A 143,426-nucleotide genomic window follows, 5' to 3' on the forward strand; every position below is an offset into this window, starting at 1 on the left:
TTACAGTGAAAAACACACTAAATAAGCTAAAGTTTAGACTAGTAGAGTGTGCCAAACGCAAAATCTTTTAACGACAATTAATCGTTTGTGACATAACCATCAAAATTGACAAATATGTATTTATAAAAACAGGCCAACTGTCTGAACAACTAGCAACCTATATCTCTACAAACTCTCTTTTAAAACTGGTCAAACTCTCGCACAAAGCTACAACTAGCAAAACAACAAAATAATTCAGCAACGCAAGTTCATCTAAAAAATCCTTCGAGTCTGCCTGCTTTGTTTTAATGCGATTTAGCGCGCGGCAAAGAAAAATAAACACGTTTTCGTCGCGCCGCGGATCCGATGTTATTCTAGCGGGCGACCTTCCCTCAAAACAGCGAGTCTTTTCCAAAAACAAACGACTGCTTGGTTTAAAAAAAACGAACCTTTTGCGCGCCTACGAGCCTATTTGAGCCAAAACGAAGCGTATAGTTTTGCATTCTCGGAATGCAGAATAGAAGAAGCAGGCCGGCCGAGCGTGTAAAAACACCTTTCCTCGCGCCAAGAGAGGGGCTCGTCTTCAAAGAGGCGCGACGGGCCTTTAACTTAGAACAGTAGAATGTCGAGCGGTGACGCCCCATTGCGTCGCGTCGCTTTTTTTTTTGAGCGAGGAAAATGCGGTTGCGCCAGACTTGGACGACTTAAAAACTGTGCTTGACAAAATCGGCGATTTCTGGCTTAAACTTCCGCAACTGAAATACTGCTATTTTAAGTAAAATGGCTTTTGTGCTCCTATTTTCATTCCTGTCCTAATTTCAAACTTAGCGAAAAAGACAATCTTTTTTCAATGGAGTTTTTACTTTCTGGGAGCTTTAAGCCAAAATTGCCGAAACGCAGAAAATCGTTTTCAAAGCCAGGATTTCCGCATTCACGTAATTCTATAAACAACCTGCAATGTAATCTGAAATTGGAAGGCAGTCTTCAAATCAAAAAAATAATTTTACCTTTTTAGTTTAATTCTTTATTTTCGCGAATCCTCCAATTCAAATTCCAATCTAGTTCGAACAAAAACTAGCCTAAATCTTTTACTCTTATCTGTAAAAAACGGTCTAAAAACTCCTAATTGATATAGTCTGCACGCTTTCGCCTCAAAAATAACCGGCAACAAAGAGCAAAAAAAACGTAGTCGGCGACGCGACGGGCCGGGCCTTAGTTCCGCACTGCTGAAGAAGAGACGCTTTTAGGTTGAGAACAAGACTTCAGGCGAGAAAGCTGCGGCTTCGGCGAAAGGCGTAAACGCGAGGGCGCAAATGACTGTACTTTTCGCGCCAGGGCGACAAATTGCCAGGCTCGCTTATTGCTTTGGCCGAACGGTAAACGCTGTAAGATAAAAGGAAAGAGCAGTCGCTTGACGTCTCATTTTCACCTGAACATGAGCTTTCTATATTGGGGATACATCGGTTGTAAACAACTGTTACGTCTACTCTATATGAATTGTATTTCCATTTCTTTAGATATGCAAACCTCAAAACTAAAGCTAGACAGCAAAGGGGCAGAATGATTTTTAACAACAAACTTGAAATTCATCTTACGTACGCTATACACGAATCTGTAATGTAGCTTGATAATAATGGATCTTAAAGCCAAAACGGTCGAGTAAATCGACATCATCTTGATAAAGACATTTCGATACGTACTAGTATCATATTCAGTTAATGTGGCTGAAATATATCCCAACATCACTTGTAAAAGTTGGAACGCAATTCCGATCAATTTCTCACTGGGATTTAGGTTTCTTAAGGTTTGTGTTCAAAGTGTTCGGGCCAATGCAGCTTTTATTGTCGTTAGAAAGGCAGCCACACATACCACTCCTGTATCAAATACAATGGTGAAACCGTTGGGCTAATTGAGTAATACCGCAAATATAACGCTATAAAAGCCATACAAAAACCTTTAGGCGACACGTCTGGACTTTACCTCAAGCCTCAACAGTAAAGTTCAATTTTTGTACATTAAGCCACAGTCTCAAGTTTCATATATGTCTTGGACAAGGCATCTCAATTCTCAAATTTGTTTTATGATGTATCTGACATCTGTCGCTTTTCATGCACCCATACACATACGCACTCATTTCGAAGTTATGCGTTTATCTCAGACAAATCAATACCTGTAGATTCAAACAAATACCTATAGTTTCAAATGGTCTTTGGCTGCTTAAACAAATTAACACAATTTATAGTATAACATCATCATATTAGGCAGTGTAGTGAATACATTTTAAAAAGTAGTTTGCAAATCGCAAAAAGACCTTCAAAGCTGAAATTTTGGAAGTAGTATACATAACTTTCATACAACTTGTAACAGAAGAAACCTTATTTAACTTTCTTCTACACCAGCTATATTTTGCGCTAAACGCTTGTCCTAAACAGCAACTCTCACAAAAAAAGACTGGCACACAAAAAAAAACTGTACCTGCGAGCACGAGTTAGCCCATTGACGGTCTAACCTTCCCAGAAGAGCTGCGCACTCGTCCAAACCTATACTGACGTAAAGGACAAAAAACATTTAGCTGCGACACTGGATACCGTCCAATGGCCTCCATTCTATTGTCCGCTGTTTCTACTCCAAACCACGTGAGGTCCTTACCTGAGCAGGATATCCACAGCTATAAACCGCAATCAAAACAAGTTTCAAGCGCTCCAAGGGAACTTCTCTTTTTATAGTCCGGGGCCCGAGAGAGTCTATTTTATACGGATAAAGCGGAATTATTCGTATAAAGCCGAAAGTATTTTTAACACATAACAAAGCACAACCTGTAGGAATATACGGTTTCATTAGGTTTGGAACAGTTGTCGCACCTTGAAACAGTTGTTGCACCCCTTGGGCGTGCGAGCACCCCTGATTAAGAAACCTGGCCTAGAATAACTGGTCTGACGTTTTTTAAAAAAAAACATATTTGTGGGTTAGTTTTATTCTTTTATCTGTACACATTTGTCTATTATTGTTATAAAATAACCTTAACAAATAATAAAACCATCACTCTGCCAACAGCACACGCCGCCAATGTCAACTTGTTGTACCACAAAAGCAGCAAACGATCTGAGCTGCTTGCCCTTTTTCGTCCAAGTCGGAGTTTAACCTTAATCGCGAAACCCGATTGCTTTGCAAATAATATGTGACTAAGTTGGTTGCCGTCCGAAGTTCGGATGTAATGATTAATATCCAAGTCCCGCTGGTGTGCTGGTTGCGGGCTTAAAAGGCCGCGGCAAACAAGTAAGGAAAGGCGCTTTGAAGGGATTCAAAAATTTTTAAGCAACTACGACGGTATTTGGTTGTGCTGCGTAAATAGTTTAAACCTCAGTAACTTTTTATTTTCCAGCGCTTTAGTAAAGTTCATAACGTGAGGGTAAATCTTCTTTCAGATAAATCAGAAATTGACACGTTAATTGTAAGAGCTGAATGGGAACAACACCTTTTGAAATTGTAAGTGCTAAATGGGAACAGCACGGGGGGAAATTACGACTGACAATACCCTAATAAAGCCCCAAAAGATACATGGAGCCCAGCAGATGTAAAATAAGCGTCTTTCTAAGTTGTCTATTCCTTAAAGAGAACATTCCACACAAGATCGTAAGGCCGACCGTCAATTGCAGCATATCGAACAAAAGTCACTGGCTCACAAAATAGCTTGAATCTCAACTATCTGACTAGGTCTGATTTGTCAGTAAGTGAACAAAACCCCTATTCACTATTTTCAATGCACAATAACTTAAAACGTGCATCTGACTTTATCGGTCTAGCCAGAAAGCGAGTAAAAACACAGTACCGGTAATAACCCTCAACTCCGAAGACATTTCAACCTGAACGCAAAAATCCAAACGCAACCATAGCGGAAAATCAGCGGGCACTGTTGACACGTCTCCAACTTAGCGAAGGCCAATAAAAGCCTTTAACTACAGTAGCATATAGCGCCAACAAAAGACCCGGTATTGCTCGAAAGCCATAGCTCGCTAATAACTAAAGTTGCCTCGCTAATTCGGTAACCGAGCCACAGGGACTTGACACGGCGGCCCTTCAGCATTTCGCATTAGAAACGCGCAGTTGAAAGAGATAAACGCGGCAGCGACGAAAATCGATATATTAAAAGCGACCACCCTCCTATCACGCCAGACAAGGGCGTGAAAAGCCTGGTACGAGCGGCAGAATTAAACCCGCCATAAACGATGCACCTGCGGCGAAGGCAAGCTGGCAAAATTACGCCTCGTCTTTGATTCTAATGTCTTTGATTTCTAATGTCCTTTTTTGACCTATTTTGTATGTTTTAGCAAAGCAAAGACGAGTATCATATTTATCCCCGATATATAAAATGGTGCTATTTCATGACGTAACAATTAAGTAACTAAGAGATAGAAAGTACTAACAAGCGAAGCATAACGTTACCGGCACTAGAATACCTACAGCTGGCACAACCGTCAACTGATGTGGATATTTTGCTTGATAGCTCTGTACCCCTTAAAACGAGGAAATTTACCCCCTGGGGTAAATTGACCCCAGGTTAAGAAAGGCTGCTCTAATGGGTTGATATAACGGCGGTCGCTACTATGGCATGTCGCGGAAGTAATATGAAACACTATCGCCTGGTGTGTTTCGAAACTACGGCGTTTCGACATATTAAGCGACTGAAATCTCCGTTGTAAGAATGTGGTAGCTGTTTAGGCAGCACAATTTACATTTTTTTGAGCTTTGTTCTAATTTTATGTTAACCATTAATTACATTTCATAAATTTCATTCGCTATACAATACCATAATAATAAGTAACGGTTTGAAACTAAAAGAGCATAACGCATTCCACTTAAAAAAAACTGCTGTTCCAACATTTAAACACGTTTTTTTTTTTACTTTTTAAATTTCAAAGGTACCACTTTGTAATACTGTATGTGGCCTTTTAAATTGCCAGTGTAATTTGAATACCAACTTCTAATACAGGAAATATATGAAATTGGTAGCCTATAGCGTAAGGTGGAAAACTTACATATAATACTCATTTTCTGCCTAAATAAATCCATTACTTATTATTAAAATCGTACATAATTTCGAAAAAGTAGCGTAACACCTGTTTTTAAGGCACAACGAGCTAAAACAAGCGAATCTCCTACGACGTTCCAAAACTAAACTGCAGCTCTCTCTATTTCGTGTGACCAGGTACCGTCAAAAACAATTAGAGGTAAAGGCCCGGTCGGTGACCGATTTCTGGGCGCAAACAGTGGTCCACTTAAACACAGGAAACCTGTTTAAACAGCATACACAATTATACACACACACGGGCGCGGTTAGAACTAACGAGCTACACCTGAACTACAGTTGGGGGAAACTTGAGTAGCGAAACTCCAGTAATATTCGCGACTGCGCTCTAACGTTCTTTTTGAGCCTTGATTTTGCTAGATTCATTCTAAACTGAAATTTAGTCGGTTTTCTGTGTAGGCTGATATCTGCCCGCACACATTATTTGTACACCCGAGTGAAAACCATAGAGTAGCAATATCCAAGCCCATAGAGAAGAGACACCGTTAAAAACGTATAACAGATTCCAAACGATCCAAATGTTACCTTCTTCTATATGGACTTGGATGTTCCTGCTATGTCTTCCATAAACCTCCAACGCTACCGGATGAAAATGGATTCGCTTACTTAGTTGTTATTTACTGGGTAATAGCGTGTGAAATCTCTAAAAATCAAAGCTCCCAAATTTAGGTTAAAATACTGAAAAACTAAAACCTAAAAAGACTAGCTCGAAACTCCGCAGTCTAGGTACTTATTTGCTTTTGTAAAAAGGCACGATGTACGCTTGATGCTATCTCGTAATCTAAACTCCAGCGAACCAGAAGATAGCGTTTAACTTAGTCATCAAGTTCTCAAGGCCAGTCGACTGCCAGCTCTAAAACAATACAAGCACCGTGGGACAACGACTAAAGTTAAAACTGCATGTCGGTCCGAAAACATTCTCTCTGGCATAAGGCTAACACAATTACCAGTGCCCTGATGGCCTGTTGTAACTGTAAACGGCCCAAACCGAGCTATGCAGACAGTGGGTCACGTTTGGATAGGAGAAGGGCGTTCAGGTTAGCCTCTGTTTGTGCCAACTTCGACTATCTTTACCTTGGAACATCGGTTTCGCTTAACCACAGCGATAACGGAGCTTTACGGTTTTGTGCTCCATCTAATCTGCCTTTCAAAGTCTGTTCCACAGCGCCGAGCTACATCTGGAGCGGACCGCAGACCGACAGCCCGGCTGAAATGTGCTGCCAGCTGGTTGCGACACAATTTCTTAAGAGACCGCCATTCTAGAACACAAGTTCAACAACGATATGGCCATTGTTTATCAAGAAAGCGTGCACTGTTAATCTGATTGTACGGCGTGGGTACACATTATGCTGCAGTGTGTTTCAAACAAAAGAAATCAAAACGTTTGACACACCAGGCTTCATACAAAAGGTCTGCCAACGCCGCTGTTTAATTAGTCGGTTTAAAGCCGAAGCTATAGTATTGATGGCATATTCTCAAGGGTGCTGCAATTACGCACGTACAGTCAGCATTGTCACAGCCTGCGGTATAGTACATGTAAGGCTAGAATCGTAACAATACTTTAGGCTGCTTCAAAATGGTGTTCCAAACATCGTTTTGCTTTCGCGATAGCCCTACATATTGCCAGAGATAACGACTAGAAACAGAGACAGCAGTTGTACTCCCACAAATAACCAGACTGCGACCATGGTTGCCTACAACAGGGCACGGCGTCAGTATATCGGAGAAAGAGCCAATATTGACTTTCGGGCATTGCGTACCAAACCGCCGAAAAGCAAACAAACTGTTGGATGCCGAATGCGCCCAACCCTTTCAAACAAAACCGAACTATGCCGGTTTTTGAAGGCTCGACAACGCTTTAAAATCGCATTTCAAACACAGCAAGCTTTAAAAGAACTTGCCTGTTACGTAATACAGGATTTGTTTTAGAGGTAAGTATTCGAATTGCTAACAAACACAGTACACTAGACCTGGGTAACTCAAACTGAGGGTTACCAGGGTACATAAAACAATTTCACACAAAGCCCTACATTTCTATCTAATGTACCTTTTTCGACTTGCGATATGTAGATGTTAACACTGATAAAACACGGTCCTAAACTGAGCTGCAATTTACTTCAACAAATGTGTAAAGAACACAATAGGTACCTTCTGTTTAACCAACCATTTGACCCTCAAGGTGGTAAGAAGGTAATAATTAGGGTCGCACATTAAGCACTGACCTAGACAAAAACTTGCCTCGTAAAGAAAACTTTCAAATTACCGTAGTCGTTTTACCTGCCCCAGCCGAGCAAAAAACCTTCAGGAAGTTACGAGCGGTACTCAAACGTCAGGCATTGATTTTCTCTCTAGGTTTTCATTTCCCAAAACCGCCCGCGAGACAATTTAGCTGTCTCTTGCCCGCACAGCACAGGGTTAGTCTAATTTAAAGCAGAGAAGATCTCAGACCGACGACTACTGAACTCATCAGTCAACGCCAAGGCTGGGCCCTCCGGAATGTTGATGGTTGCTAGGTGGCCGTTATTGAAACAACAACATACCTAGCTTTTAAACTTACAACGAAAGCATGACTTGGCGGTGTGTTGCCGAAAGCAAGTACGTTCGTAGTGTCCAGCCTCAATCTCGTAATACGAAAACTGTAGGAAAACATATTAGTGAAAAATATTTATTTAACGCATTAGTGAAAAACTTTTTGTCGTTCCAACAAATTTAATAAAGCAATTCACAATTAAGAATACCCAATATTATAAACTGGATCACCAATACTGTAATCACGCTTTGTGTGCTGTATTTTATCGACATATTAAGTAATTACGTTTTGGTGTAAAGTACTGCGATTTTACCCATAAATTTATTCATCTGAATCAATGATACTCAAACTGTGTGCCGCGCAGCGGTTTGTAGTTTTGGAAAATACTACAAAATGCATATTGATAAGTATTCTAGAACTAGACTATAATTCACACTAGCAAAAGAAAAAAATAAGATTATAAAATTCACAATTATCTTGCAGGTGTATAATATTGTGGTATAATAATATAGTTTGGTAAGGAGGTCTGACGCAAATTGTGCTTCAAGTTTTCTAAGTGTGCTGCAAGCTAAAGAAGTTTGAGAAGCACTGAGTACAAAGTAGGCTACTCTTCTTACCAATACACATCTAAATGTAAGAAGATAGTTTGATCAAATGGAAAATGTTAGCTAAATTCGATATTACTTAGCATGAATGTAATTTCCTGTTTTTAAACTATAGTTGGCGTACAAAACATAGGCCTACAACACATTCTCTTGGGAGCTTTAAACAGTTAAACTTAATATTTGTTGTTAACTTTACCGAAAATCCATTCTTCTGCCAGAAATTAACACTAAAAGTTAGTGCTTAAACTGGTGGATTCTACTTCACATTTAATACATTTGGCAAAAAAACGAGAAAATTCCAACATGTTTAAGCAAAAACGGAAGAAATTGCTTGCATCTGCAGCGACCTCTTGCGGTAATATATTACTAGTTATTAAATGTTTTTTTACTTTCCAATATCGATGTTGACAGTCCAGTGCGAGAAAAACAATCTCATATCTCATTTCAAAGTTACTGTGCAACACCTTTGATTGATATATTTTTTGTAGAATTACATTTGCCAGAAGAGCTCTACAAACTTGATATTTTTTGTAGGTTAACGTGTTACACACCTAAACAAATAATGTGCTATGCAAAAATCGTTTTAGTCAAAGCTGACATCTAATGACTAGATTTTACGAAAAGTGATAGGATATTTTTCTCTGCAAATCGGACACTTACATAAAAACAACTTTAGTGATGCATGCTGTCCTTTGCGTATGTTAAAAAAACACTGATTACGAATTAACGTAAGAAGCAACAAAAAGTTAAAGAGCCTTGATTGGTTGTTTCTTGTTATTGCGAAAGTTGCTTTCAACATTACGCAAAATACATACGCCTGAAACCTGCATCTGTGGTAAATTGTCACATTTCGTGCTAGATGACTAGGTTGTTATTACGCCTGGGGGCAAACGGCAATTTAAATTTCTCCTGGAACGTAAATGGCCGGTGCAGAAATGTATGTAGTTTCCTGCAGATCGAACGAAATACAACGCGTTTTTAGTATTTTCAAGCTCGATTTGAAAACTCGTCTATTGAATGGTCTGCGAAAGAGGAGGCTGTGCTAACTTTTGATGTGATATAAATGAATTATTTTTACTTTCTTTCGCTACCAATAGTAATGTCTTGTAAGTTTCCCATCCAAACTTAAACTTCCACATAAAAAACTGCTGAAAATTTGATAAAGATACGTTAGCAAATTAACAAACATCTTCAACCGTTGACAGATTTAATAAAAAAAGTCAATCAAAAACTTACAATGTTAAACAATTATTACAAATGTTGTAATAGCCTCTGTATGCTAAAGTGCTTTTCAGCGAAACTTTCAACTAATCAATTTTATTTTCTTCCATACATTGCTTCCGCCTCTCGAAATCAATACGTTTCTCGACTAAAAAAAACACTTACCATTGAGTCGCAGGTTTCCGTTCAGGCAAGGCCGTTTTGGCGGGCCCCGAGGCTATCGCACCGTAACTGGAAAAGTAGCGACAATAAAGCGATTACGCGGCGCTGCGATACATTCCCGTCGGCTGTAACGCTTGGAAAACACAGTCCAACTTGCGTTGGCCAAGCTCGTGCCATGTAATGCACTGTTTTGACTGCATAAGTTACCTTTGTTTTAGGTTTGACGTAAGCTCCGGATATTTTTGGCCATACATTCTCTTATATGATTTGAAGGATGATAATGACTCCATTTGAAGGGTTAGATCACAGTCGTTGTACGAGTATATGTTTGTCTGTTTCATTCATGCTTCAAAAGTTTCCTAATTTTATTAACTGAATTTGCTTTGAACGATAGAATTGGTATAAATTAAAAACCTTCTAAGAAAATGTATATAGTAAACATTTTTTTATGCAGTTTGATCGCCAACTGAAGAAGTTCAGTTTGTCATAAGTTGTTCGCGCTACACATTTAATGTGTCTGGCCGTTCAATATGTATCGCATCATTTTCTTTAAATGTTTATTCCACGTTTGAATATACAAAAACCGCACACCCTGTCTAGTTTGATATTATTTTCATTCTTTCATATCTGAAGAATATTATTATTTCATTATTTAGTTTTTTTTTTAATTCACATCTGTGCAATAATATTAGCAAATAAATAATTTACTACACCAGCTTATTGGATTTTGTATAAATATATTTTAAATATATAATGATATATTTTGTTATGTAAACTTTATTAGATTATTGTTGAAAAACATTATTGTCGTAGTTATATGTCACAACAAATTTACCCTATCTACCCCAACACGTAAACACAAATACAAGCAATGTCATAGTTTTCTGTTTCTGGTTATTTTTATTGATGATCACATGAATAAACAACGGATCCACGAAGATACTTTGTTTTCACTTCTCGGTGCATCTGAAATTAAATAAGCAAGTATTGAGTGAGACTAATACACTTAATAATTTTGTTATAAAATGATAAAGTTGATATTTATAAACGTAAGGTTGTAATAGGAAAAGTTTTATTTTCTACCCACCTTTGTTTATCACTACTCCTCTTGTTCGAAACAATTTTTTTATCTGAGAAACAAGTTAATTGTGTTAAAGTAGAATATGTTTCTTTACCTCTAAGGCAAGCATGTTTGGTTTACCCAGGAGTCTGGGATTTATATTTAAAGAGATATAAAAATAGCAGTCCACAAGTCGGGCGACCCAAAGTATTTTGCAGCATGTTTTAAACTTAAACGTTTAATGTAATTTAAATTAGCAAAAGTTATAGGGCTAAAAGGAAAAACAACGAGGACAGATATGTCAACAACGCTATTGAAGAATAGATATTACCTGCTTTGGAGTTGTTACCCAATTTCTTTTTACAGGAAGCAATGCATCTGTTGCTGCACCCTCGGCCACTACCAAAACCACCGGACGTTTCTATACAGGATATATAGCATTTGTCAACGCATTCATTTAAGGTCTCGGCTTTTACGCTATGATCAACTAGAAGTAGGAGGCCAAGTAAAAGGGTGGTCATAACAAACTTGTTCATCTGAAAAACATGCAAGATTTTACATAGTTGATTAAAGCGGTTCAACCACTAACACATGTCAATTACTGACACTTACCTTGTTGTTTCAACTTGTCAGTTGTGGCGCCAACTGAGGCATTTCAGCACAATTTAAAGGTTTTAAACAATGAGCTGACCTTTGGTTCGTAGAAGTATGTGGAGAATGGTAGTAACTGATTGACACCCAAGCAGAAAATTAAGTAGAAATACTGCGGATTTGTTTATAGCGGCATTTGAAATCGTTTGTACATTGTACTATTTATTTTTTTTTAAATCTGAATAATATATTCAGCAGATAATTTACTAAAACACATTGATGATTTGTTTTTATTTGTTTTTATTCAAAGGCAAGTTTGAACTGTTAAATTATTTTATACTATTTTCTTTCTTTGAACTCTGAACATTTCTGTCAGCAGATATTTTACTAGAAACTTTGCGGATTTGCTTTCATTGAAAGAGGCAACTTTGGATAGTTGCATTATTTTATGTTGTTCTCTTTCTTTGAAATTTGAACATTACCATCAGCAGATAATTTACTGGAAACATTGGGGAATTGTTTTTCATATAGGCTAAAGTCAACTTTGACTAGTTGGATTATTTTGTATTATTTTCTTTCTTTAAAATCTGGATATTAATATCATCAGCAGATTATGTTGAGGACAATTGCGGATTTGCTTTTACTCAAAGTCAACTTTTAATAATTGCATTATTTTATACTGGGCTACGTTTTTTCTTTGAAATCTATACATTAGTATCAGTAGACAATTTACTAGAAACATTGAGGATTTGTTTTTATTTAAAATCAACTTTGAACAGTTCAACTTTTAAACAGTTGATTTCTGATTAAAATTGGGGATTGTTTTTTTGACGTTGTTTGTAACTTGCAAAGAAAGCCCCGGCTATTTTTAACTACAAAATGTTCGAGTTGTGATGTGCTAGATCACAGTCGTTGTAAAAGGTTGTGTTTTTTTGTGTCTTTCATATTTTAAAAGTTTATTTTTTCCAATTATATGAAATGTATTTGCTTTAAACGATAGAACTACTGTGGTTTATTAGCTAGTTTTATCGCGTTACAACGGTTGAATTGCAGCAACATCAATATACATCACACATTTTTTCTTCACTACGAGAAACGTCTACGCAAAAAGCCTATTGGACGCCAAGTAGTTTCCTTAAAGTAAAACGCCTGGCTGTTCATTGATCATTTTTCGTCTTGACATTAAAGATGGCATGCGGAAATGGCATTTCGTGTTTTCAGTGCTTCTCAGGTTAACATCTCTTTATTTGTGAAAGATATCTTGATTTCACACCATGTATATATAAATAAGCTACACCAGCGCTATTTAAAATTTTTAGTTTTGTTCACCCCTAGCATCCATCTCCAGATTTCATTCACCCTTGTCTTTTGATATGATAAAATTATCTCGTTTATATATAACAGCACACCCGGAATATCCGCCCTGCTTGCAAGCTATCATACATTTTTGACGGTTCATCCTTATTCACCTCTTTTGGTGGGTTCACCACTGCAAACATTTAATTCACCCTGGGGTAAACTATTCACCTGATTAAGAAACAAAGGGCTACACTATACAGCCCAGAGGTCCACTCTTATATTTTTAATAGTACGGCAAACCTAAAACATAAATAGCTGTTCAGCTTTCTTTCAAAACGTTTCTTTATTTAGATAAAACATCTCGTTGCTAAATCTCTTTTATTGGTGAATCGACGCGACAACAATAAAATAACAGTATGTTGTTCAAAGAAAAAAGGCGGGTAGGGTATAATAGGCGACATTAACGCATTTTGAGTAAACTTCTGCTGTTCAGGTTTGGAAAGACAGCTTTGGGTGACGAAACGAAACTAAGTTTATTTATAGGTGAAACGAAAAAATCGGCCAAAGGGCGCGGGCGAAAAAACAAACGCCAACTAAAATCCTGGGTACAGCGACAAAAATTAGAGTCGAACGCTAGAAAAAAGGCACAGGAATTGCTCTTGGAATCAAAAGGAAAAATCACGCGAAAATAAAGACGAGGAAGTCTGTAAGGCGTCGCAATTGTCGGCAAACTGCTCTGTTGGAAATTTTCTTTTGGCGGTTTTAGTGCAAACTTTTTCTTTGCGCGTGACGTTACAAATCGGTGAACGTTACGTCATTAAAGGCATGGGGTAAAAAACGAAGCGCCGCTTAAAGCTCCCACGAAACCTTACTTATGAAGATTGGGGATGGCTGATACTTCCAGTCTTATTTTGATACAGGGTTGTTTAGGCATAAAGTTGGACTGTCCAATCCGATAACGGTCTTTAACATTTAAAACGAAAATAAATTAATTACATTTTAATAAAGATTAGTTGTTACTTCGAAAATGAACCTATTATTCCTGACCAACACATCCCCAGGAGTCTAAAAGTCGCGTATGGACACTTACTGTACAATGGAAGAAATAAATGACCTAAATGTTATCGCGTTAGTTGCAATACCAGTGTATCGAGTACGAAAACCTTAATAGCTTAGGGATTAGATTCAAAATTATTGAACATTCCTATCCTAATAGGCCGTATTTTCCATCTCAACAGGAAATATTTCCTATCTTAATAGTTCATCGTACAGATGCTGCTTTTTAGCTTTGAATTTTTGCGACACGTTGCTAAAAAAATAAACTCACAACAACAACACGCCCAATCGTCACAGTCTAGGCGACCTTTTACCTACAAATGTGCTACTGTACACAAGTCCTAAGAAAAGGCAATCAAAACATCGACAACAAGCACCTCCTACTAGCGTTCGAAGGCGCAATATTTTCGAGCCGCGAGATGGCAGTGTCGAGCTGGGCGAACGCAAGAAGAGGCGGCGACTGCAGAGGTGGAAACAATAAGTGGAGTGAGTAGAGTAAGAGAGGTTGCGCACGTTTATTGCATTAGTCCGGTTCGTACACACAGCTGCTAGAAAGGCCCCTATTTTAAAAGTTGTTGAACCAATGGCGTTATTACTATTATCAGTGGTTCTTAAAAGTTATTGAGTATCATTACCCTGGGGAAAACTTGATAGACTTCAAATAATTAACTACTTATTTGCGTTTATTGTCCATATTTTTTTCAATTTACCAATTGTATGCTGCAACTGCTTGCTGCTAAACAGCAAGTAAGAAAAATCCAAAGTTAAAATTAACGCCAGAAAAATAATGAATTAGCTTTAGGGGTTATTATCAACAGTTCAAAAACCACGCGTTTTCGTATCTTCAGCCAAAATAATTAAAAATTGGGCCAAAAAGCTATAAAAAAATTATAATCGTTATCTTGAGAGCGCGTATCACTCCACCTATTTCGAATTTTCGCATTTGTAAACAGAAAATGAAAAATTCGATACGATTTTGAGCTGAAGAGCGGTCATTCCTAGCAACAAGAACATACAGAACGGAGGCGGAAAATCAAGATGATTAGCAGCGAGCGGAGAAGTGGTTACAAAACTTACAGCTGATTCACAGTTCGTCGAAAGTTGTCATTTCGGATGAAAAACGAAAATTTCACCGACTTTTTGAGTCGCGTTTTCTATCGCTGTTTTAACGATCGGATCATCGTCGAAGCGCATCACGAATGACGTCACATAAATGGATCGCGTGACGTCACAAAAATAGATCGCGTGACGTCACAGAGTTTGAAAGGGCGACCGGAGGGCTTCGGCAGCGGTTAGGCGTGAAACCGCTCGGTCGCCGAAATTTAGGTGAAAAATATTCCACGTTTTATCCAGTGAGGCTTTAAAACGTGACTTTTCACAGCAGTAAAAACTCTCTTTTAGAGAAAAAGTCCAAAAGTCGATAACTTCTGACGTTTTTGAACTTCGTTTCCTGCTTGTTACTGCTGTTGTAGTTTCCCGCCAGACATCACCTCGTTCAACAGCGCCACCTTGCCATTAATCTGTCCAGCGTCTCCCGGGGAATTCCCGTCGCCGAGAGCCGCCTCCGCGCTGCGTTTCAGACCTTTTTCTGCAAAAGAAAGAAGATTTAATGAATATACTGTTTCTTCCAGCCTATGCCAGGGATTGTATCAATTATAAAATTGTTAATTTGATAATCTGTCGTTGCCCTGATGAAGATTTCCAGTAAAGGTTGTGGAAATGTCGGTACATTTATTAATAAAAAATGTTTGCCAGAAGGAAATTTTTTAATTAAAAGTAGATTTATTAAAATTGCAATTTAGGCTGATGCACAATGTCAAAAGGCTGAAGATATATAACGGTCTGCTGAAGATATATAACGGTGTAAAGTAGATTGACAAAAAACATCGGGTTTGACTGTAATCAATTTAGATCTAAAAATAACCTTTTTATTATATGGAGAAAAGATCAGTAACTTACAGTGATCCAACAGTCAAAGTTTCGAAAACAAACAATGAAGTAATGTTATACCAGCTTAAACCTACGTACACATAATTTGCCAGTGGAAACCTGTTATATGATTGTTATAGCTTGTAGTAATTAGTATATTAAGAATCTATACAAGTATTAGCTGCTATTGGAATTAGTTATGTTTTTTGAAGAGGGACCATATTTTGCCGAATTCTAAAGAAACGAAAAAATTTATTTAACATTTAGTTATGTTTCTAGATGAACTACAAGTCCAGAATATGAATTGTTGAAGGGGCTGAAACATTTATAATTTAGAGAGATGCCTAATTATAATTTATTCGAAACAAACATATTTTACTTGAATCATTCACATTTTTGTCATGAAAACAGCAATAAACAACAATTCAAAATTAAATTGTACGCTGATTCTAGTAGAGGTTACTAACCACAATTTAATTTTTTTTCCTTACAGAAGTAGGTATTATACTTTTGAATGACTCTTTATTCCTTTTCAACAATAACTCTTTATTCATTTTTAGAGTTATTTTAAACGTTTAAAATGATACCTACTTCTGTATGGACTTTGATATTCTTAATACGTATTACTCCAACCTCCAACCATTAGGCTTCATACTTTACCTTGCTTGGGCTTGATAACGCTTCCAATAGAGATAGGGGCAGATGCAATGAAGGTTGGTGAAGGGTGAGCCACCGACATCTCTGAACTAGTGGTCGAGGACGGCGACACAACTGCACGATGCAAAAACAAACATGTATGGGTGTGTCATACATGACTACATACACACCCACGGGAAGGACACGTGGTTGGCAAATTAGATGCGGTTCAGTTTACACAGTGTCTAGACTCTAGATGGTTTTCAACATGCGATGTAAAAAACGTTTAAAAGACTAATTATGCAAATACAATTGTGATGATATCAATTTCGATGTTGTGATGCTCTAGTCTAAACAATCATTTTAAGACAAAATTGTATATATATTGGAAAGTATATACATTACTTGGTAGTGTTAAATCTAAAACATACGATCTTATTTGCGATAAGTTCATAGCTCTTGCAATAAGCACTGAATATTTTAGAAACAAAGCAATGCCCGAAGCCTTTGACTCATTTCGTTTTTAATGACTCACATAAATATTTATCGTTCAAGTTAACGCACAAAAGCCGAGTTTACGAAAAATGATTGGGAGAAAACCATTAACATTGCAGTTACCATTAAAAACAAGTGCAAAAACAAATCTGTTGGCTACAGAACAAGGAGATGTTTTGTTGATAAACTGAAAATGTGAAATAATTGCATTTTTATTTAAATTTGAACATTTGCAAATTTTTGAGCAGCTAACCACGAATTTCAAATTAATCACAAGCTATTGACAAATGCGCGTGATCATGACCCGAGATGACAAAATAAGTCCATAGACAAAACTATAGCAGCTACAACCCACCGTCCATCCCGATATGCCCGGCCGCCATTCCGGCGAAGTCTCCCATTACGGCAATGGTGGTCTCGCCAGTTGCTTGAGCCACTCTGTGTTCGACCAGGTAGAACATGTACTCGTCGTAGAGGAGCCGGATAAGGTGGAAGCTACCGAAACTCTGGGCCGAGCGAAGCGTCAAGTCTCGGATAACCATTGAGCTGCGCGGCAGGTGAATAAGGGGTTAATACATGTCTGTAAACGCGGACTTATAAGCAGTCCTGTTTAGTTTAGGCGTTATAAAGGACTCCTTATATATTAGCTGCGCGGCAGGTGAATAAGGGTTAATAGATGACGGAAAATGCGAACTTATAGGCAGGATTGTGGACTTTAGGTGTTATGAAGGACTCCGTGAAATGGCCTAAGGGTTTATGGTTGGCGGTAAAGTGCTTACTTATATACAGGGCCGCGGAGTTGCTGGAGTCGGACTCGGGACTCGAGTAAGACCACGTAAGACTACCCGAGTTCCGAGCCCGAATTTGAGAATCTACTTTCACAAGCAAAGCTATTAAGACTGCTATATGTTCAGGACAAGTAACGAAAACTATAAATCAACCAAAAGTCGCTCATTCGTATAATACACGGCAAATAATTTCCACAGCTTTTCAAGACAAAAATACAGATTTAGGACAAATAATAAACCTTCAAGTTATTTTATACAATGACTTCAAAACATATCTCAGACAAATAACCTAACAATAGGTTACTCAAATGGCTTATTTATTTAGAAAAAAAATAATTTCCATCAGCCTCGTTAGAGACAAAACAGATTTAGGACAAATAACCCTCGTATAAATCAGGCAAAAGTCACTAATTCGTATATTACCAGACAAATAATTTTCACGTCAAGACAAAAACTACAGATTCAGGACAAATAACCTAACTATGTTTCAAGCAAAAGTCACTAATTCGTATATTACCGAATAGCGGACAAATAATTTTCTCGGCCCCTTAAAAACCAAAAAAAAATACAGATTCAAGACAAATAAGCTAATTTTAATAAAGCAAAAGCCACTCATTCGTATATATTCAGAGAAAAACAATCCCCATCGGCCCTTCAAGACAAAAAATACAGATTTAGGACAAACAATCCAGCCACAAAAACCACAACCCACCTGTAGAAACACCACTTCAACAAGAACTGACGCGCAGCCTTGGCGAAGTTGCTGGCGCCCTCGTGCGGTTGAAGCACCTTGGTGACGACGCTCTCCAACCAGTCGGCCCACTGCTCCAGCGTTCGCTGCTCGGACAGCGCGACCTTGAAGTCGCCCTCAAGGTCACGAACCAGCGCGTCGTCGCACTGGCAAACCCACGATGCTTGCTCCTGTGAAACGATAAGGACAGATTGAGAGTTTTTGTGGAGTGTCATTTGTAAAGAATGAGAGATTCGTCTTGTTCAAGCAGAGCCCATGAGACTTGTTCGGGTGAAAAGTAAGAGAGTGGTTAAAATAGAGAGTTTTGTTTGTTGAAATGTCATTTGTAAAAAACTGGGATCCAAAAAAGTTAAGTAGGACTCATGAGGCTTTGTTCTGGTGAAAAGTTAAGGAGACGGGTTAAAAAAAAGTTTTGTTTGTTGTAAAAACTGGAATAAAACACAAGAAAGATATATATATTTATTTCGCCAACAAAGGAATGATTCAGTCGAATTAAGATATACTAACGATGTCTTTGTTGTCGAAATATATAATATATCTTTTAAGATCTGTTAATTGTGTCTGACCTGAATTGCCAGCTCTGTTAGTATTTTGAACATACAGAAGAAGTTATCACCTTGAGCGTTTCGAATATCTAAGAGTTGAAAAATAGATTTTCGAAACGTTTAAAATGATATCCACTTCTGTATAACCTTTGGTATTCTTACTACGTCTTACTACAAGCTCCAACCATTATGCTCCACAACAATAAACAAAGTCAAGTTTCTTTTACCTGTACGTTTGAGAAGTCGACCCGGTTTAGATCTGCCAACATCTGGTTGATTTGCGACACGTTGTTCAGCACGGCTCTTGCGGCCTGCGCCAGGTGGTTGAGTGACGTGTATCTACGAAGGGTTTGCGAGAAAGCCGACACCGCAGCCACCTGTCAATCAAAAGTAGTTGTTATATTACCGAGTCGATTTTTTTTTTCTTTACCAGTGCTCTTCAACTTCTTTTTGTTATACACTTTTAACCAGTGTTGTAAACAAGTCATTTTGAAATGACTCAAGTCAAAGTTAAGTTTTTTGAGTAAATAACAAGTCAAGTCCAGTGATTTGTCGGAAATACTTTAGCCAAGTTAAGTCATTTTGCCCAAGAAATAGGGGCTTAAGTCAAGATGCAGTGCCTTCTTAAAGTATACAATTAAAATCATGGGACAGGATGATTACAAATAGTTTTCTGTCAAGGTTGCAACATGCACAAATCTTGGCCCAATCTGTATATCCTGGTATCTTTTGTCAGTTTTATACCATAGCTTTGATCAGGTATATACTTCTTTAGTTTACTTCCTAAATTATTTGTCCACCAGTCATTTTGTTTCCAGGTGATTTCTTTCATCAACTGGTTTTGTTCGATTAACATACACGAAATCAAAATTGAAATAGGTAAATTTTAAAGAAAAATAAATAACAAAGCATAATCTTGAGACAGCTTTACCTTGATCCGCGACAAATCGGTTGGGATTTCCCCCTTTTCGAGAGCGGCGGTGAGGTTTGCTTCGAGGCCTTTGGCGAAATTTCGAATCGCTTGGGTCAAAGCGCCTTTAATGTAAAACAATTGTTATTATATCAAGCAAAATTGCTGGCCAGAGCCTGGATGGATGTCACATAACGAAGAAGGCGTGAAAGAAATGCCATAACAAAAAAAAATCATTTATAGGATGTGCTTCTATTTTCCTTTTTGCAAACCTAAACTGGAAACATCACTCAAACCGTTGACGATGCCCAATGCAAACCTAATAGCACTTATATTGTACTACCTACTTTCTCTTTTATGCAAAATTTGAAGTGAAAAAAAAAGATTTATACCGTGTCTCTACTTTTCATTTTGGCAACTCCACTTGTCTTCCTAACTTCCGATTTTTTATCCATACTCACTTGGAATTGGTCGCAGAACGTCTGGAATGAGCACTTCGACGAGGCTCTGAAAGATCATGTGATCACTGTCCTTGACCCAGCGCTGCACAGGAGGCCACGAGCACAGGACGAGTAGTTTGTGACGAGGAAGACGCATCTCGAACCCGTCCTTGCTGCATATGAAAAAAAAAGATTCAATTGGAACAAGAAGATTTAATTTTGCTGGAGTATGGCGATTTAAATTTGCTGGAGGAATATTAATAAGATTTTAAGTTTTCTGAAGGAAGAATAAAAAAATTAAATTTGCAAGAGAAAAAACAAGATTTAACGTTTCTTAGAGGAAAAGAAAAATATTTAAATTTGCTGCAGGAAGAAATAACAAGGTTTAAATTACCTGGAAGAAGAATAAGATTTAAAGTTTATGGAGGAAGAAATAATAAGATATAAGTTTGTTGGAGGATAAAAAAGAATCAAATTTTCTAGAGGAAAAAGAGGATTTAAATTTGCCTGAGAAGAAAAAGATTTAAAATTGCTGGAGGAAGAAAAATATAGTCTAACTTTACTGATGAACAAAGAAGATTTTACCAAACAAGATGATATACTCTAAGAGGGTACTGACTACTGAGTCTTGCTGTTTTTTTGCAATTTTTAATTTACAAAAACGTTTCTTGTATCATCTTCAGTTAAACATGATGTCGATCTACTCGACCTATTTGGCTTTCAAAGGCATTATCAAGCTACATTACATATCTGGACATAGTGCACTGAAGTATGGGTGTCTATTGCTTTGTCTCTTACAAAAAGTTCGATGAAAATAATTGGGTCGCCGAAAAAGGTAGAGAATTACTAAGTAATTTTAACTAACCAACTAAGTTGGCCATAAGTCTAACTCTATGCTTGGTAGGCAACTTACGTAATGTTGGGCTCGTCTGAGTCGAAGTCAGCTCGCCAGAACGATAACCAGAGCGTCTCGACCATGTTGAACTGGAGGTTGACAATCACGTCCAGGACGTTGGAACAGTGCTCCCTGTAGAGATCCTCCAGCACCATCAGGTCATCCTGGAGGAAAGAGAGGACTGTTTAGCTGGAGGAACGACTCAACAAATTTTTGAAAATTTTAAACTGGGATTCTGAGTAATTAACGCAATTCGAAATTCACGAACAAAATGGTGGCGAAAGATCGGTTGGAGCGGAGAGACTAAGATAATAAAGGGTTGGTTGAGAAGTTTTCGCGGTGTTTCTCTGTACACTATCAAGCCTTTCGTTTGCCACGGCCCAGCGTTGTAAACAAGTTGTTTTGAAATGACTTAAGTCCCAGTCAAGTCATTTCCTGGACAAAGAAGCGGGGCTGTTTAGCTGTCCGAGTGACTCGACAAGAATGACTTCACATTTCTTAAAAATTTCTCTGTTGCTTTACACATTTTCAAAATACACAGTGCACTCATTGTTGTTTTGCAAACACTTGACGTTCCTTCTTTCCAGAACTATGTTGTATAAAACACCCTCACACTTTTCGCAAAAAAACACTTACACTCTATAAAAAACGCCCATATTTCACTGCCCACCATCATTTCAATATTTCTAATCAAGAAGCAACTTAAAACATCACTTATATTTACTTTCATAGCAAAAATAAAAATTCGAGTAAAAACCTATTTAATTTAACAACAGTAAAACAAAAACCCTGTTGCTTACTGCTAAAAATATGTTACAGAATTCATTATTTAAAGTTAATTAGGTAGAAAACAAAATTCCGGCTCAAAACCTTACATTACGATTTGTCCAGGTCACAGACCGAAAGCGGAAAAAAGGTTTGGCAATCAAACAACTTGTTTAGTAAAATTGTAAAAAACTACACTTGCACTAACACTCATATTTCGAACCGTTTCCACATAAGCCTACTCCCAACAAAACAGGAATAAAACAAAGGCGCTATCTTACCGCTGTAATATCGCGAGGCATCGGTGGGTCGTCTGCCGTGTACTGAATGGGGTCGAGGTCGGGTAGGGCCTGGGTGGCGTCCCCAAGGTACCTTTGGTGTTCCTGGGCTTGCTGCTGGGCCTGGTCGCCCGGGGCGCCGGCCGTAGGACCCCCCTGGGCCGCGGCCTGGCCTCCCATCTCACTTTTGTTGGACTCGTGTGATGCCTGGATCTGTTTCCTATGAAGAAACGGTAGAAATGTTGAGTTTTGACTTTTTGCTTTTGAAGGCGATATGTTTTAATGCGGTGACAGTTCATACTCAATTTTTGGAACACTTTTAATGGATCAATACAGAAGTGGTTAGCCTTGTGTGAATGTTTCCAAGAGAACAGCTGGAGGTTACAGTTAGACGTAGTAAGAATATCAAGCCTACAGAGAAGTAGGTATCACTGGATCCGTTTCCTAGAACGTCGCAAGGATCTTTCCTTTTTCAAACTTCTATATCTTTTTAGACTCATTACAATGTTTTAAACACACTTTAAGCATATCATGATAGTATTAAGCGGTAGAAATGTTGAGTTTTGACGTTTTGCTTTTGAGGGCGAGATGTTTTAGCGCGGTGATAGTTGATCCTCATTTTTTAAAACACTTTTTTTCGATAGTAAGAATATCAAGTCGATACAGAAGTAGGTAGCCTTTTGTGAATGTTTTGAGTAAATCTTAAGATAATGGCTGGATGTTGTAGTTAGACGTATAATGAATATCAAGCGCATACAGAAGTTGGATCACTGGATCTGTTTCGTTAAACGTCGAAAGGAAAAAATCAAAGGTTGTTTGGAAGATTTCGCTTTTAGTTTGTTTTTGAGCGAGAGATGTTTCAAGTAGGTGTTTGTTCTTCCTTTTTAAACCCCTTACAATGTTTTGGGGACACTTGAAGTGTATTGTGCGAATTTTAAACCAGATATTTTTCAACGTTTACAAACACCTAGATTTTTCAAACGTTTTTTGACTTAGTGGTAGGTAGTATTAAAAGCAGTTTGTTACTTTTTAGACCTTTTAATAATATAAATGATTTTTAGGCAGTTAGGCTATATCCTTGCAGCTGTGTTGCTCATTTTTAGAGTTATCCAATTTAAAAATTTCCAATTTTAGAAGTTGTATTAGAAACTGACGATACCAAAAACGTGCGAAATTATCTTTCCAGAGTTACATAAATCTGATTGACCTCTATAAACGTTAAACACTTATATACCGGTTACGTTGCCCGAAAATTCAAAAGGATGAACAGTATTTTAAAAATACGTCATTTTTACCATTCAAGGTAAATTTATTAAAGCCCATACAGAAATAGGTAGCATTTTGAACGTTTCGAATATCTCTTTATTCATCAATAAAAATTTGTTCGCATCGTTCAAAAAGATACCTACTTCTGTATGAGCTTTGATATTCTTACTACGTCTTACTACAACCTCCTGCCATTATGCTCCAAAGGTAAATTTGAATACTGAAAAAGATGAAAAACACAGAGGAATCATACCTTCTTCCGTATGTGCTCGACTGTTGCCGCATCGCAATCACGTTAATTTCATCCTGCAGTCGATTCAGTGGGGAGTTCCCCTTGATGCGGATGCCGTAGTAGTGATACTTGGAGTTTCCCCTGTTCCATATAAAAGAAAATATTTAAAACAACGGAAATTGAGGGTGGTCTTGGACGTTGAAGTAGCATAAACCGCAAATTAAGGGACAGTTTAGTTTAGAAGCATTTTACTGAAATTGAAGTGTATAACGGCGTCATTTTGGTAAAAAAAACTTGACTATAAAAAGCAAACAACATTTATTTTAACCATATATAAATATTGTAAAAACTACTTTTTTATGAAAAATAAACGAAGTGAAATTTGCAAAAACCGTCGTGAATTTGCAAAAATCGTCAGACAATTGCGCTATTAAAAATATAGGAAAAGTGCATTTTGAGTAGAAAAATACGATCTGACAAGAGCAATACATCCCATAAAAATAAAATGTGCAAACTCGCTACTCGACTAAGTAGTCTACCCAGAAATAATAATCCATAGCAAAACATAGATAGTTGATGCTCATCCCGAGTTTGCCTAGTTCGGTAAATTTAAAAAAAATAACAAGTATAAAATATATACTGTTTGAAACCAGTGCAATTTTCAGTTAAAAGTATATAAGTAAATTTTTCGGTTTTATCAAAAAGGCAGGATTGCGTATAACACAGAATCGCAAAACGTAATACAAAGCGACTTTTCTTAAAATCATCTCAAAAACACCCATAAAATACCTGGTTCCGAGTCTTCTTGTGCGCAGACCAAGAAACACGGAGCGCACGAGCTTGCCAAACGAAGCGGCGTTTACGGGATCCAGTTGTTGTTCAGTGCAGTGCAGAATGTAGTGGTTGTACATAAGCGCACGTGGCAGCGAGACGCCGTCTGAGTTTCCAAAGTGCTCCACAAGCCACTGAACCTAAGGAGATTAAAAACGTCTGTTAAGTTCGAGTCTTTTATGATGGTTGTAAACAGGGCTGCGGACTCGGGACTCGAGCAAGACCAGGTAAAACTACCCCCGACGTACGCATGTACCAAATTTTGAAACTGTTAAGGCGGCAAATTTGTAAAAAAAAATTGTAAAAGTATAATAGCTATAATAGTGAAATATTTTTTAACCACGTATTGCGGGTGGATTAATCATGATACCCATATGGGTGGATTGCAGAATTTTCGCCTTAATTTAGTTGCGTAAATCGGTAAAATACAAGCTGTAGAGCCGGAGCCGGGCTCGGGTCTCGACGAAATCCTACACTTGGCGGGTGTCGGACTCGGGAGTCGGACTCGCGTTATTTTTACCCGACTCCACAACCCTGGTGGTAAATAGGGATATAAGTACGTCCAAAACTTGATGTTTTATTTCAATGCCGATATCGATAATATGGACAAAAATATCGCGAATCAATCCCATACCAAATGACGTATCACCGTGCTCAAACAAGCAAAATAGATGAAATTGTAAGATATAAAGGTATTTTTTTCGTTTAGTAACTTGAAGATGTAAACCTACCATTTTTGATTAAATTTACGTTTCAAGATAAAATTGATGTGTTGGCTGAAATTCCTGTGATAATTTGGTATTGGATCGGCACCGATGCCACCCGAGTATTGTACAAGTACCGATATAATAACTTGGTATCGAGTATCGGTTACTATTCGATATTATCGGACATCGTTAGTTGTAAACGCATATGGAAATGTCATTCGTCTTGAAAAATAGCTATGACTTATTTGCCACACGAGTTTTGTTTTTCTGAAAAAGTTTTTCTAAAAGTTTCTACTAAATGCACATGTCATGGTACAAATAAATTAACAAAATGTTGACGAGGCTGTTCGTTGTTACTGTTTCAAGTTCCCGCCTATACGTACAATATACCGCAACAAAGACTAACTGATAGTTATCTGTTGTTTACTAGAGTGGGCTATATTTTTAGAGTCCGATATTCAAGAGTTAAACACTGGATATCCGTCATGGCACAAATAAATTAGAAACGTACACGAGGCTGATTGTGCTTACTGTTTTAGGTACCCACCTATACGTACATTAGACCGCAATGGCAACTTACAAAGACTAGTATAGGACGTCGAAACGTCGGAATAAAAAATTACATTTGCCAGAAGAGCTCTACAAACTTGTTACAAAAGACTAGGTGATGTGTAGTTACATAGGTAGGTTATATTATATTGCTAGACAGACCGTGGTATATATTTAAGAGAACATTTTGGTGCTTGATCTTACTATTTTAGGTTCCCGCCTATACGTAGTTACGGAAGTGGGCTATATATTGCTAGACAGACCGTTGTAGATATTTAGGAGAACCTTTTCGTAGCCCTAAATACGCACATTACTGCGGCCAACTTGCTAAGGTTATAACTGCTAATTCCCTGCTGCACCCCAAAACTGACCATTCTCAGCAGAGACCGTTCTAAATATATAAGAGAACGTTTCAGTACCCGCAAAACACTTGATATACGTGGCATGACACAAATAAACGAACAAAACATTGACGGGGCTGCATTTGCTTACTGTCTTAGTTACGTAAAATAGACCGCATCCGAAACTAAGTGACAATTCTCTGTTGCAGTTACAGAAGTGGTCTAAATTTTTCGAATCCGATATTTAAAAGAACGTTTCGGTACCCCAAAGACTAAGTGATAATACTCTGCAGAAACCGTTCTAGATATTTAAGAGAACGTCTCGGTACGCAAATGTTATGTTACAAATAAACGAACAAAACGTTGACGAGGGGTGAATGTGCTTACTGTTTTAGGTTCCCGCCGGAAGTGACTTACAGTGGCGGGGGAGGCGCGGGTAGAATGGGACAGGGGGAGGGCCACGATGCCCCCGCCGTCGTTGCTGGAGTTCTGGATCAAGTAGGTGCTTCCCCCTGGCGAGGTGATGATCTGTCCGACGCCCCCTCCGGCCCCGCCCCCTGACACACCCCCACCATGGTGGCCGCCGCCGCTGGAGGCGCTCATGCCGAGGCTGGTCTAGAAAACATAGAAATTTCTTTTAAAGAATGAAATGCTTTTGTTCGTATGTATTGGTTACTAAAATGGTTTTCCACAGAAAAAAAAAATTTAAAGAAACAAAAATGTTTAACATAGATTTACACACACAAAAAATGTGTTTTCTTTTATAAAGGTTGGTATAGAAAAAAGTAAAAAAAAAAATTTTGATAAAAGTTGGCGCTAAAGATTAATTGTTTTTTACCAAAAAAATACCATAACAGCTATTGCGACTGAGTGCGAATTTTCAGCATTGCTATTTTGAGGCACAAAGTGAACTCTCGTCAATAGATACCTAAGCTATATGGGTGAAATTGTAACGCTCAGGGACTTTTTCTAGGTGATTGCACGCAAAAGTTCTTTACCGTATAAAAGTTGATTTACCGCTAGTTGTTAAACTCCTAAACATTAGTCTTTCAAGACTGGACCGCTGCACTGGATAAAAAATCACAGCTGAAATTCCTATATAAATTTCGGTATCAGATCGGCACCGACACCAGCGACGTATCGGACGAGTACCGATACTTCCACTTGGTATCGGATATCGGCTTTCATCCTAATTTATCAACCATCCGTAACCTATACGATTATAATACTTTAATCTGTAATGTAGCCGTTCGCAAATTAGGTGTTTATCGAATCAATTATAGCAGGCGTCAGTTAACTGACCAGCTGGTGTTGTGATGGTCCTGTGTTTTGCGAGGAGGAATCAAAGTAGATGCCGCCTCCATTCCCTCCCTGCTGTTGCTGCTGTTGTTGCTCCTGGCCGCCAGCGAACAACTGGTTGTTGGTGTCTGAGTACTGGAATGTGTTGGCTCTGCACAAAACGACGGAATGCTTAGTTGAGTTAGTACTGCTGGTGAATTAGACGGTTTAGTTGTTTAAATTGGAGTTGGAAATATTAAGGTTGAATAAGACCAGGAAATTGGAATTCTTGATAGATACTGGGATGACAAACTAGTATACTTGGAAAACGTTGTCATGTAATCAATGAACAAATAAAGTTGCGTTTGCTATTCAGTTAAGTATCGGATTGGGAAAATAGTTTTGGAAGCCTGGTAAATTGGAACACTTCTTTTCAAAGTTTTGGTAATCAGAATGCTTATTTTAGTACTGGTATATATGTATATTGTATATATATATACTTGTGATTTAAAATGTCTAGTTGTGTGAGTGCAATACAAAGTTAAGGTGTAAAAGTTCAAAAAAAAAATAAATAAAAAGCTTATTTAAATAAGTATTGGGGCCGGAAAGGTTGTACAAAACGACGGAACTCTTAACCCAGTGGTTCTCGAACTTTTTTGAAATTAATATTTGCACGGCAAACCGCTTTGTACGGGTTTAATAATTCACAGTCCGCTTTTTAAAAAAAGATACAGAACTTGAAAGAATACTGTACCAAGCGAACTGTGTAAACTGATAAAAATCACAATAGCAACCAATATTAATTAAGTTTAATAATGTGGGTAATGCATTGATTTGCTTTACTTTGCTGAATTAATCCTTTTGTTTCAACAAACGGTTCTGTGAGACTACTTACCCAAGTGTTTCTTAACTCATAGGTCACGACCCTGGATTTGGCTGCTGTTTGAATTAATTGGGTCACCGACTGCAGTAGTATTATGTGGTTAGATTTTTTGAGATTGATTCTCTCTTCTCAGAAAGTGTTCACCAACATTCGAGAAAGCAAGTAGCTCATAGTAATTAAATTTGGCCGAGTATTGCAGTCTGCTAAGTTGGATAAGTTAAAAAATTGGTATGCTAAGCTCATAGGAAGGTAATAAGAAAATATAGGTAACTTCTAGGGCAGACCTGGGCAAACAACGGCCCGCGGGATGGGTCCGGCCAGCGAAGAAATTTAATCCAACCTACGTCTTACTTTTCATAAACTATTTTTTAGTAAAATAACCCTCTACGTTTTGTGTTGCCTTCAATTTAAAATATTTTATTGAATAAATTACACTTGTAAGTCGATCCACATCTTCATACTCTTTTTAAGAAAACTAATCACTATTTCTTTCAAAATCTCCCGTCAGAACATAATCTGTTTCTCATGCAGCGCTTGGTAAGTACAAAGAAAAATTAACTGGAAATCTGGTCTACTAAATGCTTGAGCCGAGGCGATATAACCCAAGTATACACTCCTGTGTAAAGTAGACTCTTAAACAAACAACGTGAAACAGGGCTAAATGCAGACGAAGCAACGAGAGAAGCGACGAAGTGTGGAGGGTGCCGGTTTCGATTCTCTACTCTTCGCGGCCGCGCTACAATCACAATCGGAAAAACACAAAAGTCCTCGACTCACGTGGAACCATTCGGGTATCCGTGGTCGGCGCTGGAGTCGACAAACTGCAGCTGGTTGGACTGGTAGATGGGCTGCAAGACAAAAAAACGGCGGTTGGTATAAGTGATAAGTTTAAGTTTTGTTTGACCAATTTGATACTTAATTGACGGGGTTTCTTCCACCGTTGGGTATGTCATGCCATTTTTTCCCAAGGCAACACTGGGTTTTGGGGGGCAGTAAATACTAAAATAACATTGACATATGCGCAGTTTAACCCTGGCCCTACCACCAGCTCCTCAAACGGAGATTAAATGGGTCTAAACATTACTGACATTTTAGCTATTACTGGCCTACTTTTTGGCCAATGGAAAGAAAACTGCCACTTCACATTCACCCCTTACTTTACTTTTTACTTTACTTCAGTTAGTAAAAAAGTAATTAAAAAACTTTCAAATTGGCATATGAAACGACTGTTTTTTTTAATATTTTTTATTTTTCTTGAGCATTTTCGTATTTTTCGGTGCAAGGGTGCGTACATACAGGGGTATTATTAAAAATATACAGATGTTTTTTTAAAAGCTTACTCACAGAAAAAGCATTCATATTTGTAATCTCTGTTCATCTGTAATCACTTGCTTTATGGCAGATTTAAGATTTTTTAAATGGAGAATAGCACTTAAAATAGGAATGCACAATAATTTAAAAATACACATGCTGTTTTTTCATATGGGTGAAAAAAAGTTTAACAACGAGGGCATAGTCGTTAAAAAGTATCTGTATACAGATTATTTACAAAAAAAGTTTTGTTTTAATCAAAAGGCGTACATCTCTGGAACATTCAGTTAAAACCTCAGGAATTTTAGAGTAGTTCTGGTGTTAGGTCGTTGTAAAGAAGTGCTACATACATGTTTTTTGTGTTATACCGTTTTGGGGATCTAGCAAAGCAGGTAAGGTACAGGTTCTCGCTTAACGTATCGTGACTGCAAATAAACATAGCAAAAATGGCAAACCCAGTCAAGTTTAAACATTATGGGTAGAACCGATTTTACTTGCAACTGGCCATTTAGGCGCATTAGGTTTCGTGTCGGCCGCATGTAAATAAAGAAAACACCAACTCAAGGTGCCGCTTACAGCACAATTGCCATAGAAAGCTTTATGGGTATTGAAAAACGGGGTTGTTCATATTTGCATAAGAATTGTGTTGTCGTTACTAATCGAGGTCAAACAAAGGCTATAGGACAAAAAAGTCCGAAATATTTCGCTCAATTTAACCAATTTTTCGCCGGGTATGACAACGTTTAACCCCTTGAGGCATTTATTTATTATTATTTAATAAGTTACGGAAAATGGGCAAAAAACTCCTTGAATGCCAATATTTTAACAATATTTGCACAGATTTAAACCAATGTAGAAATTGTTTCCAAAATGTTAACTTTTCCAGCAAGAAGGTGTGAGAATTTGAACATTAGCACACCTTCAGTTAGAAAAACGAATAATGAAAAATTATCATCTTGTTATTTAAGAACGGGCATCTTTGACTTAGTTTCATACGCAACAAACAGACAAATCACAACTTATGTGAAAAAAAATCATTTTTATGTCACTTTTAAAATTCAGAACAGTAGTGGTGCCGATTTTGTTAGACAAAGTGTCAAAAGACCAGTAAGTGCAAAACGTCTTTAATAATCACACAAGATGTCGCTGCTAAAAATAAAATGAAAATCCATATATCGTGGTGTGGAATCCTTGCTATCATTTTAAGTTCTGTGCTTACCTGTTGAGAAGATGCCACGTGGATTTGTGGTCTCTGTTGTGGATTGGTGACCTACGAGCAAAAGGAAATAGTTATTTGATGTAAGCTACTGTGTTTTGTTGGCCTTGGGGCTCTAATAAATCAACTTTTAGGTTTTTTGCTACTTTTCGGATTTCTATCTTAAAGTTGTATTCAGAGTCGGCGCTAAACCAGGTTAATCACAATATTGTCTTGTTTAATGTAAGACGATTTACATTTAAAAATATTTCAGAGGCGTTTATTATTTTTTATAACAAACAGGCGTTTCTAGCTTACTTTTATACAGAACCTTTGAAAACAATACAGTCGTATTTCTAGTCTAACTGCATCGCGTTTAAACTGAATCGCATAAAAACTACTGGGTGCAACAAAAAATCAAACAAAAACGTGCACAAAAAAAAACAAAAACATATTAAACAAGTCGCAAAACAACTATTTCACAACAAAACCGACAGCTAAAACAAAACGAACAAAAAACTACAAAAACAAACCAAAAAATCGTGCAAAAACAAAAGCAAATCGATAAAGAATGTCGACCCGAATGACCTTGACGGGAGGAAAGACTGGCGACTCGCACAATTCCTGCTTGACCTCTGACCCCTCGAACGCTGACCCCTCGTCCTCGCTTGACCTTTTCACTACGCACCTGATTATTACTGACCTTGTCCTCGGCGTCTTTGCGTAAACAACATCGTTCTGTTTTTGATTTATTGAGTCGTATTAATATTTCTCGTATCTCATTAGTAACAGGGTTGCAATTAAAATTTACTTTCTAAAGTTTGAAAAACCTCAGACTTGAATTGTCTTTTTCTTTTCTGTTACATTTTTAGTGTTAACCATCTGACTAAGAAAACTGAAAATTCCGGACTCCCTTTTGCTTTCTGCTACGACTCTGGACTATTGTCAACCGTAAAGTAAGCGTTTTAGTTATGGAAAAATCAGAAAGATAACATAAACTTGCTGGTTATTTGCTAATCAAGTGTACTATAATTTCTAATACAGTGTAGCCTACTGCTTTTTTCTGCAATATTCATTAGTTTGGCGTTGTTTTGCAACAGACTCGGATTATTTCCAACATCTAAAAGCCATGTGTTCAACCATAAACAAATAACTTAATTTGATATACCGCCGAACATTGAAGGTCGCCTGAAAAACCAACTGATTAGTCTGACACAAAAACTGTCAAAATAACTGGTGTATTTTCCTCTGGCAGTGCGAAAAAAAATCTTTATTTTCTTTGCGTTACGGCTTTGTGCTAGTATTCGGCAACTCTCAGTCCAAATAATGCTGTCGTCCTATCGGATCTTTGTAACTTTTGACAATCAGATCGTCTACAAATACACTTAGACATTAATTTTCACATGTAAAATAAAAAAAATCGTCAGTTGTAGATTGTATACACCAGGGATGTCCAACATTTTATTATAGTGGGCCGCATTGACACTTGAAATAATTAAATGGGCCGCAGAACCTATTAAGTTTCAAGATTAAGTATTGGCCTTTAGAGTTATAACGGGTATTGGCCTTTAGAGTTATTACTACTTGGGAGTGGAAATGACTAGGGGGCCGCACAAAAATTTCCCGCGGGCCGCAGGTTAGACATCCCTGCTGGTATACACTCTCGGGCACATGCTTTGCGTGACACAACTAAACCGCTAAACATGAACAAGCAAGCAAGTAATCGGTCAAAACGCTACAATCTGTTGAGCCACAACCACACCAGGCCGAAATCATAAAACAAAGACCATACAACGAGAACCACAGCTAAAGCTAAATGCAGCCAAGTTATGATGGCAATGGCTGGTTTAGTTGTATTAGTCGTATAAATGCTTGTTAGGCTTATTACATGCCGCTATAAAACCGCATAAGACAAAAGGGTTAAGGAATGCGTCATAACAAAAAATGTCTTGTTTCAAATTTAAATTTAGACATGCAACCGGCTAGTATAACAACAAAATCAGATGTAGTCAAGATATTAGTATTACTTCAACCGCGTAGCATTTTTCAACAGTGAGCATATTTCTAAAATATGAAATTAATCGAACTCGGGTAAGTGCAAGAGACGCTTACTCGTTAACGGCGATTTTTTTTTTCAAACTTTTCTACACTTAAAAATAATTTAGGTAAGTGAGGGTAAGCATTTTTTAGTAAACCTACCCGGAACCATACTTGGCACTTTCGGCTGATTATTATAGCCACCAAGGCTATTCGTAAAATAAAAACTCGGGCGAACTTTGGTACTAGTATTGTCAGCAAGCCTGTTTCTGAAGCAAACTCGGCATGTGTGCGTACGGGTCGGGTGAGTACGCCCAATATGCTTACCCTAAAATTCGAATGTAGTTGCAAGCGAGTAATTTCAGCATGTTTACTCACAAGTCGTACATTCAAGAATGCCTACTCGAAACTCAAACTCGGTGGGCGCGAGTGATGTATTTAAGCATGCCTACTAAAAAATTAAACTCAACGAGTACGGGTGAGTAATTTGCTAAAAAAATCACACTCGGTGAGTAACATTCAGGGCAAAAAACAAGCAAGCAAAACAGCCACTACAGGGACGAGTAGCGAGTAGCTAGTGGGCGGTGCTTACTCGTTTCAGGTTGAGATTGATGAGGTTGGATCCGGTGAGTACTCGCGACGGGGTCTGAACGCTGATGCGAGTCTGTGAAGAAGGAAGGCGCCCGAATAACAAGTGCTCGGCAGTATGGGGAGGCGAGCCCGCCTTAGGCGGCTTACTGCCAATGGTAAGGTCCATGGCTTGCTGTAGAGCGTTGCTGCCGGTGCTGTTACTGCTGGTTGCGTAACCGGCAGTTCGGCAAGGCATCGGGCCACGGCTCTGACTCCGTTTCGTGCGTGTGTGTGTGCTTTGTGGCTGGGCGTTGTTTTTTTCAGGTAAAGTCTCGTGCAGCCTTGGGCAGTTTCAAACAAACGGCTTTGCAGATGTTTTTCTGTTTTTTAAATTACCTATAGGACTGCGGTAGCTGAAATGGCTATGCGGACAACACACGATTGTTTTAGAGCGGTTATTCTTGGGTTAAATTGCACAATTTTATAGGGGGATAATTTCGACAATGACATGAGTTTCTATTGTTCACTGCTAAAAACAAAAGCCTATATACAAAACAAAAGCTAATAACAGTGCTTGAGTTTTGTTCAGACTTGTACGGTAATAGGACATTTTAGGGGGTTATATTCACATTTCCAGTCATTTGTTTGGAAAAAATGCAAAAAAGCGGGATATTTAAGAGCGAAAGTCATTTTCAGGGTGAATGACTTTCAAAAGGCGAAGAACTCCACTTTTAGAGATTTGGGGCAGCATTTAAGCACACGGCGTCGCGTTCTTTATTTTTCGCACGATTTCGATTTTAAAGTGGGAAAGCCCCTTAAACGGTTTCAAACTCGGCAGTTTTTTGTTTTACAAATCACAGACAAAGAGCAACCGTCAACAACCATTTACTTCGAGCCTTTGCGGCAACTTTAAACAAATGGCGTCTTATCCTTTGTTTTTACTCGGTTTTAATTCATGGGGCAATAAAGCGACTGTAAAAATCTTTGATAAATCGCCTGGCAGTTTTGTCACAGCTATCACAACGCCTGGTAGCTTAAAGAGCTATACGGTCAATAAAACGTTTGTTTTACAGCTTCGAAGCAACGTTTAAACACAAAGCGACTGGTGTCTGCTGCCTAAACAAACACCTACATTTGCTGAACTCTGTACAACGGGCGCGGATAACCAATTGTTTTTTTAAAGGTTTGGCTTTGCTGAACGCTTGAGAAATTAACTGAGTTAAAACTGAAATCTGACTGGGGATGGTCTAAATAGCTATTTTGTTTTATTTATTTTTAATAATAAAGAGCAACTGCTACAATACTGCTGTAGTTGCATAAGTGTATATTTAGATACCACCAGAGATATGATACAACATTTTGCCTTACCAAACATTATAAATACCCACTGGATTTCTCAACGAATGTCGTAAATCAATGTTCTGCAGCCCGCTGGTTTGATTCAATAGATTGTCTAGCGTGCCATGAACAATTTGGAAAATAATATATTTGTATTGAAAATAGGTGTACACGCAAGACGCAGGTATTTCAGACTTGAATAGGCACATTCCATTACAAACTTGATATAAATACATCTACATACAGTTTGTCGTGCTTTAAGGGCGATTGTAAATTTACTATATTGTTTTTGGGTAAATGTGTGCTAAAAATGTTTGAGAACCACTGACGTATAGCTCGCGGCTTTGCTTAATCGAAGAAATCCCTGCCAAACAACTGGTTCCCAAAGCGGACATCGCAATTAATCTCGGAAACATTGTACGAGCGACCAAAATCTGTTAGAATTAAATTAAGGTTCTACATTCTGGCTTCAAAAAGCTGACGTCATCAAACACACTATCTAAACTCTAGCAAATGGTTGATAACGTTCAACACTACAACAAATAAACTTGCCATGCAGCACTTTGCCTGTCGCCTACCAAGATCAGAGTACCAACTAAACCCGAACACCTGTGGGCTAGAGCCGCGCTGCCAGGTTGAATTTCGCTGAGGGCAAGGACCTGGTGTTCTCTACTGAACTAGTAAGAAGGGCCGGAAAAAAACAGTGGGAATTTGAGCCCTGGTGTTGTAGGGAGGGGTGGAAACACGTTAACAAGTTTAAATATTTTGGAGCAAAATGGTTGGAGTTTGTAGTAGGACGAAATAAAAATATCGAAGCTCATACAGAAGTAGGTATCACTTTGAACGTTTCGAATAACTTTTTTTCTCTTCAACAAGTTTAAGAAGCTTATTTAGCCTTTCAATGGTCGTTCGAAAGCAATGGAAATGATCATTTTACAATTTAAAAAAAGTGTTGAGTAGTTTTTTTTTAATAGAGAGACTCTTATAAGCGTATTTTGCTGCCTAATTATGCCCGTGTCATATCAAACACCAGTTTGTACGAACACAGGCAAAGCACCACCAGTCGACTTCCAACGAGAGGGCAGAGTGCTGGCGTAAAGGCCAAAGCAAACTTACAACGCAAACACACTCGAAATGGACCTAAAGAGCGCGTCTGATTAAACAAATCGCGTGGGCCTGTGGATCTATGCGAGCGGCTTGCTGCGGTGGTTTTGGTCTGCCTTTGAGTTTAAGGCTTCCTATTGCGGGTGAATTTGAATCGAAACGGCCCGGCGTTGTCTCTTTTGTATGTCGCGGATATTCGTCGCGCTATTAAGGTTTTATCAGTAGCACACCGCTACTTCGGCGTTAGAAATTCGGGCCTTTAAAAGTAAACCAGCGGATCATAAACACTTTAATATCGTTTTCCTGAGAAGAACGTTACGGGTTTTAATTGTCCCGTTTCTAAAAATCTTCCTCACTATGATCTGATATGATAACATTTTAAATTCAAAATTTGACATTGGGATAATATAATAAGATTAGTATCATTTGAATTGAATTGGAATACTACTTATACTATGACGCGGTCAAAAGAAAACACATTTAAATTTTGTCCAAATTGCCCCTTAAAATAAGCAAATTAGCCCTATTAAGGTAAGGCATATATTTAAAAAAGTCGCTGTACTAAACGTTTGGTAAGTTTTGTAGTTAATACACCACAAAACTATAAACGCGTTGGCTGTTTTTCTGTTACTGCAATGAAGTCTAATAATTACACACACAACTTTACTCGATTTTTCGCACTTGCAAGAAAATCTTATCCTGTTCTGAGCATCTAGCTGTGTGCCTAAACGAGCAAAAAACGACGTTTCTTTAAACCTGAGTTCTCGACAGAGGCAACTCGTCACTAGAAAAATTCAAACCGACGACCGAAACCCAACACGCGCGGCGTATTGTCTTATACAGTCGGGCGCACTACGACAGGACAAAACACGCACACAGGCTCCACAAACGACGGCCGTGACACAAAGTGCCATTCATCAAAGAGAGAATAAGCGAGAGAGTGGGAGAAAAAGGGGAAAAACGAGAACCCTCGCCGGTCACAATAGACAAAAAAGCTAGCTAGGCAAATACCGTTGCCGGGACCCTTGTGGCCAATAAAAGCAGCGCACGCCGTCGCCTGACAACCGCTTATCAATTGACATGGCAGCGCGAATCGAGTTGCCTGGCAACGGCGTTTCCCTGCCCACAACAGTTGGGCCGGCGGGGGGGCCTGTAAATACAAAAGAACCGACAGCGAGAGGGCGACGGCCTTTAGAGGGAATTTTGCTGCGCGCAAATAGAAAAGGGCCTCGTTTATTAAACAAGAAACAATCAAAGAAAAACCGCCGATTGCAAAATCTGAAAGCTGGAATTTGAAAGTCTCGTCAAACGCGAAAAGGGATATTTTGTTAGGATTCCTTGCATTGCAGAAATCGGAACACCCAGAATTAAAATGGCCGACTTTGATTAATTTTCATAAAAAGGGCAAAAACACTTTTTAGGAAAATAATCAAAAATTGTCCAATTACCAAACAAGAAAAGTTTGTGTTAACAAGTCCAAATATTTGCAAAAAGTCCAAACTATTCCAAACAAATATGCGTCTAAATTATTTAATATCAGAAACAAGCGAAAAACTCGCAGAAGGAATTAGATATTAGGTCAAAAATGCGTTTGAAAAACAAACTTTAAGTGGTAGCAACTGAGCGACACAAAAATGAAATATGACAGCTAGGGCCATAAAAGTGTCGCGTTGCCAGGCAACGGACGACACAAGCGCACCGCGCGCCCGGTTGCCATGGGCGACAAGGAACGCGTTTGGCCGTCGCTAAGGACGGAGTCTTTTTGTGCAAACACTTCAAATACTTGCGAAGGAACGGTAATGTATCTTTTCATCCTTTAGTTCCGTTTGTGGTTTTCGTGCTGAACAAAATGTACGTTTTTTTCGGAAAAGCGGTGACAGTTTCGAACCTTGCTGTCTCAGGGAGGGGGACAAGCAAACTAACCGGGTAAAAAAAGTAACAAAATTCGTTTTTTAAATGGCCAAGAGCAACAAAAAAAATGTTTTTCATTATTTTCGCATTTTTTTTACCCGAAGACTCCTAAAGGTGTGTTTTGCTGCAAAATATTTCGCGTGGCTTACGATTTGTATAAATTAAAAAGAAAATAACTCAATCCATGTGGTTTATAAAAACACCCTAAGACTTTTGTAGCCTTGCAATGGTCGAGATTTACATTTTTAATTTTTTTTTGTAAGGTCATTTTTTGATACGGAGACTCAAGTGTTTATTTTGCTGCACAATTTCACCCGTTTCATATCGAAAACCAATTTGTATAAATTAGAAAACAAAAGTTTATTCATGTGGTGTATTTGCTGGGGTTTGTAAGTTAAGGGGTTTCGAAACTTAAATTATTAAAGATAAATTAGATCTTACTAGGGAATAGATACAAACATTAAAAGTGGAACAACAGCAGTAAAACGAAATTGATAACTATTTATCTTAAAATTTGAATTGTTCGGACTGTTATCTGCATTTTAAACCTAAACCAATTTAAAAAAAATATTTAAAAAAACATTGATTTTTTATTTGAAATTAAAAACCAAACATAACTTTGAGTGTTTAAAAGCCGCACGTTTTTATACCAAAATTGTTAGTAGAAATGTATTCCGGCCCGCCGAGAACTTGCTTAGTTAGGTTTGGCCCGCAATTAGAAAAAGGTTGCCGACCCCTCTGATCTATGTCAACAGGATATGAAGGACAAAAAACCAACAAAAAACAATCATAGCGAAATTTTTAGCTGACTGCTAAAAAGTTTTCGGCACACTTCTTTATGAAAAAGTGAGATTTTCGCAACAAGAAAATTGCTGGAATTTTCGGAGGATGTGCTTTTTTGATACGAGTTGCGTTCCGATAAGCACAATAGTTGCGTGTTACATGGCAAGTAAAACAAGAAGACGGGATGTATCAAATTTTCTATCGAATAAAAAAAATTGCCCAAATGCAATGGCGAAAATTCTGGTTGCAAATTAAGCGATAAGTCAAACTAAGAAACCGAAATTCAGTTTTGTTTTGATTGTTTTTTATTAGATACTGATATTGCTCTTATGAGAGATATTGGTATTGCTCTCTATTTAGCTATACATACATCAAAACAAGATGAATTACGGCTATCAATTTTTGTACATCGTTTGAGCACAAAGACGAGATGTAATTAAAATTTACACACCGTTGTATTCTTCCACGATTGCGTTTAATTTACAGCTTAAAAAACAGGTAATTTAAATTTTGTGCGTGATGGCCTTGGTATATACGACCTGTTTTACCGATCATCGTTCAGAGATTATTTTCGCAATATTTGACTATTTCATCCTAAAAAAAGTATACTATTTTTAATAAAACCGGAATGTTTTTTAAGTTTAATCTGGAATTCGATGTTAAGTAAAACAATTTGCACAGCATAGCTAAATTTAAATTAAAACGGTCGTAGAATCCTGCAAAAATAATTGCTCTCGCATACCGTCTAGCGGTAAAAGAAAACTAAACAAAATGGATTCTCACCTGTTGACTGGGGATGATGCTTTTAACGCTCTCCAATTTGGCGTCTGCGAAAAATAATTGCTGTTATTATTTTAAACTCACGTTAAAGACAACTGTATGTGGGCAGGGGTTCTTAAACTGGGGTTCATGGACCCCTTGGGGGTGCTTGAACCAGTTTTCGGGGGTCTAAGAATCAAAAGTTTGTGGTGCTGAACCCAACACACAACGGGTAAATTAATTAAGCGAAAAACAACTTTGCTATTGATGTTTTAATATTTTCTTTTATAGGATGTTTTTCCTTTTAAGCAATTTTTTGTAAGGGACCTCAATTTTTTTAATATAGCGAGAGTGTCCTTCATGTAAAATTCTTAAGTTGACAGAAATAGATGTGGAATTTTTCGGGGATCAATGAAGGCCTAATTGAAATGATTGAGTATAATTAAAAAGCAATTACAATTTGCGGGCAAATTTCCGAACGAATCGGACAATATACTTTTGGGGAAACAGAAAAACGTATTTTTTATCGATAGCATATAAACACACAAGTATAGTCTTTCCGCTGCTAAAATAGTTCTTTTTGTCGTTAAACGGATTTTTATGCAAACTTTTGCAGTTTGTTTGATCAAGTCATCAGATTTTGCATTGCAATAAAAACCCTATTAAAAATCCCTTTCACACCTTAAACTGCAATTTTTTAGATAAAACTTTTAAACTTGAAAAAAAAATTCGCCGTAAATTAATTTACGCAGTTCAAGGTGCAAATGGTTTAAGGTTTTCGACATCATACAAAAACAAAATATCAATGTTGAAATGAAATTCAGATGAAAGTAAAAAGTTAGATGAAAGTAAAAAGGCAACCTTGGGGGCAATTGCGCTGATAGCTGCCGTTATTGCTCCAATGGTGCCACTGGTCAGCCTGGGTCCCGCAACCCTGGGGGTACGCTTCCTGGGGCCCACCGGACCCCGCGTAATGCTGGCAGCTGGCGTACTCCGGTTCACCCCAGGCCCCCTGGGGTTCGTAGGCGGGATACTCGGACTTGACTTGAATGACAGGCTGCTGCTGTTGGCCCGTGGTGCCGAAGCAGTCGCCGTAATAGCCTTGGCTGCTGTACGAAGCGTTGGTGTAGCCTAACTGCTGGTTACTGCTGCACATTTGCATGCTGTCTGATGTGTATGTCTCCTGCTGGTAAAGGAACTGTTTCTGCTGTTGCTGCTGCTGGTAATCGTAGAGGTTGGGGCTGGCGATAAACTCGGACTTGATGTGCATAGCTTCGAATCGTCTCTTCTTACAAAAGCGCTAAATGTGCGCATCGAAGGGCCGTCTTATACCGTCGGCCAAGGGGTTGATTTAATTAGCAAATTACGGACAAGGAAAGTGATGGTGAAAAGAAGGGCCGCCATTTTTTTAACAACCACGCCTCGTTTGACGCCCAAAGACGCCCCTATGAATCGCTTGCGTTTCGCGCGAAAGTTCCTCGTCGAAAAATAACTCGAACGCCTTTGTGTAAAACACGAAATTGCGCACCCTTTAACCCAAAGGGGGCATGGGGCAAATTGCTTGCGACAACAAACACGCGCCATTGTGGGTGGTAGGGGGTTTCCGGGGACCCGGGTTTTCGGTAAAGCGCGATAACGACTTCGGCTACAATGAACTTCAATGCCGCGGCAGGAAATAAGGAAATCGACGAAGTCCGAACAAGGTTGAAGTATACCGCACAAAAAGCTGTGTGATTGTAGTTCTCTGTTATTTTTGCGGTTCGCGGTCCACAGCAGAGAAAAAAAACAAGTGTAAATCACAGCGCGCAAACTTCGAAAGCTGTTTTGTAGTATTGAATTCCAGAGATAAGATATCATAGCAAACGTGCGTCACCGTAAAATTTTAAGCATAACACACGGCGTAGTTTTTGCTTTAACCAAATAATGCTGTACCTGTAGGTACGCTATTTTTAATCCGTAATAAGAATATCAAAGCCCATACAGAAGTAGGTATCATTTTTTGCGTCCAAAATTTGTAAAGAAAATGTTTAATTTTTGGCGCACCTTTGGAATTATATGGAAATTAAAAGACTGTCTTTCATTTTTTTACTCCAGCTTGGTTTTAAATTGCTGTATATGACAGCCAACGTTACGTTCGAAAAAAAAGCTTGTTCCGGCACTATTTGTGCGTTATGTAACAATGATGTTATTCAATGAAAGATACATACACATATATGTGTTTATCAACAGTGATGTAGCCCTTTTAAAGCTGGTTTTCGACCAACGATAATTGCTTACGTATCATTAATACACCGAAAGCCATCGCAAGCTCACTGAATCTGTCGCTTAATCATGCAAGTAAGGTAGGCTAGAAAAACAACTTGCCTGCAGTGAGGTTCGAACTGACGACATCTGGCTATACCGGGACCGTCGATGTTATTCTTACTATTTTCTGTGTCGAAACGTATATGATAATAATCTTTACTGAAACGTATATGATAATAATCTTCACTAAAACGTATATGATGATAATCTTCACTGAAACGTATATGATAATAATCTTCACTGAAACGTATATGATAATAATCTTCACTAAAACGTATATGATGATAATCTTAACTTGATATCTATAATATTCTCTTTCGTTAACGAACTTTGATATTCTGTGTAGACCTTTAATAAAAATCTAAAATGTTCTTTCTGACATATTCGTAGCAGTAATATTCTGTTCAGACTTCTTGGTATCTTTGGTTTTACATTTAAACACAAAGTATCTGTTGTATTCTGTATTGACATCCTTCTAGAAAAAACAGTTTGTCACATTTGTTTGTGATCTTCCACAAAAGAGTTCAATATCAAATTTGTGTTTGTCACGAGTGGAAATCGGCCCTACTGCCCTCCGCAGTATGGACCCGAACTGTTAACGACGTGATGCAATGCACATATTGCTAAGTCACATGATATTTGCCAACTGCGATGTCCGCCACAGGGTTCGAAAAACGCAGCGAAAGACCGTTGTTGTCTGGAAATTTCGAGCACTGCGTTATCAGCCCTTGACACAGCATAGCAGTCATGCAAACGCAGCCCTTGCGTTGCGCAGTGTTGTAATAACTTAATGCGTTGTGTTGTGGTGTCTTATACGTTTCAATGACTTGACTTGAGTGCAAAAAAGTCACTGTTTTAAGTGATTTGAGTGAGTTCACTTGACTCAAGTATTTTAGACAAAGGCTTGATGGGCACTTAAGTCATTGAAGTAAATAACTTGACTTAAATTTAAGTGCTAAGTAAACACACTTTAGCAAAATCGGGTTACTTTTGTCAATTAAAAAAAGTAAAATATTAACTTTCTTATGTTTCGTTTTTTTTTTGTTTGCCACGCGAATTGGACGTGTTCGGGTTTTGTAAATATTAAACCGTTTATTTCTGATGCTGTGACGTGACCTGTATTTCACTTGTGATGGCAATGCCTTGAACTGACACTCGACTCGGCTCACAAATTTGACTGGAACTTGAATCATTTTAAATTAGGCGTTCTCACCTGGTTTAGCTGCCACGACGCTGACGTAGTGGGCCACGGGCAGCTGGCTGTGCGTGGCGCTCACCACCAGGGGGCTCTGCTGAGTTGACGTTGCGTTTTGTTGCATGACGTAGTATCTCTTTCCGATGCCTGCGCAGTAACAAAGGGTTTGGTTAGCATTAAGAAGGTTGTATATAGCCATATAAGTGTTGAATAGTGTCCCTACGACTAAACGTAATGAGTTAATTTGCTTGGCATATTAGTTTTCGGTGTTTGATAACTATTAAAACACCTTAACTTGTGGATTTAGATACTAACGAAATGACAATATCTGACTTGGACAAAGACTTGTTGTTAACGCAAATTACTTTGTTAGATTGTCAAAAACTTTAAACAGGCTTTTCACAACAACCTTATAATAATACGGTTCGATTTTTTATTGCAAGCTACGGGATCATGGCGCTTGGTTCTTCACCACCCCAAACGTAAAGTTTTGCGCGAGCTGTATCTGCACGGGTGGCTCAACGCAGGGTTCGAAACGCGGAATGCGGGAAGTGTCATTTTCGAACACTGTAAGAAGTGTGTGTGATTTAGATAAAAGAGCGGACGTTTGTCAAAAGGTTCAGATCATAGAAAAAATTCCTATGTTTTCGTAATAGTGATTGGCGTTTTTTGTAGGGTGAAGAGAAATGCCTATAGAAGCGAGGTGTCGTGTCACAGCTGCGATTACAAATCACGGCCACGCTTAAGCAGTTTTCTGAGGGGCGGCGGACAAATGGAATCCGCTCGTTCTGCGATAATCAGCGACCAAAACTCAGCTATTGCGGCGATAATTGGCACAAACAAAACGCTAAATGGGACCCTTCCGGGCAATTATAGTCGGGAGTCGAACCTGGCGTTTTGCCGCCGACTGCAATTGAAAGCAACTTCTTCGTTTAGATTTAGAGCGACCAATTTCGATATGCGCAATAAGAACTCCGTTAATTTCAATAAGACCTCCGTTAATTGAAACTGGATGTGCGGTATCGCAACCGTCGTTAAGCCCTAAGCGTGAGAATTTAGATAAGGCATTGTTCTTTTCAGGTCTACATGGGCCGTTATCAAATCTTCCGCCGAGAAAAGATATAATTACCCGGCAAAGGGTCTATTCTGACTTTGACGCCTTGATGCAGTCAAATGAAATCGAAGTTTGCTAATTGGAATGTAATGCTGTAGCAATCAATTTCGTTTCCCTAATGGGGCGTTGGTGATTGAAAGAAGGAATTCCCGGATAATTTGTTTTGATTTCATATTACTTTGTCATTTTTTGAGGTTCAATGCACTTTTAAAAGTCACAGGTGTCCACAACTAAATAGTCAGGCCATTTATGGACAGGATGTTGCCAACAATATTGCAAACAATTGCAACAGTTATGATTTTTTTAATATTATGCTATATTTTTTTTAGTTGATTGTATCACAAAAAACTATTTTCAAAAATGAACATGCTTCTCCGACAGCTGCCTCAGCAATCATGGAAAACATTATTTCGACATTTTATATTTGCACTTTTACTTTTTGTTGCTTAATTTTGTTTGAATAACGAAAAGCTGAAAACTGCATATCTTCTGAGATCCTTAAATGTTGTTAAAGACATCAACCACTGAACATTTGTGACAATTAAGTTGTAGTTCTTTTAAATGTAACATTTTATAATTAGTTTAAGACTTTAAGCTAATAATAAAATTTTAACGGTAATTAATGCATTTAAAATTGTTGTTTATATGATGTGCTGCAACCAGCACTACTGTGCTATGTTACCAGGTGGTAACAAATTAAAATAAATTGTTGCTTTATAAACAGATTATGGTAGGTATCTGCAAGACTTAGATATGATGAATAAGGTTCAACATAAGTAACGAAATCAAAGCCCATTGTACAATGTCAGCAATACTGAAATGAAATAGTGATTGTTCTCTATAAACCTATTTTTTACCGACAATAGCGAAATGTTTTCATTAGTTACCCTAAACCCAGGTTGAGATCAAGTTGTAAATAAATAAAAAAAAAAAATTAAAAAAAATTAAAAAAAAAAGCACATTATGATAAAAATTATTGATCAAAAAGTGGCACTTTAAGTTACAAGTTTACTGACAGATAAAAGCATGTTGGCTATAATGTGTAATAGACTTATTAAGCACAGCTAAATTATTGTGTGGAGGCGTTTTCGTTCTTAGTTTTGCTAGGCCACCTTCTTTATTATAAATTAATACATATCCAAAATTCGGACATAGCGTAAAATCAATTGTTTAAAAAAAGTTGATGCAAAGTGTATTTGAATTGCAAATATTAATTTATATTTAATTGGAAGGATCACTATTTAGTTTGCCAAATAATTTATTCCAAACTGGCTTGAAAAATAACTGTGGTAGCTAAATTGTAGAAGGACAGAGGAATAAACCTCTTTAGCTTTTATTTCACTATATGCTTTACAAAGCATTTAGGCCAGCCTTAATTAACCTGGGGTAAATTTTCCCGTTTTAGGGAGTAAATGAGCCATCAATCAAAATATCCACATCAGCTGTCAGGACAGAAAAAGTGTGCAAGCCGTAGATATTGGTGGCCTACTTACCTAGTTCAGATCAACTGCTAATTCAAAGTTCGCCTATAGTAGCCTATTAATTCCTTATTATCTAGTGTCATTAAAATTATTTTTTCGCGATGATAGCTATTTTAGTCAATTGGCAACATCCTTATCTCTTAGTAACTTCATTGTTACATCATAACTGACATAATTTACTCGTTTTTAGAAAAAATAGAACCATTTTATATATTGGGGGTAAATCTGATATTCATCTTTGTTAAAAGGGTAAAACATTAAGAACCCCTGATTTAGGCCATCAATCATAAACTTGGTAATGTAAATTAGAAAACATTTAATAATTAAGGTGTAACATTTGTGCTCTAAATCTAAAAGCATAATTGTATAAATTGTATTCTACGTCTCTAATGATTTATGTATAAATCTCATTTAACTCCTTTAAAGGTATACAAAGCAATACGTTGATTAATTTGTATGATTAAGCAGTTATGCAAACCAATTTATGTAAAGTGTTGTTAATAATACATATTTTTACAAAAATAAAACCAATTTAGGTATTGGTAAATCCAACTTAATTTATTCTAGTTTGATCATTTTTTGTTTTGTTTCAAAACCTTACATTCATTATTTTGTGCTACTAACCTAATACACTTAGTTTTCACATGAAGGGTTTAGCTTGCATTTCATGACACTTTACGCAAAAATCTCGGATGTACAGCACCAAATTTGAGGTGTACGGGTGTCAATCATGTTTTTGCACACTTTAAGTTGGAAATTTTTTAGGTTTGAGTGCGAAATAAAGCAATTCAGATGTGTACACAAATTGCTTTAGAAAAAATATTGGGTTTGCACCTGCAACAGAATGCAGGCTGGCGAAGGGTAATGCAAATAAAATTTGGATGAGATGCTTAATTTTGATTGCTATTATATTTATTATTATATTTTTTCAATAGCTTTTCCCACCCTGATTATAATGGCATTTTTTTATTATTTATGTACAATCATAAGGTTTTCCAATGTTTGTTTTTTTATGTGGCGTATGGACATACTTTTATGAAACTTATGCTCACAGCATAAATAAATTAAAGCCACAAAAAATTCACCAGTTGCTTAATTACTACAGTTTTAACTACTTTAAAAAGAAAGATTTTAGCAATGTTGCTATTCTAGTCATAAAGCAGTTATGTACCTATCGACATAATATGACTAATCTAGTTAACGACAAAAAGCCATAAATTGCAAAAATAGAAAAATAGTTTTCATAGTAGCAAACTCAGTATTGAATTTTAGTTCTGATTTTTTTAAGTATATAAACTAATCAGCTGGTAATTTAAAATAGTAAAAATAAATAGCATGGACAGCACAGTAATCAAAATAACGTCGTTTTTTGATCGTTGAAGTGAGATATCTTAGTTAATAATAAAAACATTGATCAATGACGATTCTAGGTGCAACAAAGTGTAAGTTTGATTTTACCAAAAGCGGAAATTACAGCCTTTATTTCGAGAAACGTACGCGTGTTGCAAGCACGCCACAGACATATGGGAAAATGGCTGGCAGTTAACCTGCATTGCTGACTTTTAAGGTCGTCTTTAATTACAATTAGGAAAGAATTAAACCGCAAGTCGCAAAGCATAAACAATATATATACCGTTAGATTTAAGTAAAGTAAGGCAAAATCAAAGTTTATACACAGATTATTCAAAAAATAGAAAAAATTCGTTACCTTGATACAGTCTCCAAGGATACGGTGGCTATGGCGTTTCTGTTTCGAGGCAACTGTTGCCCGACGAGACCAAATTTCATATTCATCCGCGAAAATTGAAATACAAATCCTCATTTAAACAATGAAAACACAAATTAAAATAGTATAAATAATTTTATTTATTACACTAAATAAGAGTACAAAATAATTTGACTATTTATAATAAATTTTTTTTGAAAATCCTTATATATGTTAAGGTTCTGACGTCATAACTCTAGCTTTAGTCTCCATGCCAACTTACAGCCTAGCTGCTGGCAAAATTCGTACAACTGACTGTCCGAAGTAAGTTTGCTGAATATAATTTTCTAAGGTTTAAATTTATTCAGTGGTATTTTATATTTGTTTATGTTAAGACGTGTGACAGTACTGCGCATCCTAATTTATTCAGGTTAGTTAAGTTAGCAAGGTATCTGCATAAACAAGTTGTTTCCCGTTGGTAGGTTCGTACAGTTTTAATTCGCCTTAATTACCCTCAGCTAATTTTTCGCCCAAAATTAAGGTTTATTGTTTTAGGAGCTCTACTGATACCATCTCAATACCAATCTGTGAGAAAGTTAAATCTGAATTAGTTGATTTTTTTCTTTATTATGATGTAAAACACACAATATACTAAGTTCAAAAAATGGACGCTGGTGTAGAATCCTACGACAACGAACGTCATTTGGGTTAGGATACCGGCTAGAGTATGGGTTTGGACAGGTTAAGCAATACTATTAAGTATATTAATAATATTTGACCCACCCCAACCGAAACACTAACCGTCACCTTAACCCAAATATTGTGCGTTGCTTCAATAATAATTGTTTCAGCGATTTGATTGGATTCTATTCTGGACCAGTGCCAAAACATGTGGTGATATAACATTGTTGTTACAATGTTATGACACTAAAGAAATCATTCTAGCTTATTTTATTAGCATGTAAAATACAAGACATTTTAAATAAAAATGTCGTAGTATCAAAAATCAAGGGCGCGGATAAACTAATTCGTTATCTAGTCCAATGTGAATATGTTTTTATATGAAGAACGTAGGACGATCAACGTTTTTTGTCACGTGGAGAGCAAAACGTCGTAGTATGGCAATGTAATTCATTTTACATTAGTTTGTTGATGTAGGTGTAATGAGTCACTACTAGGTGCGACTAGTTGACAATTTAATCACCTATACTTCCGTCATTGTGAAGCTGATGGCAATTTTTTCACAACCAATGAACAGCTGTAATATTGCTTTTCGTTCTTCCTACGGTATACTGAAAGAATAGTCACTCAATAGCACTGCAGCCTTATCAAGTAATATTCTCTAATATTGCACTATTTTTCCTTTGGAGTTGGATACTTACAAGGCTACAAGGAACGTGTAAGAGACTTAGGCAGCCATCGGTCCTCGCCTTTAGATCCAGCGCCTTACTTAACCAGCCTGTGCTAACACTGGCACTTTAGGCAGGCCAAAATTACCCCTAACCCCAAGAAAAATTTTTGTTGTTCTGGTAACGTTAAGTTGGGGCAGTAACCATCCATTTCTTCTAAAGGTTTTTGTACTGTTATTTTTATTTTTCTGGTTACGTTAAGTTGAAACGCCTATCACCCAATAGCTCTGTTGTTGATAGGAGAGGCCCAAAAATCTTCGCGCCGCACATTTAGGAACAAAATGTTGCATTCTAATGTCGTTTTCTTCTCCACGCAGGTTTAGCTTAAGGACAACGACCCCCATTGGCAAAGATGGCTTTAGCGATGGCGGTTCCAAGCCTGCCCAAGCCTCGCCTTTGCGTATGGGCCGACCTTAGCGTTCACGACACCGAACGACTGTCAAAGTGCGGATCATCGCCGGCGCAAACCCGTGTGATTCTGAGTCAGATCTTCGCAATCGAGGAGTCGCCGCGTGGACGCATCCTGCTCGACCTATACCTTCACGCTGTACGCTTCGCTTCCTTACGCCGCTTCACCGCCGAGCAAACGTCAACTTTCTTCTCGATCGTCAAACGCACGCACGACGCTTGCGTGTCGACGCCTTTCGGCAACGTGGACGACTGTTTCGCCTACTTCCGCGAGCTGGTGCTAACCCACGCCGTTCACCGGCCGCCCTGGAGCCTGGAGATTTTTGACGCCGAGCAAGTAGCGGCGCTCTCCGCCTACGTTTTGGAGCACTACTTTCGCCACTACAAACTCTACAAGTACGCCTTCACGCCAAAGGTGCGTCTAGACCTGACGCTCACCTACGATGGCCTGCCGCCAACGCCGCCTCCGGAGTTGGAGGATACAGAGGCCGCCGAGACCGCTGTTGACGAGGCGACGCCGCCAGCCGCCGAAGAAGCGGCTTCCGAGCTTGACGACCGAGGGCGGGATTCCAACCCACAAGCCGCGGAACCGGTCGTAAGCGAGAACTTCGACGAGCTCGAGTCGTTAGTGCGCAAGGCTGTGAGCTCGCAGTTAAAGCAGATGCACGCGAATGTTGAGCAGCAACTTGCGGATACGGACAAGGCGATCAGCGAGAAGATACTCAATCTGGAACAAGGCGGCTCTGCTAGTCCGAAAGGCAAGGGCAGGTCGCCGAAGACCAGCGCCAAGGGCAAGCGCAAATAATACCGGTTGATACTTCTTATAAATTTGGGTTGTTTATTGCGTTTAAACGAAAGTTGCAATTGTTGTTTTAACGAACTTGTTCGTTTCTGTTGTTTTTCGTTCTTTGTTTATTTGTTGTGGAGTAAACCAAAGTCGCAGCGTGTGGTGTTAAACTTTAGCCTCGGCGTTAAACAGTCGAGATATTTAAACACACTTGCATAAAAATGTTGAGGATGCTATAGAATTTAAATCACGAAAGTGGAGCAGAAAATGTATTGCCATAACACTTGGTAAAACAACCGTTTTTAAGAATCGCGGCAAAAGAAGTATCACAGGTGACACATAAAACATTCAAGGAAAAGGTTTTATGAGCAATAGAGTTTAAAACGAGTTCATTAAGTAGAAATTCTAGGATACTGCTAATTTACGCCTGGGAAGTTGTTATTGAAACAACAAAATGGAATGTGATTTTTTACATAATGCAGCTAATTAAGAAACACCACATCAATTAACAGAAAACCTTGACTTGCAACAACAAAAAAGAGCCAACAGACTTAACTTGAAGAAAAATCAGCAAAAATGACAACCAGATAATTTCATTTTCAAGTTTGTGGACTTGTCAACGACAAAAAGTTCAGTGATAATATTATGCTATTTACCTTATACGTTCCCTTTAGGGGTGCATTTGTTTATTAGGGGCAACTGTCAAGTTATCTTGGTTAGGAAGTGTGCCGCGAATATATTTTTTTATTCATGTGTGTGTAGCAAGCTAAAAAAGTTTCTTTGAACCACTGAGCGAGACACTTTACAGTTTAAGCATTGTTTTCGTGTTTACATCTTTACACCCATGCCTAGGAAATGCTGTCACGTTTATTCCAAGTCCATAATAACGAATGAAAGGTCTCGGACCAGGACAACGACCAAGACGAAGCTCCTTGTCCAAGTTTGACCATAAAGATGCGCTCCTGCCAACTTCAGTTTCCCGCCGCCTAAAAGCTTCACTCTCCAGCTGGCTCAAACTGTTTAATGAAGTCCACTTCAAGCGGGTGAAGGTTCCCGGCAACCACAAGAGAATGGAGCGGGCGACCCAAGTCACAGTCAACAAGTCGGCCCAAAGGAGCGGCTACGATCCGCTGGTCGTCCCAGCCAACCCTCGAAAGTGCTACGCACGTTGTTTGGCAGGTTAAAGCTGTAAAAGAGACGAGGGTAAAGTCGATGAATTTGAATTGCGACGGGACAATATAGTGAGTAAAGGGAACCGAGTAAAAAAATAAACTTGTTTTAAATTATACTTTGTTTTTCAAATTTAAACTTGTTTTTACCGGGCATGGACGAACTTAGGCCCGCTGAGTCTTTACAAGTAAACTGGCAGATGGTTCATGACTTAAACCACTGTGATCTTGATTATGGTTATTCTTTTCTTAAATTGTTAGTACAAACGTTGGTTAGGGTAGGCCATCGAAGGGTTGCCACACAATTTTACGAAAAATATAGACATTTAAATATCTTTCAAGAAATTTGTAGGTTTTTAAAGACTCAAAATTGGATCGCTTTAGGTACTTTAAAAATACTTACCGAAAAATTTGAATTTAACAAGTAACATTACTGAAAGCTATTTAACACCAGGTGAGTTACATTGATCTTAGCTCGTTTATTAAGGTTTTCGAAATATTTACCTGGTTTTTCCCCATTTTCAGTTTTCCTTTCAATAATTTTGAGCAATTGAGAGCAAGCTGTATTGGCAGTCATGTACCTGGGAGGTTCATATACTTTTCTTCCTCTTAAAAAAAGAATAAACTCTATTAAAGCACAATACACTGTTTACAAAGCAATAAGTAGTAAATAAATTATAAAACATGATGAAATCAACTCATGTATTCAAGAATTAAAAATCTTACAAATGATGTAAAAAGACTAAAAAATGTTCATACATATGTTAATAATTTCCTATATACAACTTAGAGGTTAAACCAGTAATTTAAGATGTAGGATGTATATGATAGATAACATTTTTATCAAATATTTTTTTTAAGGGTATTTATAATTGGATTCCTTTTTACGAAGAAACCTAGAATAAGCTTAATGCTGTGCATTAGGGTTGTTAAAAAAAACACTTTTTTGTCAAATTTCAGTGGGGAATTGTTAGGTTGCATCTGAAAAGCCCACAAACCAAATCTGAGCACGTTTGGTTCAGTATTGACCGTGCTACGTCAATTTGAAAATTCAGATTTGGGCTAAAATTTAAAAAAAAAAAAATTGTCCTCCCCTAAAAGTTTTTTTTTCTTCTTTTTTTGCATTGCTTTGTAATTGAATAGCCATATAAATAAACCTGTTTTGCAGTAAAAAAGTGAGTAGTCATGGTACAAATGTCACATTTCAACAACATTCGTTAGGCTGTTCTGTACAACAAAATGGCTTAAAAATTTTAAATAAAGTAGATGCAGTAAACATGACATCAAATTAATATAATAGTGCATTTAGTCTTCACACAATTATATCAATTACTTATCTAAAGTTCAAAAAATGTGCTAAAAAGTCATTTTTCGTACAAAACAGTCTAACAAATGTTGTTGAAATGTGACATTTGTACCATGACTGCTCACTTTTTTACGTCAAAACAGGTTTATTTATGGCTATTCAATTGCAAAGCAATGCAAAAAAAAAATTTTTTTAGGGGGAGGACAATTTTTTTTTTCAAAATTTTAGGCCAAATCTGAATTTTAAAATTGACGTAGCACTGTCAATACTGAACCAAACATGCTCAGATTTGGTTTGTGGGGTTTTTAGACGCAACCTAACAATTCCAGGGGGTCCCCCCTGAAATTTGACAAAAAAGTGTTTTTTTGAACAACCCTACTGTGCATACATGAAACTAAATGGCAGTTAAAAAAGACTCAACATTAAGACTGTCTAACAAGCATAGTATTGAATATACTGTTGCTCTCAGGCATTGTTCCAATGGTAAAATTGTTCTTCCGGCAAAAAAGACAATTTCACAATTGCAGCAAATTATTGTCAAATCACCTCCTCATAATTATAAAGGGGTTGTTCTGACAAATATGAGTTTGGCGCCGACGTTTCGATTAACTATACGGGTAATCTTTTTCAGGACAAAAAGACTTGGGTACATATCAAGTAAGTCAAAAGACACCTTAAAGTTACAAGTCTTTTAGCCCTAAAGAAGATTACCCACATAGGTAATCGAAATGTAGGCGTCAATGAACCCCTTAATAATTATATAATGCCTGGCAGCAACAGTATATTTACCTCATCATGTTTTCCACTGTTTGTTCTTTCACTTTGATGTCGAGCAGACAGAGAGTGTGTAAGCCCCTTCGCAAGTTGGACTCAATCTTGTCGTAGAAACTGTCAGGCTCCCAGTTATCGTTCCAAAATACAATGGAAACCGTTTCGCCAAAGCTGTACAACTTTACAAAAAAATAACAAAAAAGGTGAGTGAAGTTTAAGGTGGTTTAAAAGCAGATAAGTGGAACAGCCTTTGGTTTGTGTTAGTGGTTACTTGTGCTGTACACTGCAACTTTTTGAGATTGTCAGAGCTGGCAGGTAAAGGTAAGATGTAAGCAAGAGAAACCATAAAGACGCAAGTAAAAATATTAAGAATGTATATAGTTTGTTATTTTATACTTTATACTAGGCATTTCTGACAAAACAAGCATTTGTTTTCAGCAGAATATTTTAGCGCCGCATTCAAATCGCTATCTATCAAAATTTACAAAAAATTCTAGAAAACTTTGTAAAATTTATGTGTACGGGAAATATGTCATGTTCAAATGGCAGTGAAAAAGATGAACATTAATTTTCAACAAACTCGACTATATGCGTCCATTGTTTTTTAAATAAACACCAATACTTTACTTACTTGCAACCCACAGCACCCAATTGCATTCATAATTGACGCATTGTGTACAACCTTGTACGAAATACTTTCCTCAATTGCTCGAAGAATAAGATCACTGTGTGTGGTGGCCCTAAAATAAGAGTTAAAAATAATTTCATGATCAAAGCTCTTCAGTTAGTGTAAACTGAAGATGATACAAGTTCGTATCGAAACGTCTTAATCTAGATGCTTTCGATCTACTCGACCTTTTTGGCTTTGAAATTTATTATTAAACAAAGTATGTCATATTCAAATAAAGAGAATTCAATGAATGATTACAAGACATATACTCATTCCTATGTATCTAGAGAAAGCTGCTCATTCTTGACAAAAAATGTAGTATTTTAGGTTTCCAAGAAAAGTACCAAAATAAATTTCTCGATGTCTGAGTCAACTCATTTAACAGTTCAAATCCATTCAGCGATGCAAAATTAAGCACATTTATTTTACCCAAAGGGATCTCCGATCACCAAAAACGCCACATCTTCCGTTTTGGCCAGCTCAAAAATGTTATTGGACCCTTGTTCCACCATATCGCGATCTGCAAGAATAACAGAGCGCCCGTAGAACTCTTCCTGTCAAATATATGCAGGATTTCTGTTTTGCCAACAAAAAAACAATAGCTAAGGTTTCCATGTTTAGGTTTGATAACTGTGAAAAATATTGTCAGATTGTTGATAAAGTATCAATTACATTTAATTTGTTTGGACTTTAGTTAAAGAATTGGTTAAATACAGATAAAAAAATTCAACTAAATGGTGCATAACCCTGATTTTAAAAAAGCTTAGGATGTTCATTTCTACGATTTAAAAACGTTTTGATATTAGGGCAACTTAATATTGATATTTAGAAAAATAGAGATATAAATTAGCAGCTTTGCCGGAAAGTTCTGCTAAATTGAGAATTGTTTGCCACCTTAAATTGTTAATAACAGCAAAATCCAACGATACTGCTTTTTGCGCGCATAGAAAAGTGTGCTGAAAAAACTTAAAATTTACCTAAGGCAACTTAAAAAATAAAAGGGCACCTAACGAACAAAACATTGTACTACAGGCAATTTGACTGTTTTTTTAAATAACACAAAAGTGATTTAACAAACCAGTTCCGCTTGTCCACACGACAAAATTGAGGTGTAGGCTTCCAAGTAGACTTTGGCGGCTTGTTGTATAATCTTCAATCCCTTAACAGTAACATCATCTGGGCCACCAAGACCCAGACCAATTAAGTACAGCACCATGTTTTTAATCTAAAAATATTCAGAGACCACAATCAATTGACCCACCATTGTATAAGGTCGAAATATATTTTGTTTTAAAAAAATGCATTTTTGTTTATTTATGTTTAAAATTTGAGTCAGCAACTAACTGGCTGTGGTTAAAAGAATATCGTTTTACAAGGCCGGTTTAAATATTTATGCCGATTTTAGACATTACAAGTTTTCAGAAACACAAAACATTGCGCTACCCAAAAAATAAACATGGCAAAAATAGCAGCAATTTTAACCACGTGCAATCAAAAAGGAAAACCGAACTGTTCACTTTCTCCAGCGAAAATGGGCATAAGCACGCTTTGACTCGGCCAGTTTGTGCAATTCTTTCTTTTTCTGCACGAGGTCGCCTTGGTTCTGATAAGCACGTAAAATCTCCTGACTCAATCTCAGGCCAGCCTTGGTGTTTGGCTTGCCGCTCGCCGAACCGGCACGCGTCACCTTCCGCTTGATGTGGGCAAGGAGCCAGCTGGAGGCGATAAAGAACTGATCCTTGTCGTCGAGCGGGTACGGGATCTGGTACACCTGTGAGCCCCGTCTCAAAGACTCCACATTCACAACCGGCTTGATGTTTCCCAGTCCTTCATGGAAAACCTTAAGTGGATTTATTTCGATGTGCGGTTTTTCCTCCTCGCTGGCGGCATGGTACTTCTTGAGTTGGGCAAACTTGATGAGGGTCAGCGTATCTTTCAAGATGGCGTCAGCCGCTACGCCCTTGCCCTGCTTTAAGATTAGCTTGCGGAACTTGTGGAGAGTTTCGTCGTAGAAGCTAGAGTACGTGTGATCATTGGGCGCCGCCTTGATCTTTTTTAATGACATTGTATCACCGTCCGCTGGGGGGTTGTCTTTATAGTATTTGGGGTCTGCAATTGGGTCAATCCATTCAGGCCCGTACATTGAATAGTTTTTCACAAACAAAACGGCCCCGAAATGTCTGTTGGAACCGCAGAAGGAGCCTAACCTCAAGGGCAATTTTACGATTGACATTATCTTAAAAAATGGAAAAAATATTTTTATAATACTAGGATTGAGTAGGTTTGCTTGTAAACACATTTTTAATCAAACCTAACACAATTTTATTGTGGTAGCATGTTTTCTCTGGCCCGTCTGCGTTTCATGACCGGTACACACGCAATAGTTTTTCTAAAAAAATTTGTGTGCACATCTAATTTGGTATATATTGCACACTTAAATTTTGACAAAATTAGGCTAAATTGTGGTAGATTTTTAACCTAATGTATTGAGAAAAACATAATTGCAAACCTGCACACACAAGATCTTGGCGTCATGGCGTGAATCGCCATGAAATGTAAACTGGCTCTGGGGTGCAGCCCGAAATTTACATGTGTGACACTCAAAGATATCTTATGCCTATGATAAGGCATGTCATATACAAGCATTTAATGGCACTTTACACTGAGATCTTGGATGTGCAACTAAATTTTTGGGTGTGCAATTTTGTTTTTTACTCACCTTAGGTTGGCACAGGAAAACATTGGGCATGCTGGTCAAGCATCCTACCACAACGCACATTATTTAGGTTAAGGTGTGGGTTAGCGATTTGGGTTAGGTGGGCCAAGTATTATTATTAAATAATGAATATAATAATACTTGACCCACCCTAACCCAAACTCGCTAACTCGCACCCTTACCTAAATGTTGTGTATTGATTAAATAATTGTGGTAGGATTCTAGACCAGCGCCAAACATTGCGCTAAACAAATTTATAACTTTGAACATCCTAAATACCGTTGTCGCTAAAAAAAAGTAATTGAAAAAATGTTTTGTATGTCAGGGTTGGAATTTAATTAAATTTTACATTAGCAACTCACAAGTTGTGCAAGTGTTTATCAATATGCACTCGCTCAGACGAATTTAATCGTTACCAATTTATAATACAATAATTTGGCCTTCAGTCTTTACATGATGTTGTCGCAGATAGAAACATCAAGTAGTCCAGTAGGTAAAGCACTGATCAGGGTTGCCAGACTATGAAAAGGTCTTCAAGCCGAAATAATACCAAAAAAAGGCCAAATGGACATTTGCCTGTTTCTATTGTAAATAATAAAATATACCTATAAATCAGGTGGGTAATTATCTTATGCAGCAAAAAAATGGTCCAACAGGAAAGAGTCATATAGCGTCTAACAAAGCTGAACACTTTTAATAAAAAAGTCAAATATGAAAGCAGTTAATATTAAAATGTCGTCAATAAATCAAGCTAAATTCATGATGTATTTAAATGAATATTACTACACTAATGAATAGACTTGTTACAAAAGAAGATTCTTTGTAACAAATCTATGATTTTTAATGACAAATTTACTTATACCATAACAAACCATCAGAATAACGGTAATTTGAAAAGCACTCAATTGCGAAATCACAAATCACTTGCAAGCTGTACAACTGATTTTCTGAAAGCATGCGTGGCTGGTAAGCCAGCGGTTGAGTTCTACCGCTCGATCAAAAAGTGAACACATTACGTTTCTTAAAAATAGAGCTAGCTCCACCAGGCAACATATCAATAGATACATTACGTTTCTGTATACCACATTAATGTCTATAATATTCATATTTATAGATAATTTATGACTTGAAGCTGATTTTAATAAATTGTAACAAAACTAATTTTAAAAGTAGCCCGAAAAATAGCAAGTATAAAAAACTGTAGTGGATGAGCCTTTTCATCCGCTACAGTGGTGGTATCTGGCACCACTGGCTTGCTAGAGGGTGAGCACTGAGCACAGTCGGACTTGGCGCCGGCGTTAAACAAGTATAGAACATGTGTTGAACAAAGGCAAATATGGTTTCATCCGGCAAGGTTACGATATATAAGAAATATTGATTAATTTGAAGAGTAAATTAAAAAAGCCAAATTTAAGGCCAAATGTATAATTCCTAAGGCCAACCGACTCTAAAAAAAGCCAAATTCGAGGAATTTGGCCTTAAAAAGGCCAATCTGGCAACCCTGATCCTACCTTTCAATACAACAACCACACGTTGTCTCTGTAAACATAGAATGCTAAAACTTTATGACAAGTACTCTATGTTTCAAGGAGTCGAACAGAAACCGAACCGGAACTTTATGAACCGGTTTTGGATGATTTTTTTAGCGTGGAATCAACACATTTCAACATCAAAGTAAACAAGACGATTAAATGTTTAATGACGCTGCTCGCAGCGAATGAGAATTCATATTCAACACAGTAATATACCAAATAAATCACACATAATAAAACAGGGTTAAAATATCACATAATGGTTCAATCGCATAATAAGCATATTTTGATATATAGTTCGATGTTATTCGGAGCCTTTTGCCAATTTTAGTTTCAATTTCGAACTGTTATGCAATATTTAAACATGTTTTTTATACTTGTACATTGACAATGGAAATTTTGGGCTTGCAATTAAATAAAATTGACAATTAAAAAAGGTTTTTTTATTCATGTAAAACCTAAATAAATTCCATAAATACAAATGAACTCTGGCAGGTAAAATTTACAAATCGTTATATTTATACAATTATTTTATATACCAAGGGCGTAAAACTATACGTACAGGGAGGGGTACGTATGTAACGTAAATAAACAAGATTTTTATTATCGGTAGTTTGCATATGGGAAAGCTATATGTTCTTTATTAGCTGAGATGCGTTAACAACGCGCAAAGTGGACATCTGGAAAACATGCACCATTTAAGTTAACCCAAACTACAAATTGACAAACGTATAAGTGCGCCTCTATCACTACAAGTTAAAGACCGCTAAACTCACAATGCCAACAAACAGCCTAATATAGTTTAGTCTCATAAGCCAGTGGAAACGAGGTTTTTGCGTCTCAAGCGTTTTCGGAGTGAGAACCGGAACAGTATATTATACGTTAAACCATTATAGGCTGTTTCAAAGGTGGGTTAAGTGACACAATTTTACAACAACACCCAATGATCGCTACAAATCTACAAAGCATAAAGCATTTCTACAAACCGTCAGTGGTCCTTTCTTAATATAGTTAAGTAACATTAAATTGTTGACAGTTCTACAACGAAGCGCGGTCGCCTGAATCACGCTGATTCTATAGTTTACTGGGCCATATATGACTATGTCAAAATTAAAGCAATTTAAATTGAACTATCCTAAGATTGTTTTCAAATATTTCAACTTGGCACCGACGCTCGTTTTCATCACTGAAATCTAAAGCTTTCTGAACACTTTCGATCGCTTGTTTGTAATAAGTTGCCGCAAGTTTATATTTCGACATATTGTCGTATGTTGTCCCGATGTTGTTTAAACAGTGACAGTAAACTTTGTACTTGGCTGCGTCGGCACCAAAACGATTTTCCATCAAGGCGATCGCTTCTTGCAATGTAACTTCCCTTTGCTTAGACTCTTTGATGTAATCTTGACTCACACCAATCGCATTTAAGCACAACGCTTCGTACACACACCTCGCATTCCCATCGACGTTCCTCACCTTTTGCACCTCCCGACGTACGTCACGCATTAATGGGATCACGTGGTCTGCGACTGTTTGTTTTGCGCTGACGTCAGATGAAGCAAGTTCTTTATTAACTACTTCCATTCCATCAACACATCTCTTAATTCCCTCCAAGGCGTGTTCAGTGTTGACTTTGTTTGTGTAAAGCGATGCCGCGACGCGGTAGAAGGTGGCAGATTGTAAATAGTGCTTCTTCGTGCGCAGCTTAAACGCCGACGCTTCCAGCTCGTCGGCGGATAAATATTCCATCTCGCGGATAAACTTCACCAACTTCTCGACTTGGTCAAGTGCTTTGCCGAATTGCAGCATCTTGAAATGCTGCAAACACGCCTTCAGTAGTTTGGCTGATTTAGCGCCTTTAAAGTCAAATAAATGAGTCATTATTTATAATTCAATTATTACCTTAATTAAACGACTTTTCGAAATTCGTTTTGATATGCGTTTAGTCACAGCGGTATTTTAACCAACGACAAACCATTCCTAATGGATATAACGTCGTTATTATTTGGACTGAAATTAAACTTGAAACACTTCTTGAAGCTTTAGGTTACAAATTTGGAAAATAAGGCTTTTCAATTAAATATCAGTTATACAATTTTTAGATTTTGTACACCCATCATCTTGTGTGCATCTATGTAATGTTAGGCTACTTACTGTGTTGTTTAAATGTCGCTCGAAGCTCTTCTCCACTCATAGCTGTCTCAATTAATTCGCTATCTAAATAAAACAGGAAAATTGACATATGAACGTATCAGCAGATGGACAGAATTCAACCACCTAACTGATATTATATTTATTTATTAATAATAGCTTAAAAAATCCCAAAACATATCTTATAGACTTATAGAGTAATTGTGTTTGAACAGTTTTTTTCTTCGACAAGCCAAACTTTTAAATTGATTATAAAATGGAACTTTTCTATCCTGTTGTAAATATTTTATTGATATGAAAAATAATTAATTATTGTAAATTGGACAAAACAATTAAATCAGGGCAAGGAGAATATTTTTGGTATTGAAAATTACTTAGGGCAGGACAGCAGCGTTTGGAGTCTAATCTGGCTCAGGACCTGGCAAATTCTTTTTTGCTTTTTAAAACTTTACTCGTTTTAATTAATGCACTTCACCTCACTTTATTTGTTCTGTTGCCTTTCTACTTTTTCCACTGATGACCACTAATTGTTTTCAGCCTTTGTTTTAATCAGGGCTGGGGAGCCGGAGCCGGAGCTGGAGCCCGGAGCCCGGAGCTAAGCATTTTCTCTGGAGCCAGAGCCGGAGCCGGAGCCATTGTTATTATTTTTGTGGAGCTGGAGCCGGAGCCGGAGCCATTTTTATTATTTTTGTGGAGCTGGAGCCGGAGCCGGAGCCATTTTTATTATTTTTGTGGAGCTGGAGCCATTTTTCAATTTGTGGTGCTAAAGCTAAGAAATTATATTTTGTTCCATCTCCAACGTTAATTAGCCAAAAGCAATTTTTAAAACTTGCCATTGAATAAGTGAGAGTCATTGGGTGTGTGTTTGATGGCTCCGGAGCTGGAGCCGGAGCCAAAGGATTGAGTTTTACGACTCCGGAGCTGGAGCCGGAGCCATTTAATAATTGCCTGATGGCTCCGGAGCTGGAGCCGGAGCTAATGCTATTTTACGGTGGCTCCCCAGCCCTGGTTTTAATGGTGAACGACAATTCCTTGCTGAAACTAAAAAACCCGGCAGTCTGGGTTTGAGCGTGGTGTGGAACAGTGTAGCTGTTTTTGTGAGCAAGCGAGCCGAAGTACGCGCTAGCCGTTCTGCTACAGATTAAGCTTAGTGGTGGCGTTCGCGCCACACAGCCATTCTGATAATATTAAATACTAATGTTTAAATTGGGTGTGGCAGCCGGTCAGTGACAGGCCGTCAGTGAATAAGATAAGCACTTGTTCGTAAGCAATTAGGCTGCAGTCGTAAATCGTAAAAGGAAATGTAAATCGTAAAGGCTGAAGCAAGTATGGTGTGGAACGATTTTCACCTATAATTCAAGGATATATAACACCATTATGAGTGGATTGCTGTGTCCGCCATCTTTTAAATGATTGGATTGGTGTAATATCGGGTTTTGCGGTCGGAGTCGGACGCTAAACTCGAGATTCGATTTTATTTTTTCCAAGCTTGGTCGATCTTAATTTGTTTTAAACTCACTCTGCCGTACTAACTGGGGATAATTCTGAATGAATGTTAATAGAATACAACGGCTTAGTTTATCGACACTAGACAAGTTAAACAAGCCTTATAATTGTAAAAATCGTGCAAGCATCAGAAATAACCTGCACCACGTTGTGCTTGTTGGTCAGACTGCTGCGATGTACCAGGTGTGCTGTGCAGTTCGTCGTAAGTGGTTTGGTTAGAAGCCTCAAATTCTAGCCACATAAAGTTCAAGTTATTCGAACATTTTTACATGGAATGATTAATTATTGTCAGTCTGTGTACACGTATTAGGCCTGAGTTCCTATGTTGTTTGATTCCGTATTTAAAAAAAAATAATTATTTAGAATACCTTAATATTAGCTGACTAATGCGATAAATTATTTTTTAAATGAAACGATAAATAAATCGTTTTTTACACCAATATCTCACAACATTTATTTGTTTGTTTTTCTGTGGCGGATCACTTTTATTAAAACTTTGCTCACTTAAACCATGGTTTAAGCATCAGTTATATTATTAAAAGTAGGCCATATCTAATTACCTCCAGATCTTTCAGAAAGCGAGTGCACAAACGACTTGCCTCCTTGTATTAATAATGTACTAAGGGGGCGGAACTGGCCATCGCTGAATGACGTCTCCCCAATCTTCATCTGCTTGACCGCGTCCGCAACCTGATATAGGATGACGTCAGATTTTATTTTGGAAAGTCTGGCTTCTAATTGATTTCTGACGTCAATCATAGTGGGGCGATCTTTAGGGTTTTGTTTCCAGCACTTGGTCATAACATCCACAAGAAGATCGACAACTTCTCTGTCTTGCTGGTTGAGAGCGGACTTGAGTTTGTTGACGTCATCCCATAGAGGCCGTTCTCCTTTTTTTACCGCCTCAACCAATGCACCGTGACCAAGTGTGTATGGGTTCTTTCGGGTCAGCGCCATGTGAACCACAAGAGCGTAACTGTAGACGTCCATCTCTTTTGTTGGTGGCAATTGTAGACTATCAAGGCGCTCAGGAGCGGTATACGCTGGTGTGTATTGAACTTCTGTGGTTGTATCGGCTGATGAAATTGTTAGAGATGTGGTGTAGCTGCGAAATTCAGCGGCGCCGAAGTCAGCTATCTTGCACTGGAGGTTTCTGTCGAAGAGAATGTTTTCCGGTTTGATGTCTCCATGGACCAGACGCTTTTCACTGCTGAAGTTGTGGATGAAGGCCAGTCCTCTCGCAACATCAGTTAGCATTCGCAAGCGCAATGGGATGGGAATATTAGCATCTTCGTCCATGAAGACATCTGTCAGGTTTCCATTTGGCATCAGCTCCGCCACGATTGCCATTGCGTTCTGCCATTTGGTCCACCCGTGCACACGGATGATGTTCTGGTGGTTTGCCCTTTGTATCGCTTCCATTTCTTTCTTTAATCTACAAATACAGGGAAACACGTATGGAATTTTTTTTTTAATTTTGCAATGACTTATGTCTCAGTAAAGTCATTTGAAAAAAAACTTAAGTCCAAGTCAAGCCACAGTCCCAGTCAAATCCCAAACAAGTCACTATGAGAGCAAGTCAATTTCAAGTGAACTGTTAAACTATTAAAGCTGGTAAACTCGTCCATTTATGAACAACAACTCAACTAAAAAATAACACCAACGCAAAATACTACAATCAAATTCTTTAACGTGCAAAACTAGAGATAATTTTACTGAAAAACGCTCAATGTAATCCCAAGATATTGGACAAAAAAGACTTTATTTTTCCTAAAGACTTAGATCAAGTCAAGTAATTTTGGTCAAAATAATTAAGTCAAGTCAACTTATTTATCAACAGTGACTTAAGTGCACTTAAGTCATTATAACACTGGGTGTTACTATCGCATCCCCATGTCAATTAAAACGTGTTCTTAAAGTTGTAAGGGTCATTTTCGCAACATTTTCTAACGTGTGAAGCTTGACAGTCGCTTAAGCTGGAGTTATGAGGTCAAGATGGAAAATATATTAGGTTTTATCACCTCAGTCTACCACCAGGTGTACGCATATTTTACACAAACTACAGATATTGGCATTTAAAGTAAGTGGTATAATTGATTCAACGCACCCCCCAATTCGCGTAATGATCAGAACAAAAATATTTTACTTTGTTCTGTGCTTGCAAAATGCTGTATCATCTTGATTGTGCTTTATTTCTCGCACGATATTTTTTGTTTAGTGACAATGTCATTTTAACAAAGACAGGATTTAGGCCGCATTTGTTTTGAACACGCGTAATAGGAAATAAAATGTTTTAAGTATGAAAGAAATTGACTCATGAAAACTAATTGTCAGCGTGTTTGCAGTACAAGATACAACTTTTGCAAAATTAGAGTTCCCTGATTACTTAAACTCGTGACGAGCAGGTGACTTGAGTATGGGTCTTACTTTTTTTCCAGTAGATCCTTTTGTTTTCGGCTGCCAGTGACTGGAAAGCACTTGAGAGCCACCAAGCCAATCGAGTGATGTCTTGCGAGTCGAATTACTCCGAATGAACCCGATCCCAACTCGCCCTCTTCGCCTTCAAGGATTTCAACCTCTTCGCAGGGAATTAAGCAGAACTGTTTCGGAAGTGAAAATAGATTATGATTTGACTCTCATAGTGACTGTGTATTGTCAAAAGAGTAGTATGTAGTGTCGAAATAGTTTAGATAAAATCGTAAAGATAATTAACGACCCATAAGCCAATATATAAGCGGTTTCTTCACTGGGATAAATTTTGATGGTCGAGAGGAGTAGGATGGTTAATTCTAAAGGATTTTTGTTGTGAATAAAACCATGTGACGTCACACGACAAGGTTTTTAAAAGGGATTTATCTCTGTTTACAATTGGTATTGCCTTCTGGCTTCGGTTCAATAAAAAAAACCTAAAAAATGATTGCGATGAGTACCGATAACTAAATCCACATAAAAGCAATTCATAAATATCGAAGTTTCGTAATTTAGAGAATTATAAGGTGAGAAAGTAGGGTGCTTAGATTTGCGTCAAGGATTTGAAATAGCTCTATACAACGCCCGAAAATAACGATTTTCTAACCACGTGGGGTCATAAAAGAGGAGAAAAAAAAAACTCTTGACACGTTAGACGATATTCCTGGTAAACATTTCTTTACCTTAAAGGCGAAATGTAATTCTGAAATTATGGAAAATTGTATTTTTTTGCTAAAAATCGATTTCCTTGTATATATTATAATAAAGGCATTGTTACTGTACTTACTAGGGAGTTGTCCGCCATTTTGTAAGCAATGCAAACTTGGTTACTTCAGTTGTTTGCTTATTGTGCTGTAGTCAATTAGGCTAGCTTGTTGCTAACTAAACAGGCAAATACCTTAATCAAAGTTCACTATCCACAATTATTTCAGAGCAACTAAACCTATTTACATAAACTTTAATTACAATTGGGCTAATATGCTATGTCGAGCCGTAAAAATTGTAGCACTGCAATAACCTCAACGAGCATACAAGGTCGTATAAAGCCTATGTGAGTGATTTGAATTAAACCAAGTAGGCTGCGCTTTGTTCAAAGACTGGTCGAGTTACGCAGCCTATGCTGTATAGGTTACACAGACAATAAGGCTTTTCCCAAATGCTCCAGCAGGTGTAAAGTTTCAAACTCTTTGTAGGAATCTTCGTTTGATTTTTCTTACATAGGCTTAGGCCTTAACCGACTTACCTTTTATCATAAACGATAGTTAATGTTAGTAGGATAATATAGCCCCAGTGCATATTATTGGACTACTGTACATTCAACCGTCATTTCATTAATTTTTTAACGCCTTTTTGATAAAATGTGAAACCTAATCAAGGACGTGCAGTCAGGGGGGCAGGTGAGGCACTCTGGAACCCCAAAACGGCCGTAGTTGCAGCCTAGTAGCTCATTAGTTTTTCTAGTAAAAGCTGAAAATATGAATTAGTGTTTATTTAATATGCGGCCCTCCTGTAAGCATTACATTTCCTTACTGGCCCTTGTTTAAAAAAGGTTGCCCACAACTGATTTACAGTAAGATTCTCTCACGCTATGGGCTTTTCGTCACTATTGGACAGGGGCGGATTCGGGGTTTTAATTTGGGGGGACATAAATTTTTCAGAGATTAATATAACAATTACCCTTTAAAAATGTTCTCGAGTAAAGTCTTAATAGATATAGTTGAAAACCAGTCTAATCGTATAAGGGTAGATTGCCTTTAAAACAGCGTTTATCAAATATAGTTTATGGCGCCCTAGTTTAACAAAATTTGTATCGAAAAGGCCCGATTTTAATAAATTTTGTATCCTAAAGGCCAGATTTGAATAAATTTGTATCCTAAAGGCCCACTTTTAACAAATGGTGTAGACTAAAGGCCCCCTTTAAAAACATTTCGTAGCCTAAAGACCCACTTTCAACAAATGATGTACGGTAGCCTAAGAGACAACTTTTAACAAATGTTGTAGCCTAAAGGCTTAGTTTAACAAACCTTTTTCATACCGCTGCCAGCTTTCATCAAAAGCTTAATTTTGGGGGTAAAAATATTTTTTTTGGCAAATAAATTTTCGAGGTCAACAAGCTGCGTCATTCAACAGATTTTTTTGCCCGTTTAAAATTAAATGGAAGAAGTTATAATTTATCCATATTCATAAGTCTAATTAACAAACGTTAATTAAAAAAAATCATAATAGGGTAGCGGCTTTATGCCCAGTATCATATTCGTGTTAAACATTAAACTTGTTTTCAGAAGCCTCCGTGTTTGTCAACTAACAAAAACTCAGATATAGTTTGAACTTTAATCTAGCTGAGTGGCTTAAGGCTGGTTCAACATGGCTTACAGCAATTGTAGAACTCAATATAGGTCGCCAAAAGCATATTCATCTTTATGAGTAAATGGGATTAGCTATCGAAATGATGACGTTTATTGAATATTTAAAGTAAATGTGTAATTTGTTTTAAGTTTTTTAAAACTAGTTAAAGCTGATAAAAATGTCTTTGTCGATGGCTACAGCTGAACAAGTAAGTGTAGTGTGCATAACATTTTCCATGTGAAGTTAAGTTTAAATAACCATAACTAAAAGTACAACTATATGATAAATTTAGTGTAATAAATAAATCAGATCGGTTCAATATTTTTGTTTTTATAGTGTTGAACAGCCTCGTGTTTTCTAACAGCAAATCTCAATAGAAAAGCCTTGATCACCCTTATATCTATAAATAAGTACCAAGCAACTATTTAGGAATAACACTTCTGATAATTCATATGACAATAAATTATTTTGCAAAGCTGATTTAGGAATTTGCTATTTGAAATCAGACTCTTAGTGGGTCGCAAATCTTTGGAAAACAATAAACATCACCATTCACCAGGTCAAAGTAAACTCTTAAAGGATAATTTAACAACATAAAAGACTTGATATATAAGGACTGTAAATCTAATTAAACCTAAACATTATTTTTATCGAATGCTATATTCTCTATTGATCCAATATTTTTATTTTCCTATAGTTTCGTTCCATTCCTTGCAACGAGATTGAAATCCTCAATGGCGAAGAGGGCGAGTTGGGATCAGGTTCATTCGGAGTAGTTCGACTCGCAAGGCATCACTCGATTGGCTTGGTGGCTCTCAAGTGTTTTCCAGTCACTGGCAGCCGAAGGCAAAAGGTTCTGCTGGAAAAGAAGTAAGTGTCTAAGAGTAAGGAACCCCAGGCCCAAAAGTTTAAGTTGTTACTAAACGAAAAAAAAAACCACTATGTAACGTCATAGTTTTCTGTATAATATTAAATTCTAGGCTACTTCTCTCCGCAATTAAAACTTTATGTAAGAAAAACTTAACAACACTTTTTGGGGGTTTGGGGCACATGGCCATGCCCCCACACCCTTCTACCACAAAAAGAAAAACCATACTTTGTGCCTATGTTAACTAAGTAAGTACAAAAAATAATTATGTTTCTACCAAGTCTTATTCCACTATATTAAAATCGTTTTAGCTTGGCTTAGTGCATCCCATCGCACCGTAAAAAAAAAGTTTGGGCAATTTAGAAGTTATTGTAGCGACTTTTTAGTTATGTTGAGAAACTTATGGTAGTATCCTATATTCGTTTAATAAGTAACAAAACCTAAAGTCGCTAAGTGAGTTCTATCCGGGTAAATATAAATTCTATTCTGTCCTTAGGAATAATTAAACACAACAAATGTATCTCTTTAGTATATATTGGGTTAAGTGTAAAAGATGAGCGTTAATAACTATCACAAACAAGAGTTTAGCATTACTATCGGCATTACACAAATCTACTTACAATATTATTGTCAAATCATAGCATGTTACTGCAATAACCACGAATCAAAACTGGCATATTAGAACCGAATCGTTCTCAAATATATAGCACAAAATGCAATACAATTTAGCAAAGTCATCACGCTAACAATTCTATTTTTGGCCAAGTTGGTAATTTAGAAACACAAAAAAAGTCCATCAGTCGTTCAAAGACCTGCAGACTAGGCAGCAGGAATTTGCTAAGATAAACAGTACACAGGACTGGGCGCCCACTTATCTCGCCCGAGTGGCCATCGCTTCGGGCAGCGAATGTCGCTCGCACGCACAGGCTACATTAACATTGTATGCTCTAAATAACCGAAATAAAGTCGTGGTAATGTACACCTGAAAAAGATAGAAAGGAACAGAAAATAACTACATTAATTTCGAAATGCAAAAACACTTTAGAATTATCGCCGTCTTAAAACCTATTTAACAATTCGTAATAACTCCTAATGATAGTGGAACTTTGAGATTATAGCTTGTGACAATTAACAAATTTAGGTGTTTACTGTGTTGATAAACACGTAACACTTATAAGGCCTCTTTTGTGAATTAATTACATCGTTGAAGCTTTTGTATTGAAGACAACACTTGTCCAATCTACAACTAACAAAATAAAGGAACTGTGTGCTGTTTATAAGGTTAGGCTACATCATTTTGTCACGTTCAGATATAACTTAATGCCGACACATTTTGACACAACGTTGTGACGTCACGGTATGTGGTAACTTTGTGACGTTACTTTATGACGAAACTTTGTGACAACATCTCTGAAAAAATTGTCCGCGCCTGATCACAGTGTATTTTTAATCGCACGAATTACGATAAAAACTTTGTATTCAGGAGACATATAACGCATTAGGCACACAAAAATTATTGCACATTGCTTTGAGCCTGCAGCTAAAAGGCTGTTTAGAAATCACGCAAAATTTTCACGCGATGTTCACAACAGTATACGTTTCCTTTATGTTGTTGCAATAGGCGTTAGACATAACACAATTTATTGCAAAAACAGTATAGAATTGTGCAAACCGGTAAAACATGAATACCCCCGCGTATGTTACTTTGAAAAGGTGTAAGAAAAATACTTGTAAAAAGTTGGAAAATGTTTATCTTAGTTGAATTATAATTAAAGTATAGAGCTTTTATAGCTTCGCAAATATGCTAAGTTATAAAATACAGAAAAATGCCAGAGGTGCACGACAAATTTTAGCTCAATAGATGAGTTCCAAATCAGCAAAAAGTAAACGAAAGTTTTGCGCGACGATTTTTAAATTTTGACAAAACCTGTTTGGAGATGATTGGCATGGCGTGGTCTCACACCCGTGTACACAACGTAGGTCTCAACAAACCGTACCATACTGTAGCCTACTAAATACATCCCATAGGACAATGTTCGACAACCCTTAGTCGCTGTCCAAAGTCGAACCCAGAGTGGTTTCAGCACGCCAAAATAAAATTTGAATTTTGTTGTTAAAACGTGTAGTTTTAATAGGTTTGTTTTACCAACTGTTGAACAGGAGCGGGTTTAAAACGATTTTACCTCTAAAAATCGGTCTAATTAAATGTAAGAAGAGATGGTTTTAAAAGCGTTCAAAAACCAAAACGTGTTTGCTAGTTTACAATGTGAGTTTACAGGGTGTCACCAATGTAAACAATGAAAGGATGAAATAACAATACTTTAAGAAACGCGAAAATTTTAATCGTTTTTCCAGATTCCAGTAATCAGTTAGTGTGTGGTGGTTGTTCACTTTTACACCGGTGGCCACCAAACTATGTTCCGCTGGATGATTGACACATCTTAATTCCGACTTCATATAAAACCCTTAAACAGAGTTTCGTAAACCATGATGGCAGTTTGATTTGCTTGGGTCGGCGACTAAAGAAGTTCGCATGGTTAGATTTATTAACATTGGTTTTAAACAAGATTTCTACAATATTTGAAAAAATGCCGAAGCGAGACGAAGACTTAAATATGGAGCTGTTAAACTCTTAAGGTTAAGATCAAGTTTAAATGAAGTCCTATAAAGACGCATTGAGATATATTAGGTTCAACAGCAGTTAAACTGCCTATTCCGCATATACAAATAATTCGATCGCCATTTTTCAAAGTGTCATTATCGTAAAACATCAAACTCCAGGTGGCAAAGTAAAGCACAAAAATAGTATAATGTTACATTTGTGGCACAAAATGGAGCCTTTTTCGTATCATTTGATCTACTGCAGTGGTCGGCAAACTGTGGGCCGCATAGCCATTTTTAGTGGGCCGCGAGTTACTTTAGAAAAGCTGAGTGTCATCAAGTAGTTGTGGGCCGCGAGATAGCCGAACGTTCATTGCACTGAATTTTAAAAGTTCTTCTTTCTAATAAATTTAATTGCCTAAGCGCGGTGCTGACCCGCGTGCCAAATGTGTCCATGAGAGTGCCTATAGCCCACTTCAACTATGTAAACGCAAATTGTTTTGCGCTTCGCGTGTTTTTTTTTCGTTTAATAGTATCTTTGCAATACATTATGACATGGCAGCGTCGGTATCAAGGCGCCGTGTAATATTTCACCTTTTCTTGGTGTCAAGTTCTGTCAACAGCCTAACATGGGTGAGCTTGTACTCCCTGCGTAATGCAATTTCTACCAAAATATATCATGTAATTTACACAAACATCGTGTAAACGTGTTTCGTGCGAAACTTTTTACGTGGCTGCGAGTGCCGCCAATTAGCTGTGGAGATTATATAGTGTTAAATTGTTTATGCGTCGTGTGGCTCATAACTTTACAGTCGAATTTCTGGTAAATTAAACTATAAATGCCGTACCATCGAGCAATATTCGAATCCTTTTATGTGCAATATGCGTCACGTATCTTTTCATTTTTGCCAAAAACCAATAAACCCTATTTATTTATTTTTTTTATACGCGAATGTTGATTTTACATTCATATATGCGCACGAGTTCGTTCGAGAACAACAAAAGTGTTTCTCAGAACAATTGTTATATAACGTAACTTTGTGGCGTCATGCTAGTTTCTCCAACTCAAAACAAATATACTGGTTCCACTGCTGTTTTTGTAGTAGTTTTACCTAGTGGGCCTTCAATAGCTCTGAAAAGATTACTTTGGGCCGTGACAAAAAAAAGTTTGCCTACCACTGGCCTACTGCATTAAATATTCTAGTGTTACTTTAAATGATCTTAGTGTGCTTTCTGTCGTACCACGATGAAAGAACTTAATAAACGTTTCAAACTTGCCAACATAATCCTAGAAAACGCGGACAAATGTCGTTTAAAATTATTTTAATTACGATTTGGACGTGTTATTAGTGTCTACATAAGGACCTATTCTGAACATATTTCCTATACGCGTTTGCCCGTATTTGCAGGTTAAAGAAAGAAATGGAAGCGATACAAAAGGCAAACCACCAGAACATCATTCGTGTGCACGGGTGGACCAAATGGCAGAACGCAATGGCAATTGTGGCAGAGTTGATGCCAAATGGAAACCTTAGAGATGTCTTCATGGACGAAGATGCTAATCTTCCCATCCCATTGCGCTTGCGAATGCTAACGGATGTTGCGAGAGGACTGGCCTTCATCCACAACTTCAGCAGTGAAAAGCGTCTGGTCCATGGCGACATCAAACCGGAAAACATACTCTTTGACAGAAACCTCCAGTGCAAGATAGCTGACTTCGGCGCCGCTGAATTTCGCAGCTACACGACAACTCTAACAGTTTCATCTGCCGCTGCAAGCACAGAAGCTCAATACACACCAGCGTATACCGCTCCTGAGCGCCTTGTTAGTCTACAGACGCCGCTTACTAAAGAGATGGACGTCTACAGTTACGCTCTCGTGGTTCACATGGCGCTGACCCAAAAGAACCCATACACACTTGGTCACAGTGCATTGTTTACGGCGGTGAAAAAAGGAGAACGTCCTCTATTGGATGACGTCAACAAACTCAAGTCCACTCTCAACCAGCAAGACAGAGAAATTGTCGATCTTCTGGTAGATGTTATGAAAAAGTGCTGGAAACAAAACCCCAAAGATCGCCCCACTATGATTGACGTCCGAAATAAACTGGAAGCCAGACTTTCTAAAATAAAACCTGACGTAATTTTGCATCAGGTCGCTGACGCGGTCAAGCAGATAGACATTGGTGATACGTCATTCAGCGATGGCGAGTTCTCGCCTCTTAATACGTTAACTCTACAAGCAGGCCTAGTTGTCACACACTCGCCTTCTGAAAGACCTGGAGGTAACTCAATATGACTTAATTCTGGTTTAGGTGAGCAAAGTTTGAATAAAAGTGGTGCGCTACAGAAAGGCAAACAAAACAAATGATCTGAGATAAGGGTGTAAAAAATGTTTTATTAGTCGTTTAAATTAATTAAATTACATTATTGCACTTTAGGTTCACACGTCAAGTTGTTTTTTAACCAAACCTACCATTTAGCTATACTTAATAATTATTTATTAAAAATGAATTCCTGGCTAATGGAATTGTGTGTAAAATCTAACAAACTTTGGAACTCAGGCCTAAAACGTGTACACAGACAGATAATATAATTTTTTTTTTGTTTTATGTTTCTAGAAGTTGAGGCTTCTAACCAAATCACCTACGACGAACTGCACAGTACGCCTGGTACATCGCAGCAGTCTGACCAACAAGCACAACGTGGTGCAGGTTATTTCTGTTGTTGGCACGATGTTTACAATTATAAGGCTTAATTCAACTGTCTGGTGTTGTCAAACTATAAAGCATTTGTATTCTGTAAACATTCAATCATAATTATCCCCAGTTAGGACTGCAGAGAGGGTTTAATTTAAATCAAGTTCGACTCATAAAGTTCGAAATAAAATCGAATCTAGAGTTCATCACCCGACTACAACTCAAACTGCGAAACCCGATATACCACCAATCCACACAATTAAAACAGGGCGGACACAGCAATCCACTCATAGTGGTGTTAAACAGGGTGGGCCGGAAAAACCTACCACATTTCAAATTGTCACTGTACCAAAGCTTTAGCAGTACGACAGGAGGTTGAATTGAAATATTGCAGCAAATAACTTACGATTTGTGAAGTAAATAATGTATTGTGCAAATTTTTACAATTTTGTATCTGTATGTAAAATGGCCTGGACTGGCGAACACCGTGCATTTATTGTGGAAGATTTCGTTAGAAATGGTGAATCTGAGACTCGAGGGCGCCATCTACAGGATGTAAAACATAAATAGATCAAATAGTAACCTTTTGACTTTCGAGATGAGACAATACATGTTTTAATTGCTTAAAAATTTTGTCTCTTTTTCCCACTTTCAAATGTGATAAGTTTTTCTGCCGCACCCTTCACCAGTCCGCGCCATTTTACATACAGATACAAATGCACAATACATTATTTACTTATAAAAACTAAAACCTGAAACACAAATGGTAAGTCGTTTTTTTTCTTTTTTTTTTCTTTTTTATGGTAAGTCCTTTGCTGCAATATTTCAATTAGACCTCTTGTCAAACTGCTACAGCTTTGGTACAGTAACAATGTGAAATGTGGTAGGTTTTTCTGGCCCACTCTGTATAGCATTGTAGGTAAAAACGTTCCACCCCATTCTATTCCGCGTTTACGATTTACATTACCCTTTACGATTTACATTCCCCTTTACGATTTTAGGACGTTCTTAATGGTTACAAACTTGCTACAGCGCAAAGCACGACGGAATTCAGCCAAATAAAACGACTTTGTCAGGTCCTGAGCCGGATCAGAATCCCAAATCTGCAGTCCTGTCCGAAGTATTTTTTTAAAACAAAAATATTATCCTTGCCCTGATTAAATTGTTTTGACTAATTTATAATAACTAATTATTTTTTATATCAATAGAATATTTACAACAGGATAGAAAAGTTCAATTTTATAATCAATTTAAAAGTTTGGCTTGTCGAAGAAAAAAAACTGTTCAAACACAATTACTCTATAAGTCTATAAGATATGTTTTGGGATTTTTTAAGCTATTCCTATTAATAAATCAAATATCAGTAGTCACTTGGTTTAAGAAAATAACATATTGCATTTTTATCAACACGTCGTTTTCGTTTTTAACGTAACCTACAATTTAGCTATGCTAAATAATTATTTACCTAAAATTGGATTCCTGGCTAATGGAATTCTGTGTCAAATTTAACAAACTTTGGAACTCAGGCCTTAAACGTGTACACAGACAGACAATAATTAATCATTCCATGCAAATTGTTCGAATTACTTTAATTTTATGTTGTTTTATGTTGCTAGAAGTTGCAGCTTCTAACCCAACAACTTACGACAAACTGCACAGTACGCCTGGTACATCGCAGCAGTCTGAGCAACAAGTACAACCTGGTGCAGGTTATTTCTGTTGTTTACACGATGTTTACAATTATAAGGCGTGTTTCACTTGCCGAACGTCATTCTACTCCGATTTCTAAAGTTCCCCTAAGCAACAATTTATTTCTGATTTCAATACACACATCCTGATTTTGGGAATATCTTTACAACAAAGTAGGAATACTTCTTTTTGTTACTAGCTTTGAAAGTTTGACAGTGGCACGTCGCGGAAAAAAAAAGTTTCTCGAAACTCTCCAAACACAATTATCTAAACTTATCTTTATCGTCTTTTAAGTTACTTTGGTCATTGAATTCTGGCCACCTGCTGTTAGGTTCGCATGCCAATTTTCCGGTTTTATTTATAGATAGCGATTTCATTGAGACAGCCATTAGTGGAGAAGAGCTTCGAGCGACGTTTAAACAACACAGTGAGTAGCCTAACATTACATAGATGTACACAAGATGATGGGTGTACAAAATACTAAAAAAATAGATAACGGATATTTAATTGAAAAGCCTTATTTTTCAATTTTGTAGCCTAAAGCTTCAAGAAGTGTTAACTATTCAATATCAGTTTAAATAATAACGGTGTTATATCCATTAAGAATCAATTTCTTTTCGGTTATAATGCCGCTGTTAACAAACAACCAAAGATTTTATGAATACATTTAAATAACATAATTAATTTAAAAATTAATGTAAAGACTCTGTATTTATTATTTTAAAGGTAGTGACTTAGAAAAACTACTGAAGGCGTGTTTGCAACATTTCAAGATGCTGCGATTCGGCAAAGCACGTGACCAAGTCGAGAGGTTGCTGAAGTTGATCCGCGAGCGCAAATATTCATCCGCCGTCGAGCTGGAAGTGTTGGCGTTTAAGCTGCGCAAGAAGAAGCACTACTTACAATCTGCCGCCTTCTACCGCGTCGCGGCATCGCTCCACACAAACAAAGTCAACACTGAACACGCCTTGGAAGGAATTAAGAGATGTGTTGAAGGAATGACAATCGTAAATAAAGAACTTGCTGCGTGTGACGTCAGCGCAAAACAAGCCATTACCAAACACGTGATCCCACTAATGCGTGACGTAAGGCATGAGGTGCAAAAGGTGAGAAACGTCGATGGGGATGCGAGCTGTGTGTACGAAGCTTGGTGCCTGCATTTGATTGGCATGAGTCAATATTACATCAAGGAGTGGAAGCATTGGGAAGTTACATTGCAAGAAACGATCGCCTTGATGGAAAATCGTTTAGGTACTGACTCCGCCAAGTACAAAGTTTACTGTTACTTTTTGCACAACATCGGGATAGCTTACGAAAATATGTCGAAGTATGAACTTGCGGCAACTTATTACAAGAAAGCAATCGAAAGGTATAAAAAATGTTCGGAATACACGGATGAGGATGAAAGACAGCAGTATATAGAGTTTAGTGAAAGCGTCCTTAGGGGCGTTCAAAACAAGTTACTCTGACGATGACGTAATTCAAGTTTTAAACTTCAGCGTTCAAACACCGCATGGTTTTGTATGTTTATAATTGTGTTACAACAAACAACTTTTTAATTTTCATGCCAAATTAAATATTAACATGTTCAAAGTACTGTTGTGATATTTTTGCAGCCGATTTTACGAAAACCTAATTTGTATTTTGTCGTTTGTTAAAATAGTGTACATTAGTGTAACTCACATAAAACGATTTCAACATCGCCAACAGAAAAATGTAAACTAAATTATTCACCATTTTTTTTACTAAATGTTGTTTCGCAAATTGGCCTTCGAAATTAGTAACGCAACATGTTTCAAATTATATGGGTCTGTTGTTTTTATCTTTGATCTATACAATACAAAAAATAACGCGAACTATTTCTAATGTTGATTTTAACACAACGAAACAGATTTAACGTCGTCGCCTTATATACAGAGTATTGATTCATCGTGTATTTAATAACATACGTCGCCTGTATGTATGCTGATGCTAGATATTTATTTTGGGAATAATTTACTGCGATACGATTCGATAAGAAATGACGTCGTACTATCGTGAACTTAGCATAGCTTCGAGCCGATATTATCGGACACGCGTCATCAGTACTTCGTAACCACGAACCATGTCGAGTTTGAAACGGATAAACTCATTTATGGGCCTCGCGTTACTTTAACATTTATTAGAAAAAACTTCGGATGCACAAAACCAATCCATTTTGTTTTTAATTTCTTTAATTACTTTCTATTTATAAGTTTCTGTTTTTCGGTAAACTGCTTTTCATTTTAGTATTCATGCTAACGCAAAGTTTTGTGATTAGTTGTACAACGAAATCAACGAAATCAACGTAATCTGCGTATGGCAGTTTTCCAGTTTGCAAAAACGTCGGACCCAAGTCGTCACGTGATACTTGAACAACACCCACACATGCCCCTATACAACAGGTTACACAAAGAGGATATGTAAATTTGTAAACGCCTCTGCCTGACGTTTGATTAATTCGCCCATACACGTTCTGCCGTGCGTATAAAGCACGTTAGTCTTTCGTGCCATCATGTTTACACCAAAGTTTCGCTGGGCTGAGCGTTGCACAGTTGACAAAGATATAGGAATGAACGTTAATTCTAAGTTGAGAAGTAGCAATTTCAAGAACAAGTTAGCAATTTTGAACTAATAAAAGACCCCAAAATAGTATGCCGCAGCTGTGATTGGGTTAAGTTTGTTGACGCTTATATGACGTACGCCACTTTTCGCCTAATCTAACAAAAGCTTAAACTTTCTATGGTCACACTTTGCATGGTTACACTTATTACCGGCGACTTTGAATTATTCTTCCTTGATGATGAACTTCAAATGAGTAAAACGATATTATCAAAAATAGTTTCGTCACATTCTTTATAAGCGAGGCTTGGATTCATTTCTTTGTCTTTTAAGTAGGCGCTAACTATATTATGTAAGCAGAGATTTGTTTTGAATTATTTTAAAAAATCGCTCTAATTATTTGGGAGAGCGTTTTGGTTATTCGAAACACCTTGAACACAATGATTCTGTTCCACTGTTTACAGAAAAAACATAGATGTTTAGCTTAGATGCCAAGTATAAGCGACAAAAATGACTGCAAACTTTTGGCTTGCTGCAGTGACGGCGATGATACTGTGTGCTGTTTGTACTGGAATACCAGGTAAACACAAGTTTAAATCCTAATTTAAAGACCGATGCTTTCGCCCAATTTGAACTAAAATTTGCGTCGGTTAGTTATGCGCATAATTTGAGGTGGGATACGTGGGGTTGCAAAATTTTAAACCCGGAAAATACAAGCGCTCCAGTTTTTCAAAAATTTATTCAAATTGTTTAAAGCTGGGTAAGCATCATGCAATGTTAGTTCCGGACATTTGAAAAATACCATTGTGGCGAGGGAGATATTTCAATTTAAAATTTGAGCACATTTTGATCAGTACATTTTACATTTGTGGCTGCATACACGCTTTTAAACGTTCGTATTTTCGCACTAGGCAAAGCAATGTAAGCCCCTCTTGCTCTTTTTGTGCATTGTATCTTAACTAAGATTTTCGCCGGGTTTTTCTGAACGGTTTTAGCTTCATGATTGCCGAAAAAAATTTGTACAAAAATTAAAAGGAATATTTAAACGAAATGATCTTGATTTAGCAAATACGACAATAAATATATTTTTTCAATGCATAGTTTACTATAGTTTTACTATGCATTACAGCTATTTTTCAAACATTCGTTGCATTGCAATTACAAAAATCGCCGTATACCTTTGCGCACGAATTCACTCGACAACAAAAACTGTTTTAAGGTTATTTTATAAACCTTATAACGTTATTGTGTGACGTCATCCCAAAAAAAATTCCGGATCCACGCCGGGTAGATTCTGTTAAACTCCAATTTTGTTTGGGTTTTTGATCAATTTAATCTTATGGAGTCGTAGAGATGGAATTGCAATGTTGCCCAAATGAGCAAAAAAATTACAATAAAACTGAAATAAACAGCATCACGCAATTAGCCCATGTAGCCAATCGAGTTTTTTGTCGGCGGCGTTTCAAGCTGCAGCACAATTCCCGCTTTACATCGGACTATTATTACCAACAATCGTGCTATTGTAATTTTATAACTATAGCAGTGGTTACAGTTGCAGCAAAATCTCTTGTAAAATACAATTTCAGTTGACTGTTACACATTGATAGACGACACAATTTTTCGTTGCACGGTTAGACAACAAGTTACTTTATGCTTCAGGTATTCAGAGCAACGACCCATGCGACCTGCTTTTCAAATGCATGACGAAAGAAAATATATTCCCGCCAAGAGCAATTTCATCTTACAGGAGTTTTAAACAAAGAAATGCTCTCAGAGGTGACCATAGTTGCGTAAAAGCATATACACTTTAATGGTTTATCCTTGAAAGTAATGAACCCGGCAAGAAGAATGCAGTGCATTTTTTTCTGGTTAAGGAATGATTATATAATCAGTCATGGTTGAAATGTTTAATAAGAATTTGTGAAAATTTGTCATTAATTTTATTAATATTTCTAAATGTAAAACAATTGAAAATGCACGTTGTCCTTTTAATCTACTAAAAAACAATAAAATCTTTTTTCAATTGATATGTAATAACTTACCTGTAATCTGCCGAAATTAGCTCTAGGATTGGCGTACGTCAAAAAATCTGGGAATAAGAATGTATTCCCACGTCAGTATTGTTAAGTCTACAAAAATGTTTAAAAAAATTCTGAATTCAGGTTTTTCGGCGACAGCTATGGATCTGCGATTGTGTGCCACTGTCTTTAGAGACCTGATGCAAGACTTCGCAAGATACGACCCACGTAAGTTACCCTGGATTATATCCCTGCGTTTGTGATCTATATGCGTAGCTCAGTCTAACGGACCAGATTGAAACGTAAAAATGTGATATTTTTGAGGTAATTAAGGATAAATCTGTATTAGCGTCAGGAACCATATTTAACTCCTTATTTAAGATATTTTTTCTGAGAAATTACCTATTCCGTCAAAAAACTCTTTGTTTTATTACAAAACTGTAACTTAATGCACAAAATAATTTGGTTTCGGATCAGCACCTATTCCAGTCGATAGAATCGGAGGAGTACCAATACTATTAATTATATCGCATTTCTACTCCAATTCAATATTATTGGACATCCCTAAAGCTACCTCCTAATCCCCCCACCCACGGCAACGCCAAACGCCAAGTGTTCGACCAACGAAAAGAGGTCCTATACGCACATCCCAAGTCAATGAGGTACGCTTCGTAGACGGACAGCTTTTGTTGGTGGCCGCCCGTCGCATGTTTACGTGAACGGGGCGGAAATCCAGCTGCGGTGCGAAAGGCAGCCAGCGGATGCCATCAATAAACTGCTGCCGTTGCTCGGATTCGATACGCACGGTGTTTAGGCCAAAACAAAATACATATTTTTTAGTAAACATGAGTAGTAATGGCGTTTAGGCCCCAATCGTTAGGGTGTATTTTTTCTTGTCGACATCCATGTATAGTTGGCGCGCTTAGGCCCAAACTACATTACGTTGTATTTTTTTTTTCTAAATAAACATGTATAGTTGGCGCGCTTAGGCCCAAACTACATTACGTTGTATTTTTTTTTCTAAATAAACATGTAGAATTGGGGCGCTTAGGCCCAAACTACATTACGTTGTATTTTTTTTTCTAAATAAACATGTAGAATTGGGGCGCTTAGGCCCAAACTATACAGTAGGTTGTATTTTTTTTCTAAATAAACATGTAGAATTGGGGCGCTTAGGCCCAAACTATCCAGTAGGTTGTATTTTTCTTCTAAAAAACATGTATAATTGGGGCGCTTAGGCCCAAACTAATAGGATGTATTTTTCTTCTGACAAACCTGTATAGTTGTGGCGGTCAGGTCGAAACTATAGGTTGTATTTGCATCTCGGTAGACTAGTAAATTGTGGCCTTTGTTTTGCTTGTTAAGCCGCTTTCCTTAGTTGTACGGTTGCAAGTTCGAGCGTACAAAACGCCCCTTGTGCATTCTGAAACTTTGTGCGCGTCTCGGCATTCTTACAAAAGTTTACTTCTTCAACCTCTCGAAAAAAACGTGACCTAATTCTTTAAGGCCAAGGTGAAATCATGAGTATGACCTTACCCCGATCGCCAACTGGACAATTAAAGCATTCTAACTGAAACGACTGTACGGTATCATCTAAAAACTTTATAGCCTTTGGAATCAAGTAATTAGGTTGCCTGTTTCCCGAACGCCAAATCGATTTATAACCCAGCAAACCAGCATCATGGTTAACGTGGGCTCAGTATGTTCTCCTTTTATTTCCTGAAACAGTCCTCATATAATTTCCTAAAGAAAATCCGCCAAGCAATTGTATTTTCTCATTTCATATCGTAAAAGAAGTCCGCCAAACATTCCGAATGTCCTCCATTTTTATAAAACAAAGACGCGTGTAACTTGGCCATCGCCCTAATAACCCGCCCTCTTTTCGTATTTTACCAGGATTGCGCGCCACACATCGCCTCTATTACTTCCGTGACGACGCGTCGACTTTTCAAGAAGCCACAGCCTCGTGTTGCCAAGCCGGCGGAAAGCTGGCCATCTTCAGGAACGACGCCGAGTTTAATCGGATCCAGTGCGTAGCCACCCCCCGGCAAGGCGGACTACAGATGCACAGAGTGCAGTCCTCTTATATCGGTATGAGGTAGACTTATGCGCGTTTTGCTTTCGGTTCAACAAAAAAAAAATAAAAAAAACATAGTTTGATAAAACCAATGCCTTGTCGCGTTTTCCTTAAAGGTATTTAGACTTATTTAAGTTTCATCTTTGTTGGTCCTACAATAGCAGGTCTCATTAGCTAATTGTTTTATGACGTCACAATGTCATGCTGGCCCTGGTGCACGCGAACAAAAGTGTTTTTTAGGGTCCGTGTTAAAAAAATAGTTAAATAACCCCAGCACTAAACAATCTTTGAACATTTGTTATAAATACGACTTTCTATGTTTTTCTTGGGCCTGAATCAACTTGGCCAGACGATTGAGAACGTTTTTGCGTTGCTTTTTCTTAACAGCAAACACTCTGGTTGATCGTAACAACCACGACAGCACAGCAGACCATCAGCACAGCAAAATGTGCTTCGCGGTAACCACAGCGAGAAAGTGGCAAAACGTGGAATGCAACGTACCTCGGACATTTGTCTGCTACATAGACGGTAAGCAGAAACTATGGTTTGAGCTTAATGTCATACAAACTTAATAACATAAATAACATTGCAGATGTTGAATTAAACATTGAAAATAGACAGCTGTGTCGATTCGGTGGAGAACAAAAGTTAAACTGCTATGTGTTGTGTGTATTAAATCTGCAGGCAAAACAGGTTAGTTTTTAATTTCAGCACTCTGGTCTTCTTTCAGTTTCTTCAGCGGGTTTCAACGAAACAACGAATTGCATCAGTAAAGCAGTCGTAGCTAAGACAACAGGAACAACAAGCACAATAACAACCAACACGGCGACTCAAGAAACAACGACATTATCAACTACGGCAGCGGTAACCCCAAGTACAATAATAGCAAAAACAACAACAATAGCTACCACTATAGGTAAACAACCAACGAAACCAACATCACAATTCACAGCAACAGAGAAAACAACAATAACAGCAGAGTCATCGCAAACCGCAACGGATTCATCCCCAGCTGCAACAGAAACAGCATCCATATTGAAAAATACAGTTACAGCAGTCACCTCTGTAACAACAGAAACAGCAGCAGCAGCAGTAATCAGTTCCCAAAAAGATGGTCGGAAAACGAAAGGATCACAGACAAGGACATATTCGAAGACAGCATCCACAGAGGAAACATTCAGTACATCTACATCTCCTACAAAGACAAACCTTGAATTAGGAGCGACAACTCTACCTTCGTCTAGCACCAAATCGCATTGGTCGACAACGGGTGCTACACAGGATGCTCTAGCTTTAACCGATAACCAGTTTCCAGTTGCGCTCGGCTTGACGCAATCGCTAGCGCCAAACACAACTGCAAAACCGCAGCCTACGAGCAAATCAGTTGCGACACGAATACACACAGAGGAAACATCGCAGACAGCGCATGCTTCTGCAACCGCTCATCGTACTACGACAGCAGCAATTAAAACAGCAGGGATGTCCACACATCAAGCGACCAGCACTGTACTCAAGTTTACCGGCGAAACAAAATCTTATAAGGGCCAAAAGATGGGAAGACTAATTCAAATGACTAGTTCAACTAGTACAGAAATATCGTCAACAACAACAACAAGTCCAACAACTGCCAGTACCATTAACACACGTCGATTAGAAACACGTGTCAAACCGCAATGGACAATAGCAACACCAACAATCAAACATACAACTGCAAAACCTCCAGAAAACATAGCAACACCATCAACACGAACAAAAATTGTCAGAAAAGCAACAGCAAAAACAATTACATCAGCAACAACACAAAGAAATATTGAAAGAGCAACAACATCAATAACAGCAACAAAAATGGCAAAAGGAACAACGCCAGAAAAAATTGAATTAGTAACACGTCCTGAAATGACCACAGCAATAAAACCAACCAACATGAAAACAGAAACAACATCAAGAAAACCAACGACAGCACAAATAACAGAATTGCCAAAACCTTTGCCATTAGTCGAAACACCAACGCCTGAAACAAAAACCACAATTCAGCAGCCTCAACTAACAAAATCATTCAGAGAATTGTACCAGACCTTACCAACAACAAAAACTTCCACCAACACAAAATCAAAGATGGTGTCCGAAGTGCCAGCAACTGAAGTCGAAACGACAACGGAAAAACTTGTTGTTGTCCACTTTCGATTCCCGGCAAATGAAGGGAATGTCGACGTGGAGCCGGTTATCCAAGAAACCGAACGGGCCGAGACTCGAGCGGAATTTCGGTTTCTATCGCCCGGCCATTCCGACGAGGTTTACGATTTTGAGGAGCCGCTGCCTTCCAATCAATTTACAACACAACTTCCGACCAACATAACCGAAAGTAAGCACATGTGCATATGCAAAACTTAAGCTAATATCGAGGTTTTAGTGCTCGTGGTAGGTGGCTACTGATTAATTTAATGATTAAACTCTTGGTAAGACGTAATTAGAATATCAAAGCTCATACAGAAGTCATGTTGATAAAATGAATAAAGAGTTATTCGAAACGTTCAAAATAATACCTACTTCTGTATGGGCTTTGATATTCGTATTACGTCTTACTACAACCTCCAACCATGCTCCAAAACTCTTGGTAAATTTCAGACTTCTTAGTGACTTAGTTCCTACACAGCGATTTCATAGTAATTGTTGGTTGGATAAAAAGTTACATGTTTTACAAAGTCCGAAGTAAATTCCACTGTTGATAGGTATGTGGTAGACTTTAATGTAAAACTAAAGCTACTTATTGCAGCGTATATCCGGATGGTTTAATTATATGTAGAACAGACATCCAATCATCTATGAGCTTTAATATTATTTCAATTTTAAACTAATTGGAATTTCTTGAAGCCAAAGTTTCTTAAGACGTTTAGTTTATATTGTTTAAAAAACGTACCTTTCAATGTAGCAATCAGTATGTTGATTCGAAAACATTGGCTGAAACGAATTAATGTATACGATATCGGATCGGCACCGAAACCATTTTGGTGTCACACAAATACCGATACTACCACTTAGCATCGGATAATGGCTCCGATCCGATATTATCGCACATTCCTTCTGCGAACTCATCCCTACTATATACTACGAAATATTAACGTTTGATAGTAGGTGCGAAAATACCCGTTAAGCTTTAACACAACTGTTTTTGTTTTAGATTTATCGAGTATCACATACAACTCCACCACGACGCCCGACAATAGTAATAGTATTAATAGCAGCAGCATTGCCAAAGGCAACCACAATAACATTACCAGCAGCTACAGCAACATTACCAGCAGCAACATTACCAATACCAACAGTAGCATTACCAACAACAAGAGGAACAACAACAACAGGAGCAGAAGCAATGATAGGGATGACACGCCTTCCACTCCGCTAATCTGGACAGCGAGCGCTAACGACAGCTCCCCAGCTCTCAAGGAGATTTGCGACACGTCCCTGAGTCTCTGCGCGGCGCCAAAGCTTACAAAACTCTCGCTAATCACGATACAAGATCAGCAGGCGAGCGAAGATAAAGGAAGCGACCAATCCAAAGAGGATCTCCTCAAAAGGCCGTTGGTACGTTCTGGCGGCTCAGTTGTGCTTGGAGTTCAAGCTCCGGCAAACGAGACTGTCTACGTTGCTTTTACCAACGTTACACGACAACAGGCCAGCGTCTTTGCCAACGAGCCGCCGCCGCCTGTTGATAACCAAGTCCAAGTGGAAGCGCCTATCCCGGAGCTGATCACAGTCTCAACTGGATCCTCGGTGCCAGTTAACTACACGATCCGGGTGGAAAGAAACTCTGTCGACTTAGGATCGCTCCTGGCAGGTAAAGGAAGGCGCGAGTGGGCTCCGGCCAATGTGAAAGTCACAGAGGCGAAAATGGTGTGCGTCTATTTGGACAAGAAGACAAAGAAGTAAGTAAACGGATGCCCTCTTGCTTTTAACGTTTTATTTGGCGTTTTAACGTATAATTTAGCGTGCAGCATGTTGGTTAATCAGCTTCCAAAACCCCCCTGCACTAGTACCAAGTGTTTTTATCTCATACATACTCTATTCTTTCAGAGATTTGCGGTTTTAAAGAATCTTTAGAAATGCAATAGTTAAAAGTGTAGAACCGTTGCCAACCAGTGTGGTAACAAGTTTTGTTAAGTTATTTTGTTGTATTTGCGTGAAAAGGAAAACAAATTCTACTTAAAACTGTAGATAGTTTGATGTTTTTGCAACTCTAGGATTGTTTTTCATTTATTAAATAATGTAATTTAATCCATTATGAAATGTTTGCAATTAAAATATCTCCAGTTATCATTAAGGTGAAACATCAACGTTGGGATCAACAAACTATTTGCCAAAAACACATATGCAACGAAAAAGTTCAGGCGACACAAACCTTTTTCTTTCAAGATCACGTTTTTTGCAACAAGGTTTTATAGATGTATGGTGAACCAGCCATTATGTCATGAAACCACTGCACAAATTGTTGTTAACGTTATAAACAACCCGATCGCAGATTTTCGAGAGACGGCCTAAAAGCGATCAACCCCACGTCGAAGAACTACTACTGTGTCTCCAACCACACCACGATATTTGCCGCCATGCTGACCTTGAAGACGGTCCACATTTCTGAGGGTGTTAAGGTATACGGCTGCTTGTCATTGGGTAATCATGCAAGGGACAGATGTTTTTCTTTGGACCATGTCCAGTCTGGAACATCTAGACACATACTAGTAAAACTAAATTTTTGAATAATACATATGGGTGTAAAAATGTTTAGAGAATTGTCCAGTGATTTTTAGTACTTCGAGCCCTCAATAGGGTATTATTCATATAAGGGGGTCTCAATATAATTCATTCCAAGCACTGGAGTTCAGGATAAGAGGACAGTACACTCGTGTAGTTACACCGCAGTGCTACAAGAGTTTTGCAAATCAGCATTAGGGACGAATTCAAATTTAAATTCATCCCTAATTTACTCAAGGCGGAAAAATACGCAAAACAAATTAAAGGACTGTTAATATTTTAGTTAATCAGAACAGAGGCTTCGACGGAACTTGTGGTACATGTACTTTAAACACCAAAACTTCAACCGTTTTAATAGATCACCTAAAAATACATAATTAATGGTGATCAAACTTCCAAGTTTTAATATGTTTCTTCCAAACTGTATTTAATATATTTAATGAGTCATATATTTGATGGTATACTACCTAGAGTTTATTGTTGTTTTAGTCGGCCATTCGTCACGCATTTCAAGTTTAATCGATTTTAAAATAATGCTACGCGAGTATCGGATGAGTACAGGTACTAATACTTGCTTTTGAAGTCGCAGGCCAGTATAGGACACGTGTTTTATGTTTTTGGCGTGTTTGATACCCCTGCTTTATTAGCTATTGACTTTGATCTGATATTAGAAGACATCTAGGGTATTTTACGCTTTTCAGATCGCCAGCTACACCACCGAGGTCATTTCGGTGATTTCACTCGTATTCGCCGTTTTCGTGCTGACCAAGTTCCGCCGACGCCTGCAGTCCGACCGAACCGTTGTGCAGATAAACCTCTGCCTGGCCCTGCTCTTCTTCCACTTGATGGCGCTGTTGAGCGACCTGGCCCTGAACTTTGAGCGAACTTGTGAGATTGACGCGGTCTTCATCCAGTTCTTTCTTCTAAGCACAGGTTAGTTGTCTTTTAAAATGCTGGAAACAGTGTGGGTGTCAAACATTTAATTATCGCATCCCATTAATACCGAATTTTTTGAGCAATGCGGTCGGCCGCGGGGACCGCCGTTCCGATAGAATACCCATCGGGCTACTTGGAAAAATAAAACTTTGTGTGAATTTAGCAGCCCCCGTTTTTGCAGCGCTGGGTGGTTTCTTGAGCCCAATTTTGCCTGCTTTGTATTGCGTGGGATAGCGTCGGCATTCGTCTGGTGGACACCAAGCGGATGAGGGGCATTTTTAGCATAGTTTGTAATCTCGTGGTTAGATACAAGCTGTAGCACAATGCGAGGACTTAACTGTAGTACTGTCCGAAAAACGTCTTGCTCGAGAATGTGTAGTCATTCCTTATTCTAGCAGCTACTTCGAGGACCTTCTCCAGAACGAGTCTGCAGCAGCGCGTTAAAGTGATAGGCGTCAAATTTGAACAAAGTTATTTTTGGGAGTCGTTGTGTAGAAATACATTGTGTGTTCATTCGTGTTGTGGTGAAAATCGTACATCGCTTTGATCGCCTCTCAAAATGCATTTTGTATTACCTGTAGAAAATTAACAATTAAACTTCAAAACTAAACTTGCACCAGATTTTTTTTTATTAAAAACGAAACGCTTTTACCAGGCTTTAAACAATTTGACAAGAACAACCTAAGATAAAACTTTCAAATTTAAAACGCATAGGTTTTTTCTTGAAAATAGCGTGGCTTTTGACTTTAAAACAAGTTTCGAAAGTTGTTTCAACCGAAATTTCCTGAACTAAAAACAATCTTCGTGAACCGTTCACAATACTGTGCAAAATCGCCTTAATCCTGTAACGAGCCCAAGAATCTCGCACACAAACCACGATAAACTCGATCATAACCTCGCCACCAACTCTATCATAATTTTCGAAATGACAGCGTTGAGGATGCTTCTGGAAGGCGTCACGCTCTCGCGCAAGACCTTCGGCGACGCGTTGAAATCTTTTTCGCTAAATCTCAAATTTTGACCGGGTGCTGCTTTAGAACTTCTCCTGAAATATTCTTAGAAAATAGCCAATAAGCTTCACTGGCAAAGTTGTTCCTCTTAAATTTTCCACAAGTTGGGCAAAATAATTTTTCGCTGACATCATCACCGATGACTTCAACGTTGAAATAAATTTTTATAAAAACAACTTTTAAACAAAATTTGCAGAAGTCTTAACTTTATGTTCGCTCTTCCTCAAAACGACAGCGTTCTGGATGCTCCTGGAAGGCGTCACGCTCTCGCGCAAGACCTTCGGCGACGCGTTCCAGCTGGAAAAGTCGCGCGCCGAGACCTTGACCAAGCTGGCCGTGGGCTGGGGGATTCCCCTGGCCGTTGTGATCGGCTCGGTCGCTTTCGGCTTTGCTTACGACACGTACATGGCGCTCAATCCTGAGTTCGTGGTGATTCTGTACGGCCTGAGGTACTCAGAGTGTTGGATTGACAAGCGCTCGGCCTTGCTGCTTTGGGGCGTCGTGATACCGGTGGCTGCCACCCTGCTCGTGAACCTCGTGATCGTGATCAAGGTGAGTTCATGTGATGTGAAGATGTGTGGTGCTTTTTTTATCCGATACCGATAGTCGTTACTTTAAGCAGAATTAAGCAGACAGGCCGATCCAGTACTGATTAATGTAGATATAATGGTAAAACATGCAAAAGTAAATTCGATGAAACTAGCAACAGTAATTTTTTTCAGGTTTTAAGACAAATTTCTGTTCGCGTTTGGAACCCCTTCTGTTGTAATAATTCATTATTTTCGGATATATTTCTTTTAAAGATATTGTAAATAAACCTAAATCTTTCAAACATGTTGGAAATATTACTTTCAAACATTAAACATAAACATACATTGGAAACATTGCTGAGTAGTTATTGAAACAGATACGATAAGACATCGGAAATAAAAGCTGGAATAGATTTGAAACAAACATTAACACTTTGGTATTGAGGAAGAGTCCACAGGGACTTTGCTCGATAAAATCAGCTTTATTTAAAAGGGATTTAAAGTAAGGCTTTGCGAAACAAAAGGCCGTTTGGAAATATGACCAAAAGCTCACCTCAACTATAGCGTTATGGAACATTACTCGAACACAATATCGAAATCGCTCTGAAAAATGCTTCACTTTTGATAGAGACAGCAATTGCCCGCATGGCACTATTGGTCGGTCCACTCATGGGAAAGTGTTATTTATCGGTAATGTTCGGTTTAAAACAGTGGTTCTCAACTGGGGTGCCATTTCTAATGCTTAAGGGTTTAGAGAGATATTTAATAATCTTCAAGAATATGATTTTTGCTCCACTCTTACCATTTTTGTGTAAGATTAGAGTTCAATAAATCCAATTGTAAATTCCTATACGATGTGTAGAATTAATGTACGTTGTTCCAGTTCCATTTATTGTGACATTTCAGCAAATACTCAACGAAAAGTTCAGTCAGGGTACCGAAAATCTACTTATTATTTTTGAGGGGTGCCGTAAGCCATAAAAGGTTGAGAATCACTGTTTTAAAAACCATACAGCTTAGAACTTCCGTCAAAGGTTGGATGAGAAGTTGTCTTAAATGGCAATAAGCAAACAACAAACAACAGGGTATACTGCACAAGACGCGCAACGCCTTTTTCTTCACTTGTAGGTCGGAGTGTTCGTCTTTCACATGAGCAAGAAGACTGAGCGTTTCAAACCGACCGTGATGCGGCAGACGAGCACCATGTCGATGCTAGAGAGCAACATGACGCATACCAGGGCAAGTCTGAGAGCGATGATGCTACTATTACCCATCCTGGGGATTCCCTGGTGCCTTATGTTGCTTCAAAGTAAGCCGGTTGTTTCTTTTGTGCAGATAAAATGATATTTTAACAAGTGGTATATAGTTTAGCAGTATGTTGTAATTATTGCCAGAAGTGTTGTAAATAATCCCCTGTGGCATTATGTTGCTTCAAAGTAAGCCGGTTGTTTTTCAAAGGAACCAATATTGATATTTTACCAACAATTTGTTATTTATAGCTTTTAGTCGCGTTGCAATGACTTACAATTAAATCAATGCTTAGGCCTATTCAATTACACTACTTGTTTTCTACCGACTTTTCTTCACCCAAGTTTTTGGGTAATAACACTAGACTTGAATATTGAACTGCTCTAATTGACTGTATTTTTTTAAATTGTTAGATTTACGTTGTTCAGCTGGACAAAAAGTTTAGTGAAAATAGTTGGGTCGCCACATCTTGGCTGTTATACTTACGCTAGTATTTTGGTCCCGCATAAAATGGTCGAGAAACACTGTATTAAAGCAACTGGTGTGAATATACTAGATAAGAGTCCCAAAATTGTCTCGTAAAAAGTGTCTAATGGAAAGTATCGAAGCTTAGAGCGCGTGAAATTAGATGTTTATGGATGTAAATATCGTCACTATAGTCCAGACTTGGGCAAACTGCAGCCCGGGGGCCGGATGCGGCCCACCAAGCAATATAGCCTAATCCGGCCCGCGACTCATTTTCAAGAAAACTTTTTAGGCAAAAATAAGCCTTAACATTTTTTGATTGATTTCAGAATAAGCTCGTAGAAAGTGTTTATTTGTGTCAAAGTTAATAACGCTGTACATTAGATGTTTATATATATCGTTAAAGGCGGTACGACACAAAAAAAATACTGAGAACCACTTACTTCCCCAGTTATCTGTCCTTTACTTTCCAGTCACCTCGACCGCTTACATGTACGTGAACGTGATCAGCAACGGACTTCAGGGATTCTTCCTTATGGTGATCTACTGCTTTCTCAGCAACGAAGTGAGAGCAGCGATGACCGATCTCTGCGGCAGGAAGAGAGGACGCTACATCCGCGAGTCCTTGCGGATGTCCACTAGCACCAGCCACTAGAAAGAAAGGAGAAGGAGGGGAATAGACAGGAAGCAGGATGAAGAGGATGAAAGGATTTAGGAGGACGTGATAATGAGAAGGAAAGTGGGTTATCGTGAAAAGCACAAAACCCAACAAAAACAATATCAGTGTTAACACTCAACGAGTCCTGTCCACTATCTTAATCGACTCGATTTGATCGCTACTCGTATCGCAAACGGGTAAGCCGAGTAAGCTTTGGCTCCAATAAAGTTTTTTGAAGAAATGCTTAGTTTAAAAGCGGCGGGCTTAAATCTCGAAAAGTCGCCACCAAGTTTGCTTTCCTAACGAAAGGAAAGGGTTACTAGGTGTACCATGTACTTGTTAAAAAATTACAACAAAAGGACGTTATTTGCAATTTAGTCATAACCAATATGTTTTATTCGCTTTTTGTATTCTTATTCACAACAATTTTGCAATTGACTCGTATCCTGTCTTATATAACACGCTAAAGAATCGTTGTGCAATATTCGACTCTAGAAGATGCCTAGCATACAGAATTTATGTTTTTGAACAACGAAAAATTAATGATTATATATACGTAAATATTGTGTGCGCTGTGTGTATACGTCGCCTAAAAGACTGGACCTAAGGTGTTATTTTTTTTCTGTTTTTGCAGTATTTCCAGTATTACCTCGCCATACTGTGGAACCGTTCATATTTGCCGTTGTAGGTACTCTTTGCTTTCATATTGCTTTTTATTCCTCTCTATTGATCTACAGAACTAAATATTTCAACCGGGACAGACTGTAATTTGAATCCGGAATAAGACTCTCCTGTATTCCTACAGGAAAAATCACTAGACCTATCAATTCTATCATATCCGGCGCCGCTGCTAATGGGCCAAATGTTCACAAAACAAATACGTTGATGATGTCTTTGTGCTGCTAATTTTCACCTAAAAATATTTTAGGCTGACTTGTATCTTTTGCTTTGCACCTGCTCTTCTGGTCGAAATATTTCAAATTCTATACATATGTATAAAACAAACTGTTAATATATCTGCGGCGCGAATAAAACTGTGACTTTTCGTTGTCGTCTTATCAAGGAGTTTTGTTTTGAAAACAAAAAAGAAAGCCAAGCCGCTCGTGTGTTTATCGACACTCAATAAACGGCAAAGCATGAGTTATATTGAATCGAAACGGTGTTTGTGGAAAGATTTGAAAACCTGTCATTTGTTGGACATTTCTCCCTGGAAACATGTAGCTCTTGTCATGTGCGCAGAACTATGAAGGCAGGGTTACAATTGGCCTTTCGGGGGTGCTTATAAACCCCCTATAATTTGAGCGATTTCCTGGATTCGGTTTACATGTAAACTACCCGAGTGTCGCAAATTGCCGGAAAACGCCTTTCGCGAGCCAGACAGTTTTAGTAAGTTGACACCAGCGAACCGCGCATTTGATACTTGTAATATGCCTTGCAAACTGCAGCTATAGGGGCGTTATATTTCATAAGCGTTATAGTTGCCTGCATTTAAAGCGGACTCTCAAATGGCACGTTTGTAATTAAAAAGTGGTTTTGGTTTTAAAAGGGATGTTGTTTTCGTTGCAAATTTAACATAGTTTATAATGAGGAGATGTATTGATTCATTGGCGGTATTGAAACCCTCAGAATAGCTGTTTTTTAATAAATTACATGGCTTGCAATGATACATCTTGTAACTCATATAGGTGATATTTTCACATCAGATTCACTTTTTGATTGTTAATATAGCATACATTAAAAGTGTTGTTATTCACACGTGATATTGTTGTATTTAGCTATAGAGGCAGTTATAAATGGCATGTAATGAAAAAATGTCGTAATTAGTGGGCGACAAAATAATTAACAGCTGAAGAGTTTTTTAAAATTTCACATGACGTACCATCGAGTTAAGGCAGCATAGTATAGGTATAATCACAGTTGGGAGTTGTGGGTTGCGGCTTATCTATAAAATGATATGTATTGTGAGTCATTCTCTATATTGCATACATGGCAAACGGGCTTTACAAATGTCGCGTGGCAGTTTAATGAAGAGGCGATCTGAATCACGGGTAACGCGAGTTTCAACAACTAAAGGTTGTTGTGGTGTTCTATCTAACTTGCGGAACATGTGGGCGGGTATTGCGCAGAGCATACAGTTTTTTCTAAAGTTGAATTAGGGGCAATGCTATTTCAACCACGATAGACCCAAATATTTTTCAATAATTAACTGATCACGGGGAACCCCCGGCACGCCTGGGGACTAATTTAAGCCGGGTTGTGGATATGCCCCCCTTCCTGGTAAAGGCCCTGCGAACGTGGTAAAGTCAATGACTAAAATTAATCGATCAAGCAGCACTGCAGGGCTGCAGCACCGCAAGGCTGTGATACAGCAGTTAGCAAGGCGAGTGCGGGTTCTTTAATATATCGAGAATAGAAATAAGTAGGCCTGGGTGCCAGAAGAAAAGTTCAGTGCGAGCGTTCGATTAGTTTAAGCTTGTCCATTCGACTCGTTGTGTACATTGGAAGCGTAGATATTTGACATGGAAAAAATGTTTTATGTTACATCAAAAGTTAAGTTTACATTAAATCGTGGATTTTGTTGTTTTTTCTTTTTTTTTAATTCGCAAAATATCTATCCATGCTACTTGTGGAAATTGGTTCAAAAGGGAATTACCTAGCAAAGTTTTTTCCAGTATTATTGTTAAACTCGCCATCTCACAACTGTAGCACTTCTTCGCTATAAGTCTTTAAAAAAATATTGTACCATATTTGTCGCCCCCCACCCTCGACACAAACGCACAGAGCATAACACACGCAGAAGTGTACACACACTCATAGGCGAACAAGTTCACCTTCACACCATAACCTCTATACAGCGCGATATCTGTTAGCAACGACAGAAAAGCTTATGACGGAAATTGCCATCAGCGCCAGCCTGTATTCACGTTTTGCCATTGCCTCGCGTTACACTTTAGCCCAGTGGTTCTCAACCTTTTCAGGATTCGTTCCTCTCTAGTCAAGAGTTGAGCAAAAATCAGTTTCTCTAAATTTCTCATATATCTCTTGGCACCCTTGAGCTTTAAAAATGGCACCCTGATTGATAACTACTGCTTTAGCCTTAAATGATCCTAAAAGCATCCTGCGAGTAACACGAGGTCGTTTGACAACTACAAGCAAAAGCCCACACAAACGCGACTTTCCACGCAAGGCAAAATTAGTGGGGCTGGCTATTCGTTAATGAGAAGCACGTCACTGCTGAGTCTTGCGTTGGTGTGTTTGTTTATGTTTGTAGGCAGTAAATCGGTAATGCAGTTAAGTTGAAAAACGACTTAACGCGATTCGGTAAAACGCAATATTAAGCCGCGCTTAATTTTATCGCATCATGAAAATAAGAATTTAACCAGGCCCTGACTGTTAAGCATCTCCTAAAGTACATTAGTTCAAAATTTAACCTAAAATTTCTCCTTTACCAAATATGAAATCGCATTTTAAATACGTTTTTCTAATCCTATAAATATTGTTTTTTTGTTAAGGCAGCTACAATCCAGCCATCGTACTATAAACCTCCGTTTTACTCCTACTTTCCATACGATTGGGCACATTTTCTGTGTCGATGGGAATAAAATTAAATGATATAGTTAAAGCACGGGACGTACAGATATGACTGAAAACAAATACACTTAATTTGCAGATATGGTTTATCGTGAAAAACAAATTGCGAAACTGTTGTGCCAAATAAGCTAAAAGTGCGATTTTGCAAGAAACTCTAGAGTCTAGACACATGCTTGTTGTGATCTATTGGTTGTCGTACGACAAATATCTGACACCTTTGCTCGAAATATGTATTAACAAAAAGAAAAAAAAAATGACCTATGTCGGATTTAACGAGTTTCGCGCGTCCCAGAAGCGACCGGATTTCTTTCGAAATGTCGTTTTACTAAATATTTCGTTTATCTTGAAACATTTTCTCGTGTTTCTACTTCAGTGGGCCCTCCTGCTTCGATTAAGGTTCAGAGGGGTTTTTAAGATGTGTTTTGTACAGAAAATAAAAAATTAAACGCAGAAGACTTGGTCGCTTGAATAAACTGCAGTTCGGACCCTTAAGCGTGATGAAAAGCATTTCTTCTCACTTACCCAACGAAAACACCGCTTTACAGACTGTTCATTTGCTGTTGTTTAAAAGAAGTGGTTCTTTCAGCTTTTGCGGCAAAGGCGCTACGACAATAAAAACAGCATTCGCTTCCATATTTATTTACGTTATACCTGCACAACGCAAATATCAATTATAACGTCGTTGTTTTGGATACTGTGCATTAGAGTATCGCCTGCTTACCTTGATGACTATTTGTAATATAAAAGGATATAGTTTATAGGAATTAGGTAATATTCCAAAATTACCGTTTTTCCTGGTCACTTAAGTATTTCCGAATCACAGTTATGCGAATTAAAGTAATGGGCTTGGTACAGTGGTTCCCCAACTGGGGTCCGTGGACCCCTGATGTCCGTAAGGTGTTTCAAGTGGTCTGCCAAGCAGCTTTTCTAATTTCTTTGACGATTATTTTTTATTGTTTGGAGCACACCATTCTAATTGCTTTTTACCCATTTGATTGCTTATGTACAGTAAGTATACTGTATTTTAGTATAAATATTTGAATGTCAGAGTAATTTCTGTAGGATTGTAGGGAGATTAAAAAAAAATTGTCCTAAAAATTGATGTTGCACGCTTTTTATTTAAAGAAGCATATAGGGTTCGCCAGATAAAACTATTGAGAATCACTCATTTGACGTTTACATATTTTTATTCGACGCGGCCCGTTGTAGATTTCCGCCTCTTCAGTCACGATCGGATGACGATGCACGCCGGCGTGTGACGTCATCGCTACGCGTCGCACTTAAACCGTGACGTAAAGGACGGGGGAGTTTACAGTCGAGCGCAGAGGAATGCGACCCGTCCTTGTCTTGTTTGATTGCGCCGAAACGCAAGGCCGCCCAAAGCTGTTTTGGCTAAGTGCCGTTAAATGTGCCTTGCAATTTAGGTAAAGGGAAAATTTACCCGGCCAAAGCCCTTCTATAATCAGGGCAGAAGTTGATCTGTGGATTTAGACAAAGCAAGGCTTTTCGTAGGGAAATTTACCGCGTCTATAGAGGTTTGTCCGGCAATGCCTAGCTTTGTTTCAAGTTAGTTGGATACTGGGTGCAGGTTAGCCGTTTTTTTAAAACAATCCAAGGCTTGCCTGGGGAATCAGCGCGTTCAGAAGTTTGGCCGGCAAATGCTTAGTCTTGTTTTTATTTATTGTATACGGCCGCAGGTTAGCCGTTTTCGGAATTGTTTGGGCCTCATTGCGTACATAAGAAACAGCGTTCCACAATACAGATCAATGCTGAATGATTTCCTTGAATCCTAGATTAACCGGTGGATGATCTAAAAAGGTCTCACATCTTGTTGTGGTGTGCGTGTTCCGCTTTAGGCTGGGGATTCCGAAATACCAGGCAGGGTGACCTGATGATTTTCCCGCAAAAGCGAGCGCATCGTTTCTACGCGATAACAAAACATGACAAAAACCTGTCGTTTTATCGTCAAAAAGTAGGAATTGCGTTAAACAGAGATAGGCTGGATAGGTGTCATCACTGCGTCTTGCTGAGTTTTTTTTTCTGAAACTGCTATATAGTTTACAGTCAGAATGATCAAATATCAGAGCAGGTTAGGCGTACGCCGAAAACCAATAGAGATCATAGCTTGGTGTTGTTTAATTTAAGAAGTCGTTTCTGTTTGTTATAGCGAAATTCTTGTTTCAATATTCAATTATACAGACTGAAAATCTTTTAAAAGTTTACAGGCACATAAAGATAGCCTGGTGGTTTCTAAATTATCGAAAGACACATTGTACACGTCGTTGTTGGCTTATGGCCAATACCATCGGAAGGGAAACGAAATTCGATACAGGCCGTCACGCATGGCACTGGTTTTTGTCACATATTTCCTTTATTTATATGGCACAATATCAAATTATAGTGAGGTTTCCAGGCATGTTTGGAGATCTATAATGCAGTGTTTATAACATACTTGTTTTTTTTGCGTGTAAAAATAACAAGTTTCCCTGACACAGACAATTAAATTTCCAGACGCTAAAATAGAATTCTGTCTCACTATTTTAGGTAAAAGGGGAGTTCACGTCTTAATACTACCTTATTCCATTTAACATTTCATAATGAAATAGTTGGTAACGGAATCGGAGGTCGTACATTTAGCCAGAAATATAGTGTATCACTAAGGGAATAAAATATAAAGTATTATAGTTTACACCTTTTTGGGCTCTGAAAAGCTTAGCGAGCGTTTCGGTTGCGAATGACGTGGGCGCCATTCCAGCGGCTTCGTAGTTTTCTGGATTTCCTGTAAAGTAACAAAAAAACTGCGCAAAATGTTTGGTAGACCGATGGCGGCCGCGCACCACCGACCTTCAACGGGCTTCGATCGACCAAACTTCCTTCAAGTGTCTCACTTTTGCAGGAATCGAAGCCCGTTTACGCGCGCCGCCTTTTGTGGGACTGTTTATGTTGTGATTAAAATTTTCTGATGCTTGGCCGGCTTCGGCGCGAAGCTTCCAAGCCCAGGAAACCACGCAAGTGTGGGGGTTGGAAGGCAGAGTTACAATGATAAAGTCTACAGCCATAGTGTTCCCCATACTAAAAGCTATATTGCAGAAATCTTTGCTCTGGCTGGGCACTAAGGTTTTAAGGCTACACAAAGAGTCCTGGATAAAATAGAAACTTTGTTAGCTAGTATAAGTTTTAGCAACGTACGAGACAATTTAGATAAGAGATATTTCTTAATCTTAATGAAGGTAGCTAATTGAGCCAGCGCGCAAGAAGCTGATTATGCTGTAAAGTGTTGTTGCAGTGCTGTGCATTTCGGCAATTGCCCACGGTCGACGGGAACACTGTGAGGAGTCGATAGAGCTTGCGAAGCACGTCAGTAACGGCTAAGTTGTTTAACAAGTAATAAACATATTTTGCAGTTTTATTATTTTTTATGAAACTATTTATATAGTCCCAGCAGTGTACTTGACAATGAAACAATTATTTTTTTAGCATGCAGAAACTGTTTTTCATTGTAGTGTTACAGGTATGTAGAAACGTCGGCTTCGGGCATTTGTTATAACCGGTACATTGCACATTGCAAATTAGGAAATAACTGTCTTTCTGCATGGAACATCTTGCACAAGAGAGAAACTAAATATGGTCAAAAGAATTAGTTATGCCGGAAATATTAGCTATTATGCGCTACTAACACAATTGGTGTAATGTCCACCGGACCAGGGGTCATTAATCTAATGCTCTTTGTTGATAGCCGTATTCTCTTTTTTTAATCTAAAATTCAGGTGGTACTTTTAACAGCAATTTGTATTATATTATGGACAGTAGTTAACGATAAATTGCGTAACATGACTAATATATTAGTTCCAGGTTTATTTGTTATACGCGACTTCTATTTATATGCGGCTATTTAATTACAGATTAGGGGCATCCGAGTTTGAATCTTACAGTTGCGCACGCGTAGTAATAGCCAGGTTCATTTAGCACCATTCGTATATCATAATCGATATAACGCAGTGGTGTTCAAACTATAAATATATATGACACACCGCGGACGTAGATCAGGGTTTCTCAACCGGGGCCTAGCATACTTTAAGGCCCTGGGGCGGTATTTAGGGTAACGCAGGATTATTTAATTTTAATTAGCAAACTTGTGTTTTTAGTATGACTTTATAGACATACATAATGACGATTTATGGAGTATTTTTCTGAGACGTGAAAAGGGTCAAAAAGGTTTTTTGAAAGCCATTACAATGAGGCACATAAATCATAAAGGGTTAAGAACAGCTGGTTTAAAAAAAATAGCGCAAAGGAACACTTTGAAACACCAACGTCAAATTAAAAAAAAAGCATAACGATAGGCGTAGCAAAAAGATATGTGAGCTTTCTCCATTTTGATAAGTCTATCAATTGTAAGGCTTTTTAATACTGATAGTTTTGCTTTTTGAGAAACCCCTTAAACTTTCTAACTAAGCACGCATATTTGGAAACAGATTCCTTTATTCAAACGTTTACTGTGAGTTGTCATCATACAGATGGCAATAATCATAGACAAAAACAATGCCTATTTTCCGTCTTAGTTGAGGCTCTGTGATCCAGTCTTGGAACCGTTAGCCTAATATATATTATATTCGTATAGCAAGTTATAGATCTGATGGATGACAGTCAGTATGTCGAAAAAATACCGTCGCGTAGCAACTTTTTTAACATCGAGCCACCATTTACGCGAGTTCAGTCATCCTGAAATTGCGGCGTGCCAATTCGGGCGCGTTTCCTTTAGATTGCGCGAATTCGGCGAAACATTCATAAATAGTTGCTCTGTACACACCGCAAAAGTCTCGTTTCGACGATTGTTTTCAGTTTCGTAGAATTTCACAGAAGAGCGATGTAGCCACGAGGGATAACAACTTAACGTAATAGGTTATATTTGAGTTAAATCTACATGCTACTGTTCCGTATGCCTATAAACAGTTTTACCCTACTCGCTGTACTCTACGTTTTATGCCAATTTTTTTTCCTGGTCGGTTTTGTAGGCCTACATTTACATATCAGTATATTTGGTCAGACTTTTACAACTTGATCATCCTTCGTGTCTATCACTTTTTTTTTTTCGAATGCGAAATGCCCATAACTCTTATTTGAAATTAATCTGTTTACGATTAATCATTTTTTTTAAAGAAAACGAAACTTAATTAAAGCTTTTCAAGGTGTATTTAAAAAAAATAGTTCTGCAATCAAAAGAACGTTAGAAAAAAATTGGTAAGATATGCTAATTTGGAATCAAGTATAGAAGGAAGCTATACTAGATTTTTTTGCCTATCAGTCTGTGCTTTTCACGACTGCATAAAATTGAAAATCAGATAGTATACAGTTCATGAGAATAGTATACAGTTCATGAGAATAGTATACAGTTCATGAGAATAGAATACAGTTCATGAGAATAGTATACAGTTCATGAGAATAGTATACAGGTTATGAGAATAGTATACAGTTCATGAGAATAGTATACAGTTCATGAGAATAGTATACAGTTCATGAGAATAGTATACAGTTCATGAGAATAGTATACAGTTCGTGAGAAAATATTCGTGACTGTTTGGGTAGAAAGGCTCCCCCTCCAAAAAAATATCTTTAAATGGTAACAATAAATAGTATCTTCAAGCAACTATACAGTTGTTTCAAATATGAACAACGCAGTAACCGTCTTCTATGGTTTGTAGCGGTTTCTAAAGCACAGCTTAAAAGACTGGCGGTCACGGCAAAGGTGACATCATGTCACAGAGTTTTTGTTTTTGCTTTCGGTTCATCAAGAAAGGAGCAGCTCCCCAGCGTGACCCACGTCCGCCAAAACAAAGGGTGATTAAAAAACTGACAGAAACGCAGCAAAGAACAAAACCTTATGGTTGCTACTTTACATAATTCGTATGATTCCATTTAAGTAAAGTTTAATACAAATAACTGTTTTTTCATTGTCGTTTCAGATGTGTATTTTATTAGTACCGCTACATGATGAAACTCAGGGAAAAATGAACAGTTAATCGTCAATTTTGTGCTGTGTTTGCTGAATTTTTTTTCTTAGAAGACAAAAAGCAAAATAGATGTAATTAAAAAGTTTAAAGTACTTTTTGCAGGTTTCAAGCGAAACTTAACCTTGTATTGTTGAAAATATAACTTTTCTAAATTTTTTTCTAATCAAGATGCAAATTAGTGCGTCGTTTTGCAAATTATTGTGAACTTCCTATATTAATATGGCATCTGATCAGCTCCGATACCAACCTATAGTATCGGACGAGTACCAATACTACCACTTGGCATCGAGCATTGCTTGCAATCCGATATTATTGGAGATCCCAAGTCACAGCGAAGTCATTATGATATCTGCTTTTAATGTCATTATGATATCTGAAAACTATTATTTCATAGTTTCCTTTAATCGTTTTAACAATTCAACATGGTTATTAAAAAGAGTCTAGACCAGCGGTTCCCAAACTGGGGTCTGCGGACCAACTGGGGTCCGTACAGCAGTTCCCGAGCAATTAGACTATGTTTTAAAACGTTATCTGTCGTTATTATTGTCTTTAGTTATGCTTTATTATTCGATCATATAGCGTGTTATATGATGTAGTTTGTGACATCACAAAGCATCTATTATGCTGTACTACCTGCTATCAGCGAATCCTTCGCATTAGTTAGAAAGTTGTTATATTAAAAGAATCTCCACTATTGTACTACAAGAAACATGGGTCAACTGACCCTTGAATTTTTACAGGGCCGCGAAATATTAAAATATTCGTAAATGGTCCACCAGGCAATTTTTTTAGAAAAGTTTGGGAACCGCTGGTCTAGACAGAGTGTCTGGCACCCGCCAGCAAAGTTGCCAATTCTCTTGACGTCACCACTTATGTAGCAACGTCATCACGGTTGCATAGTGTAGTATTGTAGTGGAAAAGCCGCACGCGAGGCGTCGATACTGCCTCCTACTGCGGAAGCTATCGAAAAGCCATTAAGATGTGCTGTTATTTCGGCTACTATAATCAGGCTCGAATCTATAGCGTAATTACAGAACCTATACCAAACTGGTGGCGTTAACGTGAAGCCTTATAAGAAGCACTTCCTTTGTGCGCTAAACCCGCGTGCTCTCATTACTGCAGTGACTGCATAATTCAAGTTGGCACGTCACCCACTGAAAAAGCCCGACTTACGCATGGTAACGTTTACACAGCTTGGCATGCGCGTCTTGCGCTATGACGGTCTTCTTTTTACTCGGAAGCTTGCCTGGCAGGTTTGCGACATCCTTGCGTATGTTTCCCTGCTGTGTTTTGTTGCTTGTGTACTCAGTAACACGCCAAAATACCATGTAAGTGCTTGACAGCTGGAAAACGTGCATTGTTATCGAAACAAGATGTGGTTTGAAATACAAATGCCAAAAATCGTTGCGGTTTGACAGTGGCGGCTCATTTTCGGGCTTTTGCTGTTTAATATAAGCTTGTAAGGCAACCGTTTAATCGTATGTTTTGCTTGGTTTTGTCCTGAGTAAGTTATGGGACCGCCGTTGCCAACTGTTAGTTTGAATAGACAGGAAAGATAGATTTAGTATATGTTCCTACCCTGAGGTTGTGTAAATAGTGGTAAGGTCAGAAAGATATTTGCGAAACCTCGAGAAGTTCACTCTAGGGGTGCTTTCTGCGTAGGCTTCGGGTTGTAAGATTGGGATCCGACCAATTTATGGTTGTTTTCATTTATTCTAAGACAGATGTTATACTGCTTGGGCACTTACCTAATGCTTTGTGTATTTTAGCCAAATGTAAGTGATAAATGTCACTTTTAGTTACCGGACGGGCAACCATGTTTGCCTCCCTAATTTGGGTTTCACTTGCTTTGTTGCAAAACGGAGTTTCCAGTCAAGGTAAGTCCATTTCATTTAATGTACAAAGATCATTTAAATGCTTTTGAGGGCAAGCTTTCGATTCTAACTCTTGTTTAACAGCATAAATCGTCATTCCTTAAGTTTTCGTTTTCTTCGTGATTTCGTTCAACATTTAATGAATATAACAGCATCGCAATGCTATTTTCTCGAACCGGATATGAAATATATAGCTGACAGCAGATACCTTTCGATTGCGCAAACTGTTTTTTCTAGTCTTTTTTCTGATAAGTTTCATTTCTTGAACCATTTATACGAAGTCCCGTTTCTCATGTCTGGGGTAGGTTTGTATAACTTGGTCTAGACCAGGGGTTCTTGGACTTTTTTATTGCGGACCCCTAAAATTTGTTTTTACTTCGCTCGAACCAAGGTAGGCAAGGCATTTTAGAGATGATGCCATAAGTTGACGTCACAATACAAATAGACGACTGTTTCCGGTCAACAAACATGTAGAACTGAATTATAGTTTAAATACATTCAGTGCAAAAACGTTTTATTTTTAATCAAACTCTTTTCTTTGAATATAGAAAAATATTTGAATTTGGACTTCATGGACCCCCTAAAACGAGTTCTCGGACACCCAAGGGGTCCATGGACCCCAGTTTAAGAACCCCTGGTATAGAAGGTTGGCCCAACGTCCAAGCAAACGTAGGGTGTCACAGAGCTGCAGAAACTTTCGCGACGGTCAGAAATTGGATGTTGTGGGCGACGCCACAGTATCCACTAGAAAAAACTCCAGCTTATCAATGCCATAAAGGTATAAGACATCAATTTTGTTCGTTGTAGATTGCTTGCTTGATCTTCTGTTTGTCGTGGACAGTTCCGGATCGATAAGCGAAGACGATTTCAAGACGATTAAACAAGTCCTGGCCAACACTTCCGACGTTCTGGAGCCAGTCATCGGTAAGGAGTTGCAAGTCGGCATTCTGCAGTACGGAGACAATAATGAGAAAGCGTAAGTCTGTAAATGCGAGAAAGGGTTTAAAACCGTCCGAAATGAAGTGTCTGTGTCGCACAAGAATAAGCCTGGCTATTGTAATCGAAGTGGCTATTTGACCGAATCGCTTTTTACGCTTGTGCCAATACGTGATTATTTAAGCTAAGGTTGGGGGTTAGTTAGCGTTTGCGTTTGGGGATGATAATATTATATTTATTTTACGAGTTTGGCATGATTCCAGTTGATGATTATTTGTCGATTTAAACTAATTTCGTGTCCGGGTAAATAGGCTTTTTCTGAAACTATGACGTGACTAACTTACGTTCAAGAAACCAGTAGACATGGTTCCGTGAGTTTCACTTTATTTAACCGCACATAATACAAATTCAGAATACTATTTCTCATATAAACTATGATATCATTCCGTATACACCAGCTGTGTAATGTTGCGACGCGTTTGGCGATAAACTAAGATATAGGAATTCACTACATTTTTACACCAAAGTCAATTTATTTTTTGGTATTTAAAAAAAAATCATCAATTGTTGAAGTTTTGCGCGACGCACACTTCGATAACCCTAAAATACACATTACAGGCCAAAATCTGCTCATCACCTGTTTTTAAAACTTTATGGCATTACATACGCGTTTATCTAAGGAAAAATAACTTGTTCGTTAGGTAACAAGAGTAAAGTTTAGCGGGAACTTTAGGTCAAAGATGATAATATATATATTATTTTTTTTGTTTGTTTTCGATAATATATATCTTTTTTTTTTATCATCTTGTTTTTTTTGTTTTTTTTAGGAACTCTGGGAAATATATTTAGACTTAACATCATGTTTATCAGCACATAGTAGCAAAGTAATCAGGTCGGACTACCATGCTATGTTGTTCTCCTTCAGTTGTGTCGTTTTTTGTTTGTTTGTTTTTTGTGCTGATCGGTTTGTCCGCAGCGAAGTGGCCCCAAGCCTAAAATATATGGAGAGAGACACGCAGTTAAACAGGACAACAAACGACCTTCAACGAGCAATGTTGACAGATGTTTTCGCCAACCTCTGTCAAGTCGAAACAAAATCTCAAATTCTCTTCCTTTTTGTTTAGCCCCAACCACGAATCTTTCAATACGAATTACTACAAAACGCCGCTGAAACTTGGTGAATGCAACACCACAGCCTGCTACCGGACAGCAATAGATATAAAGATGAAACACATGTATTCGGGAAACACTTATACAGCATTAGCGATTAAAAGATCTGTAAAGGTAAGAACTATCTCACTTAAATGTAAATTACCATAGAGAACAGCACAAGTTTTTTGTTAAATGTCGCACCAAATCTTGTTGAACGAATATTTTTCGAATTCTACGACACTTCTTAAACAACCTAAAAAATTTTAAACAATTTGAAAATAACTTTACCCATCATTAAAACGCATTATTATCTCATCCATTTGTACTCTCCCGAGAATCTTTGTGGATTTCATTCAGTAACGTTCTTATCGTTATGTTTGTCAATAATACCGACCAATAACATAAAACACAGAAAGCAAAACCGAACTGAGGGAAAGAGTCGCATAAGTTTTGTGCAGGGCACGAGAGAGTTTAGTATTTCTTGTAGTATCGGAACCTAAAGTATATATACCTTTTCAACGACACTGTAATGGTTGATATCGTTCGCGTTGGGAATTAATTTTGATATTTTCAAATATGAATTTTTAAATTTATAATATGCTTCTCACTTCCTCGCTGTTACGCGTTTGGACATAGCTTTTATCATAGGTTTCAACCTTCTTTACTTTATTTTTATTAAAAGTTGGAGTTTCCTGAAACCAAGCGAACCAGCCCTTCAACGAAAGTATTAATTCTTGTAACAGACGGAGATGCGACCGACAAAAGCAACCTGATGAACAGGTAGCTATTTTAAGTGTATTTGTACCTTTTTAGGTTTATATATTGTGTATTTTATCTGTAATTTCGTGACAAATGATACCCAATACCTGCTGGAATATAAATGTGCGATACTGGAGTGAAGAGGATTTAATGTCAAATTAATATAGTTGTTTCATGGTTTAGTTCTAACACGGTGTTTCCATACTTAAAAATTTTACCTGGACAAAACCAAAGTAATTCCCATTTCACTTTTTTAACGCTAACGATTAGCCTATACGTTACAAATATGTGTCCAATGTTCCTGATATTTTGAAGAGCCAAAATGGACTCCTCTCAACAACTAAATATAGTTATTTGTGCAAACTTAGATGAAATAGTTGCCGTTTAATAAAATTCTTTGCAGTTACCAAACCCAAACCTTAACAAAACTGAATTTGGCTCAAATCACCTTATATTTCGTTTTAATTTAAACTATTTTGTTTTTTACTTTAATAACTACGTTAATGGTATCTTACCCTTAGTATGGGAATCAAATCAAAGGTTTTGTTTTTACCCAGTTATAACCTTACGAAAGCCAACAACATCACCGTGTACGTGGTCGGAGTAGGAGACATATCTTTGCCTGATCTTCGAATCAGCGCCAACGGTGGAGTGTCCGACGACAGAGTCTTCAACCTGTCCGACTACAAGGCACTCAACCAAGTGCTGAGAACGATCATCGAAAATGTTCTGGCCGACTGCATAACAAGTGGGTCCTGATTAAAATCACAAACTTGAACAGCCTGTTGTAACGGTAGAGTTTTATAGAGAGCCGTTTAGGTGACGTCTTGCTTTGAAACTTAAGCGTGGTTAAATGAGTGTTCGGTTTACACTTTAGCAAGTTGGGGACAAGAAAAAACAATCATTTTGCCTGAGAAGAGCAACGTCATCGCGGCGTGTAAAAGTTAGCACAAAATGCGTGAAAGACGAATTACAGAAAAAACTTTTCGAAAGTGTCTTGTAAGCTAGCAGAAAGTTTTAGTGGCTTTTGGACCATTGCAAAAAGCTTTTATTAAACTGAAGGTAAAACGAACTCATCCAATATTTTAACCGACCAACTTAAAACATTTAGAAAATCAACACAAAATCTTATACTAAATTAAATTTAAGCCCATATAGAAGTAAGTAGCATTTTAAATTTTGAATGTCTGTTTATTTATTTACAATGAATAAAGATATATAAGAAACGTTTATAGTTCTACTATACATCTGTATGAACTTTGATATTCTTACTACGTTTCATAGAACCTACAACCATTACGCTCCAACTAGATTCAGTTTGTAACAATATTTCTAAATACATAATTTTCAGCAACCACTCCTCAAACTTCAACCGCGATGGATCCTACGGTACAATCAACAGTGGTTACAAGCGCACTACAAACAACAATAACAACAGCAACGACAGAAACAACACCGATGACAGCAGCATCTGCTACAACAGCTACAACTGCAACAATAACAACAGCAACGACAGAAACAACACCGATGACAGCAGCATCTGCTACAACAGCTACAACAGCAACAACAGAAACAACACCGATGACAGCAGCATCTGCTACAACAGCTACAACAGCTACAACAGCAACAATAACAACAGCAACGACAGAAACAACACCGATGACAGCAGCATCTGCTACAACAGCTACAACAGCAACAATAACAACAGCAACAACAGAAACAACAGCGATGACAGCAGCATCTGCTACAACAGCAACAACAGCAACAACAGCAACAACAGCAACAACAGCAACAACAGCAGCAACAGCAACAACAGCAACAACAGCAACAACAGCAACAACAGCAACAACAGCAACAACAGCAACAACAGCAACAACAGCAACAACAGCAACAACAGCAACAACAGCAACAACAGCAACAACAGCAACAACAGCAACAACAGCAACAACAGCAACAACAGCAACAACAGCAACCACAATAGCACCAATATCAGCAGGGAATACAACGGCATTGGTTCCAACTACAGACATATCTACAGCTACACGTCAGGGTCGAATCATAACAACTGCTGAAACAGGTTATCCACGTAATAAGTTCGAATACATTAAATTTATATTTTATTTTATCAAAATGTGAACGAAAGCTTTATATTCGAAATCAAGGGTTAAAAATCGACTGATCAACTTAATTATAGACAGTTTTCTATTACAAAATAATCGTGTTAACTTCATAATATTGCTCTCATCAGTTTTATCAACATCAGTTTTAATGACTGTTGACGGTAAAAATGAAATATGGTGTTGGCAATTGATAAAATGGAAAAACAGTAATGGATACGTTTGACAGCATTAACACTAGCCTACGGGTAAAACTAGCCACCCAAAACGCAACAAGACTTTAGTCTATACTATTTATCGTTATCCTATATGAAAAGTGATGGCTTGATATAAAATCAGATCGAAAACGTATAACGAAACCATGCGCTAGAGTGACTAGACCATATATTCGAAAAAAACAATATCGGTATTCACAAAAGCTAGATCATACGTTCTGATTAAAAATTGCAGCTGCTCCTGCCAGAAAAATGGCTTCACCGCGGCTAAATAAACCCTACATCTTTATAAAACGAAATCACCTTTATAAACTGGTAAAAATATGCATTGTTTATCAAAAATATATATCCACCAATGACTCTTTTTTTTCATTATGCGAAGCAGAGCCTCTCCCGCTTGACATCACAGCCTACGCCGCTGTGCAGCAACTCTGCCGTGTGTCGCCCAGCGGTTGCCTCTTTTCCAACTCTTCAGACTTACGCGTCCAGCAGCTAAACCAGGGCCAGCGGGCTGCCGTGAGCCCGACCAAGTCTGTAACACCCAGCGGACGCTGCTCTTCGATCCAGGGCTTGGAAAAGGCCGAAAACTTCAGCGCATTTGTGGCCTTCAAGAGCGCCAACTTCTCCGAGCTCCTGCCCTTGCTAAACCGCAGCGCTTGGCCTTTAAGAGGCAGCGAGATACTGAACATCGAAATCCCGCTGCTACAGTTGATCAAGGTGCTCACGCCCGTGTCGTTGGCCGTCAACTACTCGGTTGAGCCCGGCTGCACGCGCCACTCTTCGCGGGAAATTGCTCCCTCAAATACCGCGGCTGCTCAGCCCGACGATGTTCGCTTCTTGAGCGCGCGGATGACCTGCGTCTTCGTCAACACGGCGCTTAACAAGTGAGTTTCAGTCAGTTTGTTTCTTTTTGCGTGGTAATCTATTTGTTAAACTTTTTTGTTCTTGTATTTTTAGTTTTATCTGTTCATGCAGTGTCATTTATTCATTTTAGTTAGGTTTTGAGGGTTTTCGTACGGTCTTGTCCGTTTTAACCAGTTTTACTTACTTCAGTTTTTGACCTGTTTTTGAGGTTTTCCGTTTCGTCCGATTTTAACCTTTTTGCAAGTCATGTATTAACTGTTGAATGTCAGAAGTAGGGTTTCCCACTCTTGTTTTCGGAATTTTGTTTATTTCTTTGTCATCCTTAGACTGTTCTTCATAAAGCTTTGGCCAGCTAAATTGTCAAAAATTTTAGCTGCTCCGTTCGTTTCCATCAAATTAACTTGAACGGTAGAGACCTTATAAATAAATAAGTGTTTTGGAGGCGTTCCGCATTTCCATATTCCGGTATTGACTATGCTTATTCCTGCATGCTCTCTTAACGACACTTGTTCTGTTTTATCTAGTAGGGTTAAATTTATAACCTTTTTACGAACATTTATTTTATTATTTCAACCCAAATTAACTAGGATTTGGATTTAATTGCGATTGATGGTAACTTTTTTTAGTCATAGTAGCTTTTTATTACACCTGACATGATGTTTATACCGAAGATACATGTACATCTGTGTGTATTGAAAATGATCCATTTCTTTGTTACTTGCATGGTTTTTCTCAACCTCTAGTCTAAACACTGAATAAAATAAGGACATATATATAATTATGGATTAAATAAACGTAACCTAATCCTTTACTGCTTTTGTGAAGGTTTTCAACCTCGGGCATCGCAACACTGAACGCTGATACCCTGAATGCTACCTGTCACTCAAACCACTCGACCGTGTTCGCCGTTCTCCTCTCCTTCGAAACTTTCACAACACCTCAGCACGTCAAGGTGAGAAAATTACTTGATCCGTGTGATAAGTATTAAATGAATGAAATTGACATGCTCAAAGTGCCACCAATGTACCGCAAAATCGTTTTGATCAGTTGCCTTTGGCAAAATTACGTAATGTTACTCTCTATCGCAAACAAGTAATTTTATCGTTTGCTTAACTGGGAATTAATTATGCCAGTCTTTTTAAAGCTTAACTAGCTGTTTACCAATGCTTACCGCGATCGCAAAGTTCTGATACAGCAATAAACCACTAATTTCGTAAAAACACAGAAGCCGTTAAATTGTTCGGTTTGCAAACTTATTTCTAATATTATATACAACTCAAGCATTTGACTGTTTTTTTAAACATAAAAAAGCCTGTTGGTCTTTTGAGCAGGTTGATCCGCAGTATTGCGCGACATTCAAAACTGATTTAAATTTTGACAAATGTGACTAAGAATTCGTTTTACTACTTGTTGTATACGAATTGAATTGGAAATTTATTCTACAAATGAAACCTCAATAATTTGTTTAAAGCCCATTGGATTTTTTGTTGACATCGCTCTCTTGCATATACAGAGTGAAAATAATGCAACATCTAAAAACAAACTAGAAAATGAAATTATCAACGATAATAAGACTGTACTTCGTTTGCGTTAACAAATTATAAAGTGTTTTTTTTTTAATTGGGTACTTATTCAACCGGTAATCGTTGGAGCAGAGCAGCCCATATGTTCGCAAAACTTTAAGGATACATCTTACACTAACTATTACCTTATTACAGTATATATCGTACGCCGTGGAGGTTGTCTCCATCTTCTGTCTCCTGGCCACCATCCTGGTCCTCTTGAGAGTCCGGAGGCGTCTACGCTCGGCTCGCACCTTCATCCAGATCAACCTCTGCTCCTCCCTGCTCGCTCTTCACTTCTTCGCGCTCTTCAGCGACGCAGCGGTGAACAATTGGTCGGCTTGCGAGATGATAGCAGTCCTCATCCAATTCTTCCTCGTTAGCTCAGGTTAGAAAGCGAAGGGTTTAATCGATGGTTATTTACCGGAAAATGAGTAGCATTAGTACTTGTTTCGTCGCGCGACATATTATTTTCAATTGCATAGAAAGTCCACTGTTACGGCGTATGCGATACCAGTGGATTGTAATTGAATCAAGCAAACAGCAACTTGCTCCTAACTAAACCGAACAATTGAAAACTTTATGTAAAAGGCTAGGCTGCAATAGTGAGTATGATTGCAAGGCGTAAAGAACTCGCACATAAAGACTATAGGTTTAGGTACAAAAACTTGATAAAACCCCATGATAAAAACAGCAGTTCATTTAAGGTTGAAGTTAATTCTCTTATCGGTCAAATTTGCTTCTTATAAACAGTAAATTCAATTTCTTTACCGGTCATATTTTCTTCTTTTAAATATAGCGACTCAAATCTCACTGTAGTTTGCTGTAAATGTAGGCACCGTTTTTACACAACCAGGCACATAATCAAGTTTCCACTTAGCAGAAAGTGCAACAAGCTGCCTCATGTTGTTTCAGCTGCCTGGATGCTGCTTGAGGGACTTTCGCTGCTGGCCAAGACCTCGGGCAACGCGCTACGTTTGGAAAAAGAGCGGCGCCTTCACATGCAGCAGCTCCTTCTGGGCTGGGCTGTACCGGGCGTTGTAGTATTGGCCTCGGCGGCTGCAGGATTCGCCACAGGCACCTACATGGATGCCACTCCTACACTGGCCACGACTGCTCTCTCATTTGCACCTAAGTACGCTAAGTGCTGGATTAAGCCTAAATCTCTTGTACTGGTGTTGGGGGTCATCGTTCCAGTCGCCTTGGCTGTTGTAGTAAACCTGGCGATCCTGATTCGTGTCGGGGTTTTCGTGTTTGGAATGAGCAAGAAGACGGACAAGTTTAAGCCGACCGCAGAACGAGGGAGTTGCGGGAATCTGATCGGAGTCAACACCGTCCACGTACGAGCTTCCATGAGGGCGATGCTGCTTCTTCTGCCCTCTTTGGGAATCCCATGGATCCTAGGCTTCTTGCCAGGTATGTTATACTTCTAGTGCTACCTGTACACGTGTAGGCTACTGTAAGCGTTGTCATGCGAACGCTGTGTTTTTTTGCGAAAGCCGACTATTGAAACTTATTTAGTGTTTCAAGTTAAAGTAAGATTCGGTGTTTGTAAACCTTATGAAAATACTGGAGTGCAAGTTATTTGCAAAAGGGAGTAATACTTTGTTAAAGTATTTTTTTGTTAAAGGTTGGGGCGAGCCTATATTGTGTTGTGTCGTGTTGCGTGCTTAATTAGCACTACAAAATTATCACCGGTTGCTAATTACGCCGACTGTAAATTCTAGCATTCATTATTAATTTAGCGCCTTTGTTCTTAAATGTAGGGCTAGGAATTAGGTTTTCGCATTTCGGGACAGTCGTTAGTCCACGTAACAACTGAGTTTACGGTGTAGGATAAGCGCACTAACACGATTGGATATCCGTTATCGTTATTAATTATTTGGTTTCCCTTCACCGTTGTGACGATCCATTTTCTCTACCATTGCGTGAAGTTAATGCTAATGCACTGGGTTACACTCGCACTAAGGTTACATGTTTCATGAACTATACTTTAATGTCAGCACAACAACTTTCATCGCTCCTAAATTTGCTTCCAGTGAAATTAAATAGAAATAAGATAAAATAGTACACCGAAAAAAGTTTACCACAAGAAAACTATCTGGCGGCTAGGGTGGGGCAAATTAAGCAATGGCACGGAGGTATGCCAGTTAGCCTACTGTTTGTACACACAAAACTTGAACTAATGGTGATACCAGTGTCAGACGAAAATCTTGTCTTGCGCGATACGAATTTACATATATTCTTCCCTTCCCAGTAAACATACAATAGCGACAGAGTTTACTGCATTATATTCATCCATACAACGCAAGCGTGTGTGCATTAAAAAATACATGTGTTTCTCTTTTCGTTTGTTCTCAGTTACCAAGGTGATTAAAGTGTCAGACTTATCTTGCGCGATACATATTTACAGAGATAATTTCCTTATTAGTAAACACACGATAGGAAGAAAGTCTGCTATGTTATGTCCGTGTATAAAACCCAAGCTTATGTACGTTACAAATCCTAATGTGTTCCTTGTTTTGTTCTCAGTTTACCTCCACGCCTTCGTGTACCTGAACGTGATCACCAACGGACTTCAGGGACTCTACATCCTTTTAGTCTTCTGCGTCTTCAGCAAGGAGGTGCGCAAGGCGATCCACGAGGACATCAACAAGATCAACCTGAAGAGGAGCTTCAATCCTCCCTCTTCCTTATCCAAAGATCGGAGGACCCACCCTGAGGTGGCGCCAACTCCACCTACAGTTATGGCAACCAAGTTTGCCTGATCCGGTGAGGACAGATTAGGGTGTGACGTCATCGGCTTGATGTCATCTTCAAGCGTGACGTCATACGGCTTCGGTCAATCGGCAGTGGGCGGAAACCATTGTTATGTGCAAACATATTGAGGTAGATCAAAGACTTGTTTGTGGGATTTCTTGGACCCAAAATGTTTCGTGCAATTATTCTTCGTGTTTGTTCAAAATCATTGTTTGTTGAACTACACAATTGCTTTTTCGCTGAAAGTTGCTAACGATTTATATTACAACGACTTATTAAGATAAGGACGTTTTTTACGGAATTAGTGTCATAACAATAACTCGGAAATGCAGGCTGCTTTCATGTTCGCCTTTACGTTTCTTTTATATGCAACTCAATGGGATGCGTGTAATATTATTTTATTGTTCTTTTGTTTCTTTATATTTCGTGCATTTTCTTTTCTTCCTATTTTATTGATTTTTTATTTTTTACCTGCTTCATGAGCGCATATTCTTGTTGTGGTTGTTAAGATGCAAGTTCAATATTAGTTTTGACTTTGTGCTAATTTAAAAGTTTTTCGCGAACTTTAAAGACTATATGCCTGACATCCAGCAATTGAAATGCTGAGCAAAGTGGTCAAGGGGAAACGATTTTAAATTAAAATGCCGCGTTAATAGCCAGACCACAAACAAGTAAAACAGATAAACATAAAATTGGGATATTTGTCAAGTACTTGGCTGGCATAAGTAATCATTACATTTTGCAAGCTAAACCAGCTCTAATGGGTTTACAAAACCTTTTTTGATAATAAACCCGTTTGCTTTAGACTTATTTCCAACGTTCTAGATTTTGCTTTATAAATACTATTGACACTGTTTACCTTTTATTAAATAAACTTGTTATTTATCATGTGAATTAACTTGTTATTTCAAAGACACAGTCGTGGTTGTTCCACCGTATAGGTCAATAGGACAGCACGATGAGTTATGTGCAATATGATGTAGGTCACATTAATATAAAAACCTGAAATATTATTGTTATGCAACACATGTGGCCTCATATAGTACAGCCATTTTGTCAAGTGCTTTTTAAGTCATGGTCGCCGCCGTTGAATGTATTGCCATGATCTACCGCAGGAGATAACATAGCTCATTTAAATGCGATTACTAAGAGAGATTGCTCTAAAATGTAACAAAAGTGTCCGAACAATAAAAAGATCGATAATATCCGATCGAAACCGCCCGAAACTAGAAAGGTACCGGCGCCGATCCGATATTAAACTGGCATTGGTAAATTAACCACAGTATCTAAGCCTCTCAATGCTAAGGCACTGTTTGGTCAAATAAGCTCCGAAAATGTTCTGATTTCATAATATACGAAGTATTGGCATCCCGATATAGTCAAAATAAGTAAACTCGAACTTTTAAACTAATTTTATTGTCCTAAATGTGTTTACTTTATTTGAAGTTTTCGAGTGACATGTAATTTGCCGCTAACGCTTTGCTATTAGATTACGCTAAACAAATGTTGTTTTTGACTTAGTTAGTCTGTTAAAACGTTTTAAACCTAATGTGTATCTACAAATTACCAATAAAGGATATCGTTTTGTTATGAAAACGAATTGAACCCGTTTAGTCAGCCAAGTAAAGACCCCTCTTGATGGATTGTTGTTTTTGAAAGAAAATCATCTGTTTTCCAAAAAAGCCCGCTTTAAAAATATCCTGTTCACATGATCACCCGCTTTGAAGCATAACGTCTTTGCTCGTTTCGTAATGATTCTATATGCCAGAACGCGAAACCCTTCGGATGGGTTACAGACCCCCAAAACACCGTTCAACCCCCGTGCCCTTTCATTGCGTGAAGTCCCGACTCCCCGACAAATCGCCCGTAAAAAGGCGTCGACACGCGGCGCAACCAAGCGTCAAGTAATGTATACCCGAAAAAACGTCACGATTTCGGTCGGGAAAATATTTGCGAGTCGAAAAGGGCTTTACCTGTGAATCATTGGCCAAAATAAGTTCGAATTTTCCGAAATTGTTATTTTCGTAAGGGATTTTTTATGTAACGTTATAGAGTTGGGTGGAACTATACAAACAGTTACCATGGAGAAACATTTTAAATCGAAGTTTAAATTGTTTTAAAGTATGATATTATTATTTTGTTTGGTTTAGTAACTCTCCTTGATCGGACAGTGATAGTAGTTAATATTTTGGCCATATCATAAGGTTCCCAAAAAATCTTATAGAGTTGATCTGATGGAAACCATAACTTTAGTTTACTATAAAACATACTATATTTGAAAGTCGTTATTTCGCCTGCATAAATATAACAACAATATTCAAAAAAAACAAAAAAAAACAATATTCCAAAAATACAATTTTAAATAGATTAGTCAGGGCGCAAGTATATTTTTTCTGGGGTTGTACGATACTTTTTGCCAAAATTTAGGGTATCGGTATCTGTATCGGAATAAAATATCGAGTATCGGAAATCCTTAAAAAAATAAGTTGGTTAGGAGTGAACTTGAATAAAAATAGAAAACAGGCTACCTAGATGAATAGACAACACTCCGATTTTCGTTAGATTTCAGTCGTACCTGCGCAACTCTTGTTTTCGCCCTTTGCGACCCATACTTTGGGAACAAGAACCAGCGATTTGCACATATTTCAATGAGTTTTTGTTGCCTGCGTAAATATAACAACAAAGAAATGACTGAATATTGCTTTTCCGACCGCCCGACCTTCCACGATATCCGAAGCCTTCGACCTACTGTATAACCGGGAGCGATTCCTGCGACAAAAAAATACTCGAAACCTAACTCTGCGTAACGACCCAACAAAAACGCACCTGCATGAGTTTCGCCTGTCAAGCAACTGGTAGAGTTGTAGAATTCAAAAAAGTAGGGACTACTGTCGATATTTGCAAGTTCGATGTGATTTGGGAAACGAGTATTTCCGTCTAAATTTTCGATCACATATTTTGTTATTTTTGTTGTGAACGAGCATTCGCTATGTAGGTTCATAGCGCGGAACGTGATGTTTGTAGCGTGAAAATCTTTGCTTGTGGCAAACTTACAAGAATAATGTGCGATTGTATAATTGTTCGTTAAATAAACTTGACTTGATTAAACGTATTTCTATATTTTTGAACTTAGTTCATATTTAAATCATAGCTATTTTTATTTTAAGGGAACACAGTAATTATAATCCTAACAAAATTTGGAAAATTTAAAGCTTTAGTTCTATAAGAGGTTGGGAAAAAGATTGGAAAAAAGTCACTGTTTGGTGGAGCCATACACGAGTAGCATTTGATTTGATAAACGTGTTTTTATATTGCTGAATTTCGTAAAAATTCAAAATTTAGCTAGTTTTATTTTAAGGCGATCTAACCTAGTTTGTCAAAAATACAGTAGCTTTAATTCTATTTGCCATTTAACAAAGCAGTTCAATAAAGCACTGCTTGGTGGTAGACAGAACGAGTATAGCACATTATCAGTGAACCTGAAATTACGGCAAAACAAATGTGTGCAACAGAGCTAGAATTTTCGCAGCTGTTTCGAGGACCCCGAAAGCCACTGAACAGAATAAGCCGAGCGGAGATTGTATCCCGTGTAGGTTTTTATATGTGTCAGCACGATATACAGCAGTGGTTCTCAAACTGGGGTCCGTGGGAAGGTTTAAGTGGTCCGCGCAATAACTTCGATATTAAAAGTCTGATTAGCCAGTGCACATTCCTTTCGTTTCACTTTAAAACTCAAAAGTAATTTGGAAGCTTTTGTACGAAAAGTAGTTTGTATCAAAACTGATTTGAGAGTTTAAAATATTGTAATTTTTCCTAACTGTTTTTGTATTAAAACTTGATTAGATCTTCCATTATTTCAAGTAGGCGAAAGAGGCCCGTCAGGTGACAAAGTTTACAAAACACAACCACAAATATATACCTATATCGTTCCAAATAGAGTTTACGGCATTGGAACGGGGTCGCGATTGCTTTTGCCTTCACTCTAAAGAGCCGTTGATCCGTAACGTAAGCGTTTGGCAGCTTGAAATGTCAAAAAAACGACTTCGTGTATAGGCGCAATGGATCTGGAAGGTTAGATTCTTGCTCGACAGGACTGTATACAGCAGATACACTTGGTTTACAGTGTCGGCATTAAGGCTTTCAGATGTGTTACTGCACTTCTGCACTAGACCTGTATTTGGCGAATTAAAATGTCAAAAAAACGACTCCGTGTATCAGCGCAACGACAGACATATGTACGTAATAGACGGCGTCTACATTTGTCTTGGCTTTTCTACTTATTCAGCTGCTGTCGGTAGGAGTATAAGCAGGGTTACCATACCGTGCTTATTTCTAAGAAACGTGCTTATTTTAGAGTTGTGTGCTTAGTTTGTCTTATTTTAGGTTCTAAAAGCGTTTAAATATAAATAAATATAAACATTAAATAAGGGTGGTTAACTTGCCAATTTCAACCTAATAAACGCACTTTTTGCGTTAACTTGCCAATTTCAACCTAATAAACGCACTTTTTGCGCTTCGCGCGATTAAGCTACGTTTTGCGCATACAAAAAGAGCTGTTTTTCAAGTTTTTATATTATTTTATAACGTTATTTCTGAAACCTTGGATATCACCCCCGGAGTCCCTGATCTTCAGCAGCATGCTAATTTTTTTGGAGTAGCGTGCTAATTTTTTGGTCTGAGCAGATGGTAACCCTGAGTATAAAGCTGACTCAGCAATAGGTTAAAGTTGATAAGTGTTATTGTTTTAATTTATACGTGTTACTTTTAGTTATATGTGTTACTGCACTTCTGCACTAGCCCAGTATTTGGCGACTTGAAATGTAAAAAAGAACGACTCCGTGCATAGGCGAAATGTATCTGGAAGGTCAGGCCCATGCACGATTCCCAGACATTGCAATTTAACTCGTTGCCAAACAGCAAGGGCAGCCGTCACACTGACTATAACTGATGTAATTTGTTACTTTCGTTTTTTAATAAATGAGCACCACTTTATATATTGGGGGTAAATTTGATATTCATTTTTGTTCAGAGGGTAAAACATACAAAAAGGTTAAGAACCCCTGATATAGACAGTGTTGGCATTAAGGCTTCATGTCATCGCTTTTCTAGTTATTCAGCTGCTTTCGGTAGGTGTATATGGCAGGCTCAGTAATATGCTATAGTTGATCTGTTTTACTATTTTAATTTATGTGTGATACTGTTAAGGCATTCTTTCGGATCAAAACAAAAAAGCAATATAATGCTTTTAGTTGACAGATTGTTGCTGTAGTATGACCCTTCTGTACGGTCTTAAATGACGTGCAGATGTGGATGTTCTCGCGGGCGGCAAATGATACAATGGCAATTACAATTGCGCGGCTGAACGGAAACTGTTTGGTTTTATTTTGTAAAACCAGCGCTGGTTTTAGAAGCTGAGTGCAGAGGCGTAGCTAATGGGGGCGGTGGGGTACATATGTCCCCGGGCGTCAAGGTACAGGGAGAGGTTTACAAATCCCAAAATGAGGCTGCTCCTTTAAATACAATGTTCTATTGAAATTTGAATTGTTTTTCCATACTTATATAGTGAGGTATATTATGTTAGTGTAATAGAAAATGTGATTAAACATGGAGGAGGGGCGCCAACTTTATAGTTTGTCCCCGGGCGCAATATACCCTGCTGGCTACGCCTTTGGCTGAGTGCGCGAATATTTATGAGAACATTGTATATATTAGCATTTTATGAAGTGCGCTGTTGTTTATCGATTCTGTGGAATTTGCGCTTGGCATATTGTGCATTTTGATAGGGAAGTGTAGGGTTGTTTATATATATAGCAAATGGTAAGAACAATTTATCTTTAAATGTTGTGTTATGTATTTTTTACCTGATGTTGTTCTATGGGTGACTTACAAGACCGTTTTAAATGCATGCAATTAACAAGTAAGTTATAAATACACTTAGTTTAATTTCTATTATTACAATTTTATTTACTTTCGTCGACCATTGTAGACAGCAGGGGGTACGAGAAAATTTCATGAAAGCTCAAAGGGCATACAAACGCTAAAAAGGTTAAGAAACACAGTGTTTACATATAAATGATCTTTTTACTTTGCGACAAACAGAACGTGAATTTAGTTTATTTAACTTCAGATTTAATCATTAAGTAGAAATCCTTGTCTCGTGGCACATTTTGTAGTTTGTTGCAAACTGATAAACTTCGTTCAGAGATATAATTAATATAAAAAATTTCCGTTAGAAAACTTGGCATAGTGTAAAAAGTTAATTTTTTCCAATTTCACTTGAAAATGAACCCAGTCAAAGGTCTCGAAGGTATGACGAAACGTTATCCCAAAAATAGAATCTCCAATAAGGCGCGATTTTGGCTTTTCGATAATCGGAATTCACAATCGTTCGCGATTGCAGTCGAATTGGCCTTTTCACTTCGTCAGAACTCCCAAAGTCCGTTCCCACGCTCTTGGCAAGGGATTGCGTTTCGACGACTTTGGCGACCGCACGAGTTTTTTGTCACCAGGTTCGATTTTTTCAACCTTCCATGCACGCAACTTGGATAAATCACGTGCGGCGAATGCAGATCGTTTTCATCGATAAACCCATGACTGTTTCTAATTACGTTATTTAGTTTTCGTCAACGATCCACCTCGCACGTTCCATTTAATATGTTACTATGTTCGTGGCGGTTTGACTAGAAAACTAGTAAAATACTTTTCTGATCAAACTAACGAGTTATCTATTTCGTTGTTTTTTTAAATATGATACCGATATTGAAATAAAAATATAAGGAAGTTCCAAAACGCTTAAAACATACGAATAACAACGGGGCGATTGTTTTTTGACTTGTTTATACACGTTAGGCAAGAATTGTATTTTATAGTTATTTTGCAGGAAAACTGGAGTTTTTTTTCTTAAAATAGCATTGCCATATAAGTATTTGTTAGCTTTTGCCAAAAAAAAATTTGTTTGCCGAAAATACCAACCAAGCGCGACATCGCCCCAATATTAACACGTATTCTAATAGAAATATTCCAGAAAGTCGAAATTATCCCAATTTCTTAGCTTGACAAACGAACTGTGCCACACGTCATGGCGCGAGCGTCCCTAAGACATTTGAATGACTATCTATCGGCACGTTTGCTGTCCCGTTTGCACAGCCACTTTGCTAAGCCAATTGCGAAATGATACTAATGGGAAGCAAGCTGTTAAAAAGTTTAGCGTTCAGAAATCTTTAGACTGGTGAATAAGGTGGTCACCAGCATTAAGTTAAATAAATTTTAAGATTGACAACTCCCATACTATATTAGAGGCACTTCTGTTAAACGGTCTAGGTCTGTAGGTGGTATCTCGTCCAAAAATGACAATGTATTACACTTTTTGGTATACAAAATATACTAACTTTTGATCGGGTCACGTAAAATTCAAACTGACCATAGATGCATGCGACCCACTTCTGAGCGGAAACCCCACAAATTTAATTTGTTAAAATCTAACCCAATTTTCGCAAAAATCATTACCTCAGTGATATATGCTGACTTTATTTATCGAAGCTTGCTTCAAAATAAAAGTAAAGCTTCCCATTGGTTCGCAAAAAAAAATAGGGAAAAATGCAATGCGTAAGAAACGCGCGAAAACAGCGCAAATCATTTTGCAGCATCAGCGTTAACACGAGACGTCTTATGCACCCTAATACGTTCAGCTCCCTATTGCCCAGGGATGGCGAACCACTGACCCGCGCCACAGATTTTTAATGGACCAATTGTCTCTATAGAAATACCGAAATGTTATCACTCATTTTCAGGACAGGATAAATGTGAAAACAGGCTTCGTTTCGTCTTCGTTAAATTGCGCTATACTGTTTAAATCATAGGACTGCCAAATCTGTGGGTCACGCAAAAGTGTTTAAGGTGTGACGAGTGTGCCTACATTAACTGTACTTCAACAAAGGGTGCTGAAAAGAAGACAAAAGCAATTTGTTTATCACTAAAAAACGTGGCGATCATTTAAGACAAATTAAGAGCTCGGAGACTAAAAATTCTGAAAACCCTGGTTAAACCATGAAAAGCATGTCAGGTTGTTACAATTCATGGGAACCCAAATTTGGAAATCGTCCAAATACCTTGAATTGCCGACCGAGACAATTACACTTAAAACGACGCAGCAGCAAAGTTTCGCATAAAAATTAACATATGATGAAATATATCACACACTTGTTTTGTAAGGATGAAGGTCTTATTTGTGACCCACGGGATGAAAAGGTTCGCCATCCCTGCTATAGCCAGCGCAAATTAACCAGTAATGCCACTGCGGTTGGATTGGGATACCGCGAACGTCTCGTATAGCAGGTCAAAAAGGAAAAGCGCCTGCGACGTGTATCAATGACATTTGGGTGCTGAGGTTTAATCGGAATGCGACAAAAAGCGCTCGCCACCGCTTAGGTTAGCCGTGGGTTTACCGTTAAGCTAGGGCAAAATCGGCGGGGTTTGGCATTTAGAGCCTTGCAAAAAACAAGATAAGTGACCTATATACCGTGGCGGACCTAGGGTAGTCAACACGTGGCCACGGCACTCCAGACTGTTGTCTACTTATGATAATAATGTAACTACTAGTTTTATTCAAAAGGCTCCGTGCGCATAACACCTTCCAAAAACAAAAGTTTGGAAAACTTAAAAAAATACCAATGCGTTTTTTTTTTCGCTTTGCGTAAACCATTTACATCTTTGTATTGTATATATTTTGTACTGAGAGAAACACCTCTCCAACTTAAAACGTTACCGTAGGCGTTCCTAAAGTTACTTCTATAAAACCACACGTTCTGATGTAACTTTGTCGTCACGCAATGACGTCATTTATGAAAACACATTTGGCGCACCCTCGAAAACCAATCCTGGATCCCCGAATGTCTATGCTCACTATATGCGAAAATGGTATACGTCCTACAAAATTCGGCTGTGCATTGGTTGGTTTACCAAAGTTTCTGGATTTTTGGTTGTTGTAAAAGCGCGGTACAGTTACAGACTTAAAAATACAGAGTTTAAGTTTATGCTGAAAAGGATCAGGGGTCTCTATAATTAGTAAATCGGTTTTGTATAAAACAAACTTGAACATTTTAAAACGGAAAGTAGTTATCCCAATCTACTGTGTAAAATTTTAAGGAAGAACCCATTTTTAATATGAACAACAAGGACTTTTAGCCTATTTTTAAGTCTTTGACATTTTTTAAGTTAAAGTACATTTATTTTCGAAAAACGTTGTTTTGTTTAGTAGGCAAAAATAGATTTGTGAAAATATCAAAAAATAGAAAAAAACACTAATTGAATTTTTCTCCTCTGTCAAAAAGGGAACGTTTAGGGCGGGATAGGTTTAAAATTAGCAGCAATTAAGGTGTGTATCGAATAAAACTTCTTGAAAGGCCAAACATTAATATGTTGTGTTTGTTCTTGTTTAGATTAGAAACGAGACAGACCGTATAGTTTAGATAGCGCGAGGCGTCGCATACATTTGCATATTATGTAGCAGATTAGATCAGCGAATTCGACGCTCCTTATCTGATTAGGGTTTGACTTTCCCCTTTTACTATTTTAGGTCTCAATTTAGATTTTATTTTAGTCAAGTCTGCCAAGCGTCCGAGATTTAGTATTTTTTCTTTATGAAACATATGAAGAAATAAATGTGTAAAGAAATAGCGTTGTCAGAGAATATAATTATGTTATATACTTGTGCCTCGAGGTGATTTAAAACTAAATAAATTTAAACGCAGATTATGAAAAGTTTAAATTAGTGACTATTGGGTGAGATGAGATAAGTCTTATTATTGCACTGTTCATTATTTACTATATCGTCAATAATTTAATCCACGGTTTAATGATAGCCATCCTTAATGATAGCCATCCATACAAGTGTTTCACTATCGACTGGCCTCAAAAAGCGTGTAGATGACCAAGCTGCTGTTTATGGGCATCTATAAGCAACAGACATGGAGTGGGTAAAACATCATTCCGCGCATTTCGTCAGTAATTATTCAAAGGAAAACGAGCAACGCTTTATTACTAGACCCAGGTCGAAGGAGTGCGTATAGGTTGTTGACATCTTCGTCTTTGAAATACGCGGAAATTTCAGTCATTAATTACATGGCAAAGACGCAGAAACGAAAACGAACCGATTTACCTTTAGACCAAATGCAGCGCAGTGATATTGTTCCCGAAAACCGGTGCGTTCTTGCTAAAAATGGTGTCTCGACCAAAAAGTGTTCTCCAGTTATAAGACAGCCACCCAATTGTCGTTAAATCAATAATTATTATCATGATAATGATGTTAATAGTTGAGTTTCTTGGCCAAAATACGTCAAATGACAAAATATTTGGTCGCTGTTGAACCAAATCTTTGAGTTGCCAGTCTGGCGTCAGACCACACGATGTCCGTAAGTCGCAGCGGTAAACCGGAAACAATTTTTTAATGTAAGGTAACAGTAGTTAAATAAAACAATGTGTATTTAGCATTGTTATTTATCGATTCCACTATAATATTGTATTTAAGACTGGCTAATATTTATACATGGTAGGCATTAAAAACGTTATGGGTCTATAAAGCTAAAAAAACGTTTAAAATTAACATCCGTGACTACAAAAAGCTGGGAACCGTTGTTTTAATCAGTGCGTTGTAAAACTAATGTAAGGGATTCTGTGTTTGGATATTCAAGCATGGAAATCAGGATTTTGACTAGAGCTCGATGTGTTTTTTGTCTCTAAATTAAAAAAGCGCCCTTTAGCAAATATAGATAGTTTTTACGGTTTCGCAAAACACAGGAATGCGGATATGTCATTCACCCAAAGGAAGTGTCTTAGTGCGGTAAAATATTAAACTTACTACAAAAACGGTGTTTACAATTAATCATATGCTGCGGTTAGCAAAGTTCAACTGCATTCATCGTAGCACGTTTTAAGCTTGAGAAATTTTTTTTGGCGGACTTGTGACTTATACGAGAATTTTAAACTTTGAACCTTGGGCTTTGGGTCCTGGATCCCATGAACTTGGACCTTGGGTAATGAGCCTGGCAGTGTAATGAACAAATGATCTTGAAAAGACTTAAAATAAATTTAGTCCTAAGTCGGCCTTTTAAAAAAATAACAAGTCAAGTCACTATTAGAGAAAGTCAACATTACTGATATAAAACACAACGATAAACCAATAAAGTTGGTAAACTCGTCCCAATATAAGCAGGACCACAACCGAAAATTCGAAAAAACAGCAACATATAACCCGCAATTGCTTCACGTGCAAAAATTGAGAAAAAGAGCTTAATTATATATTAAAATGTTTTATAAAAACATTCCATTTCAACCAAAATCATGGAACGTCATTTTACTCAATGACTTAAAACAAGTCAAGTGATTTTTTCGAAAAGATTAAGTCAAGTCAAGATATTTGAAAACCTTGATTTAAGTGCACTTTAGTCAAGTCATTGGCAAAGTCGATAGAACACTGGAGCCTGGGGCTTACGACCTGGGACCTCCTGGAGTTTTACATTTTTCGCGGCACTTGTGTCGTAAGGACCAATGTATAAAAACCAACAAGTAAAAGCCGACAATAGTCTGCGTATTAAAATTACGGTTTTTGTTTCCATGTGCGTAATTGAGAATGCGCCAAATTGAGACGTGCTGGAATTTCCAAGAGTCATCGTTGACGCAGATGCGACGTCACGAGTAGCGTTGGATAGAGTAGGCAACAAAAAATAAACAGGAAGCGCCATTTGACATCTATTGATCTCGTGCGTTTTGCCAGCCTACAAAGGATGGCGCGTGAAATGAGTAAGATGTGCAAAGGCTTCTTGGCATTTTAGATTTAACGTCACACGAGCTGCTGCGAATCTTAAGCGAAAGCTGTCGGACGTTAAGTGATGAGAACAATGCCAGAGTTGTATTGCTATATTAAGTGCGCCATAGGTATGAGACAGTGTTCTGAGCGAACTTGTCGCGCCGATATTTTTATAAAGGAATATCTCTAAAAGTTGTGGTGCTAATAAAATGAAATTTTTATACAAACTTGTGATCTAGCAATAAGGCAAAACAAGCTTTTAGCAATTAGAAAAATATTAATATTTATAAAAATCAATATTAATATTCATCAATATTCACCCCTTGCGTCAAGGCAGTGCCAGGATATCAGGGATAGCATGAACACAACAGCCTTTTTTAAGAATAAAAAGCAAACTAGCCACGGAGTAGGATTGTGTGCCTAACAGTGGTTTAAAAACATGCACGAAACGTTCGTGCAATGTTCAACGAGACGGGCACCAAAACACTGCTAAAGAATTTTGAGCATTTTTATACCCCTAATTATAAGGAGTGTAAGTCTGCTTGTTGCCTTTATTAGATCCAATTGTTGAAAAGAAGAATAGCCCTATTCATTGCTCCTAATTCGCTGTAGTGCACCAGCCTTCATAGGCCGAATTATATGCAATGGGGCAATTGCAGGTTCGCCAATTTCCGAAAGCGCATTAGCACAGTTATTTAAATACGAAAAACGAAACAAACTACAATATCTGACCTAAACCTATTCTTCTTCCTTCAGTTGCTTGCGGTTTGTTTAGGCTTCAAAACAAATGCCGACTGCAAAACTGCTTCTATTGATTGCTGGACTTTACGCCTCTACAAAATCACCGGGCATCGCCGTCGACGCCAATATAAACGGTGAGAAGTGGTATATTGCCTTACTATGGGCTTTGAATTTACCTATACTATCAAAATTATATATATTATTTAAAGCAGCGTTTCCATTTTGTTTTGCGGCAATCCAAATACTAAGCTAAAGTTTAACAGCGAAGCCACTAAACCTTTTGTATGCTTACAGTACACAAAACACCATTAAGACAAATACAAAATCAATGAAATTTAATTAATACGGGACCTGTATTTATATTGTTTCCAAAACATTTTCAAGTTTTGGAGAAATCTTAAGCCATTTATTCACATGACTACTACTGTCGGCGACCCACCTATAAATTAAGCGACAAACCCGTTTTGGTTTGGACCGATTGTTGAAAACGCTGGTCTAAAGGAACTTGCATACCTTAGCTAGAACGAAAGAATGTGACGATTTTTATACTAATGCAGGCGAGGCAGAATGCGAAGTCTTGTGTGTGTTCACATAATTGTTGTTCTTAACTGCTTTGTGTTGGTTCGTAGCTATATATGAACTGCGCTTACGCTGCAGCCCAAAGGGGATAGTAGGTTTGTTTTTGCAAAAGGTCAAATGCTATTCTGCGCTATGTAGACACTACAAGGGCCATGTGGTCGTTTACTGCATTGTAACTACTAACAACATCTTGATAAGTGGCGGAAACAAAGAATAAATAGACTATAGCCTACGAATAACGTTGGCTATGTATAACGTTTTCGTCAAATCTTTAACGAATTGATTTAACAAGTCCATGCAAACCCAACAAGTGGTGCGATATTGCATATGTAATAACCTTGCTTGTCGTATTGCTACTTTTGGGAAGTGGATTGCCTCTAGAGTTTACATGATTTACGGCTAATAAACAACTGAACTCACATTTAGATAAATCTTTATTTAATTGTACGTTTAATACAATTAACAACGATTTTCGGGACAGTTTTTAATTTTATCCAATTTTTCCATCTAGTATGTATTAAAAAAGTGGCAGTGTGTGTTAAAGTGTGATTTGGTTTGATTTACCAATTACCGGTACCATAAAAAAGTAAAATTATTTTAACTTTGAATCCAATGTTTTTTGAACTTATAATCCAATTTTATTAGGCAACACCTGGGCACCTTGCCACGTGGACCTGATATTTTTGGTGGATCGATCAGGTTCTATTGGCCCGATTGGGTTTACAAAGATTAACGAAGGTCTGAACGCCACTTTTCCGGCTTTTCGAGCAACCATCGGAAACAGATTGCAAGTTGGAATAGTGCAATACTCTACGTAGGCATATGCGCTATATATTTTGAAATGTTTTACTCGTTAAACTTGCACTTATTTTAAATGATTTACTATCAAAGTAGAATGGTACATACACCGGAAACCATCGCAGACGAACCGGGTGGCTTCCGGTGTAGTGAGTGATGCGAAGGCCGCTATCATAGGTCATAAAGCGGCTTTATAAGGGTTTAATTGTTGGACGCATGTGTGTGTATCTTTCTATAGATGAAACATTTGTTAGTTTTAGTTTTTGCCTAGCTAAGGGTGTTGTGCGCAAATGCTAAGGAATATGTTTGACGTCCAGCTTACGAAATTTTAACGCTGGCTTAAGTTGGCAAGCTGGATCAATGAAATTTAAATTCAAAACATAAATGCAATCCGTTTGCTTTTGATTTTTAAAAGGGTTTACCATTTATGTAGCCTGTTGCTGAACAAGCAAAGTGAAAATGTAAAAGTCAATATATTCTTCATGCTGCGAAAAAACTGTGAACGAGCTAGTTCATGTATTAGGTTATCTTATACCGTTTGTCGAACATGTTTTACCCTTCGGCAACCCTTTATGATTTCAGAAAAGGCGATTTTCCTATTTCGACAAAGCTGGGCGACTGCAAGACCGTACAATGTCTCCAAGAAGTTGTCACCCACAACATGAGCACTATAAATGGTACAACATATACAGCAGCCGCAATTGAAAGAGTCGTAATGGTACGATGCATGTTAATCATATTTTGTCACAAGTGCCACTTGTATTTAGATATGTTTATAACCCTGACACAACCAGCGGCAATATTTCGTTTAATGTAAAAAAGAAATCTTACCATAACTCTGAACCGTATTGCAGTATATCGTTTTTTCGAAAATAAGCAATTGTGTTTGGCACTTAAAATCACAAAGGGTACCTAAATATCTCACGAAAAGGCTTTATGTGCAAGCCTGATTCAAGTTAATAAAGCAATATGTTAGACTTTGTAGTACAAATATATCTTTCAAAAAACAAAGGGGTATATTTCGGAAATAACGTTTTTTTCGTCGAACTAGGTGGATTTCCCAGCCTCTACAAGATGGAATACATCATCCAAGGTTCTGGTGCTTTTGACCGATGGTAGCGCCACCGATTACACAAAGCTTCCACAAATGTAAATAATTTATTCATTGCATGTGGTATCAAAAGAGTGAAGGTTTTAACTCTCAGCCGATATATGAGAAAATCAAGTAGATTTCAATTAAAAGGCAAGGCGCTGTATAAAAATACCAATATTGTAGCTTGATAAATGAATCACGGTCCAGTAAATTGCAATCATATTGATAAAGACGTTTCGATACGTACTTGGTCATTATCAATGCTAATCTCGGTTTTGTTGACCCTTTTGCTTCCAGATTCATTATCAAACTGCACTACTAGTGCATAGTGTATCCTTTATTTAGAAATACCGATACGATGAACAAATAGTATTTTTTTTTCTTTATTAGCAAAACCTATGTTGGCATTTTTGTAGTTATTTCCGAGATAATAAGCATTAACGGTTTGTTTTATGTTTATTTTCAAACTTGTTTTATGTTCAGTTTCAAACACATGGTGTGCACAATGGACTCAAGTTCCAACAGCTTTAAATTCGATTAAAAATCGAACAACCAAAAATTATATAATCTTATACGACACAGGTACAACCTCACACAGAAGAACAAGGTAGAAGTACACGTCATCGGAATCGGTTCGAACATCGGAATATCAGAACTGAGGATAAGCGCCAACGGTGGCAAGTCCAACGAACGGGTCTACCAGGCCAGCGACTTCAACGTACTGGGCGAGGTTCTGCATAACGCAACCATGGAAGTTTTCCAAGGCTGTTTGCAAGGTAACATTGCAAACACTGAACTTCTACCAAGGCCATGACAGTAGGGTAATATCGTGTGAAATCTTTATCAGTCGACTGTTTCTTGTTCGGAGAAGTGCTTAGAACAGGCAAAATCCTCAATGCCATCAGTTTTTTTTAAGACATTATGGAAGGTAAATATTTAGAACACCGTACGTCTATTAAATAGCCATGGTTAGCGTTAAAATTAATAACAAGTAAAGTCTATACATATATAATTATATAACTATACAAAGTTTCTAAGTCCAGCTGATAACACAGGATAATAAGCTAAGTCCATAATAATAAGACTTACATATCATATCTTACAAAAAACAGACCGGCCTTGTTTGGTAAGCAACAAATCCCAACTAGTTCGAATCAAATTCAATCAATCTCACAAAATTTGCCAATCAAGCTTAAATTTACCCTCATTTTTGTATTATGAAGATGAACCAAGCACGACCCCAAATATCCCTCTAAGTGACGACAGCCCTTACTGTGACGTCACAAGCAGCGTGTGTCAGCAACCCATCAGCATCCAGAGTTACGCGGAGGGCAAGTTCGGGCAACGCACAAAGCCGGGGACACAAAATGTCGCCAATTCGAGCTCGTGTTCGTCGCTTACAGGCGTCGGCGGTAAGATAGGCAACCAAACGGTTTCGATAGCGTATCACACTCCCAGTCTTGGGGTCATGATGAGCTTCCTGACGGCGCCGGTGTGGCCAGGGCGCGGTTCCGCGGTCCAGGAAGTCCGGTTTCCACTGCTGGCCCTGATCGCAGTTGTTCCGCCATTTTCGGTCCCGATTAACTACACGGTGCCACTTAACTGCTCCCTGCCCGCTTTTACGGAACTTTTGGCCAACGCGGGGTCGGAACCAGCCAACCCACACAACGTCAGGGTCAGGGAGGCCCGAATGCGCTGCGTGTTTCTGGACAACAGCACCAAGTGAGCCGCCGACATTTTTCTTAGGCCTATACGGTTTCACTGTCGCTAAAAACTATATCTTTACGTGCAAATTCATAAAGTTTGGATATAGGTCTACTTGATAAAACAGGCCTTCACAACAAAACTAATAAAATGAAAGCTTATCAAGAAATTGCCACTTTTCTGCATGCAATTGGAATGAAATCGCGCAACCATATGTATACAATTCATAACTGTTTAAGCTACATTTTGCAAAGCATTTTGTATAGTCTAGATTTTTATACATAAGTAAGCCTAAGTTAAACAAGTACAATCAAGCATAAAAAACAATTGCGCTCTACAAGAAATATATTTAGTAATTACGTACCAGAAGTGATTGCGTTCTGTGCAGTGACCAAAGCTTTGTTATAATTCCAAGGCATCACAATAACTCTATTCCACAGCGTAAAAATAAACAAAACCAAGTGACTAAAGCTGCCTTGTGTTTACTGCTTACTCGAAACGCTAGCAAAGCGCTGATTGCAATTTGATAATTACAGCGCCCTCTCAGTTAGAGGCAATGCCAGCCTAGAAGATACTTAACAAACAATACCAATCTACAAACCTACACGGAGGTGTCAAAACTTATGCTCTAGGCCATTAATAATGTTATAAAAGGCGTTTCACCATGTTAGAATGAAATAGACATACATAAGAAGAGTTAAAGCAATTTCGCGACAATTGCGAATGTCAGGGTAAACGTTTGTTTTGTGTTTTTGAACTTTTTCTTTATAATTAGGTAATCTCCAAAATCCTGCAAAATGTAAAAGATAGTTTTGCGATTCAAATCAAATGATAATTCACTATTATAAAAAACAGTTGAAAGTTTCGTGGTTAGCTATGCCTTAAGTTTTGTATTTAATAAGAATTTCATAGAATTTTGTTGTGTGCAAATGCACCTTTGAAAAATCTTTTTTTTTAGTTATCATGAACGCATTTTTTTAAGCCATTTTAACTTCTTTAAAACAACAATGACACCTCGGCCATCGAAACTAATTGAAATTGAAACTGTCAAATAACAGAGGAAGTGGTGTGATACGTCTTGTGTTTAGGTTCTCATCATTCGGCATCACCACCATCAACCCGACGTCAATCAACTACAGCTGTCAATCAAACCACTCAACCATCTTCGCGTCTGTCATGTCGTTGACCACTTTCACTGAGCCTCACGCTGTATCGGTCAGTACAACTGTCAATCATCGGGGTTTGATCGAAGGGCAACTGTTTTGATTAAATGTTAAATAATAAATCCTATTGGATGTTGTGCTTAACGAGTCCTTTCAAATAGCTGCAGACTGATGGTCGAACCAGTTAGCATTGTGCTTTCCTAATTCTTGTTTTAACCAGTCTAACTTTAATGAAGTAACTTATCAGATGCCAAGTTTTGGGTTGATCGCTTAAAACGCAATACCAAAAGTTATCGATTTTTTATTGTTTTAATACTTTACGTTTATGTATCTATATAATTTCGATTGGCACGTGACTTCCTTTTTTTTGAGTTAAATTCACCACAATAAAACACACTAATGAACTCTGAGTAGTAAAAGTTTAGCCTAAAAATCTACAAAATAGTTACCACGTACACATGTTACAGGTCCATCTAAATATATTTGCGAATACAAAGTATGCTTCTTTATTATTTGTTTTTGTTTTATTTTTGGCTTGTTCCATCGGGTAGACAAATTCACCGTCCTTTGTTAAACATGAAAGCTTTGATGCGCAACATAATAATATACAATTACCAGAAGAGCTGTTTTAGATTATCATCATTATGCCTGCAACACTTTATATATAATAATAAACCTTGGTGCTATTGTTGTAGCCTTTGTCTTTCTTTTTTGTCTAGTCCTCTTGAGCACACACATATATGCACAGTTCAAGGGCAATTTTCGATCAACACACTTCGGACCAAATCGCATCAGAAACTAATGTAAACTTTAAAACAGATACTTATAACTTTAACATTGCTTCACAGATCCTGTCCTACATTGTCGGCGTCATCTCGGTTATCTCACTCATACTGGCGCTAATTGTGCTGCTTGTCGTGCGCAAAAAGCTGCGATCGAACCGAACCGTTGTGCAAGTCAACCTGGTCGCCGCACTCCTAATATTCCACGTGGTGGCGCTCTTCAGCGACCTGGCGCTTTACAATCGAGCGGCCTGCCAGATGGTGGCAGTGTTGGCGCACTACTTTCTGCTCTGCTCAGGTAGGGAGGTTGGTTTAATATAGGGATGGGTAAACTTGTGAATTTCTGTGTCTCGCTTTTTATCATGTCACAATCAGGTTTGTCCGATACTTGAAGTTTCATTCCATATCCGATATTTTGCGATACGATACCAAATACAGTCAATACTCTGCTAAGAAAATCAAAATTGACAACGTTACAACGTACAGAGTAATGTTTTTTGGTGATTTACAAGGCATCAATGTTTTGCGTTTTTTGGGTGATTTATAAGGCCTCAATTTTTTGCTTTTTTTCGGTGATTTAGAAGGCATCAATTTTTTGCTTATTTTTGGTGATTTATAAGGCATCAATTTTTTGCTTTTTTTTTGGTGATTTATAAGGCATCAATTTTTTGCTGTTTTTTCGTGATTTATAAGGCACTAATTTTTTGCTTTTTTTTTGGTGATTTAGAAGGCATCAATTTTTTGCTTTTTTTGGTGATTTATAAGGCATCAAATTTGCTTTAAGATTAGTTGCCCCAAGATGTTAACCTACTATTGTTTGATTAATTTAGCTTTCAATGTAGAGTTGGTGCTTTGAAGGGCAAATCTTGTCTGTCGTTATATTAATTTATCATTAGATGAACGCCGATACCACCCTAGTATCGGACGAGACCTATATTGGCATCGGCCATCGGCTCCGATTGGATATTATCGGTCATCCCTATTGTCACAAAAGTACTGACTCCACATTAGACATTTTTGTTTTAGTTTAAAGTTTGTAGTTACTATTTCGAAATAGTAATCCGAAACAAGACAATTCCTAGTTGCTTTCAATAAACAAAAAACTTAATTTAATTTTGCTTAAATTCTCCTCTCGCTTTAAATCACAACGTTAGTGACTCAAATTATATACTTTGCTTAAACCTACCTATATTAGAAGCTACCTATATAAAACCTACACTTAAACCAACCTATATAAAACCTACCTATACACATGAATAAAAGTATATCACTAAAACGTTAATCCACACCCTATGCATGCTTTTCACACTGTAAAGAAAATTCAAGAATCATATTCTTTGCTTAAAACCTACCTATACAAAAAGGAAGGTGTCAATAAAACGTTAATAAATAGCCGCATGCATTTTACGGTGGGTTATTGTTAAAAAGAAACGAACGCGAAGTTCCTTTTAATACAAACCCACAACAACATAAAACGCAAAACATTTCAGGTTTCTATGGCATTCTCCTAAAAAGGCTATATAGGCCTACTTACCGTTTTAACACCTGCCTTTCCTCCAACCAGTCGCCTGGATGCTGACAGAGGGTATTACCTTAGCGAGAAAGACTTTCGGCAGCGCGCTTCGGGGTCACCAGAGCAAAAAGCAGAAGGTTGTCACCTCCGTGTTGGCCTGGGGAATCCCCGCCCTAATAGTGGTCGCAACTGTTGGAGGTGGATTCCCCACCCACACCTACATGGCAGCGACCCCGCAACTTTTTCAGGTGGGAATTGAACTTGGTTATGTAGCAATAGTTCGACGTTTTTGTGTATTCGCTGGAGCGATTTGCCTGGCCCAAATCTTACAAAAGGTGTTTTGGATTCAGCCGGAAATACGCTAAAGGAACGACCCATCCCCTCCGCCTTATATTTTTGCATATTATATCTACATAAATGCTTGTTTGGCATGTGATAAGACTTCACCCAATTTTGAGTAGATATTATAACCTAAAGGCGCTAAGCGTACCATATAAATGTGTTTTTATAAGGTTGTTTAAACATGGACATTAAATTGCTTAAACTATCACTTTTTACTAAACTTTTTTGTAACAATTCAATTTATACTTACGCCATGTGTACTCAAACTATATCTATAAAGCAATTCTTAACAATCTAGTTAATGTGATTTTCGAGCTTGGTGCGAATCGGTAACATCTTTGCAACATTGCCATTGTATCGTAAACCACATCCAACTTAATAAAATAAACGCATTGTATGCTTTTTATCCTAACTTGTTATGTGTTACTGTGCAGGCATATAGCTGTAGAGTAAAACGCCATATACAGAGTCATACGTAAACCAGAAATAGCTTCCTATGTTAACCGCGTGTTTAAAAAGCAAATAATCCCACCTAAGCGATTCCGGGCAACCCATAAGACAAACCGGTGGTTTAATTTTGACTGCTAAAACGAGCGCCATTTTGTGTCCAGGCCGCCTTCCCGGATGCAACCTCCAGGTTCAACCGCTGCTTTCTGCAGCCGGGATCGGTGGTCATGATCGTAGGGGTCCTGGCTCCAATCTGCTTCGTGGTGCTCGTCAATACAATCCTGCTTGTTCGGGTCGGTCACTTTGTCTTCAATATGAGCAAGGAATCGGAGAACTTCAGGCCCTACGCGGAGCGCAACAACAGCACTGCCAACTTGGTCGAGGCCAATTATAGGCACGCCAAGGCCGGTTTTAAGGCCATGCTTATGCTAGTGCCGGCTTTAGGCATTCCCTGGTGTATCGGAACTATTCAAGGTAAGCAGTTTCGTTGAGTGATGCAATATGTTAGAATTATCAGACCATAGTTGTTTTTGAGAACCGTCTTAAGTTTGAGCATTACTAAAACATATTGTAATCTACCCTTTATAGTGTCGGTATCCCTTTAAAATGTGGAGTTCAATTCCCTTTTTTTAAGTCGAAACGCGATAACCTAAATTCGATCAAAATATAAACACACAATCACTATTCAACTTTGCAGTCAAATCGAACTTTCTGCTTTCAATGACTAAAACTTAGAAAAAAATAACTTTAGCTTTTTAGCAATAAAACGTTCTTGAGTTGTAAAGGTATTTCCATAGAATAATATCTATTTTATTGTGATCTCTATGACATTTCTTTCAAAACCTAACTTTAGTTACATGTGAAAACACTATTTATGAAAGATTTGGTAAACGTGGTTTATAGACGAGGCTAAAATTCACTTTTAGGCATGATTTCTCTCAAAATCAACAAATAAACACCCTCGATTATATAACTTATTAGTAATTTTTTTTTTGCGTACTCCAGGCAACCGATTCTTTTTTAACTCTTATCATTTTTATTTTGTGAAAAATCTGTCTGCCGAAGCTTAGAGAAAATCCAAATAAAACCAAAAGATATTCGAAGCATTGATTTATACTAAAACTAACGAACTCATGAACGACTTTATTTAACTTGGTGATAATACTTATTTTTAGTTATTAATTGTTGTAATATTCCCGTCATGACTTGGTTCAATTCATTTCAATAAACAACGTTTTTTGTTTTATTTAAAAACCGGCAGGTAGCAACGTGATTGCAAATCAATTTCTATTATACCCTAACCGACAGATACAAACTCATCTTCCTATTAAGTTTTACTTCATAATTTTCTCTTGGTTGTTAATTGTTAAGTCATATCCGGTCATCGACCATTTTCAACGCAATTATCCCCCCCCCCCTCCTAAAAAAAGTAGATATATATAACAAATATTGTGTTTGAACCGCAGTAAGCAGCCACGCATTCCTCTACGTGTTCGTGATCACCAACGGACTCCAGGGCTTCTTCCTCTTCCTCGTTTACTGCGTCCTTAACGGGGAAGTCCGGATGGCCGTCCGACATCGTTGGGAGCGGAGTTCGGTCGGGAACAGCTTCCAAATCCCGACACCGCACTCTTCCCAAGAGAAGAAGAAGTCAGCGTCCTCTCCTTAGCAACCGAGGCGGCCTTAGTAACGGAAGAACGGTACGCGGTCGATCGGGCGTAGAGCGAGGGGAGAAGTTATTTTCTCCTCTATTTGTTTCAAAACACTTTCCCTTCATAATAAATTGCAAAGCCAAAAAGGTCGAGCAGATCGACAGCATCTTGATTAAGACGTTTCGATACGAGCTTGTATCATCTTCAGTTGATGTGACTTTCCCTTGACATGCAAAAAAACTGGGAAACTTTAATATTTATTTAGTAGTAAACCCTACAAAGCTATTTTCCCCTCTATTTATTCCAAACACCCCTCCCCCATACATAAACAACAAGAGGGCAACTCTAACGGTGATTTAGTATTCATCCCTCGTAACCTATTTTCTCCTTTATTTGTTCCAAAAACAACCGAGACCGCCTAATTTACGGCAGAACGGTGCTAGGCCGGTGGAGCGTAGAGCGCAGGGCGGGATTATTTTCTCCTCTTTGTGTTCAAAACAATTCGCCCTTATATGTACGAAAATAGGAAAACTCTAAAAGTGATTTAGTATTCATTCCTCCAACCCCATTTTCTCCTTTATTTGTTCCAAACACAACCGAAACCACCTGTTTTTAGTTACGGGAGAAACGGTACTCGGTCGATCGGGCGTGGATCGAAGGGCAGTTGGTTTCTTCTCCATTTGTTCCAAAACACCCCCCACCCTAACACACACAAGAATTGGACAACTATAAAAGTGATTTAGTGCTTAGCCCTCCAAAGCTATTTTCTCCTCTATTTGTTCCAAAACACCGGATATTTAGATTAACCCAGTTTTTCTTAACCTGTGGTTACCTACCCCTATATTTGAGCAACTTTGACAATAATCTAAGATGTTAGCGTTTGTAGCGCTATTAGCCAAAATGAGTTTTATTGGCCCCTCTCGCAATAAAGAACTGCAGGTCACAACTTGATTAATTGCAGGTCAACTCAAATTTTACGGTAATCATTTAAATGTAGGCTATATAATATTTTTTATTTATTTTACCACAGGGAACCATGCCCAAATGGTTAGAAATTATTAGTTAAATTGGGGAGAATAAACAAGGGATGCTTCGGTTGGCTACCTCGCCATAACAAGTGGTTAACCAACTTACTGATTTAATGCAACTTATCTAAAATTGCTTTATTTTCTCCACTGGATGTTAGGCCAAATAAGAGCAAGTCACGTGAAGGTTGCCGAGTCAAAAGCCGTTAAGGAACGTAATGTACGAAACATGTGAACTTTGAAAAGTTGTTCTTTTGATTTGCTCAAAATTATAGAAATGATTACGACTTGTTGTAAAGAAATTGCACTTGTTCTGTATTGCGATTATATTGGTTGTTTCGTAACGAAATGATTGAAAAGTTCAACCTAGCTAAAACGTGTTACTTTCATGTTCACTTCAGGTATATTTTCACTCTACTCAAACTGCCCTATTGTATACATTAGATTTTGTGGTCTGGTTTTGTTGTTTGTCGCTAATTGATTTCAGTCTATTTTTATTACCTTTCTTTCAAAACCTGAACATCGTCGATTCAAAACCGAAGGAAATCTAATTTAAAGAACAAGGCCATTTCTTTTTAATCTCACCTCGAAGACTGAATTGTGATGTAGGGCGTACGGCCCCGTTCAATCATCGAAAATATTTTTTTGTCTTTCTCTGTAAAACTTTTATACCGCTGTATTAACATTTTTCTTTTGCTACTTTTGTTGTTTCTAAAACCACTGTGACTAAAATGCATGCATGTGTTGGGTTTGCTGATATTTTGAAAATACATTAACCTTGTATAGATTTTTATTTGTCTACGATTGATGAAAATATAACTTTTTGTATTTGTGTTGGACTTCTGAGAAAAAGCTGTATTTGTACTTGCAAAAAAATTAATTGTCCAAAACTGCTCGTTTGACCAATCGAAGAAGGTGTTTAGAGATATCATGTCTTGTAAACTTTGTAACCAAGATTATTCCAAGACGTTCATTCCGAATAATTCTCGACGAATGGAAAGTATTTCAAATTTACATCACTGTGAAAACAAAACTAGCATTAGTGAATATTCTTTTTGTTACTAAATCAAATGGCAGAAAATAGTTTTTTTAATACATTATAAACATATTTTTTTTAATTTCAGACATATTAAAAAATAAATAAATAGTTTTCTGTAAACATTACCCTGGAAAAGGCACCGCCCTCCAATTTCTGTCGAACGATTTGATAATCGACATGTCCTCTTCGCTTAACTCAAAATCGTAAATCTAAAGTGGCAAATTGTTTTCTTAATTTAAAGCATTCTTCTTAAATTATATTTTAAAAAATTAGAACGTTCAACTCGAAAATCGCAAATCTGGAAAAGCATGAAAAAAAAAAGCTTTACATGAAAAAAAGTATTCCACTTCTGTTCAGGCATATTGCGAAACTGCTTGCAAATATGGATTCAGACTGATTGGCAATAGTCATGCTAAGGTGGCGGTACACATTTTGGGCAAAGTCATTATTCATACGCAAAATAGAAGCGTGTATAATTAGGCTTTGTCAGCTTGTTTTCAATTTTTTTGGCTTTTCTGATTGATATGATATTCCCAAAAGAGTGAACTGGTCGAAGTGCAATTCTTTTTAGGCAAAAACGAAAATAAACCTTCTTCATATCTGCAACTACTGAGGGAAAACCCGTTACAAATGGTTGCAAAAAAACCTTGATGCCTCGGGCTGTAAACAGTGTTAATTAGATGGGGGCCTGATTAGTTTTACGTAACAGAAATCCTTTTAAAAAATCGTAAACGGCTTATTTGCACGAATTAGGCAAAACGCGGCACAAACCTTAAAGTTCGATTCGATCCGTGTTGGCTTGACACTCTTCGGGATCACCGTCACTCCTCTCTGGATCAGGAAGCGCAGGAGGACCTGGGCAACCGTCTTCCCCACCTTGTCAGCGATCGTCTTCAACTTAGGATCTTCCAGCAAGCGCGGGTCATCCTTCTTGGCCCTATAAAGCGATATGTTGTAATGTACAGTTTAGTGTTCTCTCTAGGCACGTACATTGGTGAAGCATTACAATGAGGAATCTTTCAGGCATTTTGTCGTATAATTGTTGTTGTTGAATTATATCTGGTGGTTGGGTTAATAACTCTTTATTAGAACAGGTTCCAATAACTTTCTTCCTAATTCTGGCTCCAAACAAAAGCGTTTGAGCAATATAGTATAGTTTTGTTACTATTATCCAACCAGCTAAATGTTATTAAGTAAAATATGACACAAAATATAAAAAGCAGGCTTTATATTAACGCATAGCAAAACAACATTTCCTACAGGGACATTGTATTATTATAGGAGCTTCAACGCCATCCAAAAATATCATAACTCTAACTTACATCATTAAATTAGGGTTGCCTAATAAGGCCGAAAATTGATCACTACAACGTAAACAATTAATTCGAAAAAAGATATATATATATACATAAAAAGATATATATATATATATACATATATTTAAACTAAATTGAAGGAGAATGCTGGTACGTTTTTTTTAATTTATTTTCCTAACCACATAGGCTACAAACAGTTTCTTTGAGAATCCAGCTATGCTAGCGAGCGAGGCATTAAAGACAAAGAGCCATTAATTTTGCCGGTAGAAAACGTGAACTCATTTCGATTACACAATTCTTGTTTTAAGACCCTAAAAGATTTCAGATGCAAGGACTCCTGAAGTGAACCGTTTTATGCAAAATTGCCTCTTCTTTCCAATACCATTATAATAGAGAAAACCCTACCAGAGCTTTATGATAATTTTAACTAATACAACCAAGTTTGTGCATTTGTTGTTGAATGTAAAAAAAAACACATCGCCTGCATCTATTAGTACAGCTTACCAAGGTCGACCGGAAGATCCAAGCGAGCTGTATGACGTCACAACGACGCCGCGTTGCTGACAGAAGGTGACGAGCTCCTCCTGGACTAGGTAGGGGTGCAGCTCTATCTGGTTAACGGCCGGTGGAACCTTGCCCTCTCTCAAGACCCTTTCGATCTGAAACTTGTTGAAGTTAGACACTCCAATGCTCCGGACGAGACCTTCCTCTTGGAGTTGTTCCAGACACTTTAAGAGAGAAAAAAGTTGAAATAAGACATGTTGGCCTCGGGGCTGTGATGTTTACAGCAGAGTTGGATCAATTGTAATTTGTAATTATAATTGATGTAATTACTTACAGCTTTTAATGTAATGGTAATTGTAATGCAATTGAGGCATTTTCATTCTGTGTAATTCTAATTGTAATTGTAATTTTCTAAAATTTTGGCTCAATATATTGGAAGTTCCAATATATTTTTACGTTGTTTATTTTCTTTGGGAAGCGATAGGACATAAACTGTTTTCCATATTTCAGCAGCAATGGCAAAATTAGTAAATTGCAATTTTGTTATTGTAATTAATTAGAGTTTTTAATGTAATTGTAACTGTAATGTAAATGAAATATTTAAGGGAGTAATTGTAATTGAAATTGAAATTAAACTGAATTAACGTAATTGAATCAACTCTGGTTTGCAGGAACGTAAAATTTAATAAGTTTAGGAGCAGAATCATCTTTATAAGCATTCAACGGGCAACTACGCTTTTCGACAAAACAAATATTACGCTTGGTGATGTTACACTATATAGTGTTAAGTTTTCGGTAAAGTTTACAAAGTCTTCGCAAAATGCAACTTTATGTTGTGTCGATTAGATCTCGGATAGATCAGTTTACTTTTTTCAAATAGGGGATGCTTTTCACCTTTTTTGTATTATTGTATTTATCGACCCGAGAAGCTTGTTATAAGTATCATTTTTTATTTGTTAAACTCTGTCTTCATTTCATTTTTTTTAACTTTAATGATGGAATGCTTTTGCTCTCGGGCGGAATGGAACAACATGTTGTTTGCCATTAAAAACAATTGACAATAGTTTTGTTCATAGACCTAACAGTGTCCGAATTGAAACGGTTAAACACAATTTTCAAGGTTTGCAACATTAATGAATCATGAATGAGCACACTGGGTATAGTCGTAGTATGTTTTACGATTAAACAACAATGCTTTAGGACAAACCTTCCACGTTTTCATGTAGTCAGTATCATCTCCGACTCTCTCCTTATTGCCATCTACCGGCATGATTTCTGGTCCTCTCTGCAGAATCAAACTCTCAGTTAAGTAAGGTCAGCTTTGTATGTGTATTAACAACAGAATCTGGCCCTCCAACAGAACACATAATGCCGACGATAAAAGTTCTAAAATTTATCAATAAAAGCTTGAGAAGCGCACCGCTCCGAACAAAAATCAGTCAGCAAGGTGTAAAACTTTAATACAAATATGCATTTCGCCTATAAATGGCATCAGTTTTACACCTTGCTGACTGATTTTCGTTCGGAGCGGTGCGCTTCTCAAGCTTTTATTAAGTAAGGTCATTTGCAATTTTGCCCAGTTCAATCAAAAAGATGAAAACTAGCCTGATCAACTATACAATTAAACCGAATGCACATCTGACGTTAACAAAGTCAGTTGTTGTCTTACTATGAAATAGGTAAATTTAACGGCAATCTGATATAGACCTACTTGACCTGGACTAGTGTCCCGCAAACGGTGTGCCGCAAGATCATATCAGGTTTTCCGCGGTGTTCCCATTTTTTTTATTTTTTTTTAAGTTAATGTTTCATAACCAGTAGAATTAACATGGAAAATGTATATTTTTGCATATTTTGACCATATGCCGCAATCCATAGGTAACTTTACAAATTTTATTTATTATTTAAAACTTGTCCAAAGATTTTGTAGTTAAAGTAGTTAAAGCCAAAAAGTCATAATTCGATGTATTTTATCCAACAACTTAACAATCAGGCGATTAGCGAATCCGAATTATACCATTGGTTTTGAATCTTTTTGCAAAGAATCCTCGGCAGGTTTGCATTCTGTATTTTTTTTCTTGAATGGTGCTCGAAATAGAATAAAGCAAAAAATATCACATCGCAAAAGAAAAAAAAAGAAAAAGAAAGTTTTTAAATAATAAATAATAACCCATTATATATTGAAAATATTTACATTTTCTCCTTACCTTGTAGGCCATTGGGGTATGGATAAGATACAGGTCGAGGTATTTCAGATCGAGTTTCTTTAAACTCGTCATAAAGGCTGCCCTGACGTCATCGGGATGGTGAGAGTTGGCCCATAACTATAGAAATCATGAACAATAAAATATATTTACATAGAAGTAAACCGCAAGTCTTCAACAACAGAATAACCGAATGGGACGATCCAATAGGGATATTCATACAAGCCAGGCTAGAAAACCTAGCCTGCGGTGAGGTTCGAACTCACGACCTCGGTCATACTAGTCCCATCGATCTACAAACTAAGCTAATCCGACTCGGATGGAAGCGAGTAAAAAACAACCAACGCGCAGGGTTTATTTGTCGGATAACTTTTCGAATTACGTTTCTTAGTAAATTTATTCAATGGATTTTTATTAGTGCAAACAATTCCATATTAAAGGGAATCTCCAGTTAAACAACTAGCCTGTGGTGAGGTTTACAGTTGTTATACACGTATGTGGAACCATTTTTCCTTTTTCATACTAAGTATAACTTTTTTAGAATTGGTAAATAATACTAGCAAAAAAAAATAACCTTCTTGAAGCTGAAAATGAATTATAAAGGGCATATTTAAGTCTAAGTTATTAAAGATTTAGTTTTGACGGCCCAGCAAACCTATATTTTTAACAAAAACTGTTAGACTTGGCAACAAGAATCACGGCAGGACAATCAATATGCTGGCAAGTAACTGTTTGTCGTGTTAGCCTAATTGTCGTGCGAGTTAACCGTTATTCATTGTTATCCTGGCAACTTTACCGCCGACTTAGTGATCACGTTAACAACAATTGGTAATTTAAATCAAATATTTGCAAGATCGATTTGAGAATCTTACACTAGCAAAACACGAAGGAAGTTAGGATAAATTAAAACAGCGAAAGGGAACCGCTTGCAGTGTGCGTGTTTGCTGGACTTAATCACTTTTGGCTTTACTTAAGCATCATTTTTAATAATTTGGGTCAATCGAAGTGTTGCACGAGATCGTTTGTCAACCACTAATCAATACTGACCGCTTTTGACGAAAAAACTAATTATCATTGCACGACTTCAGTTTGATGCAGCGTGCAACGCAACAGTATAAGATACTGCCCAGGTAACTAGCGATAAAACGTGATTAATGTAGCCTATACGTGTGTTAACGCATTTTTAATAAATGTCGTGCTATTAGTGATCGACCTTTCGATAAAGGTACGCCAGTTGTAATTACATGACATTTGTCACGGTACCTCCGATTTATTCCTTGGGATTTGCACAGCTGGGTACTCTGTAAATTGCTTTCACGTACTTTAGGCGTCCATAAAAAACGTGTTAAAAAACTGGTAAAACGAAGTGAAGAATTTTGTGCTAAATGCTCGTATACTTATAGGCGTTTTCAGGTATGAAATAAAAAACAAAAGGTTAGTTTCCAGTCATATTGCAAACTGCAAATCACGTAATACTATATACTTTGAAAATATTTGTGCATGCCGGACCTACAATTAGCGTAAAAATCTAAATTCCTAACGCAGTTTATTTGGCATTATTAGTTTTTTTGGCAGAAAAGGTTCTGTTCAAACTTGTACCTTTTGCAAAATGACTAAAAATACATAGTACGTTATTAGCGTGCCGAGGGATAGGTGCAACGCAACACAGTCAAACTCTCTGACTTCAAAGTTAGTCAAGACCTGATTTTCGAAAGTTCCGCAGCGGAATAACGCTCAGCGTGTGTGGCATAAAAAAAACGTATTTTATTTGTTTGTTCTTTTTGTTGAATTTTCCGGGGTAATGTAAGCACGTGGCTGTATATTTAGAACCGGATTAATATTAACTCGAAAATGGGACTGCACACATCATTTAGATATATATAGATCGTATGATATATATCCATAGTAAATAAATACTTCATCAGCAAAAAACTTATACTTTACAAGAAGAAATACCCCGAAAAAAGCATGAGAAAAAAACTACAAATATACAGCCTATAGTGCTCTGCTTTGTTTTAACAAATTTCACCTTATTTTAAATGATTTCTTGTCATATTGTTGCTTGCACCTTTTTTATAATTTTTCGAATCTTTATACTGCGAGCATTTGGTGTCATTCATTCGAAAGAAGGGGAATAAAGTTTTTATGAAACGTTGGTTAAAACGTACAATTACCCGAGGAGCTGTTTTTGTTTATCATAATTATTAATATGCCTAACTCGTCCCACGTGCTAAAAAATTCAAACGATTCAAAATTTTGAAAGTAAACAATCGTCACCTTTGACGTAACAAAGAGCTCTTCCCGGGTCACAGTGCCGTCTTGAAGCTTCGCCCTAATCCCGGCCCCGACTTCTGCCTCGTTCTGATACAAGTGAGCGCAGTCGATGTGTCGGTATCCCACCTCTATTGCCTTGCCCACAGCAGCCACCACCTCGCCGGGCCCTGACTGAAATTGAGCGCAAAGATGTTATTATTGATAGCTATATAGGAAGTGGGATATTAGCCGTTTTGTTCAAGTGCCTGCTCCCAGTGTTGCAATAGCCTAATTGGAATAAGTTCGCTTGATTAACTGTTTTTGAATTACTTAACTTCATTTAAGTCTATT

General features: G+C 37.8%; 10 protein-coding genes and 1 long non-coding RNA gene across 13 annotated transcripts in view; 5 read left to right on the forward strand and 6 right to left on the reverse strand.

The window, feature by feature from the left end:
• Nucleotides 1-10,463: 10,463 nt before the first annotated feature.
• LOC146163366 (uncharacterized) lies at nt 10,464-11,276 on the reverse strand. The gene is made up of 4 exons (XR_014494599.1): nt 11,256-11,276; nt 10,975-11,179; nt 10,671-10,713; nt 10,464-10,549 (listed from the first exon to the last, which is right to left on the reverse strand). It is a non-coding gene; the product is annotated as an uncharacterized LOC146163366 (long non-coding RNA).
• A 3,770-nt stretch (nt 11,277-15,046) lies between these two features.
• LOC146163367 (DNA-binding protein RFX2-like) lies at nt 15,047-42,739 on the reverse strand. The gene is made up of 18 exons (XM_083380466.1): nt 42,634-42,739; nt 39,141-39,184; nt 31,203-31,331; nt 30,639-30,689; nt 28,886-28,956; nt 27,250-27,397; nt 26,335-26,562; nt 24,309-24,490; nt 23,541-23,660; nt 22,025-22,241; nt 20,997-21,142; nt 20,105-20,256; nt 19,665-19,768; nt 18,961-19,110; nt 18,150-18,358; nt 17,005-17,195; nt 16,179-16,289; nt 15,047-15,171 (listed from the first exon to the last, which is right to left on the reverse strand). Exons 1-18 carry the CDS (start codon nt 42,737-42,739, stop codon nt 15,047-15,049), a joined length of 2,484 nt encoding a protein of 827 aa, XP_083236592.1.
• A 4,481-nt stretch (nt 42,740-47,220) lies between these two features.
• On the forward strand, nt 47,221-49,677 carry LOC146163368 (cilia- and flagella-associated protein 119-like). 2 transcript variants are annotated; one of them, XM_083382996.1, is made up of 2 exons: nt 47,221-47,239; nt 48,642-49,677. In XM_083382996.1, exon 2 carries the CDS (start codon nt 48,677-48,679, stop codon nt 49,535-49,537), a length of 861 nt encoding a protein of 286 aa, XP_083239122.1. In that variant the 5' UTR covers nt 47,221-47,239; nt 48,642-48,676; the 3' UTR covers nt 49,538-49,677. The 2 variants fall into 2 exon arrangements, with proteins under 2 accessions (XP_083239122.1, XP_083239123.1); XM_083382997.1 differs by lacking the exon at nt 47,221-47,239 and adding an exon at nt 47,267-47,345.
• LOC146163369 (diphthine methyl ester synthase-like) lies at nt 49,663-54,660 on the reverse strand. Its single transcript, XM_083381547.1, has 6 exons — nt 54,514-54,660; nt 53,865-53,989; nt 53,397-53,505; nt 52,784-52,944; nt 51,193-51,296; nt 49,663-50,705 (listed from the first exon to the last, which is right to left on the reverse strand). Exons 1-6 carry the CDS (start codon nt 54,649-54,651, stop codon nt 50,515-50,517), a joined length of 828 nt encoding a protein of 275 aa, XP_083237673.1. The 5' UTR covers nt 54,652-54,660; the 3' UTR covers nt 49,663-50,514.
• Nucleotides 54,661-54,693: 33 nt separating this feature from the next.
• On the reverse strand, nt 54,694-55,668 carry LOC146163370 (small ribosomal subunit protein uS7m-like). Its single transcript, XM_083381549.1, has one exon. It carries the CDS (start codon nt 55,666-55,668, stop codon nt 54,949-54,951), a length of 720 nt encoding a protein of 239 aa, XP_083237675.1. The 3' UTR covers nt 54,694-54,948.
• A 2,201-nt stretch (nt 55,669-57,869) lies between these two features.
• LOC146163371 (receptor-interacting serine/threonine-protein kinase 1-like) lies at nt 57,870-64,738 on the reverse strand. 2 transcript variants are annotated; one of them, XM_083381849.1, is made up of 6 exons: nt 64,594-64,738; nt 63,765-63,937; nt 61,898-62,772; nt 61,476-61,568; nt 59,835-59,897; nt 57,870-59,536 (listed from the first exon to the last, which is right to left on the reverse strand). In XM_083381849.1, the coding sequence occupies exons 1-6, from the start codon at nt 64,609-64,611 to the stop codon at nt 58,794-58,796; spliced, it is 1,965 nt and encodes a 654-aa protein (XP_083237975.1). In that variant the 5' UTR covers nt 64,612-64,738; the 3' UTR covers nt 57,870-58,793. The 2 variants fall into 2 exon arrangements, with proteins under 2 accessions (XP_083237975.1, XP_083237976.1); XM_083381850.1 differs by having other exon boundaries at nt 59,359-59,498.
• A 14,029-nt stretch (nt 64,739-78,767) lies between these two features.
• LOC146163372 (uncharacterized) lies at nt 78,768-81,897 on the forward strand. Its single transcript, XM_083380467.1, has 5 exons — nt 78,768-78,834; nt 80,503-80,697; nt 81,071-81,211; nt 81,414-81,557; nt 81,644-81,897. The coding sequence occupies exons 1-5, from the start codon at nt 78,768-78,770 to the stop codon at nt 81,895-81,897; spliced, it is 801 nt and encodes a 266-aa protein (XP_083236593.1).
• A 19,579-nt stretch (nt 81,898-101,476) lies between these two features.
• On the forward strand, nt 101,477-112,959 carry LOC146163373 (uncharacterized). The gene is made up of 14 exons (XM_083380468.1): nt 101,477-101,755; nt 102,560-102,728; nt 103,813-103,972; nt 104,523-104,620; nt 105,157-105,347; nt 105,951-106,324; nt 106,371-106,378; nt 106,425-106,432; nt 106,479-106,676; nt 107,314-107,815; nt 108,621-108,747; nt 109,514-109,745; nt 110,273-110,773; nt 111,890-112,959. Exons 1-14 carry the CDS (start codon nt 101,665-101,667, stop codon nt 112,123-112,125), a joined length of 2,895 nt encoding a protein of 964 aa, XP_083236594.1. The 5' UTR covers nt 101,477-101,664; the 3' UTR covers nt 112,126-112,959.
• Nucleotides 112,960-124,674: 11,715 nt separating this feature from the next.
• LOC146163374 (collagen alpha-1(XXI) chain-like) lies at nt 124,675-128,552 on the forward strand. Its single transcript, XM_083380470.1, has 7 exons — nt 124,675-124,795; nt 125,886-126,054; nt 126,621-126,756; nt 127,090-127,187; nt 127,714-127,907; nt 128,355-128,500; nt 128,535-128,552. The coding sequence occupies exons 1-7, from the start codon at nt 124,708-124,710 to the stop codon at nt 128,550-128,552; spliced, it is 849 nt and encodes a 282-aa protein (XP_083236596.1). The 5' UTR covers nt 124,675-124,707.
• A 2-nt stretch (nt 128,553-128,554) lies between these two features.
• Nucleotides 128,555-136,554, forward strand: LOC146163375 (adhesion G-protein coupled receptor D1-like). The gene is made up of 6 exons (XM_083382131.1): nt 128,555-128,853; nt 129,924-130,050; nt 130,847-131,078; nt 132,345-132,541; nt 133,247-133,556; nt 134,549-136,554. The coding sequence occupies exons 1-6, from the start codon at nt 128,600-128,602 to the stop codon at nt 134,749-134,751; spliced, it is 1,323 nt and encodes a 440-aa protein (XP_083238257.1). The 5' UTR covers nt 128,555-128,599; the 3' UTR covers nt 134,752-136,554.
• Nucleotides 136,555-136,677: 123 nt separating this feature from the next.
• Nucleotides 136,678-143,426, reverse strand: part of LOC146163376 (aldo-keto reductase family 1 member B1-like) — an 8,854-nt gene continuing 2,105 nt past the window's right edge. The window contains exons 2-8 of the mRNA XM_083381076.1: nt 143,100-143,267; nt 140,826-140,942; nt 139,826-139,903; nt 138,619-138,842; nt 137,570-137,735; nt 136,925-137,007; nt 136,678-136,778 (exon numbers count right to left, since the gene is read on the reverse strand). Of these exons, the coding sequence (XP_083237202.1) occupies nt 136,730-136,778; nt 136,925-137,007; nt 137,570-137,735; nt 138,619-138,842; nt 139,826-139,903; nt 140,826-140,942; nt 143,100-143,267 (885 nt within the window). The 3' untranslated portion in view covers nt 136,678-136,729. The remainder of the gene's footprint in view (nt 136,779-136,924; nt 137,008-137,569; nt 137,736-138,618; nt 138,843-139,825; nt 139,904-140,825; nt 140,943-143,099; nt 143,268-143,426) is intronic.

This window comes from Ascidiella aspersa, chromosome 2 (assembly GCF_963924565.1).
Source record: "Ascidiella aspersa chromosome 2, kaAscAspe10.2, whole genome shotgun sequence".
Lineage (NCBI taxonomy): Eukaryota > Metazoa > Chordata > Ascidiacea > Phlebobranchia > Ascidiidae > Ascidiella > Ascidiella aspersa.

What these genes read in the sequence shown, in the direction of transcription:
- LOC146163367 (XM_083380466.1), bottom strand. Translation starts at nt 42,739, where the DNA reads ATGCAACAAAACGCAACGTCAACTCAGCAGAGCCCCCTGGTGGTGAGC. An exon ending in TCCGGCGGGAACCTAAAACA is followed by an intron (nt 24,491 to 26,334) that starts GTAAGCACATTC and finishes TAATCTCCTTAG; the next exon opens with GTTCAGTGGCTTGTGGAGCA. An exon ending in TCAGACGAGCCCAACATTAC is followed by an intron (nt 20,257 to 20,996) that starts GTAAGTTGCCTA and finishes TTTCATATGCAG; the next exon opens with CAAGGACGGGTTCGAGATGC.
- LOC146163368 (XM_083382996.1), top strand. Translation starts at nt 48,677, where the DNA reads ATGGCTTTAGCGATGGCGGTTCCAAGCCTGCCCAAGCCTCGCCTTTGC.
- LOC146163369 (XM_083381547.1), bottom strand. Translation starts at nt 54,651, where the DNA reads ATGGTGCTGTACTTAATTGGTCTGGGTCTTGGTGGCCCAGATGATGTT. An exon ending in TTGGGTGCTGTGGGTTGCAA is followed by an intron (nt 52,945 to 53,396) that starts GTAAGTAAAGTA and finishes TTTTTTGTAAAG; the next exon opens with TTGTACAGCTTTGGCGAAAC. An exon ending in ACAGTGGAAAACATGATGAG is followed by an intron (nt 51,297 to 52,783) that starts GTAAATATACTG and finishes TCTTTTTTTAAG; the next exon opens with AGGAAGAAAAGTATATGAAC.
- LOC146163370 (XM_083381549.1), bottom strand. Translation starts at nt 55,668, where the DNA reads ATGTCAATCGTAAAATTGCCCTTGAGGTTAGGCTCCTTCTGCGGTTCC.
- LOC146163371 (XM_083381849.1), bottom strand. An exon ending in GCTTTCTGAAAGATCTGGAG is followed by an intron (nt 61,569 to 61,897) that starts GTAATTAGATAT and finishes TTATGTGGCTAG; the next exon opens with AATTTGAGGCTTCTAACCAA. An exon ending in AGCGACATTTAAACAACACA is followed by an intron (nt 59,537 to 59,834) that starts GTAAGTAGCCTA and finishes TTGACTTTAAAG; the next exon opens with GCGCTAAATCAGCCAAACTA.
- LOC146163372 (XM_083380467.1), top strand. Translation starts at nt 78,768, where the DNA reads ATGGATCTGCGATTGTGTGCCACTGTCTTTAGAGACCTGATGCAAGAC. An exon ending in ATTTGTCTGCTACATAGACG is followed by an intron (nt 81,212 to 81,413) that starts GTAAGCAGAAAC and finishes GTCTTCTTTCAG; the next exon opens with TTTCTTCAGCGGGTTTCAAC. An exon ending in TACGGCAGCGGTAACCCCAA is followed by an intron (nt 81,558 to 81,643) that starts GTACAATAATAG and finishes ACAGCAACAGAG; the next exon opens with AAAACAACAATAACAGCAGA.
- LOC146163373 (XM_083380468.1), top strand. Translation starts at nt 101,665, where the DNA reads ATGTCACTTTTAGTTACCGGACGGGCAACCATGTTTGCCTCCCTAATT. An exon ending in CGATTAAAAGATCTGTAAAG is followed by an intron (nt 103,973 to 104,522) that starts GTAAGAACTATC and finishes TTTTATTAAAAG; the next exon opens with TTGGAGTTTCCTGAAACCAA. An exon ending in TCTGGCCGACTGCATAACAA is followed by an intron (nt 105,348 to 105,950) that starts GTGGGTCCTGAT and finishes CATAATTTTCAG; the next exon opens with CAACCACTCCTCAAACTTCA.
- LOC146163374 (XM_083380470.1), top strand. Translation starts at nt 124,708, where the DNA reads ATGCCGACTGCAAAACTGCTTCTATTGATTGCTGGACTTTACGCCTCT. An exon ending in CGTCGACGCCAATATAAACG is followed by an intron (nt 124,796 to 125,885) that starts GTGAGAAGTGGT and finishes CAATTTTATTAG; the next exon opens with GCAACACCTGGGCACCTTGC. An exon ending in CAATTGAAAGAGTCGTAATG is followed by an intron (nt 126,757 to 127,089) that starts GTACGATGCATG and finishes TCGTCGAACTAG; the next exon opens with GTGGATTTCCCAGCCTCTAC.
- LOC146163375 (XM_083382131.1), top strand. Translation starts at nt 128,600, where the DNA reads ATGATGAGCTTCCTGACGGCGCCGGTGTGGCCAGGGCGCGGTTCCGCG. An exon ending in CTACTTTCTGCTCTGCTCAG is followed by an intron (nt 131,079 to 132,344) that starts GTAGGGAGGTTG and finishes TCCTCCAACCAG; the next exon opens with TCGCCTGGATGCTGACAGAG. An exon ending in CGACCCCGCAACTTTTTCAG is followed by an intron (nt 132,542 to 133,246) that starts GTGGGAATTGAA and finishes TTTTGTGTCCAG; the next exon opens with GCCGCCTTCCCGGATGCAAC.